Consider the following 144179-nt stretch of genomic DNA (forward strand, 5'->3'; position numbering starts at 1 on the left):
AATCTGAGGAGAAAAAAGTCAGAAATCTGAGAAAAAAGTCAGATTTTTGAGAAAATGTCAGAAATCTGAGAGAAAAGTCTGAAATCTGAGAAAAAAAGACAGAAATCTGAGGGGAAAAAAGTTAGAAATCTGAGGAGAAAAGAAGTCAGAAATCTGAGAAAAAAGTCAGAAATCTAAGAAAAAAAGTCAGAAATCTGAGAAAAAAGTCAGAAATCTGAGAAAAAAAGAGTCAGAAATCTGAGAAAGAAATCAGAATTCCAAGAAAATGTCAGAAATATGAGAAAAAAAGTCAGAAATCTGAGAAAAAATGAGTCAGAAATCTGAGAAAAAAAGTCAGAATTTAGAGAAAATGTCAGAAATCTGAGAAAAAAAAAAATCAGAAATTTGAGTAAGAGTCAGAAATCTGAGGAGAAAAAAGTCAGAAATCTGAGAAAAAAGTCAGAATTTCGAGAAAATGTCAGAAACCTGAGAAAAATCAGAAATTTGAGAAAAAAGTCAGAATTCCGAGAAAATGTCAGAATTCTGTGAAAACAGTCAGAATTCTTAGAAAAAGTCAGAATTCCGAGATTTAAGTCAGAATTTTGACTTTAATCTCAGAATTTTGACTTTTTCCTCAGATGAGCAAAAGTTTAGTGAATGCTATGTTTTGAAATTTGTGTATGAAAATTTGAAGAAAAAGCCACTGATATCTGTTTCCCTTCCTTTGGCTCTTTTGTGTGAAAAAACTCTCCTAAATCCTTCATCATGTCAGCCTGCTGTACACCTCCTTTATGCCACAAAGCAAAAGTGACACTCTCCCTGAATGTCAAATTTTATTTTATTTTTTTTTTAGAATTTTGAGAAAAAAGCCAGAATTCTGACTTTTTTCTCAGAATGCCAAATAAAACATATATTGGACCGTATTATTATTTTTTTTCCCCGTGGCCCTCATCCTCTTCTGTACACGCATACATTTACAGTTTAGTATTTATTCCATAGTTAACGGTGTGATATTTGACAGATATTTATTCGACTGCGTCCACACTCTGTACATTGTAATTCATTTGTGATTTTTCGTGGTAAGAGCACACAAGAATGGATTTTAGGAGCTTATTAATTTGTGTGTGTAATACTATAAAAGCAGCAAAATGAAATGGATTACTGTTATTTTTAACCAACCGGCTGAGAAAAACGTTTCTTAAATAACTCTAATCTGCTTTTGGTTCTAAGTCTGTTATGAAATGATCAGTGTAACCTGTTGGCTAAAGCGTCCATGGTTTATATAACTAGTCATTTTTACTGATGGGTTTTGCTATTGTTTGATATTGCACTTTGATCACTTGTGTCACCAGTGTCTTGCACATAATTCCACTGTGAATATGAACATGTAAATAGTCATAAATAAACAAATCAACTGTGTATGTGCTTATCATGGAAAGCAGATGTCTGTTAACCCTTGAACACCAAACGTATCATATTTGATACATGAGTTTTGAAGCCCTCTACATGATCAGTGGGGTATTTTTTTTCTTAAAAAACCTGATGTATACAATTAGATACATACAATACACAGATAATCCACCAGGGGGAGGAATTTGTTCACCAGAGGCCTTTCCAGTGACACTACAAGACTGACATTAATGAGGAAGGAGGAAGAACTTTGGCAATTTTGAAAAGGAATTACCAATTTGTTCGTCATGTTTGTGTTCTATTATGATTTTGTTTGTTCAAAAATGATAATATTTGAGCATTGAGACCTGATGTACTGAAGTGTATTGCATTCACATGAAAAAATAAAAATTGGCTCTTTTTCTCTGAATTAATGAGATAATTATCTTAATTCAGAAAAAGATCCAATTTAAAATTTTTCATGTGAATGCAATGCACTTACGTATTAAACACGAGTATCTCCCAGTGTCTCGAACCCAAACTGAAATAAACCTGAATTAAATTTAAAAGCTGGGGCATGCTTGTTTCGTACAATGGGGGCACCACTGTCCCACTGACTCAAAAAAACAGAGCCAGTTTTTTTTTTTTTTTTACAATATATTTTTACTCATAATTATGAGAAAACTATCTTGTTAATTCAGAAAAAGAGACACATTTTTTTTTTTTTTTTTCATGTGAATGCAATACGCCTCCGTACCGATATATCAAATATGACACAAAATTTAAACTCGTGCATGGAAATTGATATTTGAAAAAAAAAAAAAAAAAAATGGTTGTTCAGAAGGACCAATAAAGGCTCTGGTTTCAAAGAACTGGAATTTTCTGTCAAGGATTTCATGGTTCATGCTTTACAGCACAGGTGTCAAACATGCGGCCTGGGAGCCAAATCTGGCCCGCCAAAGGGTCCAGTCCGGCCCCTGGGATGAATTTGTGAGATGCAGAAATTACACCGACTATATTAACAATCAAGGACGTTAGAATCTTTTAAGGTCAGTGCAATCTCAAGTGGGTCAGACCAGTAAAATACTATCAATATAACCTAGAAATAATAATGAAAACTACACATTTTTCCTCTTTGTTGTGTAAAAAAAAAAAGTAAAATTACACAAAAATGTTTACATTTACAGACTAGCCTTTTACAAAAAATGGGAACAACCTGAAATTTCTTAAGAGAAGAATGTGGAATTGTACCAATATTCTGCCTGTTACTAAATGTTGTGTGTATTTGTAGATCCACTGTGATCTGTAAGTTGCGATGCACATGTATAAATGATAAACTGAGGTGTAATATTGTTCAAATTGCACATATTTTTCTTAAAAATTTTCAGGTTCATATTTCTCATGTTATGTCAAGGATTAAAGTTCTCCGTCACCACGACGGATTTCTGTCAAATGGAAAAATTGAGGGGGGAAAAAAGTCATACTGAAGTAACTTCCCCACGTGTTTCGCAGAGTCCAGTCGGCACCGCGATCCTGTCCTGGGTCTGCTGTCCTGGGTCTGCTGTCCTGGGTCTGCTGCCCTGGGTCTGCTGTCCTGGGTCTGCTGTCTTGGGTCTGCTGCCCTGGATCTGCTGCCCTGGGTCTGCTGTCTTGGGTCTGCTGCCCTGGGTCTGCTGCCCTGGGTCTGCTGTCTTGGGTCTGCTGCCCTGGGTCTGCTGCCCTGGGTCTGCTGTCCTGGGTCTGCTGTCCTGGGTCTGCTGCCCTGGGTCTGCTGTCTTGGGTCTGCTGCCCTGGGTCTGCTGCCCTGGGTCTGCTGTCTTGGGTCTGCTGCCCTGGGTCTGCTGCCCTGGGTCTGCTGTCCTGGGTCTGCTGTCCTGGGTCTGCTGTCCTGGGTCTGCTGTCCTGGGTCTGCTGTCTTGGGTCTGCTGTCCTGGGTCTGCTGTCCTGGGTCTGCTGTCCTGGGTCTGCTGTCCTGGGTCTGCTGTCCTGGGTCTGCTGTCTTGGGTCTGCTGTCCTGGGTCTGCTGTCTTGGGTCTGCTGTCTTGGGTCTGCTGTCCTGGGTCTGCTGTCTTGGGTCTGCTGTCTTGGGTCTGCTGTCCTGGGTCTGCTGTCCTGGGTCTGCTGTCCTGGGTCTGCTGCCCTGGGTCTGCTGTCTTGGGTCTGCTGTCCTGGGTCTGCTGTCTTGGGTCTGCTGTCCTGGGTCTGCTGTCTTGGGTCTGCTGTCTTGGGTCTGCTGTCCTGGGTCTGCTGCCCTGGGTCTGCTGTCCTGGGTCTGCTGTCCTGGGTCTGCTGTCCTGGGTCTGCTGTCCTGGGTCTGCTGTCCTGGGTCTGCAGGTGTTGAACACAGGCACAGGGGGCTGACAGGTTTTACAGTGATGAGAATAAGATGACTTCTTTATTTTTATGGCGGGAGGACAGATTGATGACTATTTCTCTTTGGAAGGAAACGCTGCTCATTCTGTGCCTCAGAAACACATGGACAAGTTCAGCTTTACCGAAGTTCAGCCTCCAGACTAACTGTAGTTTAGTGCTAACAAGTAGCTTTCATTATGAAAGAACCACAGCGAAAAGGGAAGAAGACAGAACTGATCTACATGGACCTTCATGTTTGGGTTCATAGCTTATCTCCTCTTGCCGGTAATTGACTAGTGTGTGTGTTTGTGTGTATGTGCCCTTCCCGTGCGTGCGGCTGTGCGCGCATAAGTGCTTTATTTTGACCCGTTTAGCATCTTATTTCTGTCTGTGTGGTACAGTACGAAGATAAAACTGAATGGATGACTAACACACTTGGTATTTGCAAAGCCACTGTATTTTAAATACCCTCAGAGAGGATCTGGAACGGAATAGAATTTCTGTTTCAGTTGACATAATTTCTTCCAATCATAAGAGAACATGATATTGGTGGTGGTGGGGGGGGGGTGTTGTGGACGCAGGTTTGACGACATACAGATTATTGTGGCCAGCATATATGACATCATGGACACATTTGTAGAGGAAGGTGCTGAAGTGGGAACTATTGAGAGATGCGTGAAAAATAGATGGAGGTGGGCATGGCTTGATGAGAAGGAAGACGATGGAACTCCAATTAGATCATGGTGCAAAAAAATGAAGCAGGCTGGTGCGTGCATGTGCGGAGTTTGCCACAAGAAAATTCTGTATGGTTCCAATGGTAAAAAAGTCCTGATCCGCCATCAATCTGAGAAGCTGAAGATGAGTTGGTTAGGGTTACTTTTACACAGACATTTTCCCCAAAATTCATGTGCTGTTGGAGTTGGAGTTATGTTTTAGGAGTTCCTAAATTGTTAAATAAAAAGTTTTTCACTCATTTTTTGCAGTAAGGTTTTCTTCTAGTCATTATTTTCACTTGCTTCAAAGGTTTTCATACCCTTTAAAATTAACCACAGAGCACCGAAATTGACCTGAAGCTTTAAAAATTTTCTGGGGGAGGACCTCCAGACCCCCCACCAATACCACTCATGACATTTTTTCTATCCATGTTACTAACATAAACTTGTACGCTATAGTAGTATTGTATTACATCATTTTTAATAGTGGCCAATGATTTTGACCAGAAGAAAATTTTCAGTCAGATGAAAAATTTTTGCTTTAATCCCTGTGTTATGTTCAAGTACAGTTCGTAGATGTAAACGTTTTCATTATGGAATTTGACTTTTTTCACTCAAACATATGGAAAAACTTTGGAGTTGACATTATTTATAAGTTCTGATCCTATTATTTATATTATTTTACTGGTCCGGCTCACTTTAGATCATATTAGACTGAATGTGGAAGTGAACTAAAATGAGTTTGACACCCCTGCTTTACAGGTTCATGACTCTTCATAATGTGTTGAAAATAAAAACAAGCTCCACAGCGCCACCCAGTGGATGACTTTGCACATTGTTGTTTATTCGGTTTAAATTGACATGACATCATGTGAAACAACGTATTTAATATTGAAAAATATTACGTGTGGAATTAACATGCCAATTCAACACAATTAGAAGTCTAATACACTATATGGTAGTCGACACTTTTATTTAGTGCAGTCAAATTTTTACCAGAATACTTTTTTTTTTTTTTTCTCACTGTGGAAAGATTACAAAGAAGCTCTTATAATAAGTATTTCTCTAGATATCCAGTAGTATTTGTTACGTTTCATTGCTTTTGAAGCTTTTCTGTCGTAGTGTATTGCTTCTTTGTACCAGCCGGTGTCCTGTAGGGTAGACAGGGTCCGAAAGAACCGGGACTTCAACACCAGTATGTGCTTTTAAAAGGCAGAACGATGGAAGGAAATCTGTCTCGTCAGACTTTGAATTCTAAAAGCCACTGAATTTCTAGCACTGAATTTTTTTCGCACTGAAATTAAGTATCTGAATTTTTTTCGGTGTCACATGACCAACCTAACGTAACCTGATTGGCTTGTTGTCAGTTTGACTTGAGATAGTATCATCGCTTATCCTTGGTGTCCCGGATGTGTTATCGTAATGTTTTGCATCAGAATTTTTTGCTTCTGAATTTTTTAATTCTAGATTTATGAACACAGTAAAATTGAGAGACAAAAAATTCAAACACTTACTTTCAGTGCAAAAAAAATTCCAGATACTTAATTTCAGCTCAAAAAAATTCAGATACTTAATTTCAGGGCAAAAAAAAAAAATTTCAAACACTTAATTTCAGTGCAAAAAAAATTTCAGTTATTTAATTTCAGCACAAAAAAAATTCAGATACTTAATTTCAGTACAAAAAAAAAAAATTCAGATACTTAATTTCAGTGCAAAAAAAAAAAAAAAAAGGAGATACTTAATTTCAGTACAAAAAAAATTCAGATACTTAATTTCAGTACAAAAAAAAAAAAATTAGATACTTAATTTCAGTACAAAAAAAAAAAAAAGTCAGATACTTAATTTCAGTACAAAAAAAAAATTCAGATACTTAATTTCAGTGCAAAAAAAAAAAAAAAAAAATGGAGATACTTAATTTCAGTACAAAAAAAAAAAAATCCGATACTTAATTTCAGTACAAAAAAAAAATTCAGATACTTAATTTCAGTGCAAAAAAAAAAAAAATGGAGATACTTAATTTCAGTACAAAAAAAAAATCCGATACTTAATTTCAGTACAAAAAAAAAAATTTAGATACTTAATTTCAGTGCAAAAAAAAAAAAAAAATCAGATACTTAATTTCGGTGCAAAAACATAATTCAGATACTTAATTTCAGTACAAAAAAAAAAAAAAGTCAGATACTTAATTTCAGTACAAAAAAAAAAATTCAGATACTTAATTTCAGTGCAAAAAAAAAAAAAAAAAAATGGAGATACTTAATTTCAGTACAAAAAAAAATCCGATACTTAATTTCAGTACAAAAAAAAAATTCAGATACTTAATTTCAGTGCAAAAAAAAAAAAAAAAAAAATTAGATACTTAATTTCAGTACAAAAAAAAAAAAAAGTCAGATACTTAATTTCAGTACAAAAAAAAAAATTCAGATACTTAATTTCAGTGCAAAAAAAAAAAAAAAAAATGGAGATACTTAATTTCAGTACAAAAAAAAATCCGATACTTAATTTCAGTACAAAAAAAAAATTCAGATACTTAATTTCAGTGCAAAAAAAAAAAAAAATGGAGATACTTAATTTCAGTACAAAAAAAAATCCGATACTTAATTTCAGTACAAAAAAAAAATTTAGATACTTAATTTCAGTGCAAAAAAAAAAAAAAATCAGATACTTAATTTCGGTGCAAAAACATAATTCAGATACTTAATTTCAGTACAAAAAAAAAAAAAGTCAGATACTTAATTTCAGTACAAAAAAAAAATTCAGATACTTAATTTCAGTGCAAAAAAAAAAAAAATGGAGATACTTAATTTCAGTACAAAAAAAAAATCAGATACTTAATTTCAGTGCAAAAACATAATTCAGATACTTAATTTCAGTGCAAAAAAAAAAAAAATCAGATACTTAATTTCAGTGCAAAAAAAAAATTCAGATACTTAATTTCAGTGCAAAAAAAACAAAACAAATACTTAATTTCAGTGCAAAGAAAATTTCAGATACTTAATTTCAGTGCAAAAAAAAAAAAAAGGAGATACTTAATTTCAGTACCAAAAAAATTTCAGATACTTAATTTCAGTGCAAAAAAAAAATTTCAGATACTTAATTTCAGTACAAAAAAAATTTCAGATACTTAATTTCAGTACAAAAAAAAATCCAGATACTTAATTTCAGTACAAAAAAAAAAAAAAAATCAGATACTTAATTTCAGTGCAAAAAAAAAAATCAAATACTTAATTTCAGTGCAAAAAAACCCAAAACAAATACTTAATTTAAGTGCAAAGAAAATTTCAGACACTTAATTTCAGTACAAAAAAGAAAAAAATTTAGATACTTAATTTCAGTGCAAAAAAAAAAAAATTCAGATACTTAATTTCAGTACAAAAAAAAAAAAATTTAGATACTTAATTTCAGTGCAAAAACAAAAAAAAATTAGATACTTAATTTCAGTGCAAAAAAAAAAAAAATTCAGACATTTAATTTCAGTACAAAAAAAAAAAATTAGATACTTAATTTCAGTACAAAAAAAAATTCAGATACTTAATTTCAGTACAAAAAAAAAAAAATCAGATACTTAATTTCAGTGCAAAAAAAAAAAATCAGATACTTAATTTCAGTGCAAAAAAACCCAAAACAAATACTTAATTTCAGTGCAAAGAAAATTTCAGACACTTAATTTCAGTACAAAAAAAAAAAATTCAGATACTTAATTTCAGTACAAAAAAAATTTCAGATACTTAATTTCAGTGCAAAAAAAATCAGATACTTAATTTCAGTACAAAAAAAATTTCAGATACTTAATTTCAGTGCAAAAAAAATCAGATACTTAATTTCGGTGCAAAAACATAATTCAGATACTTAATTTCAGTACAAAAAAAAAAAAAGTCAGATACTTAATTTCAGTACAAAAAAAAAATTCAGATACTTAATTTCAGTGCAAAAAAAAAAAAAAAAAAAATGGAGATACTTAATTTCAGTACAAAAAAAAATCCGATACTTAATTTCAGTACAAAAAAAAAATTCAGATACTTAATTTCAGTGCAAAAAAAAAAAAAAAAAAAATTAGATACTTAATTTCAGTACAAAAAAAAAAAAAAGTCAGATACTTAATTTCAGTACAAAAAAAAAATTCAGATACTTAATTTCAGTGCAAAAAAAAAAAAAAAAAAAATGGAGATACTTAATTTCAGTACAAAAAAAAATCCGATACTTAATTTCAGTACAAAAAAAAAATTCAGATACTTAATTTCAGTGCAAAAAAAAAAAAAATGGAGATACTTAATTTCAGTACAAAAAAAAATCCGATACTTAATTTCAGTACAAAAAAAAAATTTAGATACTTAATTTCAGTGCAAAAAAAAAAAAAAAATCAGATACTTAATTTCGGTGCAAAAACATAATTCAGATACTTAATTTCAGTACAAAAAAAAAAAAAAGTCAGATACTTAATTTCAGTACAAAAAAAAAAAATTCAGATACTTAATTTCAGTGCAAAAAAAAAAAAAATGGAGATACTTAATTTCAGTACAAAAAAAAAATCAGATACTTAATTTCAGTGCAAAAACATAATTCAGATACTTAATTTCAGTGCAAAAAAAAAAAAAATCAGATACTTAATTTCAGTGCAAAAAAAAAAATTCAGATACTTAATTTCAGTGCAAAAAAAACAAAACAAATACTTAATTTCAGTGCAAAGAAAATTTCAGATACTTAATTTCAGTGCAAAAAAAAAAAAAAAGGAGATACTTAATTTCAGTACCAAAAAAATTTCAGATACTTAATTTCAGTGCAAAAAAAAAATTTCAGATACTTAATTTCAGTACAAAAAAAATTTCAGATACTTAATTTCAGTACAAAAAAAAATCCAGATACTTAATTTCAGTACAAAAAAAAAAAAAAAATCAGATACTTAATTTCAGTGCAAAAAAAAAAATCAAATACTTAATTTCAGTGCAAAAAAACCCAAAACAAATACTTAATTTAAGTGCAAAGAAAATTTCAGACACTTAATTTCAGTACAAAAAAGAAAAAAATTTAGATACTTAATTTCAGTGCAAAAAAAAAAAATTCAGATACTTAATTTCAGTACAAAAAAAAAAAAATTTAGATACTTAATTTCAGTGCAAAAACAAAAAAAAATTAGATACTTAATTTCAGTGCAAAAAAAAAAAAAATTCAGACATTTAATTTCAGTACAAAAAAAAAAAATTAGATACTTAATTTCAGTACAAAAAAAAATTCAGATACTTAATTTCAGTACAAAAAAAAAAAATCAGATACTTAATTTCAGTGCAAAAAAACCCAAAACAAATACTTAATTTCAGTGCAAAGAAAATTTCAGACACTTAATTTCAGTACAAAAAAAAAAAATTCAGATACTTAATTTCAGTACAAAAAAAATTTCAGATACTTAATTTCAGTGCAAAAAAAATCAGATACTTAATTTCAGTACAAAAAAAATTTCAGATACTTAATTTCAGTGCAAAAAAAATCAGATACTTAATTTCAGTGCAAAAAAAATCAGATACTTAATTTCAGTGCAAAAAAATTCAGTGCTAGAAATTGACTGGCTTTTATAATTCAAAATCTGATGAGACAGATTCACTTCCATCCAGAACTTGACACTGCACTTTTAGTTGATTGTTACTTGCAATCGTTAGCATGCTTCCTTAGTTAAACCATTATTGATCAGCAGTCATTCTCTACATTTTGGTTTCAGCCCCAAAAGTACTGAGCAGGCCCTCAGACGCTGGAATAAAAGGCTGGTTCTTGGCTTAATGCAGATGTGTGTGGACACGGTGGAACACCAGCTGAGAACACTGGGATCATGTTGAACACAACAGTTGTCCTTCAGTCCTGTTTGAGGTCAACATAAACATTAACGTGAGGTTCACATCATCTTTGCCCCGATCAACACGTCCTGACCGAGGAACAGCCGTCAGCAGGTGCCTGGGCGTTGGCCTGAGTAAGAGCACATGTGAAGAACAGAAGGAAACTCAGCAAGATCATCCTGACTTTGTGGAATTCTGGAGATTTACAACCAACCTGTAAACTTCTGTACTAGGTCATGTGACAGAACCCAAAGTAGAACACAACTGTCAAACCCATGAATTAACCCATAAAGACCCAGAGCCACTTTTGTCTGTTTTCAAATGGTTATTTATTTATTTATTTTATTTTATTTATTTATTTTTTTTAACCCACCACCATCACCCTTTTTTGGAAGATAACTTTATTTTTGATTAGAGCTTGTGCTTAATAATTAACAAGTGACAATCTCAAGTTTTACACTCATACTGTCATCCATTCCTTGCTAGTATACATGTACATATACATATACAGGGTGGGGAAGCAAAATTTACAATGAACATTTAGTTGTTTTTTCTCAGCAGGCACTACGTCAATTGTTTTGAAACCAAACATATATTGATGTCATAATCATACCTAACACTATTATCCATACCTTTCCAGAAACTTTTGCCCATATGAGTAATCAGGAAAGCAAACGTCAAAGAGTGTGTGATTTGCTGAATGCACTCGTCACACCAAAGGAGATTTCAAAAATAGTTGGAGTGTCCATAAAGACTGTTTATAATGAAAAGAAGAGAATGACTATGAGCAAAACTATTACCAGAAAGTCTGGAAGATACTATTAAAGAAGAATGGGAGAAGTTGTCACCCGAATATTTGAGGAACACTTGCGCAAGTTTCAGGAAGCGTGTGAAGGCAGTTATTGAGAAAGAAGGAGGACACATAGAATAAAAACATTTTCTATTATGGAAATTTTCTTGTGGCAAATAAATTCTCATGACTTTCAATAAACTAATTGGTCATACACTGTCTTTCAATCCCTGCCTCAAAGTATTGTAAATTTTGCTTCCCCACCCTGTACATATACATATACATATACATAGAGGGAGGGCTCATATAGACAAAAGTGCACAGGGACTCTATTTAACCTTTCCTATGTAATTTATCACCATTTATTCTAATATTATCCTCTGTATTTTGCATTTTTTCCAGTGAAAATCAGGAATTTTCCTGTATTTAATTCACTGATCATTTAGATGTTCATAAAAGCTCAGATTAAAGTTGAGGGTTATTACATCAAAAATAGAGAAAAAGTGACTTTTAGAGCAAAATCGCAGGCAGGGCAGGTTGAAGCGCAGAAACGCACGCGGTCACATGATCATATGTCCTGCATTTTAGTTGAACTTGATTTTTATTTGTCATTCCATGTCTCTAGAGCTAGACTCTGTTTCCAGGGATCAGGTCGCTGAGCCCCCTGCCGTCGACTGCCACCCAGTCCACACTGCACCCGGCCCCTACGGTTCCCTCTGTGGGTGGTGAGTCCATCGGAGGGCAGGCCCACGTTGCTCCTTAGGGCTGGGCCCGGCCGGGCCCCGTGGGCAAAGGCCCGGCCACCAGGCGCTCGCTTATGAGCCCCACCCCGGGCCTGGCTCCAGGGTGGGGCCCCGGCTGCGCTGTGCCGGGCAATGTCACGTTCTTTAGATGTTTCTTCTTCACAGGGGGTTTTGAACTGCTCTTAGTCTGGCCCGTCACCCAGGACCTGTTTGCCTTGGGAGACCCTACCAGGGGCATAAAGCCCCCGACAACATAGCTCCTGGGATCCTTCGGGTGCTCAAACTCCCCCACTACGGTAAGGTGGCAGTTCAAGGGGGTTGTCACCGGTTCTGTTCATAATTTTTATGGACAGAATTTCTAGGTGCAGCCAGGGGCCGGAGGGGGTCCGGTTTGGGGACCACAGGATTTCGTCTCTGCTTTTTGCAGATGACGTTGTCCTGGTGGCTTCATTGAGCCCGGACCTTCAGCGTGTCCTGGGGCGGTTTGCAGCCGAGTGTGAAGTGAGTGGGATGAGGATCAGCACCTCCAAATCCAAGGCCATGGTTCTGGACCAGAAAAAGGTGGTCTGCCCTCTCCGAGTCGGTGGGGAGTCTTTGCCCCAAGTGGAGGAGTTTAAGTATCTTGGGGTCTTGTTCATGAGTGAGGGAAGGATGGAGCGTGAGATTGACAGACGGATCGGTGCAGCGTCTGCAGTGATGCAGTCGTTGTATCGGTCTGCCGTGGTGAAGAAGGAGCTGAGCCGAGAGGCGAAGCTCTCGATTTACCGGTCAATCTGCGTTCCTACCCTCACCTATGGTCATGAGCTTTGGGTCATGACCGAAAGGACAAGATCCCGGATGCAAGCGGTCGAACGTATGGTGTCTGGGTGCACCCTTAGGGATAGGGGGAGGAGCTCGGAGTAGAGCCGCTGCTCCTCCACATCCAGAGGAACCAGCTGAGGTGGATCAGACATCTGTTTTGGATGCCTCCTGGACGCCTCCCTGGGGAGGTGTTCCGGGCATGTCCCACCGGGAAGAGACCTCAGGGAAGACCTAGGACACGTTGGAGAGACTATGTCTGTGGGCTGGCCTGGGAATGCCTCGGGGTCCCCCCGGAAGAGCTGGAGGAGTCTGGGGAGAGGGAAGTCTGAGCATCCCTGCTTAGACTGTTACCCCTGTGACCCAGCCCTGGATAAGCGGTGGATAATGGATGGATGATTTTTATTTGGAAAAGTTGTGTGGCGTTTTAATTTTCATGAAATATATATTGAATCATTAAAAATATTTTTTATAAGTAAAATTTTTTCTATTTTTATCAATTACTAAAAATTTCAGGTGACCCCATTTGAATTCCAGGTGACCCCATGTGGGGTCGTGACCCCAAGGTTGAAAAACACTGGTTTCGATCAGTCGATGGGTTTGGTTGTCAGTGGCTGTTTGGGTCTTTATGGGTTAAACTGAAGCACAGGGATAATGCAGGGCCTCAGAGACTGTGATTTATTACTTATATACTTTTATGTTTTCTAGATGCAAGCTACCTACAGGCTATTAAAGGCTCACAGGCTACCTGTTTCAAAGAGCATACATAGGCCTAATGCTTACAAAGGATTTTTTATATGATGTTAAAGAGATTGCCTGATATTATTGATTGAAATCTCAGAGGTTTTTTTTTTCCTCAAACAAATACAAAGAGGAGTGGAAACAGATGAATGAAACAATAGAAAGATGCTCAAATGCAGCAGTACGGAAAGAAACTAGGTACACTTCGGCACTTGGTCAAGGCATTAAGGATGGGAAAAGTATGTTATCGGCATGTCAACATCACAGCTCAAACTTGACAACACAGGGGCACGTCTGGAGTCCACACTGTCCGACAGCGGGATCTTCCACACCTTCTACTGAACAATCACACAAAACTACTATTACAGCGACTACGCACACGTTTCACCTTTTACGTTACACGTACACATTAATGCAGGTTTCTTCCTTGGCTGTGGTGTTCAATTGCTGTTACTGATACTAAATTGATACAACAACAAATTAAACATTTTTTCTGTTAACCAGTACTTACATAAAAACATGAAAAAAAAACCACCTTAAATTTATTCTCTATCTATGGGTCTAACTGAGAGTGCACAATACAGCGGGAGGTGACTTCTACTGTATTTAAAAAAAAACACAAAAAACACCCCTGTAGAAGCCAATAACGCAATAACGGCCGATAATGTAATAAATTTGCCATATTTAAAATGTAATAAGCCAATAATGTAATATCTGGCCAACAATGTAATAAAAGTCCTGAACCGATAACATAATAACTTTTGGTCAATAATGTTATAACTTATTGGCTGGTTATTACGTTATTGGCCTGGTAAAAAAAATTCTTTGTAAATGTAATACCTAAGCCAATAACGTAATAAGTTATAACGTTACTGGACAAAAGCTGTTACGTTGTCAGTTCAGGACTTTTATTATGTTACTGGCCAGATATTATGTTACTGGCCTATTACATTTTAAAAATGGCAAATTTATTACATCATCGGCCATTATTATGTTATCGGTTGTTATTACATTATTGGCTTCTACAACCCCTTCGTAAGTTATCTGGAAAAACAAATACACAGGTACACCACTCAATCTCACATGTACATACAATAATACCCAACAACATTCATCAAGACTAGAAAATGTGTCTGACCTGTTTAGTCAGTGTTACATTCAGAATAGTTTTAACAGTCAGCATCAGTGGGCTCCTCCTCCTCCTCCTCCTCTTTCCTTCCTGCTCCACTGTCGTATCTGTCATCACTATCATCTACTTGTTTATCTGTCTAGTCTAGTCTAGTCTAGTCTTTGGCCTATTATTTGCCCCTTTTCCATTGCACATTGTGTCTGTGGTCTTGGGAGTGTGTCCACGTCTCCCTCTGACGCTCTGAGCCTGTCACCGGTTGGACGGAGGGAAACTCGGTCCGCCTTCAAACTTAACGCATCTTGTAGTCGTGAGATATGGCCGCTTCACACAGCTGTCCTTTGAAATCCAGCTCGAAGGTGAAGTCTAAATCACGCTGCAGGGGGACAGAGACAAGAGAAGGGTGGGGGTTTTTTAGATATAAGAAGTATAAAACAAAGAGGCTGGACAGTGGACACACATATCAGCTAAAATTTGCTTAGAGGTCTTATTTCTGTCTTTGTTCATGAGAAATCAATAGAAGGAAATCCCCAAAGGAACTCTGTGTTGGTAAATGCAAGTTATACAAATTTACAGGATTTCAGTTCTGTGCAACATGTTGATGGTCAAATGAACTATGTTTTCAGCTCAAAAATGTCCAGTTTCATCACAATTAATGCTATATTTTCATGTCACAAATGGCCAAGTTATATTTGAACTGAATTTACCTGAAAAACAAATATTCTATTCTTTTAGATTCCCCAATTTTTCTTACAAGGTTATATCCTACATATCATATGAGTGCATATACAGAGTGCAGACCTCCACCAAGGCAGATCAGTGGGCCCCTGTGGCCCCCCCACCTCCCCGATCACCACCAAAATTTAATCATTTATTCCTTGTGCCAGTATCAACATTTCCTGAAATTTTCATCCAAATCTGTCCAGAACTTTTTGAGTTATCTTGCACACAAACAGACAGACAAATAGACAAACCAACGCTGACAAAAACATAACCTCATTGGTGGAGGTAACAAACCGAACCAAAAACAATACCCCTTGCCTCCCTTTCGGGGGTTGGGGTAATAAAGGAAAATCACCACAATACTGCAAACAACAGTAAAAACAAAAAACGACAAGGAAAATTGTGTCAAGAAAAAAAGCCCAAACCGTCTATTTTTACAGTGAGTCGGTCTCACTCATTGCTCTGTGTTTTGACGCCCATTCTACAGGAATGGTGGAACAGTGGGGGGGTGCACTGAGCATGCTCAGATGTTTATGGAAAGCTATTCTATCAGCACGATTTTAAATTTTTCTTATTGAGCAAATGGTTGAATTTTTATGAATATTTAAAATAAAACCTAGATAAATAAAACCAGAGACAAATTTCAGCCATTATAAGTAAATAAGAAAAAAAAAAAAAAAAAAATTAATTAAAAAATGTAACTTTGACCTACTTTTCCCCAAATGTAATCACATCTATTCCGGGTCACTGGCAATCTGTAAACCCACTTTGGTATGAATTCAACCAATAGTTTTGCTGCTAAAGTGTTAACAAACAAAGAAACTAACTGAACCAACAATAATACCCCTTGCCTCCTCTTCGGGGGGGTGGGGGTGGGGGTAATAAGCTGTGTACAGACTTTAATATCAGATTTCCACTTTTGACCCGACAGCAGAACCTGACACACATGTACACTGTAATTCAGAGTGTTTGAGTAAGATAGAAGAAAGCAAACAGCGTTCCTCTGTTCAACGAGGGGGGGGGGGGGACGACGACACCGACAAGGTCAACAATCAAATCTGCTGTTGATAGTCTGGAGGTCAGCGCCGCCTGTTTGAGTACGATCCAACACAGAGGAGAAAATAATCTGTTATCGTCAGCCATCGCAGGAAATGACTCATTTCTTAGTGGGGTACGAGGATAAGAGCCAATGGAACACTCATCTATGTTTAGTCAGTATATAGACACATACAGTAATCCAACCCCCCCCCATACCACTGTATGTACATGTGCAGGCATGAGGATGTAAATCATTTAAAGTTTTAATTCAAATTATTTATTTAAATAAATAATTATATGAATACTAAATTTCTTATATTTCTCTTTATATTTAATTTTTCACTCGTTTGTGGTTTTTCTACCTGTCTTTGCACTTGCTTCTTATATGTTGCTGCTGTTAACTGTGAAATTTCCCCACAGGATGAATAAAGTCTTATCTTATCTAATCTCGTCTTGTCTCATCTTATTGGCTCAGCTTGTCTTATCTCATCTTATCTCATCTTGTCTCATCCTGTCTTATCTCATCTCATCTTGTCTTATCTTGTCTCATGTTGTCTTGTCTCATCTTATCTCATCTTATCTTGTCTTATTGTCTCGTCTTATCTCATCTCATCTCGTCTTATCTTATTGTCTCATCCTGTCTTATCTCATTTTATCTTGCCCTATCTCGTCTCGTCTTATCTTATCTCATCTTGTCTTATCTCATCTTATCTCGTCTTAACTTATTGTCTCATCTTATCTTATCTCGTCTTCTCTCATGTTGTCTCATCTTGTCTTATCTCATCTTGTCTTATCTTGTCTCATGTTGTCTTGTCTCATCTTATCTCATCTCGTCTTGTCTCATCTTCTCTTATCTAATCTTATCTTGTCTTATTGTCTCATCTCGTCTTATCTTATTGTCTCATCCTGTCTTATCTCATCTTGTCTTATCTCGTCTCGTCATATCTTATCTTGTCTTACCCCATCTTATCTTATCTCATCTTGTCTTATCTTATCTCATCTTGTCTTATCTCATCTTATCTTGTCTTATTGTCTCATCTTGTCTTATCACATCTCATCTTGTCTTATCTTATTGTCTCATCCTATCTTGTCTTATCTCATCTTGTCTCATCCTGTCTTATCTCATCTTGTCTTACCTTGTCTCATGTTGTCTTGTCTCATCTTATCTCATCTCGTCTTGTCTCATCTTGTCTTATCTCATCTTATCTTGTCTTATTGTCTCATTCTGTCTTATCTCATCTTATCTCGTCTTATCTCATCTTGTCTTATCTTGTCTTATCTCATCTTATCTCGTCTTATCTCATCTTGTCTTATCTCGTCTTGTCTTATCTCATCTTGTCTTATCTTATTGTCTCATCTTATCTCATCTCGTCTTGTCTTATCCTGTCTTATCTCATCTCATCTTGTCTTATCTCATATTATGTAATGTCAACTTACCTCATCTCGTCTTATCTCATCTCGTCGTCTTATCTCATCTTGTCTTATCTTATTGTCTCATCTTATCTCATCTCGTCTTGTCTTATCCTGTCTTATCTCATCTTATCTCATCTCGTCTTGTCTTATCTCATATCATGTAATGTCAACTTACCTCATCTCGTCTTATCTCATCTCGTCGTCTTATCTCGTCTTGTCTTATCTCATCTTGTCTTATCTCATCTTATTATATCTCATCTTGTCATATCTTGTCTTATCTCATCTCATCTTTTCTTATCTCATCTTATCATATCTCATCTTGTCATATCTTGTCTTCTTTTATCTTGTCTTATCTCATATTATCTTATCTCATCTTGTCTTCTTTTATCTTAAATGCTTACAAAATTGATGTTATCGACATTTGAAATTTTGCCCATTATAAGTAAATGGGAGAAAAAAAAGATTTGAAAAATTCATACAAATCTGAACATTCACCTACTTTTCCCAAAATGTAATCACATTTTTTCCGTATTTGGTATGAATTCAACCAATAGTTTTGCTACTAAAGTGTTAACAAACAAACTGAACCAAACACAATACCCCTTCCCTCCTCTTCGTAGAGCGGGGGTAAAAATCTAAAACTGTAAAATACGTACAATGTTTTTCTCATTGGGCTTCATGGCGATGCTGCCGACGATCTCCTCTCCTCTCCTCACAGTCAAATAATCCTCCAGGTAAAACACAGTCTGCTTCCAGTGGGTGTACGGAGCATCAGGAGCTGAAACACACACACACACACACACACACACACACACACACACACACACACACAGATGTTCTTAAATGAACTTCAGCCACTGGAATGTCAATGCCTCTGACTTCAACAGCACATACACTGAACGTCAAAGACAGAACATGTGTCATCTGTGTGTCAAGGATGCACTTGTTCAGTTCTTTACCCTGTTCATCCTCACATGTGTTCCCAAGTATTATCTCATACTTCCACATGGTGGAGGGTGAAGCGGTTGTCAGTCCATCACTGATAATACACGTGCAGATGGCTGTAATCTTTGCTTTTTTGTCTCTACCTGACATGTTATTGAGGTAGAAAAACAGACAGTACAAAGAAAACGCTTAGTAGAGAAAGCCACTCTTTGTCCTTTTAGCTGTGAAGCGATGGCATAAAGAGATAGTTCTGCGCAAGTTTGAAGATGACGGCGCAGGAGAAAAGGGCTGGAAATGCACGGTAACATTTTTGACCTCTCAGCTGTGCACTAAAAAAAAAAAAAAAAGAAATCGGTAATATTCTGGCAGCTGGGACGCCAAAAAATCACTGTTAAATAACGGAAAATAACCATCTCATAAAAATACGGTAATTTTCCATAATTAAAATCCAGTTTTTTGCCCTAACTTTACATGAGATTTTGCTTTTTTTTTTTTTTTTTTTACTTTTTAATGTTTAACAAAGAATATTTACATGTATTGAAACAATCAAATTACCTATGAATATATATATATATATGTATATATAAGTAATTTTCAATGAGACTAAGTTGTACAATCCACTGATAAAAACTGTATTTGGACAGTTTATCAGTGCTTATACATGTTATACATTCACAAAAATGCATTTATTCAACATTTTTGACCACTCAGCTGTGCACTGAAAAAACAAAAAACAAAAAACAAAACAAAACAAAAAAAAAACGGTAATATTCCGTTTGCTGGGGTGCCAAAAAAATACTGTTAAATAACGTAAAAATAACCATCTCATAAAAATACGGTAATTTTCCATAATTAAAATACAGTTTTTTGCCCTAACTTTACATGAGATTTTGCTTTTTTTTTTTTTGAGTTTTTAATGCTTAACAAAAAATATTTACATATATTAAAACAATCAAATTACATATATATATATATATATATATATATATATAAAAACAATTTTCAATGAGACTAAGCTGGACAATCCACTGATAAAAACTGTATTTGGACAGTTTATCAGTACTTATACATGTTATACATTCACAAAAACACATTTATTCAACATTTTTGTTGTGAAACCTCCCGTAATTACACAACATATTTGTCAATTTACAAACAAGTCTTGTTAAACTTACAGAACAAATTCTTCTTTAATGGTTAATTGTCAGTAATTTTATCTTGTTTTATTATTATTATTATTATTATTTTTTTTTTTTATAGTATTACACGTTAAATTTACAGTTTAATCTCATAAATAGAAAAGAAATATTTGTGAAATTACGATACATTTGCAAATGCATTTTAACTGTATTTTTCTGTGAAAAAAGAAAAAATTTCTTTTAAAAAAATGGAAATTTTATGGTTATTCGCAGTTACAGTTTTTTCATGTTATTTTACATTTGACATGTATCTGTAAGATATCTGTAAAATCTGTAAAATAAACAGAGAAAATTCTATCAAAATACAGATTTTTTTTTTTTTACAGTGTGTGTCAAATCCTCTTTCTTCAGCATTTTTCTTTGTGTGTGTGTGTGTGTGTGTGCGTTGTGTTCAGGTGCTTTTCACTGAGACCTCACACCGTTATAACAGATACCCTTGCAGAAAATCTAATATGAGCATTCCCCGGTGCAATGACCATCACTGATCGCTTGGCAGAGATTCAAAAGGTCAGTAGGCACTTAAATCGAATTTCTGCCAGCTGTCCTGGGTCAGCTCGGTAGTTCTGCTTTTATAGACCAGCTCTTTGTGGGTCCGTAGATAAAAGGGCCTGCCAATCAGTGTCGCTTCTGCACAGCCTTGACTTTCACTTTTTTTGGGGGGAATAAGTTCAGAAAAGACGTTGCTAAGCCAGTTCTGTTTCTAATGCTAATTCAGAAGATGAGATGGCATTTCAGCAGCGCAGCTACAAACATAATCTTTGACCCCTGTAATTGTGTTTTTCCTCTTTGGCTGAAATTCTGTGAGTGTCTGATACCGCTGCCCTTCAGGAGTACATAGAGAATCGATGGTGAGTCTCCATCTCTTTGAATGTAAGTTTGGATTTGTATCTTCAAGTTTAGACACAAAAGGAGACTTTAGATCTGACGGTGTAGAAGTCAAGCCTGGAATTATTTACAGTCACGGAAAGAATTATTAGACCATCAAAAGTCATGAAAAACAATGGTAATGCGATCAAGTACTAACTCCTGTGTGTATCATGTGACTAAAACAGACAGAAAAGAAAACATGGAATGCCTAAAAGTACAATGTCATATATATTGATGTAAGAAATTAAGGGATTTTGGTTATTATCACAGAAAAACATGGAAAATGGCTAGATATCAGCTCTGAAATTAAACTCTTATGACCTATTTTTGTTGTTATCATTATATTTGTCCAAAAAAAAATGTAACTTTAGTTGTACCAGGAATTAATCCATAAAGACCCAGTGCTACTTTGGCGGCAGTTTCACAATATTTTTTTTTCTCTATATTTAACTTTTGTTAAGTGATTTATCACCATTTATTAGAACATTATCCTTTGTATTTTGCATTTTTTCATTGAACATCAGGTACTTTCTTATATTTAATTTACTAATCATGTAGATGTTCATTAAAGCTCAGATTAAAGTTTCAGGTTATTATATCAGAAATTGAGAAAACTGAAGAAAAAGTGACTTTTTCAGCAAAATATATCATTATCTGAACATAAACCAAGTGTCTCCATCCGCTGTCATTGATTCAACTCCACGGGTTTTACTGGTGAATCAATGTTGTAGAAGATGATGGTGTTTCCACGGTAACTACAAAGCCTCTGAACGTCCAAATGGATCATATCTGATGACCATGAAAAGATGACAAACTGTATTTTACACCAAATATTTCAATATATCAATAAGTTTAGTGGTTCAGAAGTTATTAAATATTTTAGATCAGTTTTGGTTATTATCAAGAAAACCATGGAAAATGACTAGATGTCAGCTCTGAAATTAAACTCTTATGAGTTGTTTTTGTTGTTATTATTATATTTGTCCAAACAAATGTACCTTTAGTTGTACCAGGCATTGAAATGAACAAGAAATTGAAGTAAACAAAGGTGGTCTAATAATTTTTTCTGCAACTGTACAGCTCTTCAAGTGAAAACAGAGCACTCCTTATATTATATGGTATTTGTTTAATCATGTGGTTTGCTCTATCTCCACTAGAGGTCAGTCACACACCAGTTTGTAACATAACAGCATCTGGAGGTTTGTCCAGATCAGTGACTTCTAACATGTGCAGATCGAGCCAATCAGCCTGATCTGAGTTACTCTAATGTACAGTGACAACACCATTAACTTTACTGATCAACACCTTTGAGGCTCCATCAACCACAACCACATTATAACAACATTATAAATGCCTCTTGATTAGATGTTTGTTTAAGCACAAGGGAAGGGTTTACATGTCAGTTTTATGTTTCAAACTGATTTTTTTTTAAATTATTATTATTATTATTATTATTATTATTATTATTATTATTAATTACTTTATTTCTTTTTAATCTTATCTTGTATTTAACATCAGATAAGATATGACTTTATTGATCCCACTGTGGGAAAACTGCAGTGCATAGAGCAGCAAAATACAGAAAACAAAGTGCAGAAGGCATAGGACACAGGTGTCAAACATGTGGCCCGGGGACCAAAACCAGCTCGCCAAAGGTTCCAATCCGGCCCCTGGGATGAATTTCACAAAAGGGTCCAATCTGCCTCGTGAGATGAATTTGTGAAATGCAAAAAATACGCTGAAGGTATTAACAATCAATGGTGTTAAAATCATTTTAGGTCAATTCAATGTAAAATGGGTCAAACCAGCAAAATACTATCACTATAACCTATAAATAAAGAAAACCACAAATTTCTGTCTTAGTTTTAGTGTAAAAAAGGTCAAATTACACAAAAATGTTTACATTTACAGACTAGCCTTTTACAAAAAATTTCAATAACCTGAAATGTCTTAAGAGAAGTATATAGAATTTTATCAATATTCTGCCTGTTACTACATATTTTGTGTATTTGTAGATCCACTGTGATCTGTAAGTTATGATGCACATGTATAAATGATAAACTAAAGTGTAATATTGCTAAAATTGCACTTATTTTTCTTTAGAATTTTGGGGTTGTTCATATTTACCTCCGCCAAGGAGGTTATGTTTTTGCCAGGGTTTGTTTGTTTGTTTGTCTGTCTGTTTGTCTGTCCGTTAGTGTGCAACATAACTCAAAAAGTTATGGACAGATTTTGATGAAATTTTCAGGGTTTGTTGAAAATGAGATAAGGAAGAAATGATTAAATTTTGGTGGTGATCGGGGGTGGGGGGGTCCACGGGGGGGGGCCCATTTCCAACAAACCCTGAAAATTTCATCCAAATCTGTCCATAACTTTTTGAGTTATGTTGCACATTAATGGACAGACAAACAGACAGACAGACAAACAAACCCTGGCAAAAACATAACCTCCTTGGCGTGGGGGGGCCCACGGGGGGGGGCCACTGATCAGCCTTGGCGGAGGTCTGCGCTCTCCGAGTGCTTCTAGTTACCTCCGCCAAGGAGGTTATGTTTTTGTCAGGGTTTGTTTGTTTGTTTGTCTGTTTGTTTGTTTGTCCGTTAGTGTGCAACATAACTCAAAAAGTTATGGACAGATTTGGATGAAATTTTCAGGGTTTGTTGGAAATGGGATAAGGAAGAAATGATTAAATTTTGGTGGTGATCGGGGGTGGGGGGGCCCACGGGGGGCACCACTGATCAGCCTTGGCGGAGGTCTGCGCTCTCCGCGTGCTTCTAGTTGTTCATGTTATGTTCAAGTAGAGTTTGTAGATGAAAACATTTTCATTAAGGAATTTGACTTTTTTCCACTCAAAAACATAGAGAAAACTTTGGTGTCGACATTATTGATCAGTTCTTATCCGATTATTACCTCCGCCAAGGAGGTTATGTTTTTGCCAGGGTTTGTCTGTCTGTCTGTCTGTTTGTCTGTCTGTTAGTGTGCAACATAACTCAAAAAGTTATGGACAGATTTTGATGAAATTTTCAGAGTTTGTTGGAAATGGGATAAGAAAGAAATGATTAAATTTTGGTGGTGATCGGGGGGGGGGGCGCAGACCAGAAAATTTCATCCAAATCTGTCCATAACTTTTTGAGTTATGTTGCACACTAACGGACAGACAAACAGACAGACAGACAGACAAACCCTGGCAAAAACATAACCTCCTTGGCGTGGGGGGGCACTGATCAGCCTTGGCGGAGGTCTGCGCTCTCCGAGTGCTTCTAGTTTATATTATTTTTCTGGTCCGGCCCACTTTATAACATATTAGTTTGTATGTGGCCCCTGAACTAAAATGAGTTTGACACCCCTGCTCTAATGCATATTTATGTGGAACCAAAACCATCCATAGCAGGGGTCCAAACAGATGGATTACGGTCCATATGTGACTGCAACAGGCTTCCATCCCTACCGCGAAGACTTTGACAAAAACAAGACACTATTTATATGTTTATTTTATCGCCATTTTAGATTTTTTAACAGGCACAGCGAGGCCGACTGTGTAGTCCTGTTGGGGTCCTAAAATGGCGGTTGTATTGTATGAATTGTATGACGCTAACACGGCTGTGAAGCTTAGACAATTAGCTAGCAATTACCTCATATTCGTGTACGCTCCGGTAACGTTACGTGCTCCACTGGATGTTTAGTTTCTCGTCTTTCGTGGGCTCACCTTCGAACTCCTGTTTCACGTCTGACAAGTAAGTTTTATTCCACTCAAACTCCACACCTGTCACTGCTAACTCAAGCTAGCGTCACACCGGAAGTAAGAGCGAACACGTGATCCAGTGAGAGGAAAGTTAACAGGGTAATTTAAATTGATTCATATAAACTCAAAACAGATAGTAACTGATACAAACACATTGTTACAAATATTAAATTATTTAACTAGTAGTATTGTGACTGCCTCCGCCGCTACTGCCGCCACAATAATTCTAGCAAATTAGGCTTCTGGTATTATTAAATATTTTTGTATTATTACAACAGTTATTATTTTCCTCCTCACTCCCCCCCCTCTCACTTTCATTTACACCAGGGGTCTCAAACATGCGGCCTGGGGGCCAAATGTGGCCCACCAAAGGTTCCAGTGCAGCCCGTGGGATGAATTTGTGAAGAGCAAAAATTCCACAGTCAGTGCTGTTGAACTCATTTTACTTCAGGTTCAATCTGATCTCAAGTAAAATAATAATAACCTGCAAGAAATAATGACTCCATATTTTCTTCTTGGTTTGATGTGAAAAAATAATATTACACTATGTCTATAAATAATGACAACTTCAAATTTTTGTCTTTGTTTTAGTGCAAAAAAATAACATTAAATTATGAAAATATTTCCATTTGCAAACTATCCTGTAACAATAAAATGTGAATAACCTGAACAAATATGAACAACCTGAAATGTCTTAAGAAAATTAAGCACAGTTTTAACAATTTTCTGCCTGTTCCTCAGTGTTTAGTGTCTCTGTAGATCTGATCCATAATACACATGTATAAATAATAAGTTGAGTCATAGTGTTGTTAAAATTGCACTTATTTTTCTTAAGAAATTTCATTTTTTTCAGGTTATTCACATCTTTTTGTTTGCATAGTTTATAAAAATTAGTATTTTCATAATTTAATGTTTGGGGTTTTTTTGCACTAAAACACAGACAAAAATCTGGAGTTGTCATTATTTATAGATTATTATACTATTATTTAACTGGTCTGGCCCACTTGAGATCAAATCGGACTGAATGTGGCCCCTGAAAGAAAATGAGTTTGAGACCCCTGATTTACACCCCCCTCTTCCCCTTTTCCCTATCACCCCTAACCAAGCTATATGGTTTAGTTGCTATTTACATTTATGATCTTTTTCTTTTTAATATCACGTTGTTGTTGTTGTTGTTTGTCAATACTCTGTCATTGTTGTTGTTTTTGGTTTGTTTATTTGTTTGAGTTTCCCTTTGTTTATGTGTTGTTGTTTTTCTGTCCACATTGTCCTGTTAACTATCACTAATAAAAAAATAAATAAAATAAAATAAAATTATTATGATTTCCTTGTACATTTAATTATGTTCTTGTAAATTTGGAAGCATCTGTGCAGTTAATTAACTAAAAAAAAAAAAAAAGAAAAGAAACAAAAAAAAAAAAAAAAAAACTGAAAGGAGACATAAAAGCCTTAGAGCAGGGGTGTCCACATTCAGCCCAGTTTGACTTCAACTGGGCCAGACCAGTAAAATAGCAGCATAATAACCTTGAATAATAACATCTCCAAACTTTTCTCTTTGTTTTAGTGCATAGAAAGTAATTGAATTGAATATACTTTATTGATCCCTGTTGAGCCGCATTATATAATAAATTCCCATTATGTAATAAAACTTCAAAATGTAATAATAAGAATGTCACGTCATCTTGTAATAAAGCCGCATTATGTAATAAGCTGACGCAATGTGTAATAAACTACATCAACGCATTATATAGCAAATTTTTTCACATTATGTAGTAAGTTATTACAGTCTGAGAAATTTATTAAAAAATTAAAAAATGCACTTGACACATTTTTATTTAAAAAAAAAAAAGTAATAACATGGTTCAGTATGTAATAACAATCCAAATTAATATAATTTCAGAGCAATTTAGAAGAAATTAGTCACAGGAGCTACAGGTAATGTAATCAGAACTTTAACCACACAGTTTAAAGACTAATTTAGCACATTACATTTTCCTGAAAATAAAAATGTTTCAAGTGCATTTTGTAAATTTCTCAAACTGTAATAACTTACTGCATAATGAGAAAAAATTTACTACATAATACAGTGAGGTAGTTTATTACAAAATGCGTCAGTTTATTACATAATGCGGCTTTATTACAAGATGATGTGACATTCTTATTACATTTTGAACTTTTATTACCTAATGGGAATTTATTACATAATGCGGCTCAACAATCCCCCAATTGGGAAATTCAAGTGTGTACAGCAGTGCAAGACGGTATGTGTCAATACAATAGAAAAATGAAGAGATAAAAATATAAACAATATAAACAAGTTTGTTAAAGTGGCAAGAAGTAGCAATATAATAATGGTAAGTATGCGAGTGTGCAGTAGGTAAAATAACATTAACAAAATAACATTAAATTATGAAAATATTACAAACTATCTGGACAAAAAAGACGTAAATAACCTGAAAAAAAAGAAATTTCTTGTGAAAAACAAGTGCAAATTTAACAATATTATGCCTTCTACTTCATTTCTTCATGTGCATTATAGATCGGATCTACAAAGGCACAAAACATTTAGTAACAAGCAGAATATTGTTAAAATTGCACTTTTTTTTTCTTTTGACATTTCAGGTTGTTCATAATTGTTCAGGTTATTCACATTTTAATGTTAAAGGATAGTTTGGAAATGTAAATATTTTTGTAATTTAATGTTATTTTTTTTTACTAAAATAAAGAAAAAAATTAAGCTGTCATTATTTGTAGGCACAATTTATTTATTTATTTATTTTTAACTTCACATTAAACCAAACAGAATATTTGGAGTCATTATTTATAGGTTATTATGCTATTCATTCCTCCCATGGCCCAGATTAGAACCTTGGGTGGGCTGGTTTTGGTCCACGGGCCACACGTTTGACACCTGTGCCTTAGAGTTAACCACTTAAATGGTAGTATGAATACATGCAAAACATGAAATAAAGCCAAAACACAAAAGTAGACATTTTCATATTGTACATGATGGAGGGATGAGTCTCGGACATGTCAGAGATTGACAATAATACTGATTTCATTGCATTAGTAGTTTGTGTTCAGTGCTGGACCCTGATGGCGAAAAATACCATTGTCTCACACTGAAACCACTTTTTAAAAAATTTTTTTAATCTCATATAAAAAAAATATTATCGTTTGTGCTGACTACAGGACAAGAGACAAGTGTGTTCGGGTTTAGTTGTCAAAACAAAACATATTACTTTAAAACTGTGAATATTTATATGTTTAGTAAAATTTCTCAGTGTTTTTAATCTGGAAAAAAGTATAAACCTGCATTATCTGAACCTCATCTGGAGTGGATCGCTTAAGTAGAGGACTTTTTTCTGTTGTAGTTATTGTAGACTCCTGATTTAAAGTATACCAAGTGTCAGTAATGAGGGGTCTTTAAAGTAGATTCTGAATCTGGCCACTAGATGACACTGTTTTGCCTGTGTTCTGAAGCTTTACTTGTACATATTCATGGAGGAATGTAATCAAACACAAATATGAAAAACATATGGCATCATTAAAACCTATATAATGTTACAGAAATATGTTAAAGCTGTAGATACATGTTCTCATATACAAATACATTCCTGGATTTAAAGTACGGAAACATGCATGTCACCTTACCAGTGGAAAAACCAGTCTTCTTGTGACACTTTGTAAACTCAATGTTAAAGTATGTGACCAGTGCATGAATGTAATCATTTCTCTGGATCTGTAGGCAGAATGCTGATGTGAAGGACAGGTCTTCAGTCTTTACCGTGTAGATGTCTACCTCCTGCAAGAGAAACGAGAGAAACGAACCGCACAAACAAGTCTGAAGCAACATCAGATTCCCCCACATGCATCTGTATTCCATTCAAGGTAAAGTTACTTTTATCATGATTTCATCTGGACCCTTATTCAGTCTGATAACCACCGAGAGGTTGCCACAAGTGAGAAAACAATCTAAAGATTCTGTGGAAACAAATTCAGTAAATTAACCGTGTGATAACAACAACGAGACCTAAAGACATTTGATAATACGCATGCAAAATGTTCCAATAACTACAGAGAATGAGGTGGGTAACTCATCTAGACAGGGACATCTGAGGTTATTGGGGAGCTCTGACTATTCCCAGGTCCCAGGTGTTATTTGTGTTGGTGTATTTTTTTCCCTCTAATCTCTAAATATCCTCTCTTCCAGTCACTTTTAAAGGGGTATCTGATACTTCTTCATCTTGCAAAGCCACATTCAGAGAAGAACATGTTGTTCCAGATCTTGTTTTACTGTTGCGCCGGTGGCAGTGCGCCAAAATATCACATTAGCTTTGATTACCGAGTAGCAGAGGGGAGTATAACTCACCTGAAATCTATGTTACAGGGCGAACATGTAGGCAGAAGTGTGATAATCTTGTTACACGTACCATCGGTGTAAATAGATATTCACTGTCTTTGGTGCCAGATGCCACATTTGCTGTGGAGGAATGAGCCTTATGTTTGCTGGCAATAAAAACAGTGCAATATTAATGTCCCTGTGCTGTCCTAAAAAGATAATCATTCCCATAAACAACAGATATTTACTCTGGTTATGCTGTGTGAACTTCCCAAAGTCACATTTTAAAGTTTAAGACAGCTATAAAATGTGTTACGTTGTTTACTATTACTAATTACTGTAAAGGTAATTAATAGGAGTACTATTATACAGGTTGTTAATGTTCCATTATAATTATTTTGTCATGGATTTCACACTAGTGATTTAATGATCATCACTGACTAAAGTTTAATAACATGAAATCCTTCGTGTACTGCCCCTCAGCTATACAACTTTTTAATAAGCTCAGCCAGTAATCCATTACGGTAATAAATCTTCTCAGTGTGGTATCATCATTTTTGTGTTTGTTTTTTTTTTTTTTCCCCCAGATAAGCACAGATCCAAAGATAGCCTGCATTATCACCAGCCTTATTTTATTTATTTAGCTCTTATGACTGATCTTATTGTCATTTTCTGTGTTATCTCGCCGAGCAAAAACTGCTCTAACAAAGAAAACAAAAACAGGGTGACGATCAGCGTCCTGGAGGAAGCAACACTGAAGTCAAAGCATGATCACACAGGAATATTCCCCCCTGGACAGAGTTGAGTTAAGGTAGAACCATCCAATCAATGCCGAGCGATAAGAAGGTCAATATGACAAGGAGCACAATCAGAAAGACGAGACCGGCTCCTATTGACATGCATGGCACAGCAGCTCCATCAGTCTAATCTAAGCTGTGCAGGGCGCAGACAGGGCAGCTGCCGCACACCAAGGTCATACACAAAACACCAGGTCATACAATATGTTTTTGAATCAGTTACCCATCTACTGGTGTCACACAGCAGTTTTTAATATGTTTTTACCGCTGTTGTTTATTCTTTATTGAGGATCCCCATTAGCCGACGCACAAACGCTTGGCTAGTCTTCCTGGGGTCCTCTAAAAAATAAAAAACAAAAAGCCTCAGGATGCAAAATCACAATACACAGATCCAGTTACAATACATACAAAGATCCAGCTACCATGCCAGAGTTCTTCCTTCATAACACCAGCCACCTTATTTTACATTCTATGTAAGAATTCCGTACAGAGCACACACTACTGGATTGTCACAGTATAATTAGAATTTCTCATTACATCCTATAATTACTTTTGCTATAATTTTCTTTCAAAAGTGAAAAGTGTATTGGCATCTTAAATGCAATAATGTACCCTGTACCATGACGACTATAATTAGCTGTCATAACAATATATGTGTGTGTGTGTGTGTGTATATATATATATATATATATATATATATATATATATATATATATATATATATATATATATATATATTTTTTTTTTTTTTTTTTTTTTTTTTTTTTTTCCCCTGTTGGGGACACATTCAAGGACTTTCTGTCCATGTTAACTTCAGAGCAGAGGATTTAAGGACTTATCTGTTAACTGCTGATATGTGTCTTTTTCACATTCTAGCCCAAACCTTAACCCCCTTGTAAATGTAAATTAAATACTCATTTTTCCTTTCAGTTCTCTTTTGTGTCTTGTCTGCCATCCGGTGGCTTTTAGCGGCTAATTTCTCCACTATTGTCACCAGCTACCAACTTTATCTGTCTGCCATCTGGTGTTGAGCAGGTGCACTATTTATTAGACATTTGGCTTTGGCTGAAACCAAACTTTAAGCGCTGAGAGGAAACCAAAACAAACGGCTGAATATTGATTACAGCCGTAAACGCAGGCATAAAATGATACTAACGTCAGCGATTATGTGATGATGATTTGGGAGAAATCTGCTTTCAATGTCAGGAATGAACTATGAACCCCATTAGTAGCAGTAATAGTCTTTTTAACAGATGCAGATGTTGATGTAACCACTGGCCATCAGCAGTATTCAACACACACCAAGAACTATTATGTTGTTCACATGCTGGACTCAACCTTCTCAGGGTTTTTATGACATATAAAAGTGGATGATAGACAATGTAAATGTGGTTGTTACTTAGATTTGAGGTGAATGTGTGGTCAGAATTTCACTCACCTTAATCAAACAGGCATTAGTTACCACTTGTTTGGAGTCCACAACATCCACCAGTGGTTCCTTCATGGCCACATTACGGATACAGGTCATGTCAAAGCCGTATACATTTTCCCACCCTGGAAAATATGGCATCCATTTTAGGCATTTATATTATAAAAGCCAAGTAACCTCTGAGTGTGTGTGTGTGTCTGGGGATTCAAACAAAATCCGTACAGAGCTGATTGCGGCAGTTTGGCATACTTATGTATTTTTGGTCAAGGAACAGACTAGCAAAAACGACAAGTTGATAGGACCAATATTTTGGGAGCTATAAGTAATTTTGGAATACAATAGCCTTACAATCGCATTGCTATGGCCAGAACGCTTTGGCGGTGACTGCTGGACAAATGCGGTACAGCATGCATGAATACACAACAGCATAAAAACTACCACATCTAGAACCTGTGGATCTCCACAGGTCAGCGCGCTAGTAGTAAATATAAGGGTAGTAACATACATACTATTGTGACACTAGCCCACTACTGGGTGTATTTTAACTTGACTGTACGTTAGGGCTGGGCGATGAAACGATAACGATATATATCGCGAAATAACTTTTCCTCAGTAGCAATATGAGACATGCTCAATACAATTTCAATAGAATTGATTCGTCCATGTTTTGACAGACATAAGAACAGCCAATCATGATTAAGTAGCGCCACACCGAACCAATCACGCTAGAGCCACGTCAAGTTAGGTTGAAGAGCATTCGCAGGACACACGCTAATGTTTGGGCTGCATCAGGAGATAATGAGTGTTTCCTCGGGAGAAAATTTGACTGAGAACTCGGTTGACCGGGTTACTGAAAAGTAGAGTGCGAACCATTTAAGTTCTGGCGTACAACAGAACCCGGGAGTCAGACATTCAAAGCATGTTAAGTTTCACTTTCGGTTTACGCCAGTTATGGAACACACCCCTATGAATATACCCCTTGTTTCAGGAAGATGGTCTAATTTGTTTAAGTTCTCTTTTAAAACTTGAAAGCTTTTGCCTGATGGTCAGACTTTTAGTTTAGTTTTAAATATATGTATTTGTTTTATTTATCTGAAACAGTTGTATCATGTTTTTCAGCACTTCTGTCATGTTCAACCTCTGACAGAAAATAACATATTTAAATCACAAATAAGCTTCTGATGTCTTCACAACTTATGAGTAACAGAAAATTTAAGCTTGACAAAAATAGTGATTTGATTTATATCATGATACATATCAGTATTGTCTGATATGAAAAATATTATCGTGATATGATTTTTTTCCCATATCACCCAGCCCTACTGTGCAGTTGAGTGATGTGGTGATAGCTAAAGTAAGTTTATTTATATTTATTAGGTTAAATCAGAACCTTTACCTGTAAATTAATCTCTGTTTATTGCTTACACTCACTACAACACCCACAGTCTCACATGTACAAATAATCTGCCTTGATTTTTCTTTAATGGTTATGAAAGACCTGAATTGTATCCTGAAACGGTGAGCTTTTCCTTCTGACAGATCCTAACACCGTTAGATGAGTTGCATACAGCACTCGACAAAACCCGTAGGAGGTGTAAAATTTGGGCTGCAGCTGTAAAATCACTCTGGCCAAGGCTTTATTCATAGAGATTTCCAGAATACATTGATCTATGACCTCCGTGTTTCCACCTCTAGTCATTTCAGAAAGCTTTTCCTTTTGACAGATGAAAGTCACATTGTATTTCAGGGATGAATTATAAATACGAGCCTCCTTGAACACTCAATGCGCTCTTGCCTTGACTATCCTTACTGGATAAATAATCACATGCATTATTCATTCAGCTCCTTAAAAAAGAGTGTGAGCAAACATCTCCATCATGACCCAAAAGGAGGGAACTACTTGAGTGTGTCGGAGAGCTGGGGATAATGAACAGGTCACAAACCTTCGGGGACTATAAAATGTACTGTATTTGCATTTCTTGCTTCCCACTTAAGTAAGGCTGTGTGCAGTGCAGAGTAGCGCTAATGACCAGAAGATGCTCTTAGAAGAGTGGAGTGCTTCAGAGGACTGTTTCTAACTCCGTCTAAAGGTCATCTTGGACCAGCTGCCTGGAGACAATGAAGTTTGCGGTCAGTCTATGCACTTGTCTCACCACTCACTTCAGTCCGACCAAGTGTACATTTCACGGCAACAGAAAAAAAACAACAAACTAAATTGAAGTACACAGACATCAAAGAAGAAAAAAAAACAACAACTTTGCAACCCAGTGGGATATGACTTTCTCTGGTACGCTGTAGTTGTGTAATTTCCCAGATGTATGAGGGAGCGTGAGTGGGAGGCCTTTGGGCGATTGTTCTGTTTCTATGTCTGTTGTCATCTAGGTTGCGCACTGGCCTAATGCTTATTTGCTTTGCTGCTTTGCATCCAGCAACAAAACATCGCCCACAGTCCTCCTGGAAACTTTAGAGTAGGATGATAAAGAGAGGCTCGTTGACTTGTAATATCAATTATCGTCTCCAGTGTTGTACTGGGGGGGGGGTTCAAAACCGTTTGCCGGGCCAACAAGGTTGTGTATGTGTGCAGTTACACTCGCTGTAGACAGTAGTTGCTTTTCCATTGGACATCTGCGCAAAACTTTACCAATATTTACTAAATGTCGAAAAAACAGAAGTGCGTAATGTCGGTGTTTCCATTATAGCACAAATGCAGTGATTTAAGTATATAAACAATATTTAGCTTTTATTCTTATAGACCCTATCAAAAAAGAAATTCAGGTTCTCAGGAAAATCGCTGCTTATCAATTAACCCTCCGGTATCCGGGTGCACTTTTTAGGCACACTTTGCACTTCGTGTTGAAAAACTTCATATTATTTTTCACAATTTAAATAAGGTTAGAATTCAAAAGTTGTTCATTTGTGAATGATCTTTAAAATTCTGGCCACCAACTAAAATTTGCACATTGTAAACAAAAGAAAATTACAAGACTAGCATCTGTCTCCCAAGTGTGCCAAAAACGCACTATTTCTTCCATTATAACCACTGTTTTTGATCCCAAAGCCATTAAGGCATAAATCCTGCTTTTACTGATATGAGGTGAGGGTCTAAATTAATTTATTAACGTTGTTAATGTTGCTGTTAATCACTGACATATGCCAGGCTACAAAAATCAAATAATATGTAATCCAATTTTTATGTAGTATTTTGAAAAAAAAACAACATATTTTGTGTTTTTTGCATCAAAAAATGTAGTGACATCATGATGAAAAGAGATCGTTTAAAGGGTTAAAAAAAATCTAAAATGAATGATTATTTGATATGTATGATGATTAGGGCTGACCTTGATTTACACAAATAAAATCAAATTAGAGCAGAAAAATAAATCAATATATAATATTTAATAGTTTGATTTATAGATGTGCCATTTTGGCACACTCGGTGACAAATGCTAGTATTTTTGAACATTTGACCTAGCGCCAAAAATAATAATGCAAATTAACCAATGTTGGAGTTAATCATTGACATATACCAGGCTGCAAAAATCAAATAATTTGTGATCCACCTTTTATGTAATATATTGAAAAAAAATTATTTTTTGTGTTTTTTGCATAAAAAAAAATTGTTTACAATACAAACATGGCATTTAAAGGGTTAAAAAATGGGACAATTATTGAGTATTTGGTATTTTTATTTATGGCTCAAGTTGATGAAATAGAAAAAAGTGTAAAAGAATTAAAAACAAACTGTATGAAAATGTTTTTGACATTATTCCACAAGTGTGCCAAAAAAGCACACTTGGTGCTTAGTAAGGGCCTTGCTGGACGGGATACCGGAGGGTTAATCCTTAATTGATCAATAAGGTCAAATAACTAATGATTAATGGATTAATAATTTGCATCCCTACTTCGTACTGTACACACAATCCCACACACACACTCTCACACTGAACTTACAATGTATTTTGAAGTCTTTATACTGTCTGTCCTCTATGGCCACCACATACAGAGAGGCACGATCGGGAAACATTAATCCCCCAGGCTTCTATTTGACAAATGAGGCAAAGAGAAGATGTCAGCAATTAATCCAGACAACATTATAAAAAAAAGTTTACACTACAGCATTTGTGACATTTCCTCAGTCGGGTACAAGTTTAAATTGTTGAGGTGTTATTTGTTGCCTCTGGGTGCAGACTGCAAGGGCAACAGAGGAATAACTACTCAACTATAAATATTATTTCCCAATACAAAGCATAAACAATTGCGTTGCATTCGGTGTAAACATTATTGCATCACTGAGTTTACATATGAAATACAGGAACAATCATTTAATTGGATAGCCACTGACAGTTTAATTCATTAAAAAAAGTACTATTACACAATGAAATACGACACAACATAATGTCTTTAAGGCACATGTCATGACACACACACTGCACACATCGTACCAGCCACTTGTCCCGTGCGAAGATGACAGTGTTGAGCATGGATTCGTAAAACAGGCAGTAGCCCATCCACTCTGATATGATGATGTCGACCTTCTCAACCGGAAGTTCCACCTCCTCCACCTTCCCTTTAAAGATGGTGATTACTGAAACACACAGCATATAGTACAATATATCGGAAATCAAGGAATACTGACAAAACTGTGATATGCCATTGAGCCAGTGAATATGCGGGTAAAATATAAGGCTAATTATACTATGTTTAAAACTGTTTTGATAAAATACACAGCCTTATTTAGCCTTTAGCTTCCTTTTTTTTTTTTTTTTTTTTTTTTTAACTTGTCCAGCATCATAACAGCAGAATGGTAGTCTGACTGCCTTTTGGTGCTGAACAAATTTGCTTTGCCAAAGGAAACTTCATAAAGTACATGAGGCTCCCCTTGATATTCTACTGTCTTTATTATGAGTTTTGTTGACCACATTTCAATGCCAGACCGGACATGAAGGAACAGTGGGGAGCAGAAGAAAGGGGGAGAAGAGAAAGAAAGAGTGAAGGGGGGAGAGAAAGGAAGAAGAAGGTGGCGAAGACCCTCACAAGAAAATATCAACAACACTAACAGTAACAACCATAGTGATAATTATGCCACGTTTCTACTACGTGGTATCGGCTCGACTCGACTTGGCCCTTTTGCATTTCCATTACGAAAAAGGACCTGGAATCTAGTACCCAGTTCTAGTTTTTTGGTATCACCTCCACCGAGGTTCCAAGGCTGGGGAACAGATACTAAAACGTTAAGTGTAAACACTGCAGACCACTGATAGGTCAGACAGTTGTCTCTGTGACCCGCCATTTTACAAAAAACAGATGCAGAAGTTGACAGTAAATATAGCGGTAGGTTAATCCACATGATGACAGCCCGTAAAACTACACCATGGTTTGTCGAGGAGGTTCAGACATAAAAATTCAGCATGAGCTTGACGAGACAACATGCAACGATCGAGTTTATCAGCAACTCTCTGAGCAGACGAGACAGAAGTAACGCGCCGCATCGCTATGACATCCAGGTACTGTAAAGCCGGTAGTATCATGTAATGGAAATGGTTTCCAGGAATAGGACCTGGTACCCAAGTCGAGTCGAGCCGGTTCCATGTAGTGGAAACGCGGCATTATGTTAGTAACGATAACTACAGAGTGAGGAAGCAACATTTACAATATTTTGAGGCAGGGATTGAAAGACAGTGTATGACCAATTAGTTTATTGAAAGTCATGAGAATTTATTTGCCACAAGAAAATGTACATAATAGAAAATGTTTTTATTCTATGTGTCCTTCTTTCTCAATAACTGCCTTCACACACTTCCTGAAACTTGCGCAAGTGTTCCTCAAATATTCGGGTGACAACTTCTCCCATTCTTCTTTAATAGTATCTTCCAGACTTTCTCGTAATAGTTTTGCTCATAGTCATTCTCTTCTTTACATTATAAACAGTCTTTATGGACACTCCAACTATTTTTGAAATCTCCTTTGGTGTGACGAGTGCATTCAGCAAATCACACACTCTTTGACGTTTGCTTTCCTGATTACTCATATGGGCAAAAGTTTCTGAAAAGGTATGGATAATAGTGTTAGGTATGATTATGACATCAATATATGTTTGGTTTCAAAACAATTAACGTAGTGCCTGCTGAGAAAAAACAGCTAAATGTTCATTGTAAATTTTGCTTCCCCACCCTGTCGAACAAGAACTGAGTAAACTGGGCAGACGAAGAGCAAAAACACATCACATGCAAAAAGTGTTTCGTAGTTGTGTCCGCACCGACTGCTAACACAACAAACCTTTTTAACCATCTAAAGTTTAACCACTGCGACCTTGACCATAATCTTATGAAAAACTAAAATGCATAAAAACAACTCCGTCTACAACTTCGTCTGCAATGCAATCTTCAGTCTCCGAATCTCTTTACGCTGCAACTCCCGTATTAACCTATCCCTAACCTGTATAACCCTAACGTGCGTATTCTAGATGGCTGATGTATACAGAAGGCCTGAACTGAAACCTCACGGCACGCCACTGAATTTACTATGTTTCATACTACATTGAACATAGTTGAATTTATAATTTGCACTTTACGTGAGGTTTTTTTTTTTTTTTTTATATGGCTACAGTTCTATGGCAAGTCTATAGCAGTTTAATTACAGTGCACTATTTGTTTACAAAAGGAAACATACTTGAATTTACAGTACACTTATTTGCATTCAAAGATTTTTTTTGTTTCGTACAAAAGTGAACATACTTTGTTTTAGTGGTTAAAAGCTTTATTTATGTTTAAAGAGTATATTTTACTTTGTTTTGCAAGAAAAAAAATATACAACTTTAAGGTTAACAAATAATCGTTTTTAATAATCGTGATTTCAATTATTGCTAAAATAATCGTGATTATTTTTTTTTTCTATAATCGAGCAGCCCTAGCTTCAATTATGGCACATGCACTGTGGCGTTTATGCAATATCGCATTTATTTCTGTAATTTTTTTTATATATATGATGTTGCTGAACCTAGACCTGACCAACTGAACCAACCACTGCCCCCACAGACTTGTACTGTAGGCACAAGGCATGATGGGTAGTCACTTCATCCACCTCTCCTCTCATCTTGGTGGACCATCACTCTAGAACAGGGTCCATCTGGACTCATCAGACCACATGAGCTTTTTCCACTGAAAGTCTGATCCTTATGTTCTCTATAAAACTGAGGGTTATTTAACACTTAAAGACCTAGATCTTCAGTCTTTATCTAGTTTTTTTTTTTTTTTTATCTCGATGAGCTTTTTTTCTCCTGGTTAAATGAAGGTTATAGAAGACCTATTTTTGTGAATGAATTTTTCCTCTATTGTTAACCTTTCCGAAGTCATTTATTCTCTATTATCCTTTTTTTTCTATTAGCCCATTTTTTCAGTGAATATCAGGTATTTTTCAGTATTTAATTTGCTGATGTAGATGTTCATAAAAGATCCAAGTAAGTACAAAGGTTTTTATATCAGAACAGTGAAACTTGAAGAAAAAGTGGCTTTCTCAACAAAATATAAGCTATTAACTTAAAACTAGTGTCTATAACCACTGTCCACTGACCACTTTAACCCATAAAGAACCAGTGTCACTTTTGTGGCAGTTCCCAAAGAAAATGTTCTCTATTTTTAACCTTTCTTAAGTGATTTATCACAATTTAATCTAATATTATGCTCTGCATTTTGCATTTCTGTGTGAAAATCAGGTATTTTCTTGTATTTAATGTACTGATTATGTAGATTTTCATTAAAGTTCAGATTAAAGTTGAGGGTTATCATATCCAAAACAGAGAAAACTAAAGAACTTTTTTTTGTTCTGCAAAATATATCATTAACTGAACATAAAATAAGTGTCTTCATCCACTGTCTTTCATCAAACTACATTGGGTCTGTTGGTAAATCAGTGTTGCAGAAGATGATGGTGTTTTCTTGTTCGCTGTGGCACCTGTGGTCGTCCAAATGGGTTATATCTGATATTGAAAAGCTAAGAAGCTGCATTTTACCTGACTTATTTAACTGTACTGATAGGATTAATTGGGAAAAAGTTAAGATGCTTTAGGTCAACGGTGACTGTTTAGGTCTTTGAGGGTTAAGAAATGAAAACCTACTCACTACATCAGTTAGGGCAGGGGTCTCAAACATGCGGCCTGGGGGCCAAATGTGGCCCTCCAAAGGTTCCAATCTGGCCCGTGGGATGTTTTTGTGAAGTCAAAAATTCCAGTCATGAAGTGAATTAAGCAAAAAAAAAAAAAAAAAAAAAAAAAAAATTAGCTTGAATTGAGGAAAAAACCTTGAATTAAGCCAAAAAAATCTTAAATTTAGCAAAAAATCTTGAATTAAGCAAAAAAAATATTAAATTTAGCAAAAAATATTGAATTAAGCAAAAAAATTCTTGAATTAACAGCTTCAAACTTTTTTCTTAGTTTTAGTGCAAAAAATAACATTAAATTATGAAAATATGTACATTTACAAACTATCCTGTAACAATAAAAGGTGAATAACCTGAACAAATATGAACAACCTGAAATGTCTAAAGAAAATTAAGCACTATTTTAACGATTTTCTGCCTGTTACTAAGTGTTTAGTGTCTTTATAGATCCGGTCCATAATGCACATGTAGAAATGATAAGTTGAGGCAGAATATTGTTAAATTTGTACTTATTTTTCTTTGGAAATTTCAGTTTTTTCAGGTTATTCACATCTTTTTTGTTTGGATAGTTTATAAAAGTAAGTATTTTCATAATTTAATGTTGTTGTTTTTTCCTTTACACTCAAACAAAGACAAAAATTTGGAGTTGTCATTATTTATAGGTTATTATGTTATTATTTTACTGGTCCGGCCCACTGGAGATCAAATCGGGCTGAATGTGGAACCTGAAAGAAAATGAGTTTGAGACCCCTGAGTTAGGGTAACAGAACTTATTGCACCTGAAACATAATAATAATAATAATAATAATAATAATAATCCAATGGAAGTGTCCGAACTATTTGCTTTATGTAAATCCAGGTGAGGACTTTCTTTGGCTTGGCTGTGTACAAGTTTTATAAAATGTGCTGTATTGCATCCACGTGTAACAATGAACTTGTTGAAAAAAGGTGAGCATGAATTGTGTACCTGAGGCAGCTAAGTGGACACGATTTATGCGCGCATGCAATTTCAATTTTGTTCGTTTTTGTTGTGTGTCAGAGGAGGACAGAGGGAAAGCTCAGTTTGTACTGTTCAGTGTGAATTACCATGGCAGCCATGGCATTCTTATGGTAATGGGCACACCTCGGGTCTACAATGGAGGAGTGGATCTTTGCCCTGCCTAAGATTAGCTGCCTTCAGTTGTGTTTGCTTGCAAAGAAGTTATTAAAGAGTTTCCCTGGTGATTCAAGTCTCTGTCAGAATGACATGTGAACTCACTTACTTCAGGTTGTGATTGCTTGCCACCTATTCATGGACTGAAACTTGGTAAGAACTATGTGTTAACTCTTCTTTCAATTACTTGGGCATACTTGATATTCATGGGTTTGTATAGATGGGACATTTGCTGACAGTGTGGTTTGTGAAGCTGTTATTTGCTAGATGCAGAGTCAGTGGCTTGCCAGTGAATTTGTTTTTTTAATGTTGCACCAGTGATATGATGAAGACATATGCTCTGAAGTTGTTGAGTTTGTACAAAAGAATACAAATGAGGCATGTCAGTGCAGCAATGAAATGTTCAACACATTCAGAATGCAGCTTCGAGATCCTATCAGCTAACACTGATGTGGTCATCCAGTACAGCTGCAACTAACGATGATTTTAACAATCGATTAATCTGTAGCTTATTGTAATAGCTAATTGATTCATCGGATAAACACAAAAGACTCAATTCTGAAAGACCAGTATTTAACACAAAGCAATACAGGCTACAGACAAGTCATTAATGATTACATCCCCACTATGGCTTTGGCTATAGTTAGTGGGCTCTAGCCCACTACCTAGACTTGTTATTAGGGGTGCACCGATACCACTTTTTTACAGACCGAGAACGAGTTCGAGTACTTACATTTGAGTACTTGCCGATACAGAGTACCGATACGAGTACTTAATAATCCCATTCCAGTTGTTCGTTCCTTTTGTAAATGTGCTTTATTGTCACTGTCATTAGTCTGACTGGAACAAGGTGCTGCTACTGACATTTAATGTGTTGGAAAGAGCATTTCTCAATTAATCCACCAGGGGGCACCGCTCTCAATTAACCATACCGGACAAATACCACGAAGAAGAAAGTTTTTTTTTAAGTTTCTTTGAGAAGAAGAAGAAAGTCAGTTATAATAAACATGGAGACGACAGAGGTAACACTAATGTGATACTAATATTGCTTCGTTTTCGCTGGTAAGGTTTAAAAGCTTAGCTTCAGCAGGTAGAGAAAAGAGAAATGAGCCATAAGTTTCGTTTTCACTTCCGCTGGTGGCGGCTCGCACCGCTCCATACCCCCGGCGGTTCCAGTTGGTATCCTCTGTCTGGGTATGCATCTGTGAGCACCTGGAAAACGAATGGAATGTACGCAGAGAACAGACAGAATGCTCCGTGGTGGTAAGTGGTATCGGTGCAGCATTTGTATAGGATATCGTTTACGAGTACGAATACGAGTACATACACTGAGTATCGGAGCCGATGCCCGATACTCGTATCGGAATCGGTGCATCCCTACTTGTTATGGCTACAGACTAGCAAGCTATAGTCTTCAACCAGCTCCGGTTATAGGCTATCAAACTAGTGTTGCATGTATTAGGTCCAGTCATTGATAGGTAACATTAGTCTGGTGACCTGATAAACAGAGATGGATGAAAATGCCATAATTATGACGATACTGTCAAACTAGCTCATGGGCTAAAGTAATCAAGACACGTAGACTATCTTAAGCTAGGTTTACATTATGTTTGTGGTGGCTATGGCTGCCCCGTTTGCCTGAAACGTAGTGTACCATGGGATTTTGGCCTTTTTTTTTCCATATTCAAGTTTTGTTACAAACGGCACACTATGTACAAACATAATGTAAACTTAGCTTTAAAAATCTGGCCCGGCATCCAAAGCCTCAGCTAGGCTGCGCTGTGTTTTCCTCTGTTACACTACACAGTGTGCGGGCATGCCTCAATACTAATGTGCTCAAGACCCAACGAATCGACTGCCGAATTTGTTGCCAACTCTTTTAAGAATCAATTTGGATCAATTTAATTGATTCGTTGTTGCAGCGTTATCATCCAGTGTGAATATGTTTTTATGTTTTGTTTGTCCCTTTTCTAAGGTGAAAATGTGGCGTCGTCACAGTGGAGGGAGACAAACTGATGCACTTCTTACCACTGTCGAGGTGGTTGGACTTGATGATCCTCTCTGAGTACTCTGATATGCTGGAACATTCAATCTGCCAAAGGAGAGAAAGAAACGAAAAATAAACAACTTACAATAAAAAGTCAACATATGTTCTCAGTCTGCACTGTAATGCAGACTCAACATTTCTAAAGTAATTTGCCTAGTCTTGGGTGGAATAATTATGTCCCCCCTGCTGGTGAACCTGTTTGATAATGCAGTAGTAAACCATGCCGACTGTGCAGAAAGGAAATATCCACTCCTGGTGATAGGGTGGCTTTTGCTTTGTTCTCTGAAGCAGAAGGATAAGCATTTTAAGCATTGTTTAACATGACGACTACAATTTCAACTTGTTTTTATGAATAGATTCAAAGTGCCCCTTAAAGGATAAAAGCACACATTTAGGAAGGCTTGAAAGAAAAGGCTCTTGGGTCATTTAGACTTGACTTTGTGGCTAAAAGAAATGATCGTCTGACATTGTGCAGTGATTTGGATTCAGCATCTCAAGAAGTGCCCTAGAAGTAAGCTCAAAATAGAAAGAAAAAGAATATAAATAGAATTTACAGAGTGAGTGCTGAAACGCTGCCAGGGCACTTTAAATAATTAAAGTGAAGATTATTTAACACCCAAATGCAACCAGCCATGTAGCACCAGTGGGACTTTCAATGTCTACTTTCATTAGTTTTTTTGACGTGTCACACTTCTTTAAATTATCGTACCCCTCTGGTTCTGTCTTTGTCCTTGCATGTGTCTTCTTTGAGCAGCGTCTCATTTTCTTCACCACCCTCTGTTTATTCTCAGGTCACATTGTTTTTGGCAATTTTACTCCTGGCCTGCCCACTAATCTCCAAATCTCCACTCACGGCTGATATATCGAGGTGTCAACAATAACAGAGTTACAGCAAAATAAAGGTCCTTCATTCATCAGAATAAACTCTTCCCACTTCTGGTAGGTAATGTCTCAAACTAAATAAGGACATAATTCAGCTGGAGTCATTTGTCAATATGGAGCTCTTAGGACGTCAGGGATCTGTTAAGTATGGATTTTCACATCAGTGTGTACACAGCGATTCATCTGAGCAGGGACGGGTGTGTGTGTCTTGCTGGATTCATCTGTTTTAATAAAGTGGAAGATTCTTGAATGAACTCTGGGCGATCTGGATTGTAAAAAGACAAAGCCAGGATAAGAGGGAAATGTGTTGAAACTTAGACTAGTGTTGCTATGTATCTACAGTCGCAGAAAAAAATATTAGACCACCCTTGTTTTCTTCAATTTCTTGTTCATTTTAATGCCTGGTACAACTAAAGGTACCTTTGTTTGGACAAATATAACGTTAACAACAAAAATAGCTCCTCAGAGTTTAATTTCAGAGCTGATATCTAGCCATTTTCCTTGTTTTTTTTGATAATAACCAAAATCACTTCAGTTCTTACATCAATAGCTATGGCATTGTACTGACAAAAACAGTGCTTTTAGGCATTCCATGTTTTCTTTTCTGTCTGTTTTAGTCACATGATACACACAGGAGATAATACTTGATTGCATAACCATTGTTTTTGATGACTTTGGATGGTCTAATAATTTTTTCCATGACTGTATGTACACTGATCAACCATAGCACTTTAACCATTGACGGGTGAAGAGGTAATGATTTTGATGATCTCATTACAACAGGACCTGCTAGTGGGTGGGATATATAAAGTCAATATATGGACCTTGAAGTTGATGTATTGGAAACAGCAAAAATGGCAAAAGTAGAATCTGAGAAATTATGATCAAATCACTGAGTTAAGGCATCTCTAGATCCTGTTCATTCCTAGTGTAAAGTTGTTGATACCTACTAAAATGATTCAAGGAACAACCAGATCTCAACCAATCAAGCATCTATAGGAGCAGAACGTTATTACCACCTGTCTAGGTTCCCCTTTTTCCTTAATAACAGCTCTGACCCTAGACCTAGACTCCACCAGACCTCTGAAGGTGTGCTGTGGTATCTGGACCAAGACGTTAGCAGCAGATCCCTGAAGTCCTTGAAGTAGAAAGGTGGACCTCCATGGATTGGACATATTTACCCAACACTTCCCACAGATGATCAGTTGGCCTTTGTTTGGGATGTTGTTCTTTAGTCTGTTTGTGATTGATACTAGTGTAGTAGTCAAGACCAGCTAGACCGAGACCAAGGCACTGCCGTGACCGAAGGGTATCGAGACCAAGACAAGACCGAGACCAAATGAGTTGAGTCCATGACAAGACCGAAACCACAAAAATTGATCTTGAGACCTACATCACTATTGGACTGCGGAAGGCTGGCATTGTCCGTTGAGAAAATTTATACAACATGTTTTTATAATAGATGCATCTGACTGGTTGCATTTGAAGAGGGGCATAATAAATAATGATACTATTCTGTGATGATGCGGTTTTTCTGCAAATCCCATCAAGACCTTTACATTGGAGTCCAAGACAAGACCGAGACCAAAGAGAGTCGAGACCAAGACAAGACTGAGACTAAAGAGAGTCGAGACCAAGACAAGACCGAGACCAAAGAGAGTCGAGACCCAAGACAAGACCAAGACCAAAGAGTCGAGACCAAGACAAGACCGAGACTGAATGAGTTGAGTCCATGACAAGACCGAGACCACAAAAAAATTGGTTTTGAGACCAAGACTGGTCTCAAGAACTCCATCACTAATTGATACTAATCACTCCAGACCACAAACACCCAAAAAGACCTGCAGCTGTGTGCAGATGCCCAGACCCAGTCATCACCGTTACATAATGGATCTGGTCAGAGTCACTCAGGTCCTTATGTTGCTCATTTTGCTGTTTCCAACATCAGCTTCCAGGACTAAATGTTCATGTGCTGCCTAATATATTCAACCCAGTGGAAGATCGTATTATAATGAAATAATCCATATTATAACCACTTATCCTGTTAGAGGTGATAATGTTTTGGGTGATTGGTGTGAATGTAATAATATGGGATAAAGGTGGTTACTTCAGGGGCAGGAATGTATTGTACAACAGTGTCATCATGGTTACCTATGAAATATAATACTGATCACTAGCTACCCTGTTTAAACTGAAACATGCAACACAACTATTTTAGTCTCTTATTTAATCATTTTAGTTGCTTAATGTAACTTTTGATTTCTTTTGAATACTTTTCTCACAGATGCTTGATCAATGTCAGTGTTAAATCAAAATTGGATTAATTCTATGAACAAGTAGTTAGGATTGATGTAAATGCCCGAAGCAGAGAGATCTATCTATCAAATTAAGGCACAAAAGGCAAAAAATGCATCTAAAAAAAAGAAACCTTTATCATTAGTTCTTTATCATAATTACTTTATGTCGTGTGGTCGAATGCTCAGATTGATCAGAGTAAATTCCAGTGATTCCTCATATTTGGCTCAAATAAACAGAGCTTTTCTGGGCATAGATGCAGCTTCTTGGAGGCCATCCTACTCGTGGTAGTGTTGCACTCAAATGTGTCCCAAATTTGTCCCTTACTGGCGTATTTCTGGCCAACACTGACCCACATTATCGAAAAGTATGTCAAAAATAGACATTACTGCAAAGGAATAGAATCAGTGTTACACATACAGTAATATATTCAGATTTAAACTCTTTGTATTCACCGACATTTTGATTAAGTGTAATTTCTTGACATCTTTCTTAACACTTGCCTTTATTTCCAGAGCTGAGAGTAATGCATTACAGTAACAGAGAACTTTTTGCTGTAATGCAGTAATGCAAGGCATTACTAGTTAATTTTCAGTAATATTTACTCGGTACATGTTCAGTAGTGCTTGCGTTACAACATACTTTTCGTCCATAATTTAATTGCTCAAATGGAGAAACAAACAAACAAAACGGCAAGACCATGAGACCTTAAGGAATCAAAAATGCGTCAGGAAAGTTCTATTTTCTGTTCGTGTTTAGGCAATAGGTGAAGACAACCGAAGACAGTCCATTGTCCACATGGACGTATGCTCATTACTAACCCTAACCCTGCTTTACAGAAGCTAGTTAGCATTAGCATGATCCCTGTGATCAGCAATGACAAGGTAAGCTAACGTTTCTATGAGTAGTTAGAGTTCTCTATGAATTTTGGATTTATCTACTGCCATCCTTGCGCCACACCCCCTGTTTGAACATGTACAATGTTGGAAAAAAATGCAAGTGTTCCTGCTGGGATTCAAGGCCGATGCTGATTTTTAAAAAATTTGTTCAGCCGATGGCCAATATCTACCGCCGCTTTTTGAGGCCGCTTTTTGAGGCCGCTTTTTTTTTTTTTTTTTTTTTTAAAGCACATTCACCATAAAATACAATTGAAACACTCAGATAATTAAGATTTGTATGCAGCAATATAAATGAAAATATTAATACATGTACACATAGTACTCTTTTAACATTTATTGAACTTCAGGTGCTGCCCACACAGGTGCCTGATCAAATATCTTACAACATTTTTACTACTGATCAAATATCGGCTTTCAAAAAAAAAATAAGGCCAATTATTGGAAAAAAAAAAAAATCAATATATTAGCCTGATATATCAGTGTACCTCTAGATTTGAACATTGTAGACCATGTTTCTGGGTGCTGCTAGGTCTACTGCAGCACCCAGAAACAGCATACTGCGCATGCGCCATTTATGATGGGATACATGATACAGGAGTCATGTTATGGAATACAATTCTGGGACAGTAATATTGTAAGGTAAGGTTATCATCAACAAGGTTAGAGAAGTGTCCTTCAGAATTATTCTCAAATATTATCTTGCTAACATGTTGAAATTCGAAAAAGGCATAAACACAAACTGTTCTTTTTGTGTAGACCATCCAGAGACTGTCCTGCACTTCTTCTGGATTGCTCATACACCAAGAAACTGTGGAAGGACTTCAGCAGATTTATTTTTGTGTTTTCAGAGACTTTGTCATGTCTTGGAAGAAAATCACATTTTTAAAATTAATTTATTTCTCTTACTTGCTAAATTCTTGTAAGTTCTGTAACACAAAACCAAAATTTATTTACTTTTTGAATGATGTTGAACATTATTTAAAGCTTTTAGATAAATCTGGAAACTATAACTGTACTTAGACATTGTATTATAATTGTACAACCCTTCCCCCTTGCAAATTTATTGTCATTTTCCCTTATTGTATACACTGACTGTATACTATACCTCGCTGAATAAAAATTTGCTTAAAAAAAGAAAAAAAAACTAGAAAATGTAAGGTAAGGAATGACTTTTAAATAACAGTAACAAGAAGTAACTCGCACAACACTATTTATTTCATAATACAGTTATATAACGCTGTCAGATTTAACTAGTTTCTCCCTAACAAATAAACAAGGAGGTCTGTTTTCTGTTTGTTGCATTAGAGCAGCAGTAAAACCGGACAATGTTTTGGCCGCTTCCACTGAACATGCATACAGAATGGAGGGCTCTAATATGATCCCCTCCTCCCCCGGAGCATCCCTATTCTCTGGTGCCTATTAGTGAAAATCTGGTCAGGATGCTGCTGGTGGCGCCCACAGCCTTCTGTCTGTATGTCTGTCATCTACTCACACACAACATGGAGGCATCTGCCAATTAAAAACAGGCTGCATCAACCACATAAACAAACACACAATCCCCTAATTGGTGCACCAGGTGTGTTCAAACACTTGCAGGCATACCGCTATATGTCCGTGCGCGCGTTTCTACGAGGTTAGCGCGAGGTAAAGGGGCTGACAATGCCAGTCCTCTAATTGGCGATGATTCCTCGTCTCTTTCTGAATCTGTGTCGGAACAGACAGCCATTAGCCATGTGTCCATCAGACCCGTGCATCAGTGTGAGCCCTGAAGCCTTGAGGCGTGTTTAGAGTCAACACCCCCTCACACGGTGACTCTGCACCGCTCACTAGTGTCAAGAAGTGTGACCGTCACCACAGTCAACCCTGTGGGCTCCTGCTGATCCTATTCTCAGGAGACACGGCATACAAGTTTTCAAACTTTGCCCAGGTGTCATGACACTGTTAGCCTGTGAGTTTTAAGCTGGAAATAAAATAAACAAGACAAGAAAAACTTGTATTTGTACCAGCCAACATGTTTTACTTCCATCCTGTTCAGTTTAACTTTGTCAAAACATGCAGAATTTGCCTTAAAACTGTGTTACTGCTGCAGGGCAGAAAGTAAATTCCATATTAAAATATTTAACCCGGGGATCTCAAACTCATTTTCTTTCAGGGGCCACATTCAGCCCGATTTGATCACAAGTGGGCCCAACCAGTAAAATAATAGCTTAATAACCTATAAATAATGACAACTCCAAATTTTTGTCTTTGTTTTAGTGCAAAAAAAACCCCATTAAATTATGAAAATACTTACTTTTATAAACTATCCAAATAAAAAAGATGTGAATAACCTGAAAAAAACTAAAATTTTTAAAGAAAAATAAGTACAATTTTAACAATATTATGCCTCAACTTATCATTTCTGCATGTGCGTTGTGGATCGGATCAACAAAAACGCTAAACACTGAGTAACAGGCAGAAAATTTGTAAAATTGTGCTTAATTTTCTTTAGACATTTCAGGTTCATATTTGTTCAGGTTATTCACATTTTATTCTTAAAGGATTGTTTGTAAATGTAAGTATTGTCATAATTTAATGTTATTTTTTGCACTAACACAAAAAAAAAAATTGAAGTTGTCATGATTTATAGGCATAATGTAATATTTTTTTTTTTTTTTTTTCACATCCAACTGAGAAAAAAAAATATGGAGTCATTATTTTTTGTAGGTTATTATGCTGTTATTTTACTATAGATCATATTGGTCTGTATGTGGAACCTGAACTAAAATGAGTTCCACAGCCTTGACTGTGGAATTTTGGCACTTTGCAAATTCATCCCAGGGGCCGGACTGGAACCTTTGATGGGCCGCATTTGGCCCCCGGGCCACATGTTTGAGACCCCTGGTTTTACCCATAAAGGGGAAGGAGCACTCAGCTGTCTGTGATGTGTTGGGATATGCAATCTGAAATTCTTGTCTTGTTCTTTACCTGGGATATTTGGAAGAAACGGTGCATAAAGAAGACAAATATCTTGTCAAGATCCTCCTGGTGGTTGGGAAGAAGGCCATAACAAAGAACTGGCTTCAGAATGATGTTCTGTCTAATAAACAATGGCTTTCAATCAGAGATGATATACTTGTCATGGAACATCCTACATATAAACTGAAGTTACAAGAAAATGTCTTTGAAAAACTGGGGGAAATGGCTGCCATTCAGAGACAAATGCATCTATTAAGGGACCGTAAATATTCTGAAACCAGCACAGGCTCTTCTTTTCATTTGTTTGTTTTTCTGTTTTGTTTCTTTTCCTGCTCCTCAACATGAGAAGATTGTATTGTACTGATAAAAATGAGAAATAAATAAATATTGTAAAAAAATAAATAAATAAAAAATTAACCCATAAAGACCCAAATATACACTGGTGACCAAAATCATTTACTGATATATAAAAAAACAAAACAAAAACAACCTGTTGATCCACTAATCCTATCATGTAAATAAATGATGTAAAATGCAGTTTGTCACCTTGTCATGGTCATCAGATATGACCCATGGAGGCTACGTCCACATGACAACACTCGTGATATTTTTCTTTGGCAGATTCTAAAAATTTCACATCCATACACGTATCGTTTCAAGAAATCTCTACATCCAGGTGGAAAACTGGGTTAAAACGGTGTAATATGTATGCCAGACCTATATGTGGCGCTGTACACAAACACAGACAGAGCCACAGGATACACTAACATCACAGAAGAATACAGCGAGCATGTGCATGATGTCATGTCTGGGGTTTTCTTCTGGTCACATGGTACTATGGCATCATTTCCAAAAAATGGTGTTTGGCCTATCCATATGGCAACGCGAGGGCAGCAGTGTGAGAAATTATTATTTTTTGTGCCTGTTCTCCAAAATTCAGTTTCGGGGCACCAACAACGCCATTGTCATGTGGACAAAAGGCCAAAAGGATAATAAACTTTTGCAGATTGACATAATTTCGTTGCTGTGTGTACGGGGTATTAGACGTTCAGCTGCTTTGGAGTGACCGTGGAAACACCGTCATCTTCTACAGCATTGATTCACCAGTAAAACCCATGGAGTTTGATGTTTCTTGTTTTTATGTTCAGTTAATGATATATTTTTACCAGAAAAGTGGCTTTTTCCTCCATTTTCTCTGTTTTTGATATAATAACCCTCAACTTTAATTTGAGCTTTTATGGACATCAATCATGATCAGTAAAATGAATATAGGAAAATACCTGATTTTCACTCAAGAATGCAAAATATTGAGCATCATATTTGAATAAATGGTGATAAATCACTTAACAAAAGTTAAAAATAGAGAAAAAATCATTTGAGGACTGCCACAAAAGTAGCACTGGGTCTTTATGGGTTAAAGTCAGCTAAGCATGTGTATATTTTGCAGACTTGTGTACTTATATGTACTTACATTATGTCAAATATATAATAGTATAATAATACAGAAGAACAGTTCCTAATTTTACTTGTAGGTTCATTTGGTTTCCTGTCAGTGGTGTCCTTTCTGTGTTACTAATAAAAAGATTCATTGTGTAAGACTTTGTTGGATCTAAATGCGGAAATGAGCTATAATATTCCCAATTATGTTTTCAACAGTTTCTAATCACATGTAATTAGTACCTGTTGTGTTCTGCAGAGACCAGACCCCACTATGTTTCTGCAGTCGCTCAGGAAAGACATCTTTTTTTCCATTTTCTGGTGGGTGGCATCCTTTGTTCAGGTTTATTACTGCACCTAATGTGTTGCATTGTGGAGTTATCTATTCCCTGAACCAAAAAGTCCAGGATGCAATACCAAACACTAGTCGCTTTTCCATTGGACTTATCTGCAAAACTTTACAGATATTTACTAAATGTCAAAAAAACAGAAGTGCGTAATGCCGGTTTTTCCATTAAATCACAAATGTGACGATTTGTTTATTTATTATTGCGAGATGACACGAGAAGTCATTCCATAAACATGGCAACAAATAGGGGTGTGTATTGGCAAGAATCTGGCGATACGATACAAATCACAATACTAGGATCATGATATGATATATCACCATATATCATAATACTTTGAAAAAGGCAATTTTTTGTTTGTTTCTTTTTTAAAATTATTATTTCCTTGAAGAATTGAATTACCCCTGAAATATGCACAAATACTTTTTTAATTTTTATTTTATTTGATCACAACAGGATCTGATGCTACATCACAAAATTTTCTTGTGTTGAAACTTAAATTATGTTTTACAGACATTACAGTTTAAGATCCTGTTCAGATGTTCATATTCTCTTAGTTCAGAATTAACATCATAACAATATTTTTGTGCAATCCCAACAAAGGAACTAATATCTGCCTCTCAGACAGTAAAAAGGGCTTTTAGGATGCTTCAAATAACCATTATTTAATAAAACTGTGTTAAATACTAATAAATTAGATATAAACAATAAAGAAAACCAAAAGACAAAAATGAACCTCCTTCATATTTGCATTTGAATAAACACCTAAAAATATCAATACAGTACTTTTTAATATCAATATAGTATCGTGAAAGGAAATATTGCAATATATTGCAGAACTGATATTTTCTTTCACCCCTAGCAACAAACATAAATATCGTGTTAATTTCTAGATATATTCATTATTATTATACATTACCCCTCTATCTCGTACTAAATTTAAAAAATGATTCAGTTTCCTGGTGTGTCCACACATACCTCAACATGTTTCTTTTAAAACTCTTCTTCTTCGCTTATTGTAACATCCGTCAACATCCGTTTTTTTTCGTTCACATGAATCTAGTTGTGACAAAAGGTCTTTCCATTGCAGTTTTGTGTGATATACTAATTGCGCTATGTACGAAAAACCACCTCTTGCCAGCGCAAAAACTTTTAAAAACAAGGGTGTTGGCAAAATTGTTGTTTTTCCATTAGGCAAATTTTATTATTATTTTTGTAAACTCTTTTTATTGAAATTAGAACAGTGACAATATAGAAAAGTCATACAGTATCCAATAATGTAAGATGTGATGTAAGAACATATATATAAAAAAAAAAAAGGGGGGGGGGGTGTCTGCCTACTTACGTCATATTAAAGTAATCTATAAAGGACTGCCAAATTGAATAAAATAACTTTACATTATCTTTTAGTGAAAATTTGATTTTCTCCAAATGTAAGTGTTGCATTAGGCAGATTTTTATGCACAAGTTACATTTAAGGGTCAATGAAAAAGCAACTTCTACAACTTCTGTCTCTCTTGTTATGTAGGACAGGCATTAATATAAGCATTTTGCTTCTGCCTGTGCCTTTTCAGTCATTAACCTGTTGGTAATGTTTGAAGTGTTGTTGTTGACACTGGTTGTATTATTATGTGATGACTGAATAAAGAATTTCATCATCATCATCATAAATGGGGGACTTTCAAACTACCCACTTTTTTCCATTTTTGGTGGCCTCTAGAGCAGAGAATGAAATGAGGAAAATTGTATTGATTCTGAAATGTGAGAACTCACTGGTAAACACCGCTGTCTTATACAATGAACCTTCACAGATTAACATTAATTTCATTGCACTATAAATATACATCTATAAATATACATCACTAAGTAGCAGAGACAACTGTAACACCGTACCTCATTTGTAAGCATGTCTTCTGCCTGAGTCATGATTATTGTTTGGAATGAGAGACGTTCAGCAGCAGAAATTACAGACTGAGCATTTACTTATATTTTACACAGATGAATCCTTTCATTGTCAACTTGATTTTAACTGATTCTCATTTACTTTAGATCTTTATATGATTGCATTACCTAATAGTTCGTCAGTCTTTTTTTATGATGATTTATTGAGGACTAGAATGAATCTGCTGTGCGTAACCTGCTAAATAAGTATGTCTCTGTATTTTTTTTTTTTTTTTAATATGTCATGTTTTCTATTTGCACACAATTATTATTTTATTCAGGTCAGTGGGGTTTAAAGGACTGATATTTAGCTTTTTTAAGTGGAATTATGCATTTTCAAACATTTCCCTGTGGTCTACATAAACTGTAAATGCTCTGCTTGGGTCTGAATTCTTCATTAATTCAACTCCACAGGTCCATCTTCAACACTGTTTCTTAGTAATGAGACCAGAAAGGTGGTTTTGAGCGCTGGCCCTTTAAATGCAAATGAGCCACCTCAGGCCCCGCCCCCTCCAGGTTGTTGATCGTGCTGCTCTGTCCCGTTCAGTCAACATCTGAACATTTTAGGTAATCGGCTCGAAGTTTGGACATATTTTCCATTTTTGTGCGAATATTCGTGATGTAACTAGTTATAAAACGTAACAAATTAAGCAGTAATTGAAACAGGTTGTAGAAATCCACTCGATTTTTCAGACTGATTTCATGAAATCACGTTGTAAATGACGCCAGTTTATTGCATTTAGCATGCTATATATACGCATTTTCATCCTTTCACACGTTATTTAATGCCATTTGATGGCGTGTCAGTGCGATAGCCGCTAATCACGCTAATCGCTAACTCTAACCCCTAAGCCTAGCCGCTAATCATGCTAACACTAAAGCTAACCCTAAAGCTAACCCTAACTGCTAATCACACTAGCCGCTAATTGCGCTAATGGCGTGTTATTTTTTTGCGGTGTAAATATACACGTTGAAAGCTTATAATGTGCACAGATATCATGCCAATTAAAAGTGGCGTGTCTAATCTTATATTTCATAATAATCAAATGCTATAATGATTTTGAATGTTATTTATTGTATATATTAAAAAAAACAAGCACAAATATGTATATTAAATATAGTAATGAAACATATGTCACCAAGGACTGATAATTTTATCAGTATCTTAATAAAATCTTTGATTATTAGTATGTTGCATCACACTAAACAAACACATCACTCCATTCCTTTTTTGGATTCTCACTCCATTACCATGAATTAATGCCTTTTAAACCTTAAATAAAAATTATATTTTCATTCATTTTCTTTCATTCATTTATTTGTTTTGAGCAGAAGAAAAAAAATAACTTTTTTATGAGTACAAGGAACTAATATCAGAGCACATACATTAATAAATAAAGGTGATCTAGTCAAAATAACAATTGCCAAGTACACTAGTAATAACCAAATAAATTCAATATTGTTCTGCTCAAAAAAGAGTGGGAAGAAGAAAACTTAAATCCCACCCCCATCTCACGTTTATACAACTTCACACATTACTTTTGCTTCCTTAATGATATGGTAACATCTGTTTAGAGTCCTAATAATGTAAATAACAGATAGAACACTGTTAGATATCAGTTTCTTTTTTGGATATATTGTACTCTCATATATTCAGAAAAGTGTGGTATGCTAAATATTTGCAGTTTCCTTGAGCAACAGCACTTTTTGGTATTTTTTCCAAACCTTGAATAACTGCCGTATATTTTTCCTCACTCCGTTACTTTGTCAGTGATGATAAATTCATGTTTTTATTAAATATTTGGTCATTATTCCTTAATGGCATGTTAAAGTACTTGCTTAGACCAACAGTTTGAGTTATTACGGTTGCTGCTAAATTAATTTTTAAAAACAGATATAGAATGTATTAGTATTGCTGCACAGTGCTTTCTCACTCCGTTGCTCGTTTGGCCAGGCCCACGGACAGATTTATTTTTCCAAACTGCAGCATGCTGTTAATGTCTGAAAATTACATTGAAAGGCTATTTTTTTTTTTTTTAGGTCAGGGTATGAGTGTACAATATCTAATGGTGGTTTTATTTGGTCAGGGTTACATAGGTTCACACATTTGGAATCAGCAGAGTCTTTATGTGAACTCCATGGGTCCAAGGTTGAGGTGATTATTTTTCTCTTTTTATATCATATAACAAGATACATATGATAGAGAAATGGCTCTGAGCCCAGTCTTTCTATCACAAATCATTGAATATGAGAAATGTGTGAGACTTGTGTGTGCAGAGTTCAAACTAAAAACTAAATCCTTGGAATCCTAGCACCTTTTAAGTGTAAAGCACTGCCAGATGGACAGGGGAAGTGTGTAATAGAGTACAAAATCAAATTATATTTTCATTCTGAAGTACAGAAAAGACAGGATGGTAGAGGTAGAAAAATAAAATTGTAAGCTTTCATCAAGGGAAGACAAACAAAATACACAAATAGAGGCAAAGTTGCACAAACACATAATGTCAACCAGGAGCTCTTGAGCAATTCTCTAAGCAATTCCAAGTTAATCATTCTTTCCCTGAAGCAAATACATGCTGTCTGCAGCCTCCGTACAAAAATAAATTCCACGTGGTTATTCTAAGCTAGTGGTGTGTGTCCAGCATGTAGTGTATTGTCAGACATGCCCTGGCCAGCAATTACTTCTGCTCCAGTACACGATAACAGAAAGAGCTCTCAAATCACTACGGCTCAGCTTGTCAACCTGCTCAAGAGGCCATGCACTTTTATCACCTGCCTGTCAGACAAGATAGGACTCCCAGATTACAAGGAGACTGACGAAAACGGTTAAAATGTACATACGCAGAAAACACGCATGGACTGTTTTATACACACACACGTTCTATGGAATGGCTGGGCTCCATAGTGATTAGACCCTGATGGAGCAGTATGATATAGTCGAGGAAAATTTTTTTTAGACCACCCCTTGTTTTCTTCAGTTTCTTGTTCATTTTAATGCCTGCTACAACTAAAGGTACATTTGTTTGGGCAAATATAATGATAACAACAAAAATAGCTCCTAAGAGTTTAATTCAACCCTATAATGCTGAACGTATCATATTTGATACCTGAGTTTCAAAGCCCTTTACATGATCAGTGTGATATTTTTTGTCTTGAAAACCTGATGTATACAATTAGATACATGCAATACACAGATAATCCACCGGGGGGAGGAATTCGTTCACCAGAGGCCTTTCCAGTGACACTACAAGATTAAATTAATGAGGAAGGAGGCAGAACTTTGACAAGTTTGAAAAGGAATTACCAATTTGTTAGACATGTTTGGGTTATATTATGTTTTTGTTTGTTCAAAAATAATAATATTTGAGCATTGAGACCCGATGTATCAAATATGATACAAAATTGAAAGTCATACCTGGAAATTGATATTTGAAAAAAAAAAAAAAAAAAAAATGGGGGTTGTTCAGAAGGACCAATAAAGGCTCCAGTTTCAAAGAATTGGAATATTCTGTCAGTGATTTAATGCAGTGTTTCTCAACCTTTTTTGGCTCATGACCCCATTTTAACATCACAAATTTCTGGCGACCCCAGACATTTAAAACAGACTTTTTTTTTTTTGTTAAAATTAATTTGTTTTTGGTCATGTAATAATTTGCTATACTATGTTGCAAATAAATGTTAATTTTAGATGACATTTAGTCTATATAATGTATATTATTCTGGACGGAGGCAGAAAAGCCAGGTGTAGATTACTGCACAAAGTGAGAATTTTATTTTCCTTGGTCAGGATATGTACAGTCAGTCCAGCTTGGATTTACAAGGCTGATAATTAATACTGAAAAAACAAGAACTCAAACTATGAATTATGAAAGAACTGCAGCATCTGAAACTGACCACAATGAACATTTGAAAGATAAACAGTACCACAGTGTTTTAGTTTCAGTTTCAGTTTGTCATGTCTCTTATGTACTGGGATTGTCTCTCTCAGCTCACTCTACAATATAAATATAGTATTTTTTTAATCAATTACTAGAAATTTCAGGCAACTCCATTTGAATTCCAGGTCTCGACCCCAAGGTTGAAAAACACTGGATTAGACCCTGATGGAGCTGCATGATACAGTCGAGGAAAATTTTTTTGGACCACCCTTGTTTTCTTCAGTTTCTTGTTCATTTTAATGCCTGCTACAACTAAAAGTAAATTTCTTTGGAGAACTATAATAACAACAAAAATAGCTCCTAAGAGCTTAATTTAACCCTATAATGCTGAACGTATCATATTTGATACCTGAGTTTTGAAGCCCTTAACATGATCAGTGTGATATTTTTTGTCTTGAAAACCTGATGTATACAATTAGATACATGCAATACACAGATAATCCACCAGGGGGGAGGGATTCGTTCACCAGAGGCCTTTCCAGTGACACTACAAGATTGTCAGGAGGCAGAATTTTGCCAATTTTGAAAAGGAATTACCAATTTGTTAGACATGTTTGTGTTACATTATGTTTTTGGCTCAGATGGTAGAGTGGGTCGTCCAATAACTGAAGGGTTGGCGGTTCGAATCCTGCTCCATCCTAGTCAGTCCATTGTGTCCTTGGGCAAGACACTTCACCCTCCTTGCCTCCAGTGAATGTGTATGAATGTTCAGTGGTGTTTGGAGGGGCCGTAGGCACGAATTGGCAACCATGCTTCTGTCAGTCTACCCAGGGCAGCTGTGGCTATATGTCGTTTACCACCACCATAGTGTGAATGTGCGAGCGAATGAATAATGGGTCAATAATGTAAAGCACTTTGAGGGACCAAAAAAGCGCTATATAAATCTAATCCATTATATTTACTAGCGGCATTTTATCCATGGTGCCATTGTACGACAGCGCCCTCCCGTGGTGCAACAGTGGCATTGCACCCGTACACCCTCCCATGTTGAACATCGGGACACCAGGACACATGTTGGACACGAGTCGGACACAGAATGTCCATTATTGTATGATATTTGAGCATTGAGATCTGATGTATCAAATATGGTACAAAATTGAAAATTATACATGGAAATTAGGGCTGCTCGATTATATTAAAAAAAAAATAATCACGATTATTTTAGCAATAATTGAAATCACGATTATTAAAAATGATTATTTGTTAACCTTAAAGTTGTTTATTTTTTTCTTGCAAAACAATGTAAAATATACTCTTTAAACATAAATAAAGCTTTTAACCACTAAAACAAAGTATTTTCACTTTTGTACGAAACAAAAAAATCTTTGAAATCAAATAAGTGTACTGTAAATTCAAGTATGTTTCCTTTTGTAAACAAATAGTGCACTGTAATTAAACTGCTATAGACTTGCCATAGAACTGTAGTAATAAAAAAAAAAAAAACCTCACGTAAAGTGCAAATTATAAATTCAAGTATGTTCAATGTAGTATGAAACATAGTAAATTCAGTGGCGTGCTGTGAGGTTTCAGTTCAGGCCTTCTGTATACATCAGCCATCTACAGGGTGTCCCATAAGTCTCCATACATAGGAGTCATACAGGGGTTGGACAAAATAATGGAAACACCTAACATTGTGGCATCATAGAAGGTGTTTCCATTATTTTGTCCAACCCCTGTAATACATATGGTTCTAACATGTATTTCTTTATATTTCTTCTTTATAGTTCTTCAGCAGTGGAGGACACGCATTGAAATGTGTTCCCGACAAAATGGCAGTCATATAGAGCATATTATATAAATAAAAATGGTTTATGTCAAGAAACGTTTATTTTTCCTATGTATGGAGACTTATGGGACACCCTGTAGAATACGCACGTTAGGGTTATACGGGTTAGGGTTAGGTTAATACGGGAGTTGCAGCGTAAAGAGATTTGGAGACTGAAGATTGCATTGCGGACGAAGTTGTTTTTATGCGTTTTAGTTTTTCATGAGATAAAGAATATGATAAAGGTGGAGGTGGTTAAACTTTAGATGGTTCAAAAGGTTTGTTGTGTTACCAGTCGGTGCGGACACAACTACGAAACACTTTTTGCACGTGATGTGTTTTTGCTCTTCGTCTTCTTCATCAAACCCAAAGTGATTCCATACAATTGAATTTGACTTGCCTTTTTTGTTTACCAAGCACTTCTGCTGTGATTCTCCTGCCATTTTTCCAGACCGCTAGGTACAACTTTCCTCTTGGGGTGGACCTGCCGGCTAGCAGGCAGCTGTAGTTTAGAGGGGGGCGGGACAGAGCAGCTCATGGGAGCTTGCGTGCACGTGAAGTAAAACAACTCAAAATTAATAATCGTTTTTTCTCGATTACATAATTTTTGTAATCGTTGCGTGTAATAATCGAAATCGTAATTGAATTTCGATTAATTGCACAGCCCTAATGGAAATTGATATTTGAAAAAAAAAAAAAGTTTTTTTTTGGGTTGTTCAGAGGACCAATAAAGGCTTCAGTTTCAAAGAACTGGAATTTTCTGTTAATGATTTAATGGTTCAGGCTTTACCGGACTAAGAACTGAAGCCATTTTCCACATTTTTTTGATAATAACCAAAATCACTTCAGCTCTTACATCAATATCTATGGCGTTGTACTGACAAAAACAGTGCTTTTAGGCATTCCATGTTTTCTTTTCTGTCTGTTTTAGTCACATGATACACACAGGAGTTAGTACTTGATTGCATAACCATTGTTTCTGATGACTTTTAATGGTCTAATAATTTTTTCTGTGGCTGTGATGTTCCACTAACAGGACATCTGACTTACCCCATACACATGCTTCGCCCCTGCTTTTGCCGCAAACATGGACAGGATCCCAGTCCCGCTGCCAACATCCAGCACTATTTTGTCCTTGAAGACATGCTTGTTGTGGTACATGGAGTTCCTGTAGGTGAGTGTGCGCACCTCGTCCTTCAGCATCTCCTGGTTTTGCAAATGACAAATAATATCAAACAAGATGTTGACAGAGCTAACCCCTGTTGAGAATACTAATATTTTTGCTGAATCCAAAACATCCGTCTGGCCATGGGCTCTGGATTTGCTGTGATATCTGCAGAGGAGCAGTTGCAAATAACACAGCCACCACACGATCATTTCTATTATATCTCAGCCATATGGTTTGACATTCACATCCATAGTCGGTGTCTCCGAATAAGCCCCATGAGCCTTCAGGCCTAGTCTGTCTGCATCTTTTCTCTGTTTACCTCTCACTGTGTGTTCGCATGTGTGAGTGTGAGGAATACTCTGAAATGACTTACTTGACCTACATTCTAAAAATATTAAAATATTCATTTTACAGGTCACACTCCGAATATACAGCCTCTAATACTTTGTCAATCTCTTCTCTTTAAGATGCAGCTTAACTCTTACGATAAGAAAGGACAAGTGAAATATGTGACACAAAGAAATAATAAATGATGTTTAATAACGGCTCACTGCTGATAAAAACTGAAGAGGTTTCATAAGGTTTAATTCAGCGTATCAGATCTGTACCTGTCCCCTGCTGTTTTTCATCAAACTCACTACAAATGCAACTTAAATAAGATGTCTGCGCTGAAGTGAGTGTTTGGGGCTGAATTTTTCTCTCAGTATGGGTTCAGATCTACAGCCCTTTGATGAGACTGGCTGACTCTAACCTTTAACCACACGCCTAACCATGTATGACATAAAGCATGTTCCTGGGGCAGCAGAGATCAGGATGATGTGCAACCTGAGAGGCTGAGTTCACTAAAACAAATCACATAAACAGCATTACAGCGTCTTACCCGCACGCAATAGGAGAATCTGAAAAAACAAGGTAAAGCAGCTATCAGGGTTCCTACACATTTGAAATTTCAAAATTCCATACTTTTTCCAGACTCTAATTTCTAGATGTCTTGGTAAAAAAAATCCAATCAGCCAACCAGTCTTTATATTTGTGATTTATCCCAGCCAGCATGTCCATGTGAGCCCCAGTAGGGTTACATTTGGGCTGAATATAAGGGTCCCAAGTGGGTTTGTCCACAGTTTCCATGGTGACCCCACGTGTGTTTGCCCATATCAGAGTCAGAATCTCTTGACTGTCACTAGTTGCTTTTCCTTTGGACATCTGCGCAAAACTTTACCGATATTTACTAAATGTCGAAAAAACAGAAGTGCGTAATATCGGTTTTTCCATTAAATCACAAATGCGATGATTTGTTTATTTATTATCGCCAGATGACACGAGAAGTCATTCCATAAATATGGCGACAAACGTAAATATGGTGTTGATTTACAGATATGTTCATTATAATTATATATTACCTCTCTATCTCGTACTAAATTAAAAAATGATTCAGTTTCCTAGTGTGTCCACACATACCGCGGCATGTTTCTTCTTCTTCTTCGCTTGTTGTAACTTCCGTCAACATCTGTTTTTTTAATTCACCTGACTCTAGTTGGGGAAAAAGTTCTTTCCATTGCAGTTTTGCACGATATATCATTTGCGCTACGCCCGAAAAACCACCTCTTGCCAGCGCAAAAACTTTTAATCGAAAAATGAGACTTTTGGCGAAATTGTTGTTTTTCCATTAGGTAAATTTTTATGCGCAAGTTATATTTGCGCAATTTGAGGGTCAATGGAGACTGTACCAAGTGCAGCGAAATTGAGGTAGGGCTCTCAGGTTCAGTGCAAGAATTTACAGACAGACAACAAATATCAGTAAAACAACAACAAATATCAGTAAAAGACACAGTTATTTACATTAAAAAATAAAAAAAAGTATTGGAAACTAGGATATTTGTAAAACATAGAATTTAAGTAGTGCAAATAACATGAGAAGTAGTGCAAATGACATGAAAGATAAATATTGTGGGATAAATAGTGTGAAAAAATAAATAATATGAGATACTCAGATCTCTGGTTCGGATTCTGATATGGGCAAACACATGTGGGTCACCATGGAAACTGTGGACAAACCCACTTGGGACCCTTATATGCAGCCCACATGTAACCCTTCTGGGGCTCACATGAGCTAGTCATCAGAGAATTTACATCTACCCATTATGAGTTCTGTCAACAATCATACAAGGCATATTGAATAGTCATGAACAGTGTGTGGACTTCACCTGTCTGTCAAAGCAGCAGTGAAACTTCACGATACCTGGGTGGGCCTTAAAATTTGTTGGAGGAGGATAAGAGCAGAAGGCTGGGCATTCAACTTGTCAATCTGGACAAATGTTTTCTGGGACGCGTAGTTACAGACACACCAACCCGACTGCCGATCGTCGCCAGAAAAGGTAGCCCGACTGATCAGTTGGCTCTCCCCTCCCTGACACAGTCAAAAAAGTGTGAAGAACACACCAAATCGACTACTGACTTGAGCGTACATTCTGTGCTTGCACGAGACACAAAACCGGAAGATGACGGAACATCTCTCTAAACCCAGAGTTCGCTGTCAGTCATTGTTGTCAGCAGAGAGTGTTGAGTAGTCAAGAAGGGTTGTTGTTGTTGTTGTGCTCATTGAACAGATGGTTAGTAATAAGAAGATACTGGCATCAGCTCTCGAGCTTCTTTTTGTGGAAAAAGAAAGATGTTGCAGGCAAAAACTAAAGATAAATCGCACTATGCTAACAATGCTAACAGTGTTCACTTCATGGAATGAATGAAGCCCATTCAGATACGATCTGAGGAGTGAATGGCCTTTTATAGAAGACAATAACAGTGTGAAGTACCTTGGCATAGCTGTATTCACATGGAAACTTCTCAGTCACTGATTCGCTAGTTCAGGGCTATCTCTCCACCAATCAGTTTTGTCTGACTGAACGACGGGTAGTGGCCAATTACACTTGTTGAATCAGCTGAAAAGACTGCCGACAGCATTAACGACAGCCAATCACTTAGAACACACCGACCAGACTCATGTCGCCGACCTTGCCAGACTGCCCAACGACGCCCGACTGCCGAAAATCGGGTTGGTATGTCTTCACCTTTAGCTGCGCTAGCGAGTGCCTTAAAAAACAGATTGATCTATTTCTTTTTTCAGATATTCACAATTTTATGTTTTAGAAAATAGAACAGTGGTAACAGTCTTTGAAACATGAATATTTTTCCATACATTTGTTTCCATTTTCCATACTTTTCCAGACCTGGAAATTTCTAAAATCAAATTCCGTACTTTTCCGTACTTGCGTAGGAACCCTGAGGTGTTGATGTCCTATAAAATATAGGGCTTTCAGATTGTAATTCATTCCCTGTGTTGCTATAGTATCTGTGAAAGAGCAGTTACCCCCTGCTTCAGATATAAGTCATTTCCGATGCCGATAAGAGCGAAAACAAATACCATCGAATAACCAAAGACTGTATGGAACAAACATATTTTAGTACTTCTCGCACATACTCGGACATACCTCATGAATACCAAAATGGGCATAAGAGTCGAAGTAGTAGTCTCGTGAAGTCATCTCCTCCGGGTTGAGGAACTTGGCCATCTTTCCCCGTCCAGGACAGCTGGGGAGGTTGGCGGCATGAGGCGTGTGTGGAGGGAGCGGAGGCCGCGGAGCATGCTGGATGGAAGGCACAGGCTTGGGCAAAGCAGTGGGCTGTGCCGACTGGGATGGAATTATGCGGATTGGCTGGGGCTGGGGCTGGGGCTGGGGCTGTGGCTGTGGTTGCTGGACAGACAGAGATAAAGAAATACACATTTAATTCACACTGAAGACCAAGGGTGTCAAACTCAAACTGGGCCGGACCAGTAGAATAGTTGCAAAATACTGGAAGGCTGGGGTGCTGTAAAGGGGGGGTAAACATGACAAATTCATAGGGCCCAGCATTTCTGGGGGGCCCATAGAGCAGTGGAGGGGGTCCAGTGGATACAGGTTAGAAGTTGTGAAAATTTCGTGTAAGGTCCGCTGTATAATAGAGGCATTGAAGACAGGAGTCGGATGTTGAAAGCAGGTTAAGTTTCAATTTCGCTTCATGCCAGCATTAGTTGCTCTAGTTATGGACTACATTCCCCATGTACATACCCCTCCGCTCCAACAAATTTATAAGATACTGAATTTTACAAAGGGCCCACAACATTTAGCTTTCATGGGGCCCACAATTGCTAGCGGCACCCCAGCTGGAAGGTCTCAGAGCACTTGTGTGTGTGTGTGTGTGTGTGTGTGTCTGCACAATACTGAGAAATTTAAATGTTTTTAACTGGCCAATTTGGCAACTACAGTTGAGGAATAGTCCCATCTCCACATTAAATATCTCGGCAAGTTGATAGGATCAATATTTTGGTAGATATTACTAATTTTGGAATACAGTAACTTTACAGCCACATTGCTTTGCCCATGACAGTTGACGGGATGCACAGTACCACGCTGCATGATGGGAAATTAAGTTAAAAACAGGAACAACGCATTTACTTAAATTAATTTCAGTCCATAGATATTGGTATTAATATGACCCCTGATTCATCATGGGTCAACACGCTAGTAGTAGCATAATAGCCTCGAATAATGACAACTCCAAACTTTTCTCTTTCTTTTAGTGCAAAGAAAATAACATTAAATAATGAAAATATTTACACTTACAAACTATCCGAACAAACAAGACATTAATAACCTGGAAAACTGAAATTTCTTATGAAAAATAAGTGCAATTTTAACTATCATATTTAATAACAGGCAGAATATTGTTAAAATTGCACTTAATTTTCTTTAGACACTTCAGGTTGTTCATATTTCTTTGGGTTATTCACATTTTATTGTTGAAGGATAGTGTGGAAATGTAAATATTTTTATAATTTAATGTTATTTTTTGCAATTAAACAAACAAAAAAATTAAGTTGTCATTTATAAGCACAATGTAATATTTTTTTCAAATTAACGCAAAAAGAATATTTGGAGTAAATTTTTATAGCTTATTATGATATCATTTTACTTGTAAATTCATCCAATGGGCTGGATTAGAACCTTTTGGCGGGTTGGTTTCGGCCCGCTGACTGCATGTTTGACATCTGTGCTTTAGACTGATTAATTAACAGACAAAAAAAGCAATTTATTTCAGAAAGTGATTATACAGTACTTTAAAACCTGTATCCTAGACAGTCGATGCTTAATTCACATTTACAATAACATAGGGAGTTTTTATGCTAATGGACTTTGAGTTATCAGTCACTGATTTCAACACTTTGCTCTGCTCTCGTGCCTCTCAGCTCATCTGTCAGTTTTTTTTTTTTTTTTTTTTTTTTTCTGTTCAGTCTGGAGGATGATCACGGATATGAAGTCAGCACGTCTATCAGCAGAAGGCAGTGATGGCCAGAAGCTCATGCTCAGCACAGACGGTCCACCCATAATGCCCTGATTATCACCTCTCGGGTCTGCTGGGAAGGTCTAGCTATGGTGTGTGTGTATTTGTGTGTAAGTGTGTTAGAAAAAAGAATGAGAAAGAGACACCCAGCATCTTATTTGCGAGCCTGTGAACCATTCTGGTGTTTATTCTTATTCCAACTTTTAAGCTTCTAAAAATAAATGGTGATTAATCTGCAAAATAGACCAAATATGGTGCTTTTTTAAACGAAGCATCACGATTCCAGCATTCAATCTGGAAGAAAAACAACGAGTAATTTTAGTGATATTATACAAGTCCTGATAAAACCACCTCCAATTAATGTGATGTCTGGTTTGAAATGATGCGTGTGTGAGTTTAAGCCCTCTCTGTGAAAGCTTTATTATGTTTTGCCACCTATTCACTTGATGATTCATTGTTGAAACAAGTGCTACTGATGAACAAACAGGGAAGTTGGACATTAGTCGCTTTTCCATTGACCCTCAAATTTCGCAAATATAACTTGCGCATAAAAATTTACCTAATGGAAAAAACAACAATTTCGCCAAAAGTCTCATTTTTCGATTAAAAGTTTTAGCACTGACAAAAGGTGGTTTTTCGGGTGTAGCGCAAATGGTATATTACGCAAAACTGCAACGGAAAGACCTTTTTTCGCAACTAGAGTCAGGTGAATTAAAAAAAACGGATGTTGACGGACATTATAACAAGCAAAGAATAAACACGTTGCGGTATGTGTGGACAATAGGGCTGGGTAAAAAAATCAATTTAATCGATTTTAGATCGATCTCATTTTAATTTTGCGTAATCGATTAATAGTGGATGAGATCGATTTTTCAGAGCAGGACTGGGAGTATGCGGAACTGCGGGTGGCTCCGTCTTGCGAACCCCTGGGGAAGTCTTGGTCTTGTTCGCGACGGCTCTGGCGCAGAAAAGACGCAGAGGAAGGGTGGGGAAAACCCCTCCGCTGGAGGTCCTCCTGGCCTCAAACTTGAATGGAAGGAACTGGCCGCCCGGTGAGTTGCAGAAGCCGGTCGTTCTTGGATCCATACTATCACCTACGGCTGAGTATGGAGTTAGAGGAAGAGTAATACGCTACCCCCCTGCTCCCCAACCAACATTCACGGAGTGCACGCACCCCCAGCCCCGCTCCACCCAACAATCACGGAGTCCCCCCCGAACTTCCAAATGGGCTATATCTGATGCCCATGAAAAGCTGAGAAACTGCATTTTACTGAATTATCTAAATGTACTGACAGGATTAATGTTCAAAAGTCTGTTAGAGAATTAGAATTTTAGATCAGGTGATACTTTCGGTCGCTCTCGGCTGTTTATGCCTTTGAGGTGTTAATGCCTTATTCTGCTATCTAAAGGTAACAGAAAAGGTACTGCATGGTTGACTACGCTGCCTGGTTGATCCAGATTTGATTGAATGAACTGCTGTCCTTTGTTGATCCATTGTTGTCCTGACGGGGCTTTCAATCATTGGTAGTTTCACGTATCTGTCTCACTTTTTCATTTATCCTTTCGTTTTATCTAAAGGGGCTAACATATAACTGAGTCAATAAAGTGGATAACCTCTCTGCAAAGATGAAGTCGTACTGTCAACTTTCTCAACCAAAATGCTTTGATACTGAGATTCTGTGGGCTTAAGTAGGATCTGTCAGCTGTGCACATGTTTCATATTTGAGCCTCTGTCTTTCCTGTACGACTTTTTTTAACCCATAAAGACCCAAACATCCACCATCGTCCAAAAACATCTACTGATCTAAACTGTGTAATACCTGTTGATCCACTAAATGTTATCAATACATGTAAATAATTGGTGTAAAATACAGTTTGTCGTCTTTTCATGGTCATCAGATATGACCCATGTGGATGTTCAGAGGCTATGTAGTTACCATGGAAACACCGTCATCTTCTACAACATTGATTCACCAGTAAAACCCATGACAATGGATCGAAACACTTGGTTTAAATTCAGTTAAAGATATATTTTACTGTAAAAGTCACTATTTCTTCATTTTTTTCTGTTGTGTTTCAATAACCTTTGAATTTACAGTGAGGTTTTATGAACATCCAGTTTTCCACTGGAAAAAAAAAGCAAAATTCAGAGGATAATATTATAATAAATTGTGTTAAATCACTTAGGAAAGGTTAAATAGTGAGAAAAATTCATTTGCGAACTACCACAAAAGTCACACTGGGTCCTTCTGGGTTAAAATCAAAAACAGGATCAAATACTGACTTATCTCTTGCTTTTGATTGTATTAAATATTTTTTTCAGAAATAAACACAATCAAAAGGGACAGGACTTTGCCTCTGCATTAGCGCTTACTATTAGTTAACGGAGGTATAATTTAAAGATGAACACCATAATGTTTATTTAAGGCTCTGTAGTTACCGTGGAAACACTGTGATCTTCTACAGCATTGATTCACCAGTAAAAACCCACATAGTTTGATCAATGGAAGTGGTTATAGATGTTTGGTTTATGTTCAGGTGATATATTTAGCTGAAAAATTCAATCGAAGGAGCTTTGAATTTTTTGTAAAACCCATAGAGTTAAATCAATGACAGTGGATGAAGACACCGGGTTTTATGTTCAATTAACCCATAAAGACTCAGTGTTGCATTTATGTCAGTTCCAAAATATGTTCTTCTCTATATTTAACTTAAGGGATTTATTGTAATTTATTATGACATAATCCACTATGTTTTGTATTTTTTCAGTGAAAATCAGTTTTTTCCCCACATTTAATTCAGTGATCATGGATATGTTCATAAAAACTCAGATTAAAGTTGACGGTTATTTTATCAAAAACAGAGAAAACTGAAGAAAAAATGACTTTTTCAGTAAAATCTATCATTAACTGAACATAAACCAAGTGTGTCCATCCACTGTCATTAGTTAAACTAAATGGGTTTTACTGGTGTCGCAGATGATGGTGTTTCCACGGTAACTAGGGAGCCTCTGAACGTCCAAATGGGTCATATCTGATCACCATGAAAAGACGACAAACTGTATTTTACACCAATTATTTACATGTATTGATAGGATTAACGGATCAGAAGTTATTCAACATTTTAGCTCAGTAGATGGTTGTGGTTATCAGTGGCTGTTTGGGTCTTTATGGGTTAAAGGTATATTTTGCATAAAAAGTCCCTTTATCTTCAGTTTTCTCTGTTTTTGATATAATAACCTTTGCATTTATTCTGAGATTTTATGAACATCTAAATGATCAGTTGATTAAACATAGGAAACTAGATGGTTTCTACTGGAAAAAATGCAAAATTCAGAGTATAATATTATAATAAATGGTGATAAATCAATTAGGAAAGGTTAAATAGTGAGAAAGTGTGAAATAGTGTGAAAATTCTGATATAACACATTTCTGATATAATAACCCTTGAATTTACTCTGAGTTTTTATGACATAAGATAGGAAAATAGATGATTTTTACGAAACAAATGCCAAATAAAGAGGATAACATTATAATAAATGATGATAAATCACTTAAGAAAGGGTAAATATAGAGAAAAAATAATTTGCAGATTGCCACAAAAGTAGCTCTTGGTCTGAAGTGCATGTAAACGCATCTCATCTCATCTCATCTCATCTCTTCTCATCATTATCGGATTACTCCCAGTTGTCAGGTTTTTATGGTCATGTAAACGGGCTCATTGATTCACCAGTAAAATCCATGGAGTTGGATCACTGACAGTGGATGGACACACTTGGTTTAAGTTCAGTTAATGATATATTTTGCTGAAAAAGTCACTATTTCTTCATTTTTTTTCTGTTTTGTTGTAATAACCTTTGAATTTACTCTGAGGTTTTTTGAACATCTATATTATCAGTTATTTAGACATAGGAAAATAGATGATTTCTACTGGAAAAAAAATGCAAAATTCAGAGTATAATATTATAACAAATGGTGACAAATCACTTAGGAAAGGTGAAATAGTGAGAAAAATTCATTTGAGAAGTACCACAAAAGTCACACTGGGTCCTTATGGGTTAAACTGAAAAACAGGATCAGATACTTATCTCTTGCTTTTGATTGTATTAAATATTTTTTTCAGAAATAAACACAACCAAAAATGGCAGAATTCAGAGTATAATACTATAATAAATGGTGATAAATCACTTAGGAAAGGTTAAATAGTGAGAAAGTGTGAAATAGTGTGAAAATTCTAATATATTTTTTTATATAATAACCCTTGAATTTACTTTGAGATTTTATGACACAACATAGAAAAATGAATGATTTTTACGAAACAAATGCAAAATAAAGAGGATAACATGGTAATAAATGGTGGTAAATCATTTAAGAAAGGGTAAATATAGAGAAAAATTCATTTACAGATTGCCATAAAAGTAACTCTGGATCTTTATGGGTTAAATTGCCGTCATATTTATCCATGCTCTTTCTTTTTGTGCTGCTCACACTGAACAGGTAACAACGTATTAAAGCCTCAGCTTTGTATCTGGAAAAGATAGAAGACAGTTTGGTGTCTTGGTTTCTCATAAGTGTGTGGCTTGTAATTATAAAGCAAAGACCAACTGTTGACCTTCACATAATCCATTAAGCCTTGATCTGAAGAGCTCTGCAGTACTTAGCACCCATAAATAACTTATTATTTTTTTCTGTTATAGATTTCTCATAATGAGTTGGATAATAAGTGTGGCTTAATTCAACTGCCCAAAGACGTATTTAATTGATTAAAATACAGGAAACAGTTTTTTTTCCTCCTCAAACATGACTCATAAATACTTGTGACCTTGGTGACCTATAAACATTCACACCCCACGGATTAATTTTTTGGCATCTCTTGATTAAAAAATAACTGCAGTGTGGAAAAAAAAAAAAAAGGAGGGGTGAGGGGTGAAGCTTTGGTAAACATCTGGCTCCGAGCCAAGATGAAATAGTCAATAATTACAAGACGGGGCCACAGAATCTGTGATTAAGGATGCCACGTTTAATACACAATCCAATTTAGAGCGTTCGAAAAGTTGAAAAGCAGATAAGAATCATTCCAGGCTATCATTAGGGGGTGGATTAACCCATTAAGACCCAGAACTACTTACATGGCAATTCGCAAATGATTTTTTTCTTTATATTTATCCTTTCTTAAGTGATTTATCACCATTTATTATAATGTTATCCTCTTTATTTTGCATTTGTTTAGTAAAAATCATCTATTTTTCTATGTTATGTCATAAAATCTCATAGTAAATTCAAGGGTTATTACCTTCGCCAGGAGGTATTGTGATCACTTTGCTATGTTTGTTTGTTTGTTTGTTTGTTAGCAACTTTACGGGAAAACTATTACGACCATCTAGGGATGTAATGACATGAAAATTTCATATCACAGTTATTGTGACCAAAATTATCACGGTTATCATTATTATAGCGGTATTATTGAAATTGTGCTCAAAATGTTCAAAAAGTACTTATATACACACTGAAATAATTTAACCAAGTTGTATTTAAAAAAAACAAAAACAAAACAACAACCAAATAAAATAATAGGCACAATGTACCTTCTGTTGCAGAAACATTCACATATTAACACTTAGTGGTCTGAGTCTTTTTTGGCCGTTTTTCAGTACTTTTGATTTTACCTTTATATACTATCTAAACAAATGTTTACTATACCCATGTTTGGGATCTTTTTTTTTCAGCACTTCATTTATATCATCTGCCTATTATTTTTTCACTTTAACCTACTATATCAACATAAATGGACAGAAAACACAAAAAATATAGAAAATTCGATTTGAAAAATGTATATAATTTATTGCATAAATAACACACAGATTCTTAATGAACCTTTTCAAAGACTTTAAAAGTGAATATTGGTTCCAAATATTGGGTATATACAATTAAAATTGTAATAAATTAAAACTATACTCAAATATTTGACATAAAAGCAGATCTTTACATAGGCGTTTTCCCTGGAAAAGTGCGGTAATCAAACACGGTTATCATGATAACTAGAATTTAAACAGTAATACTAACCGTCTGCGATTTTACCACGGTTTATCATTATACCGGTAATTGTTACATCCCTACAACCATCTTTACTAAATTGTACCCACAGATAGGCCTAGGCCCAGGGACGAACCCATTAAAATTTGGGCCAAATAGGCCAAAGTTCAAGGTCACAGCAAGGTCACAAACTCTACAATTTTCCTATCTCTCATCATTGAGCAATTTCCGAAAATTCATAAAAAATTCAAAACGACTCCGATTAGCCTCCAATTTGATCCATCCGTAGCTTCTAACAATATCTTGTATCTGGCACAAAATTGTCCACATCCATTGTGGAATGTGGACTCTGTGGACATTTCCATTTAACATTGAAATCCCATTTACGACACATTTTTCATTATAACTCAACAAATATTGATTGGAATTGAATATAATTTGACATACACATGACTGGTACCAAGCTTCAACTTTTTCTGCTGTATGGAACAACCTTGAAACTGTTTAATTTAAAAAGAAATAGTCCATCCACACATGCACACTGTTCGGGGTGGTGGGTGGAGGTTTGTGTTCTCTGAACACTAGTTATATCAGAAATTTATTATTACACTGTTTCACACTTTCTCACCATTTAACCATTTCCTAAGTGATTTATCACCATTTATTATAATATTATACTCTGAATTTTGCATTGCAAAGTCCTGCCCTTTTTGGTTGTGTTTATTTCTGAAAAAAATATTTAATACAATCAAAAGCAAGAGATAAGTAAGTATTTGATCCTGTTTTTCAGTTTAACCCATAAGAACTAGTGTGACTTTTGTGGTAGTTACCTCCGCCAAGGAGGTTATGTTTTTGCCAGGGTTTGTTTGTTTGTTTGTTTGTCTGTCCGTTAGTGTGCAACATAACTCAAAAAGTTATGGACAGATTTTGATGAAATTTTCAGGGTTTGTTGGAAATGGGATAAGGAAGAAATGATTAACTTTTGGGGGTGATCTGGAAGAAATCCTGGATTGTGGATCACTTTGAAATTTTCGTTAACATTGTGGTAAATGGGGCCAAAATTTTGGTTTCCCAATATCTCGCTTAATTATTGACCAAAACTCATGAAATTTAACTCAGGAATTGACAATGGGGTCCTCTATCACATTTCAAAGGCTGATCCGGATCTGATCCAGAAGGCGGATTTTATCTCAATTTATATAAAAAATGGGGGTGCCCTTACTTTTTGGCCTACTGTGCCTTTAATATTAAAGGTAGAAATTTCTGACAAGCGCCATCGTGTAGCTCAGTCAGTTCCGCATTGGGAGTATGCCACCGGATTTCATGTAGCTTTAATACTTAAGGAGCTAGATCTGGAAGAAAACCGCCATTACGAGAAATGTGATTTTCGTGAATAACTACTGAACTAATAAGGATATAATTATGAATCCAGTTGCTAATGGTATGTTTTCATGGTCAAGGAATCTTAAAATATAGGTAAAATAAATATGGGACTAATATTTATGGTGGAAATCACAATATGGGGGAATTGTGCAAATCTCATGCAATTTGACTCAGGGATTTACAATGGGGTGTTCTATCAAATGGCAAAGACTGATCCGGATCTTTCAAAAAGTTATGGACAGATTTGGATGAAAATTTCAGGAAATATTGATACTGGCACAAGGAACAAATGATTAAATTTTGGTGGTGATGGGGGGGGGCACTGATCTACCTTGGCGGAGGTCTGCGCTCTCAGAGTGCTTTTCTTTTCTAGTTCTCAAATGAATTTTTCTCACTGTTTAACTGTTCCTAAGTGATTTGTCACCATTTCTTATAATATTATACTCTGAATTTTGCATTTTTTTCCAGTAGAAACCATCTATTTTCCTATGCCTAATTAACTGATAATGTAGATGTTCATAAAACCTCACAGTAAATTCAAAGGTTATGATAACAAAACAGAAAAAAAAGAAGAAATGGTGACTTTTTCAGCAAAATATATCATTAACTGAACTTAAACCGTCCACTGTCATTGATCTAACTCCATGGGATTTACTGGTGAATCAATGAGCCGTAAAAATCTGATAACTGTGAGTAATCCGATAATTATAATGAGATGCGATGCGTTTACATGCACTTCAGAAATGCGATAATCGAAAAACCCTGGTTTACATGTTTCAGTCCATTATTTCATTTCTTTTGGAGTATGTACGTATGTTATGACATAAGACGTACACTTCCTGTCATTTTCCAAATATCCCGTCTTGTCTTGTTACCATGGCGACGCCTACTTTGTCAGTGTTAGCTGTCCTAATGAGGGAGCTAATAAGACTACAAAATAGGTCACATGTCGCTGCTATCCTTCATTTCATTTCATTGTTTGTTTACCTTTTTTCTTAGGCTCACAGTGTTGCTGCATAAATTCCATTTATATTGTTTTTTTTGTTTTTTTTTACTTTATTTTTATTGTTTGATTTCTGTACATTACAAAACAAGCATAAGGGACATTTGGAATACACTGACCATTATAAACCTTTGTGACTTACAATTGTTTTTAGTCATGTGATGTTGAAATGAAAATTGTCCATTTCTTCCATTTATCATGACACTGTTCTTCTCGAGTCCTCATGGGTCAATCTATGGGTCAGCATCTCCATCTCAAATACTCCATTCACAGTTTGTATCCAGTTGTTAGCCGTCGTTGGTTCTAATCAGCACCATTTTTTTTGGTAATAGCCTCTTTACAGGCTGCTAATAGTATTTTAAACAAATATCTAGTTTTTTCTTACATTACTGCCAATAATACATCCGAATAGAGCTGCAACCGATTAATCGACTCAAAGTGATCCAAAAAAATCATTCAACCACAATTCTCCTGAATCAAAGCTTTGTTTCTTTCATTTCTCTGCTGTTAAACATTGGTTCCACTGTTGCGTTTCACACGGACGCTTATTGTGACGCACAAAGAAGCTTCCATTCAGGAAAACTGCAATAGAATATCGCCCTTTAATCAATTCGAGTTGATTAATCGAATCGGGAATTTTTGCATTGGCTTCAAGCACCTAATCGATTAAATGGTTGCAGCTCTACATCTGAAATACATCACCAAACATGTTTTAGGAACTGCATAACCCAATATCTTAACAATCGTTGAATATACATGATCCCAGAATGATACAAGTTTAGAACATAACCAAAAGACATGTGCATGATGTACATTGATATCTCCGCATTCTCTCCAATAAGGTTGAACTCTGGGCACATATTTAGCTGTAATTTTAGGTCATTTATATCTTTTTTTTTTTGTTTGTTTGTTTTACACATGTGCAGATGTAAAAAAACAAAATAAATCAGATTAACCTGTATACATGTGTGAAGACATCGGACTATTGGGGAGAAATGTGGGTGTGTTAATCCTGTTTCTCATAATCAGATAACTGTTCTTGGATAAAGCCTATCAGATCCTGTTTACATGATCACTGCAATAATCTGATAACTCCACAAATCAGATAATGGTCGGCGTACTGGTGTGAATGTAAACAGCAGGGGTCTCAAACATGTGGCCCGGGGGCCAAATGCGGCCCACCAAAGGTTCCAATCCGGCCCCATGGGGTGAATTTGCAAAGTGCAAAAATTCCACAGTCAAGGCTGTGGAACTCATTTTAGTTCAGGTTCCACATTCAGACCAATAGGATCTACAGTCAAATAATAATAACATAATAACTTACAAAAAATAATGACTCCATATTTTTTCTCAGTTTGATGTGAAAAAAAAAAACCCCACTATAACGTTTTGCCTGTAAATAATGACAACTTCAAAAATTTTGTCTTTGTTTTAGAGCAAAAAATAACATTAAATTATAAAAATATTTACATTTACAAACTCTCCTGTAACAATAAAATGTGAATAAACTGAACAAATATGAACAACCTGAAATGTCTAAAGAAAATTAAGCATAATTTAAAAAATTTTCTGCCTGTTCCTCAGTGTTTAGTGTCTTTGTAGATCTGATCCATAATGCACATGTAGAAATGATAAGATGAGGCACAATATTGTTAATATTGCACTTATTTTTCTTAAGAAATTTTTCTTTTTTTCAGGTTATTCACATCTTTTTTTATTTGGATAGTTTATAAAAGTAAGTATTTTCATAGTTTAATGATTTTTTTTGCTCTAAAACAAAGACAAAAATTTAGAGTTGTCATTATGTATAGGTTATTATGCTATTATTTTACCGGTCCGGCCCACTGGAGATCAAATCGGGCTGAATGTGGCCCCTGAAAGAAAACGAGTTTGAGACCTGGTAAACAAGCTCAATGTTGTAGAAGATGACGGTGTTTCCATGGTAACTACAGAGCCTCTGAACGTCCAAATGGGTCATATCTGATGACCATGAAAAGATGACAAACTGTATTTTACACCAGTTATTTACATGTATTGATAGGATTAGAGGATCAACAGGTATTAAATACACTGTGAAAAAAAAAAAACACATAAAAAATTGTAATATTCCGGCAGCAGGGGTGCCAAAAAAATACTGTACAATAACGGAAAATAACCATCTCATAAAAATACGGTAATTTTCCATGATTAAAATAGTTTTTCGCCCTAACTTTATATGAGATTTTGCATATTTTTTTTTACTTTTTAATGTTTAATAAAGAATATTCACATGTATTAAAACAATCAAATGACCTATATATATATATATATATATATATATATATATATATATATATATATATATATATATGTAATTTTCAATGAGACAAAGTTGTACAATCCACTGATAAAAACTGTATTTGGACAGTTTATCAGTGCTTATACATGTTATACATTCACAAAAATACATTTATTCAATATTTTTGTTGTGAAACCTCCAGTAATTACACAAGATATTTGTCAATTAACAAACAAGTCTTGTTAAACTTATTGAACAAATACTTCTTTAACGGTTAATTGTCAGTAATTTTATCTCGTTTTATTTATTTATTTATTTTTACAGTATTAAACTTTAAATTAACAGTTTAATATCATAAATAGAAAAGAAATATTTGTGAAATTATGATACATTTGCAAATGTATTTTAACTGTATTTTTCTGTGGAAAAAAAAAACAAACAAATCTTTTTAAAAATGGAAATTTGATGGTTATTCACAGTTACAGTTTTTTTCGTGTTATTTTACATTTGACATGTAAAATCACAGTCTGTTTTTGTCATTTCATTGATATTTTCCTGTATCTTAAAAATACAGGAAAAATCTTTAAAACAAACAGTGAAAATTCGGTTAAATTACAGATTTTTTTTGCAGTGCAGTTTAGATCAGCGGATGCTTTTAGATGACGGTGGATGTTTGGGTCTTTATGGGTTAAAGTAGACTTGGGGTTCAGTGTGTTCGGAGTTGAGCAGCTGTAACTGAAACTTCCTGACACAGGAAAGAGAGGGTGGGACATGTCCTTGCTTCTGACCCTCGAGAGGGATAAACACATTTGAGGATCTGTTTCAGACTGGACCCTCAAATCAACGCCGAGGTGAGGCTGGTTATTTGAGAAGGACGTTCACTTACTACTTGGGTTACAGGGTCTGTATGAAAGGACGCACAATCACTTTAAACCGATTTCACTGTTGAACGTAAAAGTAATGTCAATAATGACTCAAATACTCCTATATTAAGCCTGAATAAAAGCATCTACTGATTAGGGTTGGGTATTGGCAAGAATCTGGCAATACGATACAAATCACAATACTAGGATCATGATACAATATATCATGATACAGTTAAAAAAAGGCAATTTTTTGTTTGTTTCTTTTTTTAAATGACTATTTCCTAGAAGAATTGAATTACACCCGAAATACGCACAAATACTAAACACATTTTTATTTGATCAGAACAGGATCTAATGCTATATCACAAAATTTTTCTGTGTTCAAACTTAAATTATATTTTACAGACATTACAGTTTAAGATCTTGTTCAAATGTTTATATTCTATTAGTTCAGAACTAACATCAGAACATTATTTTTGTGCAATCCCAACAAAGGAACTAACATTTAATAAAAGAGTGTAAAATAATTTATTTATAGTAAATAATAAATAAAATATAAACAAAAAAAACAAAAATGAACCTCCACAATATCTGCATTGGAATAAATACCTAAAAATATCAATACAGTACTATTTTTTTAGCTTACCAGCCGAAAGGTCGTACGCTATTGTCGTCATCCGGCATCGTCTGTCGTCCGTGACAAAACTTTCATTCGTCTTCTTCTCCGAAACTACAATTCCGATTGACTTCAAACTTGGTGTACAGCTTCTTTATGATGATATCAACAAAAGTTAGCGAAATTATTTGGATCTGATTCTGGATTTGGTGCGACTTTGAAAAATTTCCCCATTATAAGAGATAGGAAGTGGATCGATGCAATAACTCAGTAAATATAAATGATATCCAGTGTAAATTTCTACAGTCCAGCCCTGATGGGGAGATGACCAAAACATAATGTCCACATGCTGATCAGGATCTTCTTCTGGATCCGGGAACTGACGGAAAATTTAACATGGGCTCTTATGGGGAAAACATTTCAATTGTCTTCTTCTCCCAAACTCCAGTTCTGATTGACTTCAAACTTGGTATACAGCTTCTGTATGATGATGTCAACACAAGGTATTGAAATTATTTGGATCCAGATCTGATTCTGGATTTGGTGCGACTTTGAAAAATTTTCCCATTATAACAGATAGGAAGTGGATTGATCCAATAAATCAGTATCAATGATATCAAGTTGGAATTTGAATTTTTCACAGATCTGATTGGAATATGACCAAAACATGGGCTATTTCTGTAATATAATAAATACACAGAACTGGGTGATAATAAATGGCATCTGGATACATTTCCCAAAGCTTTTAATTTGGCCGGTAAGCTACAGGGCCATTGGTCCTATTTTTAATATCAATACAGTACTATGAAATGAAATATTGCGATATATTGCAGAACTGATGTTTTCTTACACCCCTACCACCGATCTAACCATTGAACCTATCAAAACATTTACATAATTCAGCCAAAAAGTTGTTTCTCAGCTTTTCACAGCATCAGATATGACCCATGTGGACACTCAGAGGCTCTGTAGTTACCATGGAAACACCGTCATCTTCTACAACATTGATTCACCTGTAAAAACCCATTAAGTTTGACAAATAACAGTGGTTGTTGATGCTTGTTTTTATGTTCAGTTAATCATATATTTTGCCGAAAAAGTCAGTTTTCCTTCAATTTTCTCTGTTTTCATGTTCATGTTTCTTTGTTTGTCACTATGGAGCCTCTGAACGTCCAAATGGGTCATATCTGATGACCATGAAAAGACGACAAACTGCATTTTACACCAATTATTTACACGTATTGATAGGATTAGTGGATCGACAGGTATTAAACAGTTTAGATCAGTAGACGGTTTGAGTCACCAGTGGCTGTTTGGGTCTTTACAGGTTAATGAAGGTTAAATGTAGAGCAGTAAGTCAGGACAAAAACAGCTCCAGCTCTTTAAGGGTTAAAACACACCCTACAAACTGCCCTAGAAGACTTTGCAGTGTTAATGCTCAACTGTATGGAACCTCTTCTCTCGTAAGGTCAAAGAAAATCATTATTTCATGGAAAAGTAATTCTTACAGCAAGGAAAAGACAATTTGGTCTACTGCCATTACAGCACTTAGGCACCAACGATAACACAAACGCTCCGAAAGAGCAGAAGGCAGAGATCTATCCATCCGCTTTTCCTATTATCATGTATCAGGTGCCTCCTGCCTTCAGACGCTGATAAAATGTTGAGAGCCAGAGCAGGGCTTCTCCCATGCCATGAATAAACTTGCTTTGAGGGAACTTTTTTGTGATGAATAATGTATAGCGAAGCAACACGAGGCTTTCTCAAACTTCACAGGCTGTTTTAATCTCTTAAGCAATACTTCCAGATAATTCAGACACCACAATATGGGGTCACATTGTGAATACAGATCTGACACAGGACTCAATAAAACATGCATCCTATGTTGTTCTACATTTAGAGTTGAAGGAGAAACTAGGTTATGTACATTTAGCCCTTTAACCCATAAAGACCCAACAGGAACCGTCGACTAAAACCATCTATTCATCTAAACTGTTTAATACCTGTTGATCCACTAATCCCCAGGTGCCAAACATGCGGCCCGGGGGCCAAATCCGGCCCGCCAATGGGTTCAATCCAGTCCCTGGGATGAATTTGTGAAATGCAAAAATTACACTGAAGATATTAACAATCAAGGATGTTAAAATAATTTTAGGTCATTTCAGTCTAAAGTGGATCAGACCAGTAAAATGCTATCATAACTAGAAGCACTCGGAGAGCGCAGACCTCCGCCAAGGCTGATCAGTGGCCCCCCCCGTGGGCCCCCCCACCCCCGATCACCACCAAAATTTAATCATTTCTTCCTTATCCCATTTCCAACAAACCCTGAAAATTTCATCAAAATCTGTCCATAACTTTTTGAGTTATGTTGCACACTAACGGACAGACAAACAGACAAACAAACCCTGGCAAAAACATAACCTCCTTGGCGGAGGTAATAACCTATAAATAATGACAACTGTAAATACGTCTCTTTGTTTTAGTGTAAAAAAAAGTAAAATTACACAAAAATGTAAACATTTACAGACTAGCCTTTTACAAAAAATGTGACTATTTGAAATGTCTTAAGAGAAGTATGTGGAATTTTAATAATATTCTCCCTGTTATTTCATGTTTTGTGTATTTGTAGATCCACTGTGATCTGTAAGTTGTGATTCATATGTGTATAAATGATAAACAAAGGCATAATATTGTTAACATTGCACTTATTTTACTAAAGAATTTTCAGGTTGTTCATGTTATGTTCAAGTACAATTCGTCAACATTTTCATTACGGAATTTACTTTTTTCACTCAAAAGTTCTTATCCTGTTATTTATATTCTTTTACTGGTCCGGCCCACTTTATATTAGGCTGAATGTGGCCCCTGAACTAAAATGAGTTTGACACCCCTGTACTAATTCTATCAATACATGTCAATAATTGGTGTAAAATACAGTTTGTTGTCTTTTCACGGTCACATCTATATTATCAGTTAGTTAAATATAGGAAAATAGATGGTTTCCACTGGAAAAAAAGCAAAATTCAGAGTATAATATTATAACAAATGGTGATAAATCACTTAGGAAAGGATAAATAGTGAAAAAAATTCATTTGAGGAGTACCACAAAAGTCACACTTGGTCTTTATGGGTTAAACTGAAAAACAGGATCAAATGCTTACTTATCTCTTGCTTTTGATTGTATTAAATATTTTTTTCAGAAATAAACACAACCAAAAATGGACAGGACTTTGCCTCTACATTAGCGCTAAATATTAGTTAATGGAGGTGTAATTGAAAGACGAACCCCATCATGTAATGTAATAATGATGTAATGTAAAATTCTTTAAAAAGGTGAAAAAAAAAAAAAAAAAAAAAAAATATATATATATATATATATATATATATATATATACATATATTTTTTTTTTTTTTTTTTTTTTTTTTTGGGGGGGGGGGGGATTTTTTGGTGGATTTTCAATATATAAACAGGTTATGAAATTAACAATAGAACAAGTAAAAAATAAAACACCCATTTGGACGTTCAGAGGCTCCGTAGTTATCGTGGAAACACCATCATCTTCTACAACATTGATTCACCAGTAAAACCCGTGGAGTTGGATTAATGACAGTGGATGGAGACGCTTGTTTTATGTTTAGTTCCAGATATATTTTACTAGAAAAGTCACTTTTTCTTAAGTTTTCTCTGTTTTTGACATAATAACCCTAAAAGTAATATCAGAATGATGATTAAAGTACATGATCTGTAAATTAAATATAGGAAAATACCTCATTTTCACTGAAAAAGTGCAAAAATACATGGAATAATATTATAATAAATGGTGATAAATCACTTTGGAAAGGCTAAAAAGAAAGAAAAAATAATTTGGGAACTGAGATAAAAGTAGCACTGGATCTCTATGGGTGAAGTGATTTATCATCCTTTATTATTATATTATAGACAGACAGACAGAAAGACAGTGGGTTTCTATTGAGTTACTGATATATTTTGCTGAAAAAGTCACTTTTTTTCAGTTTTCTCTGTTTCTGATATAAGAGCCCTCAACTATAATCTGAGCTTTTATGAACATCTACATCATCAGCGAATTAAATATAGGAAAATACCTGATTTTTACAATAAAAACACAAAATACAGAGGATAATATTATGATAAATAGTGATAAATCACTTCAGAAAAGTTAAATATATATAAACTGCCACATAAGTAGCACTGGGTCTTTATGGGTTAAGTGATTTATCATCCTTTATTATTATATTATAGACAGACAGACACTGGGTTTCTACTGAGTTAGTGACATATTTTGCTGAAAAAGTCACTTTTTTTCAGTTTTCTCTGTTTCTGACATAATCACCCTCAACTATAATCTGAGCTTTTATGAACATCTATCATCAGTGAATTAAATATAGGAAAATACCTGATTTTTACAATAAAAACACAAAATACAGAGGATAATATTATAATAAATAGTGAAAAATCACTTATCCCTTTCATGCATGAATTATGAGAACCTTAGTCAAGATTTTTTTTCCTGATTGTTTTTATTCCTCTTTAGGCATGAAAAAAAACATGCAATTGAATTTTTTTTTTTAAGTTTTTTTTTTTGTTTAGTTACAGAAACCATGTGTTTAATTTTTGGAGCAAAAAAACATGTATTTAAAACCCAATTAGGGTCAAAACACGGTATTCGAAATCTCTCTGACGGGGCATTTTAGAGACAATTTGACAGATGAGTGTTGCTAAATGACCCACATTTTTACTTTTAAATTAATTTTTGCTTTAGTCGGACCATAATATTATCCAAAAAAAAGGGGCTACTTTATACTGAAATAAATGTTGGAATAGCAATCAATTAAAGTTCACTCAGACAGGACATTACTGTACTTTGACCCATTATTTGAAAGTGATATACTGTGTGACAACTATAAAATAAAAACATTTTTAATGCACCTAACCTGATGTTTTCTCATATTTTAACGTACTTTAATACTAGTTGCAAAAAAAACAGAAAAAAACCCCACAACTTTTTGTTAAAGAAAACTGTTAATTACAATCCAATAACAATTAGCAACTGATTTACACTCAAACATGTTACTGCAGATCAGGTTTATCAAGAACAGCAAAGTTATACTTAATGGTATGCATTGCAGTGTATGGGGTGTAGCTGTGCTGGTTGATATGGAACTAAAACAACAAAACCCATGAATATACAAGAGAACATCTGTAGAATAGCTGTCTACTGTAGTGACCAGTATGCATGAAAGGGTTAAGAAAAGTTAAATATATAGAATGTGCCAAATAAGTACCACTGGGTCTTTATGGAGTAAGTGCATCATACTGTAGATCACAATGCAGAACACTTGCTTGGGAGTATTTGGGGGGGGCGTTGGTGAGCATTCAGGGTTCAGGGGTTCCTAATCATGTCAACGTTTTCCTCATTACTACCCCCCACCCCCCCTTATGTCAATCCCTGGCAGTATTTCCAAGCCATCCCGGTCTTGTCTGCAAGGTGCTGCAGTACCATGGACAGCGCATGGAAGGTGCTCAGCTCAACAATCTGTCCCATACAAACAGGGTATGCACACCATAAATACCTAATAAAATATAGGCTTTACGATTTGAGAAAGCTCCAAAACATATGAGAAAACTTATTTTTGACGTGCATTAGTGAGCGAAGAAGTAGTGATGTTATAACCTGCTGTCACTCCTTTTTCCTAGTAAATAAAAGTGATGCTCATCCTTACAGATCACTGCACTACACGGTTAAATATAAGGCTGTAATTGATATTTTATTACATTTTTTTTTTTTTTTCAAGTGTACTCGATGTTGGGATCAGTCACTTGTCTGGCGTCTGCTCTGTATATAGTCTGCCTGTATCTTCGCAGACTCCAAATTGTTGTCTCACTATATAGTCAGCATCCCGCATCGGTTTATTTATTTATTTATGTTTTTTTTTTTTTGTTTTGTTTTTTTTTTGAGATGCAACTTCCAAAGGGAGGACGCATGCTGCAGATTCAGAAAGATTCCCCCTAAAAACCCAAGCGGTTTCATTTCAGTTCCACAATTCAAAGGTATCTGTCACACTTACCTCACTGCTCTCAGACTCCGCCATTTTTCTCCTAAGGAGCATGCAGCGGGACGAGTGCTTAATTCCCATAAGAGCCAGTCAAAAAAATGTTAATAAAAGTAAGAAAAAAATGAAGAAACAATAGGCGCCTCCGGATTTTTTTTTTTTTTTTTTTTTTTTTTTTAAACGTAGGTTCCTTGCTTCTTCTTCTTCTTCTTCTACATTAAATAATTCTCATTCATTCATTTATTTTTTCATTCATACCCCCCCAAATTGCAAAAAAAAAAACTAAAAATTGAAAAACTAAACCAGGTCCCAAATGCACAGCGGTCGGTGTTGGCATAAAGTGTCGTGGATTCCATGGTGCAAAAGTTTGCAGTCCACCGGTGTGCTTTCCTGGACAGCATGAGCGGAAAAGCCATCATCTGGTATCAGCTGGAATAAAATAGGTACTTGAACGCAACATCCATCCCATGACCCGGCACCTCCAGCTGTAAATCTCCCAATACTGCGGTTCTAAAAGGAGCAGATTGTCATGAATACTCAGTTTAAGCCACTGTTTGATTGATTCCTCTACCGCAACATGGTTTCTAAAAATAGTCTGGCAGTCGCTGGTGGAAAAGAGACTCGCATTTTGCTGCTGACTATACGCACAGAAACCTCATGAGTGCTCTCTTTAAAAGATGTCCAGGAATTTTATACAGAGCACATGCCTGCCCCCCCCCCACCCCCACATGCACACCCACCGTCGTCTCTTATAGATTTTTTCCCCTTTGCTCCATTTAGTCGCTGTCCATTCCATAAAGTGCTGAAACGGCTCCTGTCCGCACAAAGTTGGACTTGGTTTGACTGTGGTGGAAAAACCAGAGGACGTTCTGTGCCCAGGTTGAACACAAGTCACCAATCCTGTGTCACTGTCCGGAGGGTTAATATCACAAGTGGCTGCTGTTTTTTTTTTTTTTTTTTTTTTTGCACGCCTATTATATGCTCCGTCTTCTCTGCTTGCTCACTCCACAGAGACGAACCAGGCAGGACAACCCCCCCCCACCCCCACCCCTATACGCACGCGCATACACGCATGCACGCATGTGTGTGTGCACGTGTTTGCAGAACATTATCATTTGCATTTATTTACTCCAGATTTGTAGCAATTACAGTATTACTGTGTGTTAACCCTTTATAGGACACTCATAGAAATACTCTGAAATTCTACATGGGTGCTTCTATGAAACTGGGTTCATTTTAACCCTTTCATTCATACTGGTCACTATTTATTTTATTTATTTATTTAACCTTTATTTAACCAGGAAGTCCCTTGAGATGAAATCTCTTTTTCGAGGGACACCTGACCAAGAGGCACATCAGTACAATACAAATGAAGTAACAGAGTATAAAACTACATACAATTAAGACAACATAAAATGACCAGAAATATAAAAGCTAAAAACCTGTTTAAGAATAGCAGTGGACACTACAGTGGACAGTTATTCTACAGCTGTTCGCGTGTATATTCATTAGTTTTGTTGTTTTAGTTCCATATCAGCCAACACCGTGGACGCTCATGCATCATCACATAATACACTGACATTCATACTAGGGATGTAACAATTACCGGTATAACGATAAATCGCGGTAAAATTGCAGACGGGTTAGTATTACTGTTTAAATTCTAATTATCATGATAACTGTGTTTGATTAACGCACTTTTAGGGGAAAAACGCCTACGCAAAGATCTGCTTTTATGTCAAATATTTGAGCAGTTTTAATTTATTACAATTTTGATTTTCTATACCAAATATTTGGAACCAGTATTCACTTTTAAAGTCTTTGAAAAGATTCGACTCATACATCACCATATTTTGATACATGAACCAATGGTGAACCTGATCAACATCATCATACATCATTGTGTTTGGACACCCGGACCAATGGTTGTGACACCCTTTGTTTCCTATAAGAGCTTAGACTTCCTGGTGTTAGTCAACTGCTTCATTTTGTTGTATGTCCTTGACTCCTTGCCGCAAGTAAAGTCTTCTGATTCCAGAATCCAGCGACTCTGTATTGTGTCTCAGAATTTTTCAATTAGTCATGTCAGTTCTTCTGACATTTGGCGTACTATACCAACACATTCTGGATCTTTTGCGTGTTATTCAACTCCATTTGTTCGCGTGTCGATTTAGGCCAAGATCTCCAGTTCACATAATCCTAATCTTCAATGCATGGAATTATACACAGCAATTAAAAGTGGTGTGTATATTTGAGCGAGTCATGATTAGGGATGTAACAATTACCGGTATAGAAGGAATGCACATACGTCACTTCCCCCCTGGGCCACGCCCCTCTAAGTCAGACTGAGTGGCAAAAACAAACCGGCTCAACATGACGGAGTTTAGCAGTAACTACAGCGAGACCGGTAAAAATGTGGAATAAAACATGAAATTAAAGACAGTTGGACTGGACATGGATCCGTACAATCTACCAAACAACAAGTGGTCTACGAACATTGATATGTGGCCGGAAATCACGTATCCTGACGTTTATATGAACGTGATTTCAACGCTGGGAAAATCCACAATGCAAAGGCTGAAAGCATACAAAAGCCAAAGAGTTGTTGACATCCTCGTCATCGTTAATTAGAGGATTACAGCTGGTGAGTGCTTTCAATTCAACATACTATTGTTTTGGAGGTTTTCTGTCAGTGCAGACGTATTTTCTTGGCGGTGATTGCCAAGGTAAAGGCCCAGCAGTAGTGCTCACAGTTCACTACTGATTTACTGGAGTTGAACCCTTAGTATTGACCCAAGTGAGTGGATGATCTACTGGTACTGGGGAGATTTAAGTAGAGGTAACATCAAATACTTGATCCAACACAGATACAACAGCTTTGTGCTAGAGTACCCCCTTATTTGGAAAACTAGGTTTGCCTCAGTTTAAGCTAGTTTAAAAATTATGTAGAGTACAAGGTTCAGAATCACACAACTGAAGACAAAAACGTTTCAGTTATAAAATATAGAACTAAATGACAGATTTGTAAATAAATATATACAGGGTGTCCCAGAAGTCTCCATACATAGGAAAAATAAACGTTTCTTGACATAAACCATTTTTTTTTATATAATATGCTCTATATGACTGCCATTTTGTCGGGAACACATTTCAATGCGTGTCCTCCACTGCTGAAGAACTATGTTACAACCGGAAGGGTGAAACATATTTACAAAGGACACCGGGAGTCAAGGAGTATAATTAAAAAAAACCTTTATTTATTTGCATTTAGTTGTTTGTTCTTCTGCTATTCTCTTCGGTTGTAACCAACATGGTTTTAATTAAGCAGAATCCCAAAACCCCTTTTTTTAAACCCCCGTGCCCAAAGTAACAAAGGAGAAGACCAGAGTGGACCGGCAAACTAAACATAAGTACGGTGCGCTGGACAGGCCAACCCTGTACAGGACTGTAGGAGCTGCCAGCGCACCGCTACCCTATCAAATAAAGCAAACTGCAAAATAAGCCCTAACGAAAGGAAAAACGGAAACAGGACGTCCGGATCCACCTGGTCAAACAATAGGATAAGCTAACAAAAAGCTAACAAAAACCCCGCTGGCGTGGAGCAACCTGCGTGGAGGAGTGGAGCGGATGCGCGCCTCAACGTGCGCGCTCCCGACGCCGGCATTGTTGGAGGAGGTGGAGAGAGCAGGAGGTGAGAGAGCGCTGGTCCAATTTATAATCTCAGCCGGTGGGAAAACCAATTGGCCATCTATTAAAGAAACTTACTAAATACATAATGTTTTCAAAAATGTTATCAAGGCAAAAAAAAATTACAGAGAGCAATATTCACCCAAAAGTCAAGTAAGAATTATAGCAAAAAACCCACAAAAGACAAAGGGGGAAAAATAGAAGTGCGTCAGAACATAACAAATTATAAAGAAGAAATATAAAGAAATACATGTTAGAACCATATGTATTATGTCTCCTATGTATGGAGACTTATGGGACACGCTGTATATATATATATATATGTGTATATATATATATATATATATATATATATATATATATATAATATGTAAAATTTGATTTTTTTCAAATATTTTATTCATTGATTTTCAATATATAAACAGGTTATGAAATTAACACCAGCAATAGAACAAGTAAAAAATAAAACCGTCATCTTCTACAACGTTGATTCACCAGTAAAACCCATGGAGTTGGATCAATGATAGTGGATGGAAACACTGGGTTTTATGTTCAGATAGTGATAGATTTTGGTGAAAAAGTCAGTTTTTCTTTAATTTTCTCTATTTTCATGAACATCTACATAGTCAGTAAATGAAATATAGGGAAAAACGCATGATTTACACTGAAAAAAATGCAAAATACATTGGATTATATTGTAATAAATGGTGATCTATGACTTAAGAAAGATTAAAAAGGGAGAAAAATTCCTTTAGGAGCTGCCACAAAATAGCACTGGGTCTTTATGGGTTAAGGAAGAATGTAATGGTTTCAGATATGACCCATTTGGACATTCAGAGGCTCTGTAGTTACCGTGGAAACACAGTCATCTTCTACAACATTGATTCACCAGTAAAACCCATGGAGCTGGATAAATTACAGTGGCTGTTGATGCTTGTTTTTATGTTCAGTTAATGATAGCTGGGTCTTTCCATGAAACTGGGTTAATTTTGGTACCTGGCACTTTTCCAGCTTTTTAGACCCAATAATAAAAGATAAATTTACACATATTTCCCCCCAGGATGTACCTAATGATGACCTCAGATAAATGACAAAAAGAATTACACTATTGCTCTGAGCCATCCCAAAATTAATGAATTTTTAATCAAATATTGGGGCTAAAAATAGGACCCAAATTGGGACATTAAAAACTACCTAGGTGTCAGTGCATTTTATTTTGAAAACATGGCTGTAAATGGTCTTATATATTGCTATAAATAAAGACACTGTGTTAAATTTGATGATCCTACTGGTTTCCTAATCCAGACATGCAGGTTTTTCAATAGAAAACTGAAGTGATTTGTGGTTTTACTGTGGCTGTTTTCCGTCTAAAAACTGGGCTAAGCTAACAGAGCTATAATGTAAACTATCAGCTGATGCAGCACGTGAAGATTATAAGACACAGTGTTATTTTGATGAACTCAAAATAACCAAATATGAGTTTGTGTTGGAGAAGAAAACTTGACGATATCATCATACAGATGTGTGTGAACAATGATCTTTATACTTGATTCATTGAGTGATAACAGTCTGTGGGTATTTAGTGTTGATTTGTTGTTGTTGTTTTTTTTTTGGTAGTTCTAAGTGTGTTGTTTTATGTGACTTCCCCACATTTTTGAATAACAAAATAGACCTGCAGTGGAAAACAAATGCCCAAGGAATAGTTGAATCACTTTTTTTTTTTTTTTAATTTTGATTTGATTTATTTGCACATCATAAGAGAAAATTTAAAAAACAATTTTCATACAAGTAACACCATTGTGCAGGAGAGGCAAAAAAGGCTTATGTAAATACCTCCCTGGAAATAAACAATACACAGGGGAAAAAAAAGAATAAAAAATATGATATCACTGAAATAATAATCTAAAGTAAAAAAAAAGAAAAAAAAGAAATACAAATCAAATGATATACAGTCTTACATTTTTTCGCAAATTAATCCTTTTCAGATGCTTTTTAAATAAATGATAAACAAGATGAAGATTACTTTTGATTGAAAAATACAACATGCAAAACTTCAGGCTAACTACCTGTTACAAATAAAATCAACATAGATAAGTGACATCTTCCTTTGTATGATGGTATTATTACCACTGACATAAGATTTGACATAAGAAAAGACAAAAAAAGCTCTCTTCTGACACATTTCACATCTTGCTGGGAGCCGTCTGGTGATCCGGGACGCGAACACATCACCTCAGGCCACCTCTGTCTCTATTTTACCCAGAATATCTCATTGACATTCATTCCCCAGATCCCGAACCATCACAAATGAACGGCTGTGTCTGAAATCAACTTCCTCATTCACTGATTCACTTCCCCCTTTACAACAAACTCTCATTATTCTAATCTATAGTGTGCAGTAAATGGAGGTTTTCAATACTTGTCATTTTGGGTCATAAATGGCGGCTGTAGAATTGTGTGTTAGTAATTTTCATATTTGTTAAAAGATACACACCGAATTGCAGAGAGGAGTGTGCAAACCATGGTTACTACTTATAATAATGATTTATGGGATTTTAAACATAGTTTATTGGGGGGGTGTTTTGGCAAGAATCTGAGGATACGATATAAATCACAATAAAAGGACCACAATAAGATACATCGCAATATATACTATTAATAACGTGAATTTTTTGTTTGTTTGTTTGTTTTGTTTCCTTTTTTAAATGATTATTTCCTGGACAAATTTTATTACAGTAGAAAAATGCACAAATACAAAATAAATTTTTATTTGATCAGAACAGGATCTAATGCTGTATCAAAAAACAACAGAGCAAAAATACTCATGTGAATATAGAAATAAAAGAGCAAAATACCCATGTGAATATAGAAATAAAAGAGCAAAATACTCATGTGAATATAGAAATAAAAGAGCAAAATACCCATGTGAATATATAAAAAAGAGCAAAATACCCATGTTAATATATAAAAAAGAGCAAAATACCCATGTGAATATAGAAATAAAGGAGCAAAATACCCATGTGAATATAGAAATAAAGGAGCAAAATACCCATGTTAATATAGAAATAAAGGAGCAAAATACCCATGTGAATATAGAAATAAAGGAGCAAAATACCCATGTTAATATAGAAATAAAGGAGCAAAATACCCATGTTAATATAGACATAAAGGAGCAAAATACCCATGTGAATATAGAAATAAAGGAGCAAAATACCCATGTTAATATAGAAATAAAGGAGCAAAATACCCATGTGAATATAGAAATAAAGGAGCAAAATACCCATGTGAATATAGAAATAAAGGAGCAAAATACCCATGTGAATATAGAAATAAAGGAGCAAAATACCCATGTGAATATAGAAATAAAGGAGCAAAATACCCATGTTAATATAGAAATAAAGGAGCAAAATACCCATGTGAATATAGAAATAAAGGAGCAAAATACCCATGTTAATATAGAAATAAAGGAGCAAAATACCCATGTGAATATAGAAATAAAGGAGCAAAATACCCATGTGAATATAGAAATAAAAGAGCAAAATACCCATGTTAATATAGAAATAAAGGAGCAAAATACCCATGTGAATATAGAAATAAAGGAGCAAAATACCCATGTGAATATAGAAATAAAGGAGCAAAATACCCATGTGAATATAGAAATAAAGGAGCAAAATACCCATGTGAATATAGAAATAAAGGAGCAAAATACCCATGTGAATATAGAAATAAAGGAGCAAAATACCCATGTGAATATAGAAATAAAGGAGCAAAATACCCATGTGAATATAGAAATAAAAGAGCAAAATACCCATGTTAATATAGAAATAAAGGAGCAAAATACCCATGTGAATATAGAAATAAAGGAGCAAAATACCCATGTGAATATAGAAACAAAAGAGCAAAATACCCATGTGAATATAGAAATAAAGGAGCAAAATACCCATGTGAATATAGAAATAAAGGAGCAAAATACCCATGTTAATATAGAAATAAAGGAGCAAAATACCCATGTGAATATAGAAATAAAGGAGCAAAATACCCATGTGAATATAGAAATAAAAGAGCAAAATACCCATGTGAATATAGAAACAAAAGAGCAAAATACCCATGTGAATATAGAAATAAAGGAGCAAAATACCCATGTGAATATAGAAATAAAAGAGCAAAATACCCATGTGAATATATAAAAAAGAGCAAAATACCCATGTGAATATAGAAATAAAAGAGCAAAATACCCATGTGAATATAGAAATAAAGGAGCAAAATACCCATGCGAATATAGAAATAAAGGAGCAAAATACCCATGCGAATATAGAAATAAAGGAGCAAAATACCCATGTGAATATAGAAATAAAGGAGCAAAATACCCATGTGAATATATAAAAAAGAGCAAAATACCCATGTGAATATAGAAATAAAAGAGCAAAATACCCATGTGAATATAGAAATAAAGGAGCAAAATACCCATGTGAATATAGAAATAAAGGAGCAAAATACCCATGTGAATATAGAAATAAAGGAGCAAAATACCCATGTGAATATAGAAATAAAGGAGCAAAATACCCATGTGAATATAGAAATAAAGGAGCAAAATACCCATGCGAATATAGAAATAAAAGAGCAAAATACCCATGTGATTATAAAAAAGAGCAAAATACCCATGTGAATATATAAAAAAGAGCAAAATACCCATGTGAATATAGAAATAAAAGAGCAAAATACCCATGTGAATATATAAAAAAGAGCAAAATACCCATGTGAAAGAAAAAAAAAAATCTATATCTATCTATCTATCTATCTATCTATCTATCTATCTATCTATCTATCTATCTATCTACATATATATATATATATATATATATATATATATGTATATATATATGTATATATAATACCCATATGAATATATATAAAAAAGAGCAAAATACCCATGTGAATATAGAAATAAAAGAACAAAATACCCATGTGAATATAGAAATAAAAGAACAAAATACCCCCCGAAAACCCCAGAATGAACCTCCACCATGTCTGCATTTGAATAAATACCTAAAAATATCCATACAGTGCTTTTTAATATCGATACAGTATCATGAAATTTAATATTACGATATATGGCTGAACCAATATTTTCTTACACTGCTACTGTTAATTGCACACATTTGGTGTAATCATTGTCCTTCCACATTTGGGCAGCACTACAACACAAAGAAGCTGAACTTGAAACCCCGTCCTAACCTTTAAACTGTGCTGAGGACCATCTTCAATATTCTCACCACACACGTCCAGTCACACAGACCACTGTTCTATGAGCTCTCACAGACCCTTGTCCATTAAAGCCCTATTCAGATGGGATTAGTTTGACATAGGTACGTGGGATAAAGTAATAATTACCACAGATTTGAGTCCCTTCTGAATGTGCTACGTCAGTAATCATTACTGCACAATGTCAGTAAAGATTACCATGGAAAATGACCTCAGCTAATACTAATCCCATGTGAATAAACCTGTAGTTAATGTGTGTCGGTAGTCCATCATATCCAGTTTACAAGTGGTTTTTCACAGATTTTCAAACATGGAAGCTGTTGAAGGAGCTCTCAGTTTTCTGGTAGGCAGTCAGACAAGTGCATGTGAAACCTCGTGTGTTGTCGGAATTGGCGTACGACAAACACGATTCAGAAGCAAAAGAAGGTCGAAAGTACTAGTTAGAGGCGCAGGACTTCTGATTGATTTAGGTCACAGGTGTCAAATACGCGGCCTGGGGGCCAAAACGGGCCCACCAAAAGTTCCATTCCATAGTCCAGGTTGTCCAGATCCTTTTGGTCCAGGTTCCACATACAGACCAATGTGATCTACAGTAAAATATAACACAATAACCCATAAATAATGATGACAAATTTTCTTTGGGAAAAATTATGTGGAAAAAAATATAAATGAAAAAAATAAGATTACACTGTGAAAATAATAACATTTACAAAACTATTCTTTCACAATAAAATGCAATAAATACATAAATAAAAACAAAGATGAACAACCTGAAATGAGCAATTTTAACAATATTCTGTCATACTAAATGTTTTGTGCATTTATGGATCCACTGTGATCTGTAGTTGTGTTAATAATAAGAGATGGAATATTGTAGAAATTGTTAAAATTTTAGTTCCAAACTCCAAAATTTTAACAATATTCTGCCTGTTACCAAATGTTTATGGAACACTGTGTGTAAATGTACATGTATAAATAATAAGTCGAGGCATAATATTGTTAAAATTGCACTAATTTTTAAAATGAAATTTCAGTTTTTTCAGGTTATTCACATCTTTTTTATAAAATGTAAATATTTTCATAATTTAATTGGGTTTTTTGTACTAAAACAAAATGAAAAACTTGGACTTGTCATTATTTATAGGTTATTAAATCATTATTTTACTGGTCTGGCCCGCTTGAGATCAAATTGGGCTAAATATGGAACTGAACCAAAATGAGTTTGACACCCCTGCTTTAGGTAAACTAAGCAACGTAGCAGGGCTAGAATAGAATAGAATAGAATAGATCTTTAATGTCACTGTCACAGGAACAATGAAAATCAGTTTAGCAGTTCAGTTCAATTTTGCAGCAAAACACTGAGTGCAAAAGGGACTGTATAAGAAAATAAAATAATATACAAATATCACAGTGTTTAGAAAAGTGAACTGTGCAAGGGCTTCAGAATAAAAATATTAATACACGTGCTACTAAAATAATCCTAGAACTCCTGAAATGAACAAAATATACAGAAAGAATCTACAAAAAATTAGTAGCTTCATCATCCGGTTGATGAACAGTATTAATGTTCTAATCAGGAAGCGACGTCATACGCACATGACGACAGGAGGGGACGGCAGTGCGTGAATGGATTGACCCCTCCCACTTGTGGTAGTTTTACTGATATTTCTCATGGCGTGCGAATTGGCCATTAATATTACCAACGTCCTGTAGTAAAGTGGCATTACCCTACGTGCCCATGTAAAACTAATCCAGTCCGAATAGTGTGTAAGATGCTTTTCTGATGTTGCTATAGCATCACCAGTGGTGTAGTAGTCCCTGGAGAAGTGGGTATACTCTCAAATTTTGCCTTTTTTTAAAAAAAAAAGTAGTCCAGAAAAATGCCTTTTTAGAAACAGTGACATGTCAGACTACTCTATTTAGTTTACCTAAAAATCCATCACTATTATAAAATTATCATGACTTGATCAGGAGCAGTTTTGTAGGTTTTACTGGACACACAAGCAGCTGCATGAATGGAAATGGATTCAACATGAGGCAAACGTAGGATAACATTAGCCTTTCATAATGTTAGCCTTTCATAACGTTAGCCTCTCATAATGTTAGCCTTTCGAAACGTTAGCCTTTCATAATGTTAGCCTTTCATAACATTAGCCTTTCATGTTAGCCTTTCATATTGTTAGCCTTTCATAACGTTAGCCTCTCATAATGTTAGCCTTTCATATTGTTAGCCTTTAACAATGTTAGCCTTTCATATTGTTAGCCTTTAACAATGTTAGCCTTTCATATTGTTAGCCTTTCATAACGTTAGCCTTTCATAATGTTAGCCTTTCATAGTGTTAACCTTTCATAACATTAGCCTTTCATAACATTAGCCTTTCATAATGTTAGCCTTTCATAACATTAGCCTTTCATAATGTTAGCCTTTCATAATGTCAGCCTTTCGTAACATTTGCCTTTCATAACGTTAGCCTTTCATAACATTAGCCTTTCATAATGTTAGCCTTTCATAATGTTAGCCTTTCATAACATTAGCCTTTCATAATGTCAGCCTTTCATAACATTTGCCTTTCATAACGTTAGCCTTTCATAACATTATCCTTTAATAACGTTAGCCTTTCATAATGTTCGTCTTTCATAACAGTAACCTTTCATAACGTTAGCCTTTCATAATGTTAGCCTACTCGCATAGTTTAACTATTGGCGACAAAATCTCTTTTGTAAATATGCAGTCATTTGACCAGTACTTTAACAGTGACTAATTTGGAAACCACCTTAAAACTTACCTCAAAATTATGTATTCCATGAAAGTAGGTTCTCTTAATATGTGTCACTCATTTGAAATACATTTATTCTGCCTTTCTCATTCGCATTTCCAATAATTGCATATCTTTCAATGAGATGTGCAGTGACCTGTCAATCAAATGGGGTGGCACTGGCACCTGAGGAGGTGTCCAATCAGGCTCCAGAGGTGGCCAGCACTAGCTAGCAAAATTTTCTTGCAACATCTGATGCTTTGTATATTCTTGTTATATTCTATTTTTTTATGTTTTATTGATGAATAATAAATATATTCTTGGAGAAAAAACAAAAGTTAGCGATATTTTCCTCGGCATGACCCACCCTACTCTGCCTCTGATTGGCTCATCAGTCCTTATGCCTTAAGTTAACCAATCTAATCAGTGAAGGCAGCGAGTACTAGCCAATTAGAGGCAGAGCAGGGCGGGTCATGGCTTCACCATCCTAGGGGGAAAAAATCGGCAATTTGGCTGCAGATATTACTGAATAGTATGCATCGGGGGGGATTTAGAAGTGGGTATACACAATTCTGACTGAAAAATAGGTAGGTATACCCTGGGCTACACCACTGAGCATCACTACATTTGGTATCTGTACTTTCACTTTGACCTATACTTCACTGGCTTTGCGATACAGAAAAGTCTTGTTCCAACAATTGCAGAAGGAGCCCTTTACCCACACCACAGGGCTTTGTTTGAATTTCCTTGCACATTTCCGTCCTAATACTTAATAGCTGCACTGCAGAATGCCATCACTTTTTCATAAGTATCTATGTGCTACTGTACCCTTTCAGAGAAGTCCTTTGTTTTTGCACTCATCTATTTTCAGGCGAGGCCATTCCTCTCTACCACCCACACCATTCGCTACTTTTTACATTATTCAGCAGAGAGTAGGCATACATACAGCAGGCAGTAAGCATGCAAACCTCCTCTTTCCTGTTTCCACACCCAGTGCCATCATGCACATTAATATTCTGTTAATGTATCTTGTATCTCTGTGAAGGGAATCAAATTATAGAACAACTGAAATGATGAAACAAAGGCAATTAAATCAAGTAACACATTTAAAAAGACAATCAAATCCAAACTGTTGAGTAAATATGATGAAATGGACAGAGTTTCATTTCGATTTGTGTATTACTGCTAAGAAATAGAGAGTTTATTTAGATTTTTGTTTTATTGTTATGAAATGGACAGAATTTATTTTTGGTTTTGATATGTGTATTATTGTCATGAAATGGACAGAGTTTTTTTTTTGTTTTTAATATGTGTGTATAGCAGTGGCGGCTGCTCGTCTTTCAGACAGGAGGCTCATTGTCAGCTTACATCAAAAAAAATTGTCAAGTTATTTAAACATAAATTCGGCCCTCTGTTCCTTTTTAAGAAAATGGTCAGTGACCTTATCGTACCAACTAAACAAGAGAACGCTGAAATTATGTTAAATTGAAACAAGGAAGTACAATGAGTGTGTTTTATTTACAGTGCAAGAAATGAACAAATAATTTCGTAGTGGTTTCTCTCTCGATTTCACAGCAGAATGTGCGACGGTATTAAACTGAACTGTGTCAAGTGAAGGAGTAGATCTGAAAATAGCTGTCGATCAAACGGGATTCAGCCTTTTGACTGATCCTCCAATCACCATGTGGAAGCCCAGCGTCCAGCCCGGCCTAGCTCCGCCCACAGCTCCGTTCACCCCCAGAGATGCTGAGCGTCCAGGGGCGGGACAACATCATGGCATTTATCCAATTACCGTCCAGTTTTGAGGCAATTAAAAAAACTGTTCCACTCAGTCCCATAGATTTGTGGTAAAGCTGATTCTGAACGAATTCGTCTGTGAGATGAACGTGTTCTACCACATTTGCCGTCAATGAAATGTCAACACAACTGAACATATTTAACCATTTAATTTTCGTAATTTTAGGGGAAGCCGAGCTTCCCTTGCAGTCTATGAGAAATCGCCTCTGATGTTATTGTAATGAAATGGACAGAGTTTATTTTTGTTTTTAATATGTGTATTATTGTTATGAAATGGACAGAGTTTATTTTTGTTTTTAATATGTGTATTATTGTTATGAAATGGACAGAGTTTATTTTTGTTTTTATTACTGCTACGAAAGGGACAGAGTTTATTTTAGATATGTATATTACTGCTAAGACATGGATACTTTACTCTGATTTGTGTCTCATTGTTACAAAATGGACAGAGTTTAGGGGTAAGGGGGGTGAGGGGGCGAGAGATTATAAATTAAACTTCATCCTGGTCCTTTTCGAATGTTTACCTTTCTTTTTATATAAATCTTTTTGTGGTTCGGTTTTAATGTTATATTCTAAATAAACAAACAAAGTACGCACACATATACGCATACAGAAAGTACAAAATAAACATACGTACGTTTCATCAGACACCATGTCAGAAAAAAACACCAGAATAAACCTCTGAATTCTGTCTGGCCAGAGTGAAAAAGATCCATATTTCCCCACGCAGACCATTCAGTGGAGAAGATTATCGTTCAGATGTTCTTTGATCTGGGGCTAATTAATCTCCTATAATGTTCTGTATCATTTCGTACAATGGCAGAGGATGACTGGGCTTTCTCACTGGGTTATTGCTCTGCTTCAGTCGTTCAGAGAGAAGATGAGAATCACAGATGCACTGACAACACTTCAATTACCTCATTTTGTCTCCTTCTGATGAGTATCTTGCAGTCTTTTATCATTGTACGTGTGACTGCTGCAGAAAATACAGTGTGACTTTTTGTCCTGTTAAAGATCAGTGCTAATGGTCCATTGTCCAGAGTTATAAGAAGCACTTCCTCTGAACTCATGTTTACATACAGAAGAGTAATTATCTTCCAGAGGACACAATAGCCTTATGAACCTCATTAAGCAGTGTAGCATCTTTCATTTTACCTTTTAAATTGTTGTTGGACACTCATAAACACACAGTATTAACTAAGCTAGCATGTGGCTGGGCCTCATTAACTGCGATGTGCTGTAAGTGCAACGTGTGCAAATGTCATATCTTGTTTAATTCGGCTTTAAAATGTATTATTAACACAGCGGTTAAAATATAACTTGCCGCTTTACTTATTCATGCGGTGTACAAAAAGTCAGATAGCATAAATATTCATAAACCTTTTCTCCTGTACACTTGTTTGATTTTTTTGCTTAGCATTTGTTCTTCCCGCATCTGTTTACCCAGAGTTCACTGCAGGTTTATCTTTTGGAGCTGTGACATACAGGTTTAAGGTCAGATCTCTGAGAATAAATCAGGCTTTTCACACATGTACGGTGCTTTTTATTATCTCTGTATGAGTTTGGATATTTGGTGTAATCTAATCAAGAGGCTTTGACTGAAACAAGAATGTTAACTCCCCCCAACAGAGTTGAATGTGCAGCCGACTGGTGAGGTTTTATTCAGTTGTCAGGAGCGGAATTTAACCTTTAACCTCATCCAGCTAGAGATGGAAAAAGCTAAATGTCTAATCACAGGCTATTGGTGTTATTACAATGGATAATACTGCAGAAATGGAAAGAAACTGGCAAGGAAACAAAAGCGGTGTTATGTTTTAACCAGTGCACATTAGGGCTGTACGATTATGGGCAAAATGATAATCATGATTATTTTGATGAATATTGTAATCATGATTATTCATCATGTTAAAGGTGCGAGAGACTTTCGTGACCAATTTTTCGTCAAATCTGTCAAACCTCAGTCATATCCTCAGTCATATCCTCAGTATCATGAATATGTAAGCCTGTCTGTGATTACTCACCTGAATACCTGAATCTCTTGCATTACGGTGAGCAATTTCTTAGTGCCATCCACCATAAACAAACCATGTGTTTACAAACAGAGCCAGTAGGTAACTCGGGCATCTGCGGAATTTTGTCACGACGTGCATTGTGGGAAACAGAGTTTCGCGCAGCCACCTGACAGCGGCAGCTGGAAAAGACACAACGCGGAAACGGCAGGAGCTCCCTTCCCTTTATGCATATTCCTCCAGCCGTTTCCGCGTTTCAACCGTTTCCGCGTCATGTTTGTTTCATCCATATAATATCATATGGTTGTGCTGCCGCTGCCACTGTCAGGTGGCTGTGCGAACCTCCCTTTCCCACAATGCATGTCGCAACAAAATTCCGAAGATGCCTGAGTTACCTCCCGACTCTGTTTGTAAACACATGATTTGTTTATGGTGGATGGCACGAAGAAATTGTTCACCGTAATGCAAGAGATTCAGGTGAGTAATCACAGAAAGACTTACAGATTAATGATACTTAGGATATGACTGAGGTTTGACAGATTTGATGAAAAATTGGTCACGAAAGTCTCCAGCACCTTTAAGGAAAACATCTGTATTTTTATTGCACTACTTTTAAATAAACAATATGTGAACAGTTTTCAGTGCATAATGAAACTTTAAATAAGAATAAATGTTAAATAATTAAAAAATAAATAAAATGTTCCCAAGAAAATATACTACTACTACTAATAATAATACATTTTATTTGTTGGCACCTTTCAAGTCACCCAAGGTCACCTTACAGACAACAAAAAACATAAAATAACATCAGACATAATTAAAAGAAAACATCAACCTAAAAACATGTGTGGCGTACAGTGTCCGGTCAAAGTGAATATGTCAGTTTGAACAGATGGGTTTGGAGTTCGGATTTAAATGTAGCTTTGGAGTGTGTCTTATGTGTGGGTTCCATAGTCTGGGGGCTGAGCAGTTGAAGGCTCGGGCACCCATGGTGCTGAGGCGTGGTCTAGGAATGGTGAGTAGTCCAGTGGCGGTTGAGCGGAGGGTGCGGGAGGAGGTCGCACAGGTAAGTAGGGGCTAGATGATGGAGAGCTTTGGATGTGAGGAGGAGGTTTTTGTGTTGGATGCAGTATTGGGGCGGGAGCCAGGGAAGCTGGATGAGAATGGGGGTGTTGTGGTCAGATGATTTGGTACAGGTGATGATCTGGGCGGCCGAGTTCTGAACGATTTGTAGTCTGTTGATCAGTTTGGTGGGTATTCCAGTGAGGAGGGCGTTGCAATAGTCACTTCGAGAAATGACAAATGAATGAACCAGGATTTCGATGCTAGACTGGGACATTGATGGGTGGAGTCTGGAGATGTTGCATAGGTGGAAGTAGGCAGTCCAGACATTAGACACAAGCCTGAGCCTGAGCTTGTGTCCAATGCCCAACTGAGAGAGATGGCTGGATGTTTGAATGGTGTAGCTCCTGGGACTATGCAGGGCAGGGGCGTCCACTTCCCTGAGTCCAGCCTCAAGCTGACTGCATACTTTGTTTACCCTCCTCCTGGGGTGACGAAAAGTAAAATTGTAAAAACATTTTCATTAACTGAAATAAATAAAAACTATAATTAAAAGAAAAAACGATAACTACTGAAATTGTATTGCATGCTTACAAAACTGACTAAAACGTATAAAAATTATGGATAAAACTCCCTTCGTTTTCGTCTTTGTCGATGTCGGATTGATAAGAAAATCCATTTATTTCGCTCAAGCAATTTTAGCTAGCGGCACCATACGACACTTAACGCTCCGTCACCTCTCGTCACTTGTCGTCTTCTCATCCCCACTCTACCTGGAAACATGGACACGAAAGTTAGGAGAAAGCAGCAGAGTCCTGTCTGGGATTTATCTGAATACAACATAGAGGAATATAAAAGCGTTTAGAAAAAACAAAAACTGAGAAAAACTAGCAAACCTGTTTGAAAAACGAATTAAAACTAACTGAATTAGAGAAAAAAGTCAAAACTGAATAAAACTAAACTATAATGAAAAATCCAAAACTATTAAAACCTTGCTATAGACAGATCCAAATATAATATAATTTTAAGATTTTCATTTTAACCCTTTACAGGACATTCAGAAATACACTGAAATTCAAAATTTCAACCTTAGTGTGTTATTGGACGACACACAAAAAAAAGAAAAACTAATAAAAACTGGCAAATCTGTTCTAAAAACGAATTAAAACTAGCTGAATTAGAGAAAAAAGTCAAAACTAAACAAAACTAAACAATAATGAAAAATTCAAAACTATTAAAACCTTGCTATAGACAGATCCAAATATAATATAATTTTAAGATTTTCATTTTAACCCTTTATAGGACACTCAGAAATACACTGCAATTCAAAATTTCAACCTTAGTGTGTTATTGGACGACATAACGAGACTTTATTACTTTAGTGAAATTTTTCAAAATGTTTTATTGTAAGGTTGAAAATCAAGGTGAATGAAGTTACCATATTTGGTTCCTTACCCATAAGTGGCAAAAAGAAAGAAAAAAAAAAAAAAATACAAGAAGTATATGTAAAAAATACAAGAAAAACACATGTAAGGTGAAAAGAACATGTATTTTACAACATTAGGACACATATTTTAGAACATTAGACCAATATAAGTGCTGATCCAGACCCTGTCCACATCCACATTCTCCCTTTGAACATCATTCCTTACATTAGTACCATTACTTCATGGTACCTAACAAAGCAGGTCCACTCACTGTTCATGCAGAGGTGGACCTTACAGACCCTGGAGACCACATTGGACCTGAGATTGCTCCCTCACTGTCTTTTAATGCATGCGGAAATTACCAAAAATAGTCACTAGCCCGATAAAGAGCTAAAAAATAAAATACATGTGTACACTCCTATAATAATAACTTTCCCTCTAAATCATGTCTCATTATAAGTGTGTGACAGTGTATTTATCCACACTGTCATCTGCTTGTGTTTCATATTTAACCTTTTTTTTTTTTTTTTTTTTTTTTTGGCTACAGCTCCTGTCTCCTCTTTTCTCTCGGTTTTGTCGGAGGCATCTGTCAGACTGAGCTCAGGCTTGTATTCCACAGACCTCTCGGCCACTGTGTGCAGTTCAGCCACATTCACTCAGATTGTTGCTGCAGGCTTGGGGAAACATGTGGGTGTATTTATTTGTGCATTAGAATTTTAAATGACATTTTATTTCTGTTTCATGGCTTTGTTCTCACTAATCTGGGACAGAAAATGCTCTCATGCCAAGAAGGTCTTCACATTCCAATAGAGTAGATATAACAATAAAGACACAGGGTTAAGACGTAAACATAGTACAAGTATAAGTTCAGTTAATGGTACAAGCAATACCAGAACTCTAGTCACGTCCCTCTTGGATTTTTTTTTTTTTCTATCTTGTTTTTTTTGTTTTCTTTCTTTTTTTTCTTTCTCTCTTTTTAAGCTTTTTATGTGTACAGCACTTGAAGAACAATAAGAACTATGTTATAAGTATAAGCTACTGACTAGGGCTGAACGATATGGACAAAATTTCTTATCTCGATATTCATGCCAGATATCTCGATATCGATACGATATGACTACGGGTTCGGTGAAAACCTAGCATTTTTCAGAAAAATACGAACATCATAATACAAAAGAATGTGGAAAGTGCAGTTTTATTTCTAAGAACTCACTGCCAGTCATCAACATTAACATAAAGTACAAATAAATTAAATTTGTTGGGACTTCCAGAGCTGTACATGTAGAGCGAGCACGGGGGAAATCTATATCGTTTATATCTTTGCTTTTTTGATATTAATATCTTGAATGTTCATATCTTGATATCGATACGATAACGATATATATTTCAGTCCTACTACTGACTCTTACTCACAAAGACATAGTCCATAAAAAAACAAAAAATGGAACAAAAGTGGATGAAACTCATGTGATGTTTTTACATTTGAGGTGTCATCATCTTGGCTTTTTGAAGCCAGATTTTTTTTTTTTTTGATGTATTTTTATTCGTATTCAGTCTTTCAAACATACAAAAAGTAAGACAAAGTTCCTTCAGCTAACCTACAAAAAGTTGTGGCCTTTCCATCTTTACTAGCTAGACGTACTATTCTTTTCAAATGGAAGGACTCATCACCTCCAACACACGATCAATGGATTAGAGAGATCATGCTTAAATCTAAAGTTAGAAAAAATTAGGTGCACCCTAAATAACTCTATTAATAGATTTTACAAAATATGGGAGCCTCTTTTACACTGCGTGAATATGTTGCCTGGCTAAGAACTTGAAAAACATTTTAGCTGTTTATATTGTTATTGACCTGTTTTATCTATCTATCTATCTATCTATCTATCTATCTATCTATCTATCTATCTATCTATCTATCTATCTATCTATCTATCTATCTATCTATCTATCTATCTATCTATCTATCTATCTATCTATCTATCTATCTATCTATCTATCTATCTATCTATCTATCTATCTATCTATCTATCTATCTATCCTTCTTTATTTATTTATTTATTTATTTAATTTTTTTTTTTTTTTAAATTGATATTTTGACAGACAGTACAACATATGCCATCATCACAAAATAGAAGACATAAACATCATCCACTGTCTGGTTTTCAAATATGCACTTAAGACAAACACTAACAAACACCAGCAAACAAACAAACAAAAAAAAAAACCCTTCTTTCCTTTTTTAACAGTACCTGAATGCACTGTCTTGACTGTCTTTATGCGTGTCTTGTTTGTATCACCTTTTTTTTGTTTGTTTTCTTTCCCTTGGATTCTGTTTGTTTATCATGTCCAGTGTCAATCTTTGTATTATGATTACATTGCTTGAAATTCTAAATATTATACTTGTGAAATGAAAAGTTCTATAAATGTTGAGAAGTTCTATAAATAAAGTTTAAAAAAAAAAAAAAAGTAAGACAAACACTGAGACATAGAACAGAGGTATAAGATGCCACAATAAATAAATAAATAAATTTAAAAATTTAAAAATTAAAAGGTTCCGCTATGTAATAACCCACAGAAAAGAAAACATGGAATGCCTAAAAGCACTGTTTTTGTCAGTACAATGCCATAGATATTGATGTAAGAACTGAAGTGATTTTGGTTATTATCAAGAAAACATGGAAAATGTCTAGATATCAGCTCTGAAATTAAACTCTTATGAGCTATTTTTGTTGTTATTATTATATTTGTCCAAACAAATGTACCTTTAGTTGTACCAGGCATTAAAATGAACAAGAAATTGAAGAAAACAAGAGGTGGTCTAATAATTTTTTCCGCGACTGTATAATAATAATAATAATAATAATGAATATATCTGTAAACCAACATGATATTTACGTTCGTCGCCATGTTTATGGAATGACTTCTCGTGTCATCTCGCAATAATAAATAAACAAATCATCGCATTTGTGATTTAATGGAAAAATCGACATTCTGCACTTCTGTTTTTAGTACATTTAGTAAATATCGGTAAAGTTTTGCGCAGATGTCCAATGTAAAAGCGACTAGTGTTTGGTATTTGGTATTGCATCCTGGACTTTTTGGTTCAGGGAATAGTTAACTCCACAGTGCAACACATTAGGTACAGTAATTAAGCTTAACAAAGGATGCCACCCACCAGAAAATGGAGAAAAGACGTCTTTCCTGAGCAACTGCAGAAACATAGTGGGGTCTGGTCTCTGCAGAACACAACAGGTACTAATTACAGGTGATTAGAAACTGTTGAAAACATAATTGGGAATATTATAGCTCATTTCCGCATTTAGATCCAACAAAGTCTTACACAGTGAATCTTTTTATTAGTAACACAGAAAGGACACCACTGACAGGAAACCAAATGAACCTACAAGTAAAATTAGGAACTGTTCTTCTCTATTATTATATTATTACATGTTTCGATAAAGTAAGTACATATAAGTACACAAGTCTGAAAAATATACACATGCTTAGCTGACTTTAACCCATACAGACCTAGTGCTACTTTTGTGACAGTTCCCAAATTATTATTTTTTTTCTAATAAATAATCAAATCATCGCCCATCACCCAATCATTTTTTAATTTAGTACGAGATAGAGGGGTAATATATAATAATAATGAATATATCTGTAAATGTACACCATATTTATGTTTGTCGCCATGTTTATGGAATGACTTCTCGTGTCATCTCGCGATAATAAATAAACAAATCATCGTATTTGTGATTTAATGGAAAAATTGACATTACGCACTTCTGTTTTTTCAACATTTAGTAAATATCGGTAAAGTTTTGCGCAGATGTCCAATGGAAAAGCCACTCGGGCAGTGTTTTTAAACCTTGGGGTCGGGATTACTTTTTGCAGGAGTGTTTGGCATTACTAATCAATTTTCAGTAATATTTCACTCGGTGTATGTTCAATAGAGCTTGCATTACAACGCACTTTTTGCCCAATTTAACCCTTTCATGCATGAATTATAAGAACCTTAATCAAGATTTTTTTTCCTGAGTGCTTTTATTCCTCTTTAGGCATGAAAAAAAACAATGTGACTGAATTTTTTTTTTACATCAACTTGTTTTTCATGGAGTTACAAAAATGTCCACTCAGCTACACCATGAATTTTATTCTTGAAGCAAAGAAACATGTATTTAAAACCCAATATCATAAAGTGATATGGAAACAGTGAAATGAAACCATGTTTAATGCAGCTAATCTGATGTTTTCTCACATTTTAACATATTCTAATACTAGTTATTTCTCACTTCATGGAGATAATATGCAAAAAATAAATATTAACAATTGATTTCCACTCAAGAACCAATCAAGAACAGCAAAGTTACAAAAATGTTATGAATTGCAGTTTATAAAATGATGCATAAGTGTCCACTGTGTTGGCTGATATGGAACTAAAAGAAAAAAACCATGAATATACAAGAGTAAAGCTGTAGAGTAACTGTCCACTGGAGTGACCACTATGCATGAAAGGGTTAACTGCTCAAATGAAAAAAACAAAACAAAACAGTAAGACCGTGAGACCTTAAGGCAGTGTTTTTCAACCTTGGGGTCACCTGGAATTCAAATGGGGTCGCCTGAAATTTCTAGTAATTGATAAAAATAAAAACTTACAAATAAAAAATATATGGTGAGTTGAGAGAGACAATCACAACACATAAAAGACATGACAAACTGAAGCTGAAACTGAAGCACTGTGGTACTATTTATCTGTCAAATGTTCATTGTGGTCAGTTTCAGATGCTGCAGCTTTTTCATAATTCATAGTTTGAGTTCTTGTTTGTTCAGTATTAATTGTCAGCCTTGTAAATCCAAGCTGGACTGACTGTACATATCCTGACCAAGGAAAATAAAATTCTACCTTTGCGCAGTCATCTACACCTGGCTTTTCTGCCTCCGTCCATAATAATATACATTATATAGACTAAATGTCGTCTAAAATTAAAGTTTATTTGCAACATACACTACAAATAAAAAGTTAAGGATATTTAAAATTTTTGGGCTTTTTTTTCATTTGGCATTCTTGCACTGCGGTTTTTACTTTTTTGTGTGTGAATTGAAACGAAACACATAGTAGACATAGCTTTATTTACAAATGACAAAAAAAATTACAAAAAAAAAAAAAAAAAAAAAAAAATATATATATATATATATATATATATCTCCTTAATTTTTTGTTTGTACAGGGTGGGGAAGCAAAATTTACAATGAACATTTAGTTGTTTTTTCTCAGCAGGCACTACGTCAATTGTTTTGAAACCAAACATATATTGATGTCATAATCATACCTAACACTATTATCCATACCTTTTCAGAAACTTTTGCCCATATGAGTAATCAGGAAAGCAAACGTCAAAGAGTGTGTGATTTGCTGAATGCACTCGTCACACCAAAGGAGATTTCAAAAATAGTTGGAGTGTCCATAAAGACTGTTTATAATGGAAAGAAGAGAATGACTATGAGCAAAACTATTACGAGAAAGTCTGGAAGATACTATTAAAGAAGAATGGGAGAAGTTGTCACCCGAATATTTGAGGAACACTTGCGCAAGTTTCAGGAAGCGTGTGAAGGCAGTTATTGAGAAAGAAGGAGGACACATAGAATAAAAACATTTTCTATTATGTCAATTTTCTTGTGGCAAATAAATTCTCATGACTTTCAATAAAGTAATTGGTCATACACTGTCTTTCAATCCCTGCCTCAAAATATTGTAAAATTTGCTTCCCCACCCTGTAGTGTAGTATAGCAAACTATTACATGATCAAAAACAAATACATTTTAGCAAAAAAAAAAAAAAAGTCTACGTTTGAATGTCTGGGGTCACCAGAAATTTGTGATGTTAACCCTTTCCTGCACAGTGGTCACTCCAGTGGACAGCTGTTCTCTCGTATATTCATGGGTTTTGTTGTTTAAGTTGCATATCAGCGAACACAGTGGACGCTTATGCATCATCCCATCCACTGTAGTTCATACTATTACTGTAACTATGCTGTTCTTAATAAACCTGATCTCCACTAACATGCTTTAGTGTAAATCAACAAACAAAACAGTTTTATTTATTTCTTTATTTTTTTTGCATATTATCTCCATGGGGATTAGGGACTACAGATGGAAACTGGCACTGTTGCTACAATCTGACATATTTACAGCTGCAGTTGTTGTAGATGTTCATCAATGTGCACTGTCACTAATAAAAAAAAAAAAAAGTAATAACTAGTATTACAGTATCTTAAAATGTGGGAAAACATCTGATTAGCAGCATAAAAATGTTTTTATTGCATATTTTTCTATATCACTTTCTGATGTTAAGTTTTAAATACATGTTTCGTTGCTTAAAAAATTAAAAGCATGGTTTCCGGCTGAGTGGACATTTTGTAACTACTTTAAAAAAAATAAAAAAATAAAGGATCGTATTGTTTTTTCATGCCTAAAGAGGAATAAAAACACTCAGGAAAAATATTCTCATAATTCATGCATGAAAGGCTTAAAATGGGGTCACAGGCCAAAAAAGGTTGGAAACCACTGCATTAAGGAGACATTCTTCTACTTATCCTTGGTCACATGTCAGCTTTGTGAGTCAGCAAACATTCACCATTATAACAAAAATCATGGTCATTACACTGCTGAAATTACCGCCTCTTTTATATTCGACTTTGGAGGAGCGTGATTATACACTGTTGGTTGAAATGAAACTCTAAACATTTCCTGGAAATATAACTAATGACTAATCTGAGGTTTTAAAATAGTGACTGCTTAATGGAATCATAATGAAGCAGTGGTGGAAAAACTTACTGTGGCATTGCATTGTTTCCAAGCAGATTTAAGTGACATAAAATATATGTATGTATGATTAATGCTATTGTCTTGCATCAGATTCACCTGAAATAACAACGGTAGTGTACCAAACCTGTATCCAATTGTTATCGGCTAAAATTTGCTTAGAGGTCTTATTTCTGTCTTTGTACATAAGAAAACAATATAAGTGAATCCCCAGAGGAACTTTGTGTTGGTAAATAATAATAATAATAATAATAATAATAATAATAATAATAATAATAATAATAATAATAATAATAATGATGATGATGATGATGATGATGATAATAATAATAATAATGGATTGGATTTTATATAGCGCTTTTCTAGACACCCAAAGCACTTTACATTATTGATCCATTATTCATTCACTCTCACATTCTCCCTCTGATGGAGAAAATGCAAGTTCTGCAAATGTACAGGATTTCAGTTCTGTTGCAACATGTTGATGGTCATATGAACTATGTTTTCAGGTCAAAAATGTCACATTTCATCACAATTAATTCTATATTTTCATGTCACAAATGGCCAAGTTATATTTGAACTGAATTTACCTGAAAAACAAATATTCTATTCTTTTAGATTCCCCAATTTTTCTTACCAGATTCTATCCTACATATCACATGTTTTATTTTTACAGGTTCAATATGGAGTATGGTGCTGATCCATCCTGCTTATGTTACGCCAATACATACATTAAGAATGTCACACGTCACTATTTAAATCAACAGCTTTCTAATAATAAGCATTTTTATAAAGAAATAACAATTCTATATTGTTATTTACTCTTTAGTATGATGATAAACTATACAATAAATAATTCTGATCCTAGTTTTTGCACAGGGATCATTTGTGGAAATGGTGACATGGCTGCCGAGCATCAGTATGATGGGATCTGGAACAACCATGTCACATCCGTCCACTGCCACATTTAGTGTTTTTGTGTCAGCTGTTATTGTTTTAGATCCACAATACTAACATTTATGAATAAGAGGAGAATTAGCAATAGTAAGTATATAAGTTTATTCCTAATAAAGTACTGGTACTGACCAGAGCATCATGGGTAATGTCATGTCCGTCCACCAGCAAAAGTTTTTACATACACGTGCTATTCCAAATCCAATATTTGTGAAAATATAGCTTCCACTGTCAAATAATATCAGTAGTCTGTGCACAAATGGATTAGCATTATTTCAACACAGTTCTATGCATTTCTTACAACTTTTTTTTTTTTGACAAAAATGACCTCTCATTTGACCCCCTAAGTAAATTTTAGCCGTATAGACCAGGGGTGTCGAACTCATTTTAGTTCAGTTCCACATTCAACCCAATATGATCTCTAGTGGGCCAGACCACTAATATAATAACAGTGGAAAAAAGTAAATTTAAATTATGATAATGTTAGTATCTGCAAAAATCTGAATAACATGAACAACTGGAAACATCTTGAGAAAAACAAGTCCAATTTTAACAATATACAATTATTATTTGATTTTTTTTGCTTGATTCAAGATTTTTTTTTTTGCTTAATTCAGGATTTTTTTTTTTTTTTTTTTTTTTTTTTGCTTGATTAAAGTTTTTTTTTTTTTTTGGTTTAATTCAAGATTTTTTTTCTACTTAATACAAGATTTTTTTTTTTTTGCTTAATTCAATTTTTTTTTTTTCTTAATTCAAGATTTTTTTTTCTACTTAATACAAGATTTTTTTTTTGCTTAATTCAAGATTTTTTTTTCTTAATTCAAGATTTTTTTGGCTTAATTCAAGATTTTTTTATTTACTTAATTCATGATTTTTTTTTTTTTTTTTTGCTTTATTCAAGATTTTTTTTGTGCTTAATTCAATTTTTTTTTTTTACATCTACAAAAATCTGAATAACACGAACAACTGGAAACATCTTAAGAAAAACAAGTCCATAGAGCTTCCACTGTCAAATAATATCAGTAGTCTGTGCACAAATGTATTAGCATTATTTCAACACAGTTCCATACATTTCTTCACAACTTTTTTTTTTTGACAAAAATGGCCACTCATTTGACCCCCTAAGTACATTTTATCTGTTATTCATTTGTAAAGTTGACTGTGACTGAGCTTCATTTATGATTCCCGGTGCAGCATCAAGCGTCTTCGTGTCTCCAATCAACATAATTCTGCTCTCGTTGCAGATTGTCTTACACCTACACCTACAGCATGTCAGCAGTACCTGTGAAAAGGCTCTCCTTTTTCTATCGTTTGCCCTCAGAATAAGAACATTTCCACAGCGGTTTACGTACATCTTAACAAACCCAAAGGGAACATGTCTGTGATGCCGTTGGAAGTTTTTGTTCTAAGCGTATTCCTGTGGCGTCTGCAGGGTACAGATATGAGTGTTGAGAAGAAGCTGTCTGTATTCTGAACATTTTCAAGTCCTTATCTGCCAAGTCATTATCACGTCGCTTTAGCTCTCATATTTCATTCAATTACTGTCCTTGGCTTCCTGTGTGAAACTAATTTGATTTAGGGTTGGATTTACATGTTATAAGTTCAGGCTGCAGATATAATTTCCATATGAAGAAGGTAATATTCCTCTGATGTGAAATGGCAAAGGGTGGGATGTTTTTATTTGCTCGACCATTTACCTATGAACAGGGTTGGAAGCAAGGTTATTATCGTTAATGAAAACTAATGAAATGACTAAAACTAGAATTGGAAAAACAGTTTTGTTAACTGAAATAAATAAAAAATATAATTAAAAGAAAAAAAAATGACAACTAACTGAAACTGTATTATGTGCTTACAAAACTAACTAAAACTTATAAAAATTATGGATGAAATTGTTCAATTCAAGCTGCTTTTTAACTTGAATTTTGACATTAACTTAATGGCAGATAACAGAAGTGTATAACCTTAACCCATAAAGACCCAGAACTACTTTTGTGGCAGTTTCCTCTATTTAACCTTTTTTAAGTGATTTATCACCAGTTCTTACAAATATTATCCTCTGTATTCAATGTTTGTTTTTTATTATTATTATTATTTTTATTATTATTATTATTATTATTATTATTATTATTATTATTATTATTACCTCCGCCAAGGACGGTAGAGATTAGGTTTTCATCGGAGTTTGTTTGTTTGTCTGTCTGTCTGTTAGCAAGATAACTCAAAAAATTATAGAAGGATTTTGTTGAAATTTTCAGGAAATGTTGATACTGGCACAAAGACCAAATGATTAAATTTTGTGGTGATGGGGCGGGGCGGGGGGTGACTGATCTGGTCTGCGCTCTCCAAGTGCTTTTCTAGTTAAAAATCATGTATCATGCTGTATTTACATCAAAAAAAATTGTCACCTTATTTAAACGTAAATTCAGCCCTCCGTTCCTTTTTAAGAAAATGGTCAGTGACGTTATCGTACCAAGTAGGCGTCTTTTCCAGGGACTTGATAGCTAGTTCACTCCAACCTAGCCAACAGTATGATTGATTTAACTATCTACAAAACAATATTAAAGTCAAACAAGAAATGATTCAATTATGTAACTGAAACAAAAAAACGTTGAAATTATGTTAAATTGAAACAAGGAAGTACAATGAGTGTGTTTTATTTACAGTGCAAGAAATGAACAAGTAATTTCGTAGTGGTTTCTCTCTCAATTTCACAGCAGAATGTGCAACGGTATTAAACTGAACTGTGTCAGTGAAGGAGTAGATCTCAAAACAGCTGTCAATCAAACGGGATTCAGCCTTTCGACTGATCCTCCAATCAGCACGTGGAAGTTCAGCGTCCAGCCCGACCGAGCTCCGCCCACAGCTCCATTCACCCCCAGAGATGACGAGCGTCCGGGGGCGGGACAACATTGTGGCATTTATCCAATTACCGTCCAGTTTTGAGGCAATGAAAAAAACTGTTCCACTCAGTCCCATTGAAGTGCATGGACGCTGAGCGTCTACGGACAAATGCACTGAGCAGAGATCGAATGAGAAAACAGCGACACAGGAATGTATGAGAAGTGAACAACATGGAGTCTGCTGATTTGTGATAAAGCTGATTCTGAACGAACTCGTCTGTGAGATGAACGTGTTCTAACACATTTGTAGTCAATGAAATGTCACACAACCGAACATATTTAACCATTTAATTTTTGTAATTTTAGGGGAAGCCGAGCTTCCCTTGCAGTCTATGAGAAATCGCCACTGATGAGAACATAGAAAAACAAAGAAAAAGTGAATTTTGGCAAAATATATCATTAATTGAATGTAAACCCAGTGTGTCCATCTACTGTCATTGATCCAACTCCCTGTGTTTTACTGGTGAATCAATGTTGTAGAAGATGACGGTGTTTCCATGTTAACTACGGAGCCTCTGAACATCCAAATGGGTCGTATCTGATGAGCATGAAAAGATGACAAACTGTATTTTACACCAATGTTTTAATAGAATTATTGGATCAACAGGTATTAAACAGTTTAGATCAGTAGGTGGTTGTGGTCGTCGGTGGATGTTTGGGTCTTTATGGGTTAAAATCACCACGAGAACCATCCCTGATTTATGCTAGTCATCTGTGTGTTGCTTGACACCATCAGCTCCTCTCTCTCTCTCTCTCTCTTTCTACAGTTCTCTGTTCTCTTTCTGACAGTTTGTAAGACCAGCCTTATTTATATCCCCGCTTTCCCCTTTTAAAAAACACCGATAATACACTAAGCAACAGTCGACTAGAAAACTTCTCATTAAAATTTGCTTCTCTTGAAGACCAGCTCAGTGATCGCCCACACTTTTTGCTGTCAATTATCTCTGTGTTGCAACAAATAAGCAATAATTTTAACATCAGTAGTGAGAGTACAAGCTGTAAAATGCTCACTAGAGTTGAAAAAAGCTGTTGCCATTTTTAGCTGAGTGGCTGTTGTTTGGCTCTTCTTGGTTCCGTGTTGATTAGACCCCAGTGTTGTGAAATGAGGCTGAAGCTAAACACGGATGTAGCCGTCATTCACACATACCGCAGCACTTTATAATGAGTTGACTGACAGATCAAAGGTTCACGAGGAACCTTATTACGCTTTTTTTTTTTTTTTTTTTTTTTTTTTTTTTTATGTGTGTGTTTGTGTTGTTGTGGTAAAGTGGTACTGCCTGATTATATGAGGGTTTGTTTTTTTTTTAGCTGGTTTGTTAGATACCCTGCAGTCACGGATTGGTGGCAGCAGCAGTGATTGGATCCTGATGATTAACTGTGTTTATACTGGCATTACAATGAGTCAGAGCGAAGTTTGTGGTTAAAAACTTCAGAAAAAAACATCGCATTTTCCTTCTAAAATGGCCTCAGTTGACGTAAAGCCAGCATATTTTAATACGGGCAGTAATAACCGAAGCTGTGCATGACTGTTAAATTGATTGGGGACGATGATGGTTGGTTTCGATAGCATCACAATCAAACCCTTGAGATTTACTCGCGTGCATTCCACCAAAGATGATTCACCGATCGAATCACTGTAACTGTGGAAGCTCTAACCACATTACTCAGTCCCTACAGAATTCATTGATCATCTCTGGAGGCGCTGTAAGTATGAGTTTCGTACTGCGGTATTTTTATATTCCGAGATGGAAAACTTGCCAATTTCACGCATCATATTTTCACATGCATTTGCTTATATTAGTGTTGTTTCAGAGCCCGTGTTTTCTACTCATTATGAGCAGCACAGTGTGGAACAGGTCTCTGCGTTGGGAATGTATCAAATGTAGACGGTTGAGTTAACTCACAGCTGTGTGAGTATGTGTTTGGACTTTGATGAGGCTAGGTTAGCCTGACCAGAAATCCAGTTATCTCAGTGTATTCAATACTGAGAAAACTACGGTGGCCCAGAGGTGCAACAGCCCCAAAAATTTTTTTTTTTTTTTATTATTATAAGAAGAAAAATAAGAGAACAGCCCAAAAAAGTTATCCACTATAATGAAAAAAAAGAGAACAGGCCCAAAAATTATCCACTATAAGAAAAAAAAGAGAACAGCCCAAAAAAGTTATCCACTATAAGAAAAAAAAAGAGAACAGACCAAAAAAATATCCACTGTAAGAAAAAAAGAGAACAGCCCCAAAAATTATCCATTATAAGAAAAAAAAAAAAGAGAACAGCCCAAAAAAGTTATCCACTATCATGAAAAAAAGAGAACAGCCTAAAAAAATTATCCACTATAAGAAAAAAAGAGAACAGCCCAAAAAATTATGCACTATAAGAAAAAAAGAGAACAGCCCAAAAAAGTTATCCACTATAATGAAAAAAAGAGAACAGCCTAAAAAAATTTTCCACTATCAGAAAAAAAAGAGAACAGCCCAAAAAATTATCCACTATAAGAAAAAAAAGAGAACAGCCCAAAAAATTATGCACTATAAGAAAAAAAGAGAACAGCCCAAAAAAGTTATCCACTATAATGAAAAAAAAGAGAACAGCCTAAAAAAATTTTCCACTATAAGAAAAAAAGAGAACAGCCCAAAAAATTATCCACTATAAGAAAAAAAAGAGAACAGCCCAAAAAATTATACACTATAAGAAAAAAAGAGAACAGCCCAAAAAAGTTATCCACTATAATGAAAAAAAGAGAACAGCCTAAAAAAATTTTCCACTCTAAGAAAAAAGAGAACAGCCCAAAAAATTATCCACTATAAGAAAAAAAAGAGAACAGCCCAAAAAATTATCCACTATAAGAAAAAAAAGAGAACAGCCCAAAAAAGTTATCCACCATAATGAAAAAAAGAGAACAGCCTAAAAAAATTTTCCACTATAAGAAAAAAAGAGAACAGCCCAAAAAATTATCCACTATAAGAAAAAAAAGAGAACAGCCCAAAAAAGTTATCCACTATAATGAAAAAAAGAAGAGAACAGCCTAAAAAAATTTTCCACTATAAGAAAAAAAGAGAACAGCCCAAAAAATTATCCACTATAAGAAAAAAAAGAGAACAGCCCAAAAAATTATGCACTGTAAGAAAAAAAAGAGAACAGCCCAAAAAAGTTATCCACTATAATGAAAAAAAGAGAACAGCCTAAAAAAATTTTCCACTATAAGAAAAAAAGAGAACAGCCCAAAAAATTATCCACTATAAGAAAAAATAGAGAACAGCCCAAAAAATTGCCATTATAAGAAAAAAGAAAACAGCCCAAAAAAGTATCCACTATAAGATAAAAGAAAAAAAAAAAAAAAAGAAAAAAAAAAAAAAAACATCATCCACCTTTTCAATTAAGGGGGCGCTGTTTACCCGAAAGGTCTCTTGCTTTAAAATTTAGGCCACCACAAAAAATAAAAGCATAGGCTGAAAATTTTTAAGGCCTTCAGCTAATGTGGCTAACGCTAACAAAGTAACCTACTGGAAGCGGAGGTTGGTGCACTAAAAATTAAGTTATTTAAAAATAGTGGATACTTTTTTGGGCTGTTCTATTTTTTTCTTATAGTGGATATTTTTTTGGGCTGTTTCATTTCACGTTGTTCATATTTGTTCAGATTTTTCACATTTTTTGTTAAAGGCTAGTCTATAAATGTTAACATTTTTGTGTAATTTTACTTTTTTTTTTTTTTACACAAAAACAAAGAGAAAAATACATGTTTTTTGTTATTTATACTTTATTATGATCGTATTTTACTGGTCTGACCCACTTTAGGTGGAACTGAACTAAATTTATTTTGACACCCTTGATTGTTAATATCTTCAGTGTAATTTTTGTGTTTCACTAATTCATTCCGCGGGCTGGAGTGGACCCTTTTTTAGTGGAGTTTTTTTTTTTTTTTTGCTATCCAATTTTTATTTTCATTTTCATTCAACAAATTAAATCGAACAGAGGTATTTCAGGTTATACACTATTACTGGAATGAATTCTCAGAGCAAGAATACCAACAGTGAGCCCAAGACATAAGAACGTGTCATGGGATAACATAGAACACAGTGATAGTTTAAAGATAATAAAGGAAATGTGAAGTACGGTTAATGACAGGGTGGGGAAGCAAAATTTACAATGAACATTTAGTTGTTTTTTCTCAGCAGGCACTACGTCAGTTGTTTTGAAACCAAACATATATTGATGTCATAATCATACCTAACACTATTATCCATACCTTTTCAGAAACTTTTGCCCATGTGAGTAATCAGGAAAGCAAACGTCAAAGAGTGTGTGATTTGCTGAATGCACTCGTCACACCAAAGGAGATTTCAAAAATAGTTGGAGTGTCCATAAAGACTGTTTATAATGGAAAGAAGAGAATGACTATGAGCACAACTATTACGAGAAAGTCTGGAAGTGGAGGAAGCAACAAAAAACGTACCAAAGCTTTTATTAAAGCTCTCAAATCCAAAATCCTAAAGGATCCAACCAAATCCATGAGAAAAATGGCAATTGAACTTGAGGTAGACAACAAGACCGTTAGAAATGCAGTAAAATATGATTTGAAGTTAAACTCTTACACAAGAACACCAAAACACTTGTTGACAACAGCAACAAATCCAACTTTAGTAATTTTTGGGAATCATGTTTATGTCCGTCTTCTAGCCCAGATCTAAACCCTCTGGATTCTGCTATTTGGGGCGTTTTAGAACATGCTACCAATAGAACATCACACAGCAATGTCGACTTTCTTAAAGATACTATTAAAGAAGAATGGGAGAAGTTGTCACCCGAATATTTGAGGAACACTTGCGCAAGTTTCAGGAAGCGTGTGAAGGCAGTTATTGAGAAAGAAGGAGGACACATAGAATAAAAACATTTTCTATTATGTACATTTTCTTGTGGCAAATAAATTCTCATGACTTTCAATAAACTAATTGGTCATACACTGTCTTTCAATCCCTGCCTCAAAATATTGTAAATTTTGCTTCCCCACCCTGTACACAAAAAATAAAAATGCATACACAACCTACAAGAATACACACAACATACACAAAACATACAGACCCACAAACATATATAGACAAAACAGATGGGACTTCAGAACATGTTGGTGTGTTAGTACGCCTGCCCACACAAATACTTTTCATTCTCTATCAAAACCTGTATCTCACATACTCACACAACACACAATAATAGCTTTTGTCATTGCACTGTTCTGTTTGATTTCCTATGAGTTTTTTTTTTTCTTTCTGATGGGCCTAGAAGATATGGGAGAAAATGACAGGATCTTTGTTCTAGGATGAAAGAAACAAACCTGGTGTTGTCAAATATCAGACTGTCTGCGCATTGAATATATAATACAGAAGAATTCCAGTGGATGTGATAGAAGTAACTGGATAAAAATAGGAATTTTTTCACGGCTGTTTTGAAAAAGTCCAATGAATGGCCTAAACCAGGGGTGTCAAACTCATGTTAGTGTTAATATGACCTGCAGTGGGCCGGATCATTAAAATAATTACATAATAATACATAAACCGTATCAGTTCCAAAATTTGTATGCCTAATTTCTATGTTTTAGAGTGAAAAAAGTAAGAATATATTAAAATTTCTACATCTGCAAACTATCTTTTAAAAAAATATGGAAAAACATGAACCATGACCAAAATGAAAAAGTACCATTATTTGGCCTCAGTTTCTCATTTTCACATGTTCATTACAACGTACCGATCACAGTGGATCTACAAAAGCACAAAACATTTAATAACAGACAGAATATTGGTACAATTGCTCTTAAATCTTTTAAGACTTTTCAGGTTGTTCATATTTGTTCAGGTTTTTCACATTTTTTATAAAAGGCTAGTCTGTAAATGTTAACATTTTTGAGTCATTTTAGTTGGTTTTTTTTACACTAAAACAAAGAGAAAAATATGTGTTTTCGTTATTTATACTTTATTTTGATAGTATTTTACCGGTCTGACCCACTTTAGATGGAATTGAACTACATTTATTTTGACATCATTGACTGTTAATATCGTCAGTGTAATTTTTGTGTTTCACTAATTTATCCCGCGGGCCGGATTAGACCCTTTGGTGGGCCGGATTTGGCCCCCGGGCCGCATGTTTGACACCCCTGCCCTAAACAAAGGCCTCACCTGCCTCCTTATTATGGAGTAAAACATAGAGCCCATTTTCTTATCTGTATTAGAAAGGTTTTATTCTATTGCGCTACCATGTTGCTAGACTTCACGGACCACTTTCCCAGTCCAAATCAACTTCATTTAAAGTGTTCATATTTTGTTAAACCCACTTTTATTTGTCTTTGGTTCATTTATTTGTGTATTTGGACCCTAATAGTTCATAAAGTTTGAATTTGAATCCTCCAGATGCTGCAAAGCTATCTTTATATTAATTCCAGCAAGAATTGAATGGATTTCTACAACCCGTTTTAATTCCTGCTTAATTTTGTTGTGTCTGTAACTAGTTACATCATGTCATTTGCACATATAAGGTCAAGACTTTTGACAAACAAATTCAGTCTCTACTCATCCTAATACACACACATAACCTAGCATTAGCATATGAGCTAACAGTGCGCTGCAGTAGAAGGTGTTCAGGGACCAGCTCCAGATTTTCATCAGTACTGTGGTCAGGGGTACCAACAGGAGAATTAACCTATATGTACCTTTTTTTTTAATGGCGAGGGGAACTGGAGCACTCAGAGGAAACTTGAGTGGTGCAGAGAGGTCAGGTAAAGTCAACACAGAAAGTCTCTGGTCTGACTCAGAGTTGAACCTTCTTACTCAAAAACTTGACAATCTACTGTGCAAGTGTAGTATGAGCCCATAGTGGTTCATATGCACCAGTACATTTTATTATGTGGTTCTGTTTAGGGTGACATAATTAAATATTGTTTGTCATATTTTGCAAAAGACAAATCTAATAAAAAAAAAAAAAATGAAAGAAAAATTTAGTTAAATATTCAGGCACCAGGTGTAGGTCACCACCTTTTTAAAGTACAGTCTATATCTTGCTGTACTACCAGCTGATATTATGCTCACTCATTGTACTTACTATGTACTGATAACTGTATAAATTTGTAAAAAGGCAAAAATTGTTATAATTTGGTTAACACAGTGAAGCTTTACTGAGCTGTAAACGAGTCGTACCAGTCACAACAAACCCCGCCCCTTGCATGTATTGTAGCTTATTTTGGCATCGATAAACTTTCATCCTTTTTCAACATTTGTTAAATATAAAAATTATATATGTGCCAAATTTGAAGTAAATTGAAAGAAAATTTATATTTTTGTAGACATTTGAAATTTCGCTCATTAGACGTAAATGTAAGAGAAAAAGATGTTAAAAATTTAGCAAAAAATTTCAAAAACAAGCTATCACTTGGATATTTTGCAGAGTGATGTCTAAAATTAATTTATATATCTCTGCAGTGTTTCAAGTTAATTTAGTTAAAATTGATGTTTTTGTAGCGGTTTGAAATTTTGCCCATTATAAGTAAATGGGAAAAGAAAAAGATTTTAAAAATTTAACAAAAATTTTCAAAAACAAGCTATCACTTAGATACTTTGCAGAGTGATGTCTAAAATTAATCTATATATCTCTGCAATGTTTCAAATAAATTGAGTTAAAATGGATGTTTTTATAGCTGTTTGAAATTTTGCCTATTATAAGTAAATGGGGGGAAAAAAAGATTTTAAAAATTTAACAAAAATTTTCAAAAACAAGCTATCCTTTAGATATTTTTGCATAGTGATGTCTAAAATTAATCTCTATATCTCTGCAATGTTTCAAATAAAGTGAGTTAAAATTGACATTTTTGTAGCGGTTTGAAATTTTGCCTATTATAAGTAAATGGTGGAAAAAAAGAATTAAAAAATTTAACAAAAATTTTCAAAAACAAGCTATCACTTAGATATTTTTGCATGGTGATGTCTAAAATTAATCTCTAGATCTCTGCAGCGTTTCAAATAAATTGAGTTAAAATTCACATTTTTATAACGGTTTTAAATTTAGCCCATTATAAGTAAATGGCGGGAAAAAACGATTTAAAAAATGTAACAAAAAATTTCAAAAACAAGCTATCACTTAGATATTTTGCAGAGTGATGCCTAAAATTAATCTCTATATGTCTGCAACGTTTCAAGCAATTTCAGGTAAAATTGACGTTTTTATTGTAATTTGAAATTTCACCCATTATAAGTAAATGGGGAAAAAAAAGATTTTAAAAATTCAGAACAAAAATTGAATTTGACCTACTTTTTCCAAAATGTCATCACATCTATTCTGGGTCACTGGCAACCTATAAACTCAATTTGGTATGAATTCAATTAATAGTTTTGCTGCTAAAGTGCATAACCCTGCTGCAAGAGCTAAAGTTAGCAAAAAAACAAACAAACAAAAAAACAAGAATTTGGAGATACAGCTAAGGTTGTGGGTTTGATTCTTGCAGGTCCTACAGTTGACATTAAAAGCAGGTTTATTGGGGTTCATTTTCCACATTGCTGATAAAATTCTGGAGTTGCTCCCTGAGCACCGTCAATAGCTCACTGCTCCTTCTGTGCTAAGTGCTAATGCTAATTGCTATGTGTATTAGAGTGGTTAAAATGCAGAGACTGAATTTCCCTACGGAGATAATAAAGTGAGTTAACTTTTAACCTTAATCTTGGAGAGGCATCTGATGGATATTGGTAATTACAGCTGTCAATTACTCATTTAACCCCACTTGTCTGAAAATGGCTGTGAGTGGCTGAAAACGGCCACTACTAAGGAGCTTTTCTCCAGCCTATAAACAGTTGACAGAAGGGGGTAGAAATCTTGTTGTTTTTTTTTTTTCTCCTTATACCACTTGAATTACAATGTGCTGAAAGGTAATTTTGGAATTTTTTGCCCTACAATGCCAAAAACTGTCAAGCACTGCACTTTTAACAGAATCAAAAACCATCACAGAAAAGGGTTCAATCACCCTCAACAAAACTGCAGCAGTTAGGGTTTCCTACTTCTCCCACAACCCCCATCGTTTAGAAATTGAGGTCATGTGCGCAGATGTGCTAAACGATGCTACAGATTCGTAGGAGGGCAGCAGGGGCATGACCTACATTGTTTGGCTGAGTATTTAACAAATTCAGGGACTAAATGTTAGATTTGAAGTGGCGAGGAGGGTGAAGTAGGGCTATTGCACAGCATTTTTAATGTGTACTGACTGTCAGATACATTCCATTGTATTGTATTGTTTTACTACTGTAGCACAGGCAGGTGAGCATAAGAATTAGGCTTTGTGGGTCGCTTTTTACGAATCGGTGTGCTCTGGAGAAAAAAAAAAAACCATGATGATGTTTGTAGTTAACCCATAAAGACCCAGTGTTATGTCTGTGGAAGTTCCCAAACAAAAATTTCTTTAAATTTAACCTTTTTTAAGTGATTCCACACTAATTATTGTCATATTATCTTCTGTATTGTGCATTTTTCAGTGAAAATCATGTATTTCCCTATATTTAATGCACTCATCATGTAGATGTAGATCATAAAAGCTCAGAATTTAAGGATGGACAAGTTTGTGGTATGTATATCGGCTAAAATTTGCTTAGAGGTCTTACAGGGGTTGGACAAAATAATGGAAACACCTTCACCTCAAGATGATAATGCCCCAATCCATACAGCTAGAATTGTTAAAGAATGGCATGAGGAACATTCTAATGAAGTTGAGCATCTCGTATGGCCGGCACAGTCCCCAGACCTCAACATTATTGAGCATTTATGGTCAGTTTTAGAGATTCAAGTAAGACGTCGATTTCCACCGCCATCGTCTCTAAAAGAGTTGGAGGGTATTCTAACTGAAGAATGGCTTAAAATTCCTTTGGAAACAATTCACAAGTTGTATGAATCCATACCTCGGAGAATTGAGGCTGTAATTGCCGCAAAAGGCGGACCTACACCATATTAAATTATATTTTGTCGATTTTTTAAGGTGTTTCCATTATTTTGTCCAACCCCTGTATTTCTGTCTTTGTGCATAAGAAATCAATAGAAGTGAATCCCCAAAGGAACTTTGTGTTGGTAAATGCAAGTTCTGCAAATTTACAGGATTTCAGTTCTGTTGCAACATGTTGCTGGTCATATGAACTATGTTTTCAGCTCAAAAATGTCCAGTTTCATTACAATTAATGCTATATTTTCATGTCACAAATGGCCAAGTTATATTTGAACTGAATTTACCTGAAAAACAAATATTCTATTCTTTTAGATTCCCCAATTTTTCTTACAGATTCTATCCTACATATCACATGTTTTATTTTTACAGGTTGCAATATGGAGTATGGTGCTGATCCATCCTGCTTATGTTACGCCAATACATACATTAAGAATGTCACAGGTCACTATTTAAATCAACAGCTTTCTAATAATAAGCATTTTTATAAAGAAATAACAATTCTATATTGTTATTTACTCTTTAGTATGATGATAAACTATACAATAAATAATTCTGATCCTAGTTTTTGCACAGGGATCATTAGTGGAAACGGTGACATGGCTGCCGAGCATCAGTATGATGGGATCTGGAACAACCATGTCACATCCGTCCACTGTCACATTTTGTGTTTTTGTGTCAGCTGTTATTGTTTTAGATCCACAATACTAACATTTATGAATAAGAGGAGAATTAGCAATAGTAAGTATATAAGTTTATTCCTAGTAAAGTACTGGTACTGACCGGATCATCATGGGTAATGTCACGTCCGTCCACCAGCAAAAGTTTTCACATACACGTGCTATTCAAAATCCAATATTTGTGAAAATATAGCTTCCACTGTCAAATAATATCAGTAGTCTGTGCACAAATGGATTAGCATTATTTCAACACAGTTCTATGCATTTCTTACAACTTTTTTTTTTTTTTTTTGACAAAAATGGCCACTCATTTGACCCCTAAGTAAATTTTAGCCGATATGTATGTATATGTATATGTGTATGTATGTGTGTGTGTTATTGTATTTTAGGTTTATGTAAATTATATTATATTTGTTCATAATAATATAAAGCCTGAAACCAAATTATTTAATAATAAGTATCAGTCATATCATAGTATATAGTATAGGTATGCTTAGACTGGGTAGGTTATTATTGTTATTAATTATATAAGGAGAAGGGGTGGGAGTTTATAAGTTATACTTTTTCTCACTCCTTTTCAAATATGTATTATATGTCTTATGTTTAAATGTTTTTTAAAATTCATTTTCTTCTGTTTTGACATTCATATTCGAAATAAATACATCAATCAATCAGATTAAAGTTGAGGTTTATTATATCAGAAAGAAACAAAACTGAAGAAAAAGTGACGTTTTCAGCAAAGATATCATTAACTGAACATAAAAACAAGCATTTCCATCCACTGTCATTGATCCAACTCCATGGATTTTACTGGTGAATCAATGCTGTAGAAGATGACGGTGTGTCCATGGTAACTACGGAGCCTCTGAACATCCAAATGGGTCATATCTGATGACCATGAAAAGACGACAAACTACATTTTACACCAATTACTCTCATGTATTGACAGGATTAGTGGTTGAGAAGTTCTTAAACATTTCAGATCAGTAGATGGTTTTAGTCGGTGGTGGATGTTTGGGCGTTTGTGGGTTGAATGTTGCAGGGGAACACAGGGTTAAATGTTTGTGCCTTGTTCTTTGCTCTCAGCCCTTGTTCTCCTCCCCCCCCTTCTTCCCTGTTTTTCTGGCTCCCACAACTTCTTGCAGTTGTGACAATCTCTGGGGAGAAAATCCATATTTAATGACCTAGCAAAAGCTGCATGGAAATGGGGCATTGTAGAATCCAGCAACAGGCCCAGTGGCTGCTTTTAGTGCTGGAAAGATATTTTTGGGGGAGTGAGCGCTAACTCGTATTAATGAAAACAGATCCATTCCCCAATGGGACAGCCATGGCAGGGTGTCTTCTCAATAGCTCGATGACTGATAAAGTTAAACATTTGAGGAAGATGAGAAGGTTTTCACGTGACCCTTTTGGCACGCTCGCAACAGTTTGATTCTAAAGCCCTGCAGGATATTTAAAACCCTGACAGTGTAGGTGAGTCCAAATGTCAGAAGTGATGGAAACTCATTTTAGCCTCTAGTGTGGATGATATTACTCTTCTGGTAGTCACAGTAAATAGACTGGTACCTTGGAAGCTCACAGATGTCTGACGTGGCAAAATGCTAATCGTACAATTTTGAATTCTGTTACGATCACTGTTGACCATCATAGAAAACTGATAAAATGTAGCTTTGTCCATTTAGAAGTTACTAGTGTTGGGAGTAATGTGTTACAAAAGTAATACATTACAGTAACAGATTACATTTGCTGTCACACAGTAGTGTAAGGCATTACTAATCAATATTCAGTAATATTTTACTTGGTACATGTTCAATCGCACTTGCGCTACAAAACACTTTTCGCCCATAATTTAATTGCTGAAATGAAAAAAAACACAAAAACCCCCCAGCAAGACAGTGAGACCGTAAGGAATCAAAAATGCGTCTGTAAAGTTCTATTTCCTGTTGGTGTTCAGCCAATGGGTAAAGACGGCAGAAGACAGTCCATTGTCCACATGGACGTATGCTCATTACTAACCCTAACCCTGCTTTATAGAAGCTAGTTAGCATTAGCATGATCCCTGTGGTCAGCAATGACAAGGTAAGGTAAAGTTTCTAAGACTAGTTAGAATTCTATATCAATTGCAAATTTATCAACCGGTGTCCTCGATGCCACGCCCGCTACTATTTGACTTTGAGGACAATCTTTAAGGCCAATTTTTTTTTTTTTTTAAAGCACATTCACCGTAAAATACAATTGAAACACTCAGATAATTAAGATTTGTATGCAGCTATATAAATGAAATCATTAATACATGTACACATAGTACTCTTTTAACATTTATTGAACTTAAAGTGCTGCCCACACAGGTGCCTGATCAAATGTCTTGTAACATTTTTACTACTGATCAAATATCGGCTTTCAAACAAAAAAATTAAGGCCGATATTAAGAAAAATAAATCACTATATTGGCCCGATATATCAGTCTACCTCTAGATTTGAACATCGTAGGCCGTAGCGTACTTACTGCAAATTTATGCGTCCCACGGCTCTCCTATCTCTTGTATTGGGGGGGGGGCGTTATTATTTGAGTTTCGAGAGGTTGGGTTCTACTGCGCATGCAACATTCATGACAAGAGTGTGTATGTAACTGAAAAGTAATACAGGAGTCATGTAATGCATTACAAATTCTGAGACAGTAATGTTGTAAGGTCAGGGATTACTTTTAAATAACAGTAACAAGTAATCTGTAATGTATTACTGATACAGTTTGCGATCATGTTTATTATTTATTAACCTTTTCATGCATGAATTATGACAACCTTAGTCAATATTTTTTTCTTGAGTGTTTTTATTCCTCTTAGGCATGAAAAAAAAAAAATGCAATTGAACATTTTTTATGAACCAATTTTTCGTGGAGTCACAAAAATGTCCACTCAGGTGGACACCATGCTTTTAATTTTTGAAGCAAAAACTCATCAGAAAGTGATATACTGTGTGAAAACTATGAAATGAAAACATTTTTAATGCCACTAATCTGATGTTTTCTCACATTTTATCATACTCTAATACAAGTTATTACTCATTTCATGAAAATAATATCCTCCTGAGACCCAGGAAATTGACAATTTTAGTTTTTTTATGCTAAAAAATTGTCTTGATTGGAATCTGCATAATGCAAGTTTTTTCAGATACATTTTAAAAATCATTTTTATTTATTGATTGATTTTTTTTTTAAATGGAATGTCCTTTGCTATGGACAGCATTTAAGTTAAACTGCCAAACGTTTGTCCCCTATAGAGGACACAATGCACTGCTAGGTCTCAAGAGGATATGCAAAAAAACCCTTTTTGTTTCAGAAAACTGTTAATTACAGTCTCACAACAATTAGTAATTGATTTACACTAAAACATATTACTGCAGATCAGGTTAATCAAGAGCAGCAAAGTTACAGTAATTAAATGAATTTCAGTGTTTGGGATGGTGCATAAGTGTCCACTGTGTTGGCTGATATGGAACTAAAACAACAAAACCCATGAATAAACAAGAGAACAGCTGAAGAATAGCTGTCTACTGTAGTGACCACTATGCATGAAAGGGTTAATCAGAATCAGTCTTGTGCAAGTTGTTATGTTATTATGTTATGTGGATAATAAAGAATAATCATCCATCTTGGAAACAAGGTGTTTGGTGTAAAACACTGACAGTTCATCAATCTTCATAATGAAACACTGCAGAGGGAAGTCTCACATGTATGCAGGTAGACTGCCGATCCACACTGCAGTCTTATTTATGGTCAGCCTTTATTATGAAGGTCCTCTGACAAACTTGTTCTCAGTAACATGAGTATGTAACAAGGTTATAAGAGTTTTGGATTTTTCATTATAGTTTAGTTATATTTAGTTTTGACTTTTTTTCTCTAATTCACTTAGTTTTAATTAGTTTTTAGAGCAGGTTTGCTAGTTTTTATTAGTTTAATTTTTTTCTAAATGCTTAGTATTAGTTTACTTTTAGTTTTTTAAATATCTTTTCTCTTCTTCTCCATCGTATTCAGATAAATCCCAGACAGGACTCTGCTGCTTTCTCCCAACTTTAGTCTCCATGTTTCCAGGTAGAGTGGGGACCAGAAGACGACTGTAAACCACAAGTGATGACAAGTGACAGAGCGTGAAGTGTCGTATGGTGCCGCTAGCTAAAATTGCTAGAGCGAAATAAATCGCTTTCGTATCAATCCGACATTGACAAACACAAAAACGAAGGGAATTTTATCCATAATTTTTGTACGTTTTAGTTAGTTTTGTAAGCACACAATACAGTTTCAGTTAGTTATCAGTTTTTTCTTTTGATTATAGTTTTTATTTATTTCAGTTCACAAAAATGTTTTTCAATCCTACTTTTCGTCGTTTGGTTAACAATAATAACCTTGGTATGAAAGTGTTGTTATTCTATTTTATGGGGACATGAACCTGTTTACACTGTCCTGTGGTATAACTCAGCTCCCTTATGGTGCGTTCAGGTGCTCATACTTCAAATTCACTGTGTTCGGGGGTTAAGACTTGTGTATTGTTGACAGTTAGAATAAACTTTGCTGCCCAGAAAATGAATGTGAATTCAAATGGGGTGACCTGAAATTGATTCTGATTGATAAAAATAAAAACTTACTAATAAAAAATATATGGTGAGTTGACAGAGACAATCCCAATCCATAAAAGACAAACTGTGAAGCTGAAACTGAAGCACTGTGGTTCTGTTTATCTGTCAAATGTTCATTGTGGTCGGTTTCAGATGCTGCAGCTCTTTCATAATTCATAGTTTGAGTTCTTGTTTGTTCAGTATTAATTGTCAGCCTTGGAAATCCTTTCGTATCAATCCGACATTGACAAAGACGAAAACGGAGGGAAATTTATCCATAATTTTTGTACGTTTTAGTTAGTTTTGTAAGCACACAATACAGTTTCAGTTAGATATCGTTTTTTTCTTTTAATTATAGTTTTTATTTCAGTTAACGAAAATGTTTTTTCAATTCTAGTTTTCATCATTTCGTTAGTTTTCGTTAACGATAATAACCTTGGTATGTAAGTGTTGTTATTCTATTTTATGGGGACATGAACCTGTTTACACAGTCCTGTGGTATAACTCAGCTCCCTTATGGTGCATTCAGGTGCTCATACTTCAAATTCACTGTGTTCGGGGGTTAAGACTTGTGTATTGTTGACAGTTAGAATAAACTTTGCTGTCCAGAAAATAAACATGAGGCAACACGGAGAAATATAATAGTGTATGTAGTGGTGGTGGAGTTGTGGGAAGGAGGGAGGGGAGGGGGGGGGGGGGGGGGGGGGCTCAGTCACAGCTGTTTGCTTTGTTAGCTCTATCATCACAGATCTCCATCTCATTATAGAGAGAGCAAAGCCCAGATTGATGTACAATATGGCTGGCACCAAAGTGTTGGGGCTTAAATCACACTGGCAGGAAGAAAGATTGTAGAACATTCATCTTGGAAACGGTGCCCACCTAACATTTAGAAACTGAACAAGTGTCAGTGTGACAACCTGCAGTGAAGTTTACAACCTATTAAAATCTGATGCAGGACCAGAGTGTACTAGAGTTCTCTGTTCAGTCTGTGAGGCCCGGACCTAAAACATCTAGTTCCAAATGTGGGAAATGTTGGAAATTTAATACATAATATGGGACAATGACCTTGGCCACACACTGCTCAGTGTATTTTTACAGGGACTTGAAATGTCAGTTTTGGCAGATTCAGTATGAATGAATGAATCTAAATGTTCAATAGTGTAACTCAGATGAACCTGTAGGAAACACACGATGCAAATTTTCAGCTGTTTTCACATTGGATGTATAAAGGCAGTGCTGTGCAAGTTACTTCCAAACTGTAATCCATTACAGATTACTTGTCATTGTTATTTAAAAGTAATTCCCTACCTTACAATATTGCTGTCTCAGAATTGCAATGTATTACATGACTTCTGTATTACTTTTGAGTTACATACAGAGTCTCGTCATAAATGTTGCATGCGCAGTAGAACCCAACCCCCCAATGTCAAATAATACCCCCCCCACACACACACACACACTCAGTACAAGAAATTGGAGAGCCTTGGGATGAATAAATTTGCACCCCAAAAAACGCTATGGTCTATGATGTTCGAATCTAGAGGTAGACTGATATATCAGGCCGATATATTGATTTATTACCAAGGAGGTAATGTTTTTCCCGGCATTGGTTTGTCTGTTTGTCTGTCTGCTTGTGTGCAAGATAACTCAAAAAGTTATGGATGGATTTGGATGAAAATTTCAGGAAATGTTGATACTGGCACAAGGAACTAATGATTAAATTTTGGTGGTGATCAGGGGTGGGGCGTGGGGGGGGGGGGGGGGGGGGGACTGATCTGTCTTGGCGGAGGTCTGCGCTCTACGAGTGCCTCTCGTTTTTTTTTTTTAATATCGGCCTTAATTTTTTTCTTTGGAAAGCCGATATTTGATCAGTGGTAAAAATGTTGTAAGATATTTGATCAGGCACCTGTGTGGGCAGCACTTAAAGTTGAATAAATGTTAAAAGAGTACTATGTGTGCATGTATTAATAATTTCATTTATATAGCTGCATACGAATCTTAATTATCTGAGTGTTTCAATTGTATTTTACAGTGAATGTGCTTTAAAAAAAATTGGCCTTAAATATCGGCCTCAAAAATTGGCTGTAGATATCAGCCATTGGCTAACCAAATTTGTAAAAATTGGTTGACCTCTTTTTGAATCCCAGCAGGAACACTTGTATTTTTTTCAACATTTTACATGTTCAAACAGGGGGTGCGGCACTGAGGACGCTGGTAGATAAATCTGCAATTGATACAGAATTCTAACTAGTCATAAAAACGTTACCTTACCTTGTCATTGCTGATCACAGGGATCATGCTAATGCTAACTAGCTTCTGTAAAGCAGGGTTAGGGTTAGTAATGAGCATACGTTCATGTGGACAATGGACTGTCTTCTGCCGTCTTCACCCATTGGCTGAACACCAACAGAAAATAGAACTTTACAGACGCATTTTTGATTCCTTACGGTCTCACCGTCTTGCTGTTTTTTTTGTTTTTTTTCATTTCAACAATTAAATTATGGGCGAAAAGTGTTTTGTAGCGCAAGTGCTATTGTACATGTACCAAGTAAAATATTACTGAATATTGATTAGTAATGCCTTGCACTACTGCGTGACAGCAAATGTAATCTGTTACTGTAATGCATTACTTTTATAATACGTTACCAACACTGGTAATTTATAAATGGACAGAGCTGCACCTCGTCAGTTTTCTATGATAGTCAACAGCGATCGTGACACAATTCACAATCATAGGATTAGCATTTTGCCACGTCAGACATTTGTGAGCTTCCAAGTTATCAGCCTATTGTGGATCTATGCTAGTAATCACTTATACTTGTACTCCTGTTATGTCATTATTTAGCCATGTTATACTATATGTGAACTTTGGACACACTTTTACTCTGTACAAAGTTCGTACAAGCAGTGAGAAACAATCTTATTGTGCCAAGACCTTCCAAGGATACCGTGGCACCAGCTGAGCCATGGACTTACCTACCATTTACGTAAACACATACGTGTAACAACTCAGAGGAATCCTTGAAAAACTCGAGTCACTGGATGCAACTTGTATTCGGACACCAACACGCTGTCAGTATGCCTGTTTACTAGGCCTGTAACGGTACACAAAATTTTCAGTTCGGTACGTTTTCAGTTTTGAAAGCCACGGTTCTTTTTTTTTTTTTTTTTTCGGTTCGGTACGGGAAGAAAGAAAACCCCTCAAAATGTCTTTATTACATTTATGAATTTTTGAAAAATTTTCCCCCAATTTTTGGACACAATAGAATATAGAAAAACAGGAATATAATTCTGCTGCTATAAATCAAATAGAAAATAAAATAAATTATTAATATTACTAAATGTATTTTAAACATTAGTATTGCACTTTTCCCTGAAAGGTAATTTTGAACAAACAACAAAAATCTAATCACAGTTCTGTCAGTTCACATTCTGCATAAAAATACCAAAAAAAATCCACATGAAGTGCAACATTAACAAGAGGACAAACTGGTAGTCTGTTTAAACAAACTGAAGAGCAACTTTGGCAACAAAAAATTAACCAAATTATTTATTTTAGGACAGAGAACAAACTGTTTAGGACACTTTGTGTATGTGCGCGTGCACGTGTAGGGTGCGATTTGTCGGGGGGATTTTTTTTTTTTTTTTTTTTTTTTGGTCGGAGTCGGGGGGGTGGGGGGGTCCATAACTAACGTAACTAACGCTGGCGTGAAACAAAAGTGAAACTTTATATACTTTCAACATCCAACTAGCTAGTGTAAGTGTTTTAGAACTACCGTAGTTCATAGGCGGTAAACAACGTCCGTCTTATTAACGTCTGTTTCCTCATTCTTGTCTTTCACCTGAACCTGAACTGATCCAAACAGGACTGTACTGATGGTGGAGGGTCTTCAGTCTCTTCCTTCCAGGTTCACATCATATTTGTTGTTGTTGTTGTTTTGTTTTGTTTTTTACCTTATATTAGCTGCTATTTGGTATTTCGGGTCGATGTGCACGTCCTTCAATATGTCCGTGTTGAACTTGCGCGGATTAAAAGTTCCGCATCAAACGTCTTTCATTTCTTTTTCTTTTTCTCAACAGACTGTGCCATTTTGGTACAGCTGTGTACCGAACCGAACAGGTGTGTACCGAAGCGGTTCGGTTCGGTTCGTGTACCGTTACAGGCCTACTGTTTACCCTGTATGTGCCAAAATAAATCCCTCTTCTTTGAGACGATCCACTGGTTTCACCTTGTCTTTGTGAAACAAACGACGACACTAGTTACTGAAAACTGATTAGTAATGCCTTACACTACTGCATTACAGCAAAAAGTAATCTGTTACTGTATTGCATTACTTTTGTAACGAATTACTCCCAACTCTGCCTATAGGTTTTTATGTCTATCTGTTCCAAACTGTGCATATACCTTCCCCAAACCCCAGAGCCAGCCCATAAAGCCTATTTCAAGTGTTCATCCGAGCCTGACGGTGCTGCAGGCACTGGCCATGTTTCTTATGACTCCTAGCAGAGTCATTTAGCATTAAGCTGAAGTGATTTAAACCCGGGTGTCACATCCCCAGGCCTAACCTGTTCCCTTTAAGACGAACTGCAACAACCTAAACACTGGGAAAAAAAGAGAAGTCATTACAACTACCTATCAGTCAGTGAAGCAGAACTTTCTAGCAATGGTTGCCGCTGAGCTTTAACATTAGATGCAGTAGAAGGTGTAAAAGAGTTGAGTTAATCACCTGCGATATAAGTCGTAATTATCACTCTGTCAACATGGTGTAAAACTTCCAATATTATATACGAACATCCATCAGTTGCCAACAGCCAATTGGCTTCGCTTGGTATGCAGCGCAGAGCAGGGCTATAAAACGGCTCATTGCAGGTGACATCCTCTTGAGGGCATTCTGCCAATATAAAGGCTGAAAACTCATTCATTTTAGAGCACCGTATTCATATTCATTACTCTCTCACATCTGCGGAACATGACGGATTGATTGAAGCGGCCTGAAAACGCAGACCCAAACTGTTTCTCTGTTAGCCAACTTTCCATCAGCAATAACTGCAACCTTCCATCACTTGATTAATTATCGCACGTGTCTCCAGAGTACAGAGGAAGACAGAAGGAGGGTAGAAAGGCTGAATATCACAAGGACTAGGTCATTCTGAAGGAAAAGGTAAAAAGCAGAGAGTATAAGATGAGCGCAATCCTCGAAGTAGAATGAGTGATCTGCTTTTTCATCCAGAAGTTACTCAGATCCGGAGGTGGAAGAAATATTCACATTCTTTTCATGCAAGTAACAGTCTTATCTACGACAACCCTCATGTCTGCGGCTTAATTGGACTGAAATTAGTTTAACATCTCGGTGAATTCAGTCATTTTACAGTTGAGTTTATTTCATTGTGTTTAGCACTCTATTGAGGATGTCATAATTCATTTACAGCCTTTTTCTCCAACACACTAATGGCTCTTGAATCCTTTCAGTGAGTACATTTCCATCCACACTAATATTCTTCTATTATTCAGAATATGACAGGTGTTGAGTAAACAGCATATTTTGATAAAATAGTCTTCGAAAATGCTAAAAAAAAAAAAGAAAAAAAGAAAGAAAAAAAAAAAAAAGGCAATAGCTACTGCTACAGTACTGTGGCACAAAATATCAGTTTGTCTATTGCCACAGACCAATCAAATGTTAGCATTTGTACTAGAGCCAATCAGAGATACTGTTACATAAACTCATTAACCTCTTGTTTTTTTGTTTTTTGTTTTTTTTTTCACTTGTCTTGCTGCCACAGTACTGTGGCGATATATGATGTATATGTAAAGCAGTTGCCTATTTTGGTCAGTATATGGCACTGTTGTATTATTTCTGCCCTCAGGGGGTTTAGCGATTTTGACCATTTGCCCTTATAGGCCACTGTATTTTACGGTAGACGGCTGCATGAGTGCCATTTTACGTTAATGTTTTTCTTGTTGCTTGAAAGGTAGGCACAATGTGAATGTGTCTCTCCAGTATAGTTGAATATTTGAACTATTAGCAGTTGTAAAGTAATTCAGTATGAATGGTATGTGTGTTAAAACAAATATGAAAGGGTCTCATGAAGTTGTGGTTAAATATATTTTTTTATGCTTATGTCGGCCGTGAGTGTGGCTAGTTTTTAAGTTGCACATGTGCGAGCTTCCCGGTGTCACTCATCCATGAGTTAATGGAAATATAGCGCCGCATTGTTCATGTTACTGAATTTTATGCAACATACTCTGATATTGTAATATTTTTCTTGTTGCTCGAAAGCTGGAAAGAGTAAAGCCATCAGCATCAGTGAAGTCCTGAAAATAAACGGCACGGTCAAAGCCACTATCATATTACCACCGTGTGTCTATCTCGTCCCTCTGCATTACATCCACACTAAAACACAACGCAGAGTCTGCAGGTGCAGAGAGGCGCCATAGGCAGCGCACGGGTCGGGTTACATATACTTCAGTGCATTCTTTTGTGCATTTTGCTACCACAGTACTGTGGCAATTGATGTAAGAAACGACAAATTAGTGATAGTATATAGCAGGGGTGTCCAAACTTTTTTTAAAGAGGGCCAGATCTGATAATGTGGACATTGCCAGGGGCCAGTGGTCCCTTCAGACATTTTTTAAACAGTAAAAATTACATATAAATGTGCTGTTCTACAACAATTTTATTTTCATTGTCACAATATCATTTTTTTAAATGGCAATGTAACCAAATCTAAGCCACTCAGGTGTGAACAAATTTAAAAAAAAAACAAAAATAAATAATCCTGCCTTCCTTTCACATCTGGAGTCAGATAACATAGAACAAACTGTGTGGAGTATCTTCAACTTCTAAGTTGATAAAAATCTTAACCCCACATTCATTTTAAACATGACTTATATGAGTAATCATTACTCATATATTACTCAGTAATGCAAAGTCCGTTAACATTTCAGATGAAAACATATGACTCTTACTCTTGTCTTTCACAAAATCATTCAGAAAGTAATATTTGTGTCACATCTACAAGTACATAACACCAGCAGTTAGAGGCAACTAACCTGGCAACTTGGTAGCCTGCCCTGGTGGTGAATTCATTGAACTCCCAGGTTCACATGAAGAGTCACTGTTGTGAGTTTAAAGCAGCTTGAATTTACTTCACTTTTTCGGAGCGCTCACTCCGTGTTAGCTTGTCGTATGCGTTAGCATGTTTTGTCTGCTTTTGTCTCTTTACATTGAATTCCTTAAACAAGGCAACAGTCTCTTGACAAATTAGGCAAACATAATTGCCTCGATTTTCAGTGAAAAAAAATTGTAATTCCCATCTCTCCTGGAAGCGGCAGCCCTCACTGTCAACTTTCGTTTTTCTATTTACAGGCGCCGTGGTTTGAAATTAGCGAAAAAGGTTCACGGCGAGGTCACAGAGCCAGATAGAGTTAGAGTGGTGCTGCCACCATGAGGTGAAAGGAGAAACTGCATCTTGAACCTTTTATGATTCATGTACTCGGTTCAACAGTCCAAGCGGGCCATAAATAATATAATATAAAACCCAAGCTGTGGGCCGTATAAAATCTGACCGCGGGCCGTGATTGGCCCCCGGGCCAGACTTTGGACATGCCTGGTATATAGTATAGAATATGAATTATTGTTCTAAATACTCTATATGTTGTTTTATGGTGTTCTTTGCTCTGGAGGCTGGAGAAGGTGGGCGGAGCTACATGTTAGATAGATGCGGTGGTGTGCTGTATGACTTCTCAGTCCAGTGTCAGTTCTGTGTCAGTTGACTGCTGCACTCCAAATTCTGCACTCTGAACGTTGTCCCAGTGGCTGATTTATAGCAATGTTTGACTTACCTACTGGTGCTGTGTGCCCCCACCCCCCATTTGAAAATTTTTGGAAAAATTTTTTAAAAAAATCCTGATCGGGACTTAAACCCAAGTTATCGATGTTGTGGTTCGATGCCTTACCAAGTGAGCTAAACATTGGCTGTGCCACAAGGTGACATATTCATTATATGATTGCCTTGGTACTTTTTGGGATATACATGATAGTCTAGACATGATATAACAAGGGTGCTGATTGGCTCCGGTAATAGACAAACCAATATTTCGTGCCACAGTACTGGTGTCAATAGCCACTTCGAGAAAAGAAAAGGATCGTGGGTATCTTGGTTGAGCTGATATTATTCTAGTTTTGTGAGAGTTGTAATTATCCAAATTACCTCCAAACATAACGAAGAGAGACTCTGGGTTTAAAAAGATGCATTCCTTTTTACTGCAACAACTTAAAAACACACATACAACTTTCACAACTCGTGACATACATCAACTCACTTCTGTGAAAACTCCTAAGCTTCATGGGAAACATAGTTATCTTAATGCATACAATCTTAGCATTCACTATTGCTCATTTTAACTCCACTTTTAACATTAATCACAAATGAAATGTATGTTTTACTCAGAAATCAACTAACTGCATTTGCATTTGCATTATGAAATTATAATAAATCCAAACACAAATTACTTATACTTTATCTTCCCCAAATAAAGTCACAACAGTGAGAACATGTCTGCAGCACCTACTTTTACACATTATGTAAGAGAATTGACGATAGGTCAAGATATACAGATATAATGAACTATAAAAGCTGGCCTTTCCAAGACCATGTTTAACCCTTTAACAACCGCAATCTCGCCGGTGCTACAATTTGCACTTCACAGTATTCAAATAACTGTCACTCCTGAACCGCTTGCGCTATCCACAAAATTCAAACAGCATCGGAAAGCTGAGATCCTGAACTTTTCGACACCGTACAACACTTTACAGCAGCAACGTGGAACTCGTAATTCTCAGTCTCAATTCAAGATTTTTTTTTGCTTAATTCAAGCAAAAAAATTCTTCCAACAGAACAAGTGCAAATTATCTCAATAAGATTTCTTGAAATAAGATTTTCAAGATCTATTGTCTAAAAATAAGTTCTTATATCTCACTAAAAAGTGACTCTTTATGTGATTATGTCTTATTTTAAGTGTGATGAGATATTTTGACTAGAAATGAGAAAAAGACACTTGGTAAGATTTAGATTTTTGCAGTGAATATCCATGAAACATACAAGCTCAGCTCCATCTCAAACATATAGGTCCTTAAGTGCAGTACTGCAGGAAATGTGGCCTACTTACATACTTACTATACACTCCATCACTGTTTTATAGGTTAACAGTGACCAGATTAAACTGAACATAAATATATACCATGTGTTTCTATCTCCATTTAAACACAGTGCAAAAATGACATTAACAATCAATGGTGTTGAACTTTGTTTTTTTTTTGTAAATTAAATCTTTATTGAGTTTTATGTAGAATATGTTGAGCTCGATTTAGTTCAGGGGCCTCATCAGTGTAATCTAAAGTAAAATAATAGCACAATAACCTGTAAATAATGACAAATACAATTTTTCTCTTTGTTTTATTGCAAAAAATAACATTAAATTATGACAATTTAACAATAAAATGTGAATAACCTGAACAAATATGAACAACCTGAAATGTCTAAAGAAAATTAAGTGTAATTTTAACAATATTCTGCCTGTTGCTAAATGTTTTATGCCTTACTAGATCCAATCCATAATGCACGAGTATAAATGATAAGTTGACCCATAAAGAGCCAAACATCCACTTTTAACCTAAACCATCTTCTTATCTAAACTGTTTAATATCTGTTCATCCACTAATCCTATCAATACATGTAAATAACTGGTGTAAAATACAGTTTGTCGTCTTTTCATGGTCATCAGATATGACCCATTTGGATGTTCAGAGGCTCTGTAGTTACCATAGAAACACTGTCATCTTCTACAACATTGATTCACCAGTAAAACCCATGGAGTTGGATCAATGACAGTGGATGGAGACACTTAGTTTATATTCAGTTAGTGATATATTTGGCAGAAAAAGTCAGATTTTCTTTAGTTTTCACTGTTTCTGATGTATCCCTAATGTCCCTAAACTTCAATCTGAGCTTTTATCACCATCTACATGATCAATGAATTCAAATTAGGAAAGTACCTGATTTGCACTGAAAAAAAAGCAAAATACAGATGATAATTTTACAACAAATAGAGTTAAATCACTTAAGGAAGGTTAAATATAGAGAAAAATTATTTGGAAAGTGCCAGAAAAGTAACACTGGGTTAGTATTGATAAAATTGCACAAATTTTTCTTAAGAAATTTCTGTTTTTTCAGGTTATTCACATCTTTTTTGTTTGGACAGTTTGTAAATTGAAATATTTTCATACTTGAACGGAATTTTTTTTGCACTAAAACAACCAAAAAATTTGGTTGTTTTAGTGCAAGATAATTTTACAACAAATGGTGCTAAATCACTTAAGGAAGGTTAAATATAGAGAAACATTTATTTGGAAAGTGCCAGAAAAGTAACACTGGATCCTTATGGCTTAATATTGTTAAAATTGCACTTATTTTTCTTAAGAAATTTAAGTTTTTTTCAAGTTATTCACATCTATTTTGTTTGGACAGTTTGTAAATCGAAATATTTGCATACTTGAATGTAATTTTTTTGCATTAAAACAACCAAAAAAATTGGTTGTTTTAGTGTAAGATAACTTTACAACAAATGGTGCTAAACCACTTAAGGAAGGTTAAATATAGAGAAACATTTATTTGGAAAGTGCTAAAAAAGTAACACTGGGTCCTTATGGCTTAATGTTAAAATTGCACTTATTTTTATGAAGAAATTTCAGTTTTTTTCAGCTTATTCACATCTTTTTTGTTTGGACAGTTTGTAAATCGAAATATTTTCATACTTAAATGTACCAAAAAATTTGGCTATTTTAGTGCAAGATAATTTTACAACAAATGGTGCTAAACCACTTAAGGAAGGTTAAATATGGAGAAAAATTATTTGGAAAGTGCCAGAAAAGTAACACTGGGTTAGTATTGATAAAATTGCACAAATTTTTCTGAAGAAATTTCTGTTTTTTTCAGGTTATTCACATCTTTTTTGTTTGGACAGTTTGTAAATCGAAATATTTTCATACTTGAATGTAATTTTTTTGCACTAAAATGGCCCAAAAATTGGTTGTTTTAGTGCAAGATAATTTTACTACTAATGGTGCTAAACCACTTAAGGAACGTTAAATATAGAGAAACATTTATTTGGAAAGTGCCAGAAAAGTAACACTGTATCCTTATGGCTTAATATTGTTAAAACTGCACTTATTTTTCTGAAGAAATTTCTGTTTTTTTCAAGTTATTCACATCTTTTTTGTTTGGACAGTTTGTAAATTGAAATATTTGCATACTCGAATGTAATTTTTTTTTGCACTAAAACAACCTAAAAAATTGGTTGTTTTAAACAACCAAAAAATTTGGTTGTTTTAGTGTAAGATAACTTTACAACAAATGGTGCTAAACCACTTAAGGAAGGTTAAATATAGAGAAACATTTACTTGGAAAGTGCTAAAAAAGTAACACTGGGTCCTTATGGCTTAATGTTAAAATTGCACTTATTTTTATGAAGAATTTTCAGTTTTTTTCAGCTTATTCACATCTTTTTTGTTTGGACAGTTTGTAAATCGAAATATTTTCATACTTAAATGTACCAAAAAAATTGGCTTTTTTAGTGCAAGATAATTTTACAACAAATGGTGCTAAACCACTTAAGGAAGGTTAAATATAGAGAAACATTTACTTGGAAAGTGCTAAAAAAGTAACACTGGGTCCTTATGGCTTAATGTAAAATTGCACTTATTTTTATGAAGAATTTTCAGTTTTTTTCAGCTTATTCACATCTTTTTTGTTTGGACAGTTTGTAAATCGAAATATTTTCATACTTAAATGTACCAAAAAAATTGGCTTTTTTAGTGCAAGATAATTTTACAACAAATGGTGCTAAACCACTTAAGGAAGGTTAAATATAGAGAAAAATTATTTGGAAAGTGCCAGAAAAGTAACACTGGGTTAATATTGATAAAATTGCACAAATTTTTCTTAAAAAATGTCAGTTTTTTTCAGGTTATTCACATCTTTTTTGTTTGGACAGTTTGTAAATCGAAATATTTTCAGACTTGAATGTAACTGTTTTGCACGAAAACAACCAAAAAATTTGGTTGTGTTAGTGCAGGAAAATTTTACAACAAATGGTGTTAAACCACTTAAGGAAGGTTAAATATGGAGAAAAATTTATTTGGAAAGTGCCAAAAAAGTAACACTGGGTCCTTATGGCTTTATATTGTTAAAACTGCACAAATTTTTCTTAAGAAATTTCAGTTTTTTCAGATTATTCACATCTTTTTTGTTTGGACAGTTTTTAAATCTAAATATTTTCATACTTAAATGTCATTTTTTGCACTAGAACAACCAAAAACTTTGAAGTTGTCATTATTTTCTAGACTATTATGTTATTATTTTACAGGTGCGGCCATTTGAGGTCAAATCGGGCTGAATGTAGCCCATGAAAAAAAATGAATTTGACTCCCCTGCTCTAGTAGTTCTGCTCTGACTCAAATTAAGACAACAAGAATTACCACATCTGAAGACATGTTGAGCTTGCACCTCGATGAGCCGAAAATCCTTTGAACATGAGGAGAAGGTTTTAACGGCTTAAAACTGAACAACATGTGGTTATACTGAAATACAAGGAGTGACATCAAAAGTGGATTTATTTTGTTTACCCATTGCAGGTAAAGCCAGGAGGTGTGTGTCTACTGGTAAAGTTTTACCGTGAGGGTAAAGACAGTTTGAGACCGTCTAAAGCCTGAAGTCATGGCACAAATTTACACAGCAGCACTTGAAATATCCCAGTTACATGAAAGAACACTTCTATTACTAACATCACATGGTCAGTTTTATAGTGTTGTGATACAATAATAGAATAGATTTCTAGTATATAAAGCTTATTTTTTTTCTAATTTCTGCCCCAAAAACATCCAGATTTATTTTCAAAACGAGTGGTTCCAGGCACAACAAACCCCGCCCCTCACATGTATTGTAGCTTATTTTAGCATCGATCCAGCTGATGTCGTCATGTCTATAGGTGTGGTGATGTCAGTATATCAGTTGCCTCTATATATGTGCCACATTTGGAATTTTGCCCAGTATAAGTAAATGGAAAAAAAAAAGATTTAAAAAAAATTCATAAAAATTTTTTACTTTGACCTACTTTTCCCAAAATGTATGAGATCTATTCTGGGTCACTAGCAATGTATAAACCCAATTTGGTATGAATTCAACCAATAGTTTTTCTGCTACAGACATTTGAAATTTCTCCCATTATAAGTAAATGGGTAAAAAAAGGATTAAAAAAAAAAAAAAAAAATCATAAAAAATTTGAACTTTGACCTACTTTTCCCAAAATGTAATCACATCTATTCTGGGTCACTGGCAATCTATAAACCAAATTTGGTATGAATTCAACCAATTCTTTTGCTGCTACAGACATTTGGAGTTTTGCCCAGTATAAGTAAATGAAAAAAAAAAAAAGATTTAAAAAATTCATAAAAATTTTTTACTTTGACCTACTTTTCCCAAAATGTATGAGATCTATTCTGGGTCACTAGCAATGTATAAACCCAATTTGGTATGAATTCAACCAATAGTTTTGCTGCTACAGACATGTGAAATTTCACCTATTATAAGTAAATGGGGAAAAAAAAAAATAAAAAATTCATAAAAAATGTGAACTTTGATCTACTTTTCCCAAAATGTAATAAAATATATTCTGGGTCACTGGCAATCTATAAACCAAATTTGGTATGAATTCAACCAATAGTTTTGCTGCTAGAGTGTTAACAAACAAACAAACCGAACCAAAACCAGTACCCCTTGCCTCCCCTTCAGGGGGGCAGGGTGATAAGATCATTTTGTAACCCTGTAATAATAGAATAGGCAGCTATAAAGTAAAATATATGTATCTAGAGTAAATTAAATAAATTCTCTCCCATTTGCACCTGAAACATCCAGCTTTTGCTCAGTTTACACTTGAACTACACTACATTTGAACTTTATAATAAACAGAATAGGTATCTAGTTGGAAAAAAAAAATACTTACAGTATAAATTCTCTTTAAGTTCCTCCCTGAAACAACAACACTTATATTTTAACTTTTCCTACAAGCTCTGTAACTGTAGAATATGTACCCAGCAGTTAACATAAATAAGCTTCTTTTAAGATCCAGATGTTATACTCCGTTCCATAACAAATTGGAAAAATTCATCCTATATAATGATTCCTTTCTGTGGTTTGTTATTCTGTGCTACAAGCAACATAATATAGAATAGAATAGAATAGAATATTGTTTTTACTTTTAAACCCCCCCCCCCCTTCCCCTCAAGGAGCCATTGCTCTTTGATCAGGCTGCATTTGTAAATAATCTGTTCTTAATTGCTTGCCTGGGTAAATAAAGGTTAAATAAATAAAAAATATAGAATAGAACAGAATAGAATGCCTTTATTGTCATTATACATATGTACAACACAATTAAAAGAGACAACTCTCTTGTGGTGTGCAGCGCAAAACAGTTTAAGAGAAAGTGTATATATATATATATATATATATATATATATATATATATATATGTATGTATATAGTATGAAAACAAGCATGTCAACCAACATAATATCATATGTACTGATCCTTTTCATATAGAAATACTCTGGAAAATTGAGAACTATGGCATATTTAAGAACCTCATCTAATAAACACATGTTATTGAGGTAATATTTCCTCACAAACCAAAGGGGAAACAAATTAATTTAGATTTATGAGCAGATTCTTTGTCTATACAGCTATATTTAATATTAATTTGCTGTAAACCACAAAATAACCACCTATTATGAATACTAATTACAGGGGTTTAATGACTCCAAAGCATCACTTAATGCAATGACAGTGTTCGCAGTAGGGAGTCTAATTCCCATTCAGCGGCAGTAGAACCTGTGATGTGTGTGTTGACGGGTGTGTGGGAGTAAAGATGGTGGCTGTCCATCTGAGCCCAGCTGTGGTACGCTGAGATAAGAGCTACCTGGCTGCTATCGGCCTGACTGTGATGACTAAAGATGACGGAGGATGATGGACAGGAAAGCTTATTATGGATTCGACATTCGGATCAGGGGGATCAGAAAGGCAGACGCAGAGGATCAGAGGGCACGACCAGGACTGTCTGAGGTCCTGGTGTCCCCCCAAGCTCCGCCTGTGTAGAACAAGACCAGAGGATTTACTTCTGTCATGTGTCTGTGCCTTGGTTTAGTTCTATGGATTCAGATTCCTTTGGAAAAAAATGACAAAAGCAGCTGATTTAAGGACAAATTAACCCTTTCATGCATGAGTTATGAAAAAAAGTATCTAGACTTTGTTTAGATTGATTTTTTACTCAAAATTAGGCTAAATTTGAAATGCATTTTGAATTTTTTTTTAAGAATATGGTTTTATTAAGAAGATATTTAACCTCCTGAGACCCAGGAATGTATAAGTTTTGGCTGTTTTTATTAGATAATTTCCTATATTGGAAACATCATATATAAATATATATATATATATATATATATATATATATATATATATATACACATATATACACACATATATATATATATATATATATATATATATATATATATACACATATATACACACATATATATATTAGGCCTGTAACGGTACACGTACCAAACCGAACTGTTTCGGTACACAGCTGTACCAAAACGGCACAGTATGTTGAGAAAAAGAAAAAGGAACGAAAGATGTTTGATGCGGAACTTTAAATCCGCGCAAGTTCCACAACGACATATTGATTACGCGCACATTGACCCGAAATACATAATAACAGCTGATATAAGGTAAAAAAAAAAAAACAAACAACAAATATGATGTGAACCTGGAAGGAAGAGACTGAAGACCCTCCACCATCATTACAGTCCTGTTTGGATCAGTTCAGGTCCCGGTGAAAGACAACGATGAGGAAATAGACGTTAATAAGACGGACGCTGTTTACCGCCTACGAACTATAGTAGTTCTAAAACACTTACACTAGCTCTGTCTCTCTCTCTCTCTCTCTCTCTCTTCCGTACGCTGCATAATAGAGGAATAGAACCCGTAGTTAGACGTTGAAAGTATATAAAGTTTCACTTTCGTTTCACGCCAGCGTTAGTTATGTTAGTTATGGACCCCACCCCCCCAGCTCCGACCAAACAAACAAACAAAAAAAAAAGACAAATCGCACTCTGCATACACGCACGCACGTACACAAAGTGTCCTAAACAGTTTGTTCTCTGTCCTAAAATAAATAATTTGGTTAATTTTTTGCTGTCAAAGTTGCTCTTCAGTTTGTTTAAACAGAATACCAGTTTGTCCTCTTGTTAATGTTGCACTTCATGTGGAATTTTTTTGGTATTTTTATGCAGAAAGTGAACTGACAGAACTGTGATTTAATTTCTGTTGTTTGCTCGAAACAACCTGTCAGAGAAAAGTGCAGTACTAATGTTTAAAATACATTTAGTAATATTAATAATTTATTTTATTTTCTATTTGATTTATAGCAGCAGAATTATATTCCTGTTTTTCTATATTCTATTGTGTCCAAAAATTGGGGGGAAAATGTTAAAAAAAAATCATAAATGTATTAAAGACATTTTGAGGACTTTTCTCTCTTCCCGTACCGAACTGAAAAAAATCAAACCATGGCTT

General features: G+C 35.4%; 1 protein-coding gene across 2 annotated transcripts; it reads right to left on the reverse strand.

Annotated features, from left to right (window-relative positions):
- Positions 1–14403: 14403 nt before the first annotated feature.
- Positions 14404–83720, reverse strand: LOC115420322 (protein arginine N-methyltransferase 8-B). Of its 2 annotated transcripts, none has more exons than XM_030135547.1 (10): positions 83571–83720; positions 63415–63663; positions 59812–59967; positions 42281–42344; positions 35388–35530; positions 34897–34984; positions 30955–31070; positions 28032–28182; positions 18284–18405; positions 14404–14829 (listed from the first exon to the last, which is right to left on the reverse strand). In XM_030135547.1, exons 1-10 carry the CDS (start codon positions 83637–83639, stop codon positions 14746–14748), a joined length of 1242 nt encoding a protein of 413 aa, XP_029991407.1. In that variant the 5' UTR covers positions 83640–83720; the 3' UTR covers positions 14404–14745. The 2 variants fall into 2 exon arrangements, with proteins under 2 accessions (XP_029991407.1, XP_029991406.1); XM_030135546.1 differs by having other exon boundaries at positions 63415–63678.
- Positions 83721–144179: the final 60459 nt, after the last annotated feature.

This window comes from Sphaeramia orbicularis, chromosome 6 (assembly GCF_902148855.1).
Source record: "Sphaeramia orbicularis chromosome 6, fSphaOr1.1, whole genome shotgun sequence".
NCBI lineage: Eukaryota > Metazoa > Chordata > Actinopteri > Kurtiformes > Apogonidae > Sphaeramia > Sphaeramia orbicularis.

What these genes read in the sequence shown, in the direction of transcription:
- LOC115420322 (XM_030135546.1), bottom strand. Translation starts at nt 83,639, where the DNA reads ATGGGAATTAAGCACTCGTCCCGCTGCATGCTCCTTAGGAGAAAAATG. An exon ending in GTCCAACCACCTCGACAGTG is followed by an intron (nt 35,531 to 42,280) that starts GTAAGAAGTGCA and finishes TGTGTGTTTCAG; the next exon opens with TAATCACCATCTTTAAAGGG. An exon ending in GAAGACTGGTTTTTCCACTG is followed by an intron (nt 18,406 to 28,031) that starts GTAAGGTGACAT and finishes TGTGTGTTTCAG; the next exon opens with CTCCTGATGCTCCGTACACC.